Source organism: Oncorhynchus masou, chromosome 16 (genome assembly GCF_036934945.1).
Source record: "Oncorhynchus masou masou isolate Uvic2021 chromosome 16, UVic_Omas_1.1, whole genome shotgun sequence".
Taxonomy (NCBI): domain Eukaryota; kingdom Metazoa; phylum Chordata; class Actinopteri; order Salmoniformes; family Salmonidae; genus Oncorhynchus; species Oncorhynchus masou.
In genome coordinates, this window is record NC_088227.1 from 8,204,546 (window position 1) to 8,348,724 (window position 144,179).

General features: G+C 42.8%; 3 protein-coding genes across 3 annotated transcripts in view; 2 read left to right on the forward strand and 1 right to left on the reverse strand.

Moving 5' to 3' along the window:
• Window positions 1-40,834: 40,834 nt before the first annotated feature.
• mei4 (meiosis-specific, MEI4 homolog (S. cerevisiae)) lies at window positions 40,835-91,913 on the reverse strand (the record flags this gene model as incomplete). The annotated part of the gene is made up of 4 exons (XM_064990361.1): window positions 40,835-41,296; window positions 78,993-79,124; window positions 88,904-89,478; window positions 91,643-91,913. Coding segments are annotated over 4 exons (1,257 nt in total), but the record flags the coding sequence as incomplete, so codon positions are not given.
• Window positions 91,914-98,290: 6,377 nt separating this feature from the next.
• On the forward strand, window positions 98,291-99,448 carry LOC135557168 (5-hydroxytryptamine receptor 1B-like). Its single transcript, XM_064990376.1, has one exon. The coding sequence runs from the start codon at window positions 98,291-98,293 to the stop codon at window positions 99,446-99,448; it is 1,158 nt and encodes a 385-aa protein (XP_064846448.1).
• A 40,816-nt stretch (window positions 99,449-140,264) lies between these two features.
• LOC135557152 (titin-like) overlaps window positions 140,265-144,179 on the forward strand; it is a 95,902-nt gene continuing 91,987 nt past the window's right edge. Inside the window, exons 1-3 of the mRNA XM_064990362.1 lie at window positions 140,265-140,304; window positions 140,476-140,517; window positions 140,693-140,778. Coding sequence (XP_064846434.1) covers window positions 140,265-140,304; window positions 140,476-140,517; window positions 140,693-140,778 — 168 coding nt within the window. The remainder of the gene's footprint in view (window positions 140,305-140,475; window positions 140,518-140,692; window positions 140,779-144,179) is intronic.

The following is a 144,179-nucleotide window of genomic DNA, read 5'->3' on the forward strand; positions in this document are numbered from 1 at the left end:
CTGCTTGACATGTGTGATGAAGTCCTGGTTAAGAATGAAGCAACTGAACAAAAGAACAAATGAACAACGAAACAGTACAACAAGTATGTGAAAGAAATAGGTTTGACTATGCTTTACTGGTAATAGGGACACATGTAAATGCCAACAAACTATATATATATATATAAATATATTTTGTGTGTGTGTGTGTGTGTGTGTGTGTGTCTGTGTGTGTGTGTAAAACCTTTACTTAACTAGGTGGTAATTTGTTGGTAATTGTTTTGTTGTAATGCTTATTCACGGTATGCTGGTATTGACCAGGTTTGGTTTGACCCATTTATTGTATTGTTCTGTTGACGGTGGTTTATGGATATTAAACGACACCATTGTAAATCAGTTTTCGCTCTCCTGCACCTGACTTCTCTGCCACCAGTACGCACCTCACTACAGTATATATATAAATATATGGGGGATTGGAAATGATGCAGACAATTACATTGATGGAAGCTACAATCTATCCGCAATATTAAAGCTGATCCACCCCCAAAAATAATAATTAAAAAAAATGTATATAAAAATGTGTGTATTCATGACTTTGTAACTTTGAGATTTTTGGGGGATGCAATTTGAAGCATGCAAATAAAAAATTTGTTTTAGGTGGTTTGACACTTTATTCAGACAGTAGATAAATGAGATTGGGAGACAGGAAAATGATAGAAACATTGAATATCTAATGAATATCAATATTCAGGTGGGTTATGCCTACTAGTTGAAGATCCTGGCCATTATCTTACTCTACATAGACAAAATATGATATGGTTATGAGTTCTGAGTCCCCTTACCATCTCTGCCTATTACGATCGCACTACTAACATTTAAAACATTTGATTTGATTCCTGGAGCATTTAATATCCAATGCTTATTTGAATGACTTATTCAAAACTGTCCATGAATGGCTGCAATAATGCACAGCCTCATATAATTCATTTTGAAAGACACAAGTAGGCATATCATATTTCAAATATGTGATTACACTGTCAAAATTGTGAATAAGTGGAACAATAAAATAAGTGTGGGGAATAACTAGTGTTCTTGCTGACAAGCACAGTAATTATTCTACATTTTAGCCCATTGTTAAGAAAAATTATTGTTCCACTGATAAATAAATAAAGTAAATAGATAATAAAATCTACTGAAGACAAGATGACAAAATCTGCCCCTACACCCTAACCAAATAATTGTTCTATTCATTGTCCTCCCTCTAGATTCAAATGTACACTTGTCGATTTACAATCTATTTGACAAAATAATTTTCATAGTTACAAATCAAGTCACCCTGCCAAATCTCCCTGCAAAGAATACTACTGTAGGTATGTCTGTCTGCTTCCTTTTCGTTGTCACAGCCTATATGCCAATCACCAAACCAGGGGACTAATGAAAGTGTGGATTAAATTGACTTTAGTACATGCTGTCAAAAGGTACATGCTGTCAATCCTCCCTGGCCTTTGTGGTTGACTCTGTTTGAAATTCACTGCTCAACGGAGGGACTTTACAGATAATTATAAACTCAGCAAAAAAAGAAACGGCCCTTTTTCAGGACCCTGTCTTTCAAAGATAATTTGTAAAAATCCAAATAACTTCACAGATCTTCATTGTAAAGGGTTTAAACACTGTTTCCCATGCTTGTTCAATGAACCATAAACAATTAATGAACATGCACCTGTGAAACGGTCATTAAGACACTAACAGCTTACAGACGGTAGGCAATGAAGGTCACAGTTATGAAAACTTAGGACACTAAAGAGGCCTTTCTACTGACTCTGAAAAACACTAAAAGAAAAATGCCCAAGGTCCCTGCTCATCTGCGTGAACGTGCCTTAGGCATGCTGCAAGGAGGCATGAGGACTGCAGATGTGACCAGGGCAATAAATTGCAATGTCCGTACTGTGAGACACCTAAGACAGCGCTACAGGGAGACAGGACGGACAGCTGATTGTCCTCGCAGTGGCAGACCACGTGTAACAACACCTGCACAGGATCGGTACATCCGAACATCACACCTGCGGGACAAGTACAGGATGTCATCAACAACTGCCCGAGTTACACCAGGAACGCACAATCCATCCATCAGTGCTCAGACTGTCTGCAATAGACGGAGAGAGGCTGGACTGAGGGCTTGTAGGCCTGTTGTGAGGCAGGTCCTCACCAGACATCACTGGCAACAACGTAGCCTATGGGCACACACCCACCGTCGCTGGACCAGACAGGACTGGCAAAAAGTGCTCTTCACTGACGGGTCGCGGTTTTGAATCACCAGGGGTGATGGTCGGCTTCGCGTTTATCGTCGAAGGAATGAGCGTTACTCTGGATGGAATGGGCCTGTACTCTGGAGCGGGAGCGGTTTGGAGGCGGAGGGTCAGTCATGGTCTAGGGCGGTGTGTCACAGCATCATCGAACTGAGCGTGTTGTCATTGCAGACAATCTCAACGCTGTGCATTACAGGGAAGACATCCTCCTTCCTCATGTGGTTCCCTTCCTGCAGGCTCATCCTGACATGACCCTCCAGCATGAAAATGCCACCAGCAATACTGCTCGTTCTGTGCGTGATTTCCTGCAAGACAGGAATGTCAGTGTTCTGCCATGGCCAGCAAAGAGCCCGGATCTCAATCCCATTGAGCACGTCTGGGACCTGTTGGATCGAAGGGTGAGGGCTGGGGCCATTCCCCCCAGAAATGTCCGGGAACTTGCAGGTGCCTTGGTGGAAGAGTGGGGTAACATCTCACAGCAAGAACTGGCAAATCTGGTGCAGTCCATGAGGAGAAGATGCACTACAGTACTTAATGCAGCTGGTGGCCACACCAGATACTGACTGTTATTTTTGACTTTGACCCCCCTTTTGTTCAGGGACACATTATTGTTAGTTACATGTCTGTGGAACTTGTTCAGTTTATGTCTCAGTTGTTGAATCTTGTTATGTTCATACAAATATTTACACATGTTAGGTTTGCTGAAAATAAACGCAGTTGACAGTGGGAGGACATTTCTTTTTTTGCTGAGTTTATGTGTGAGGTACAGAGATGAGGTTGTCATTCAAAAATCATGTTAACCACTATTATTGCACACGGAGTGAGTCCATGCAACCAATTATATGACTTGTTACTCCTGAACTGGTTTAGGCTTGTCATAACAAAGGGATTGAAAACTTATTGACTCAAGACATTTCAGTTTTTCATTTGTAATTCAATTGTAAAAATATAATTCTACTTTGACATGATGGGGTATTGTGTAGAGGCCAGTGACAAAACAAATCTACATTTAGTTAATTTTAAATTCAGGATGTAACACAACAAAATGTGATAAAAGTCAATGGGTGTGAATTATTCAACCAAGATTAATAGGCTTACAATTTGGCAAGCACAAATGACTATCTCACAATTTTAACCATAACTGTTTATTAATGTAAAAAAAAAATGGATGGTAAAGTCATTGACCAATTGTCAAATGCAATGTTAAATGATTTAACAATTTAAAGTTTTTTTTTATGTGAGTCGTTTGTGAACCCGTTTTTGCAATTGGGCCTGGGGATCATACTCCAGATCTGTATTGCAGAGTTGTGTCAATGAGGTAGTCGGTTTTCAATTTGGTAACACTTATCATGTGGTTTGTGCAGGCGGAAATATGGCACGTTGGGATGCTATTAGAAACTTGGTAAAATTTGTAACAAGCATTTGTTGTTACACCGCTGTAATTACAGACTCCAATTATCACCAGTTACAGTGTAACTATGAATTATTACACTGAATAACAATACTTGTTAGTGAAATTAAATATCTAATTACACTGTAATAATGACCCCATAAAATTAAATGTTACACCACAGGCTTTGCACACACTCCAGTGATTTTATTCAGTATATTCTGGGCTCTTCCTTAATCCACATATAGATTGTATTCAGATCCCTTCACCTTTTCCCCATTTTGTTACGTTACAGCCTTATTCTAAAATGGATTAAATACATTTTTCCCTCATCAATCTACACACAATACCCCATAATGACAAAGTGAAAGTAGTTTTTTTTAGAAATGTTTGCAAAAAAACAGAAATACCTTATTTAAATATATATTCAGACCATTTGCTACTCGAAATTGAGCTCAGGTGCATCCAGTTTTCATGAATCATCCTTGATATGTTTCTACAACTTGGAGTCCACCTGTGGTAAATTCAATTTATTGGACATGATTTGAAAATGCACCACGTGTCTATATAAGGTCCCACAGTTGACAGTGCATGTCAGAGCTAAAACCAAGCCATGAGGTAGAAAGAATTATCCGTAGAGCTTCGAGACAGGATTGTGTCGTGGCACAGAACTGAGGAAGTGTACCAAAAAAATTCTGCAGCTTTGAAGGTCTACAATAACACAGTGGCCTCCATCATTCTTAAATAGAAGAAGTTTGGAACCACCAAGACTCTTCCTAGAGCTGGCTGCCCGGCCAAACTGAGGAATCAGGGGAGAAGGGTCTTGGTCAGGCAGGTGACCAAGAACCCAATGGTCACTCTGACAGAGCTCCTTCTTTGCAGCACTCCACCAATCGGGTGGCCAGATGGAGTGGCCAGACGGAAGCCACTCCTCAGTAAAAGGCACATGACAGCCCACTTGGAGTTTGCCAAAAGGCACCTAAAGGACTCTCCGACAAGAAACAAGATTCTCTAGTCTGATGGAACCAAGATTGAACTCTTTGGCCTGAATGCCAAGTGGAAACCAGGCACCACTCATCACCTGGCCAATACCATCCTTACGGTGAATGGGGGTGGCAGCATCATGCTGTGGGGATGTTGTTCAGCAGCAGGGATGGGGAAACTAGTCAGGATCAAGGAAAATATGAGCGGGGCAAAGTACAGAGAGATCCTTGATGAGAACCTGCTCCAGAGGGCTCAGGACCTGAGACTGGGGTGAAGTTTTGCCTTCCAACAGGACAACGACTCAAAGCACATAGCCTAGACAACGCAGAAGTGACAAGTCTCTGAATGTATGGGACAATTCTCTGAATGTCCTTGAGTTGCCCTGCCAGAGCCTGGACTTAAACCCAATCAAACATCTCTGTAAAGACCTGAAACTAGCTGTGCAGTGATGCTCCCCATCCAACCTGACAGAGTTTAAGAGGATCAGCAGAGAAGATTGGGAGAAACTCTCCAAATACAGGTGTGCCAAGCTTGTAGAGTCATACCGAAGAAGACTTGATGCTGTAATCGTTGCCAAAGGTGCTTCAACAAAGTACTGAGTAAAGGGTCTGAATACTTATGCAAATGTTATATTTCAGTTTTTTTTTTATACATTTGCAAAAATGTCTAAAAATCTTTTTTGCTTTGTCATGTTATGGGGTATTGAGTGTAGATTGATGAGAGAGAAAAAACTATTTAATCAATTTTAGAATGAGGCTGTAATGTAACAAAATGTGGAAAAAGTGAAGGGGTGTCAATACTTTTCGAATGCACTGTAGTCACGTAGGAAGGCCATGTTTACTCCATAAATGTCAGCGCTATGCTCATCTGCCTCTGACGATGTATCACCAGCATACAACCTCATTCTCTCAAAGCATAGTAGTGAGCTGGACAACCACATAAAGTGAGATCCTGTCACGCCCTGGTCTAAGTATTTTGTGTTTTTCTTCATGTATTGGGTCAGGCCAGGGTGTGGCATGGAGTTTTTGTATTGTGGTGTGTTTTGTCTTAGGGTTCTGGTGTGTATGTATTTGGGATTGTAGCTAGTGGGGTTATCTAGCAAAGTCTATGGCTGTCTGGAGTGGTTCTCAATCAGAGGCAGGTGCTTATCGTTGTCTCTGATTGGGAACCATATTTAGGCAGCCATATTCTTTGAGTTTGTCATGGGTGATTGTCCTTAGTGTCTTGATGTCCTTGTGCAGTGTTTGTTGACACCAGTTTAGGCTGTTTCGGTTTTCATTTTCGTTTATTTGTTTTGTAGTGTTTTGTATTGATTCGTGTTACGTTTGTTTTATTAAACATGGATCACAATAGACACGCTGCAGTTTGGTCGGACTCTCCTTCACCATATGAAAACCGTGACAGATCCTGAAGAATTCCTGTTGACATTTATTCTGCAGTTTCCCCACTTTGACTTTTGGATAGGTCATTTGGTGATGGGAACTAATAAAATGTCACTCAGAATTAAATTGAAGAGAAAGTGGATGTGAGGGAGAACACAACCCAACAAGACAAGAAGCTCTGAGTGTTCTCACCATTTCACCATGTCTTGCTTATTAACATATTCATACAGCATCAGAGTGGAAGCAAAAGCCCAAAATTGCTTTAGATAAATTAAAACTGAATTCCAGCATTTGGTGTCATGCTCGCTCGCTAAATTGAAAAATCTAATCATGGGGATTCCGGCAGTGGTCATTTATAGCCCAGTTTGCAGGACGGCGAACGTCATTTAGTGTCAGACACAATGAGGGAATAGGGCACAATGGTGGAGAGAGAAGAACATTCTTATTAAAGAACTCTAGTACAACATAATTTAAGACCGATTAGTGCTGTTTGTGATCTTCTAACCAAACCCTGTTTTTGAAGAAGCATTGCCCACTAATTAATGTCAAGATTGGGCCAATTACAACGAATACTGCCTCTGCAACAGTTTAAAAAACGTACTTGCATCATAATGCCCATTTTGGCAACATAATGTGAAATGTAGTGCACTATATAGGAATAGTGTGCCATTTCAGATGCAGCCACAGTGCCTGTTTTCTATGGGGAGCAGCAGATCATGCCATTATAACTGTGATCTAATGAGAATAGCGTCTGTTTCATTAGGGTCGTGGTGAATCATCCAGGGAGCTTTAAAACACAAAGGTCACAAACAGACACATGATTATTCTGTCGGATGACTTTGTGCATTATTACATTTCCCCTCAGCACTAATATTGGACCTTTACACAAATTAAATCAAACTGTCTCTCTGTAAGCCACACAGACAAAGAGGTTTGAGTGTTAAGCCTGGCGTATGCTGCCCAGTCGAAAACAATTTTGTGACTTTTTTGCTTGTTTTGGTGTTTGACAGGTTTTTTTTCCGGCTGTTACTGCACACCAATTTTTTTCTTGAGGCGAGCCGAAGTTCGGTAGCCGAAGTCTATGTCCCTTAGTCGGTGATTAGTCAACAGTACTACTGCTAGTAGGAGTAGGAACTATGGATTGGATTCTTCAATTAATTGTTTGTTGTCAATCAACAAGAGATGACTAGTTTTCATGCACATTTTTTCACTTCAGAAATACTGCACCAAACATCTTAGTTAGATGAAACATTGCACGATTAAGACCTCTGCAAAAATGTCCAAATTAATTGCAGATTTCTTGACTTATCTTAGATTCATTCTGACGTTTTGATGACAAACGGTAATATTGCCACTTTTTTCAAATTTTTCAAGTAAAGTGCTTTTAGGTGAGTATGCGAGGTACAGAATTTGCTTTGCCTTTTTTCCTTGAGGCCCACATCATTGGCCAAATAATGATCATTTTGAGCAACCCCACCAATTTAGGCAGGCCCACAGGGCTAAAGATGGACCAACCCATCTGGCATTTGCCAGAACTGCCCTATGACCATTCCATCTCTGACTCTGAGCTAGACAGCACCCGAATGCACCATCTAACGCACAGCTCTCTGGAGTGGACAGGAGGTTAAGCAGACATTAGTGTGTCACACTGTCACGAATCTCGCCGAAGATGGTGCCTCTTCCTGTTCGGGCGGCGCTCGTTGTCGCCGGCCTATTAGCTGCCATCGATTCCCTTTCCATTTGTTTCTGTTTATTGGGTACACCTGTTTTGAGTTAGTGTTTGTTTGTAGGCTATTTAAGGGCACTAGGCCCGCTGGGTATTTGTGCGGGCTTGTTTTTTGTTACTCTGTTGTTGGTGGGTTTCGTGTATGTATTCTCCGGACTATTTTGGTCCTGTGTTTGGGCTGGTCAATTGTATGCGCCCTGTGTGTTGGCGTGACCGTTTTTTGTGCGCTGGAGAATAAATTGACAATCTACTGAACCCTGCTCTCTGCCCCTGATTCCACCCACCACTCCTAGTAAATCGTAACAGAAGCCCGCACCACCTAAATGGAGTCAGCTGGAGCAGCGACCACCCCTCTCCCAACTATGGAGGAGCGCGTTCATCACCTCACAGCTGTCCTCCATCGGATCGGTACAGCGATGGACCAGATGATGGAGAGGATGGAACGATGGAACGATGGGAGAGGAGTGGTCTTTTTTTTTTTACCTTAATTTTACTAGGCAAGTCAGTTAAGAACAAATTCTTATTTACAATGACAGCCTAGGAACAGTGGGTTAACTGCCTGTTCAGGGGCAGAACGACAGATTTGTACCTTGTCAGCTCGGGGATTCGAACTTGCAACCTTTCGGTTACTTGTCCAACGCTCTAACCACTATGCTACCCTGCCGCCCCGACGTCTACCCCAGCTCCACCTACGTCGTCCTCTGGGTCCAGCACATTGCGTCTCTCCCCCCCGAGGGAGTACGATGGAGCGGCGGCTGGGTGCCAGGGATTTTTGCTCCAACTAGAGCTCTACCTGGCTACCGTGCATCCGGCTCCCTCTGGTGAGGAGAGTGTGAGCCTCCTCGTCTCCTGTTTAACGGGTAGGGCCCTGGACTGGGCCAACGCTGTCTGGAACAGCCCAGACTCGGCTCGGGACAACTACCTGGAGTTCACCCGCTGTTTTCGAGCTGTGTTCGACCACCCACCAGAGGGCAAAGCGGCGGGTGAGCGACTGTTCCAACTCAGACAAGAGACGAGGAGTGTGCAGGACTTCGCATTGGAGTTCAGGACCCTAGCTGCTGGTGCTGGGTGGAATGACAGGACCCTGATGGACCATTACCGGTGTAGTCTCCGGGAAGACGTCCGTCGGGAGCTAGCTTGTCGGGACACAACTCTCTCCCTGGATGAACTAATAGACATGTCGATTCGATTGGACAATCTGCTAGCTGCCCGCGGGCATTCAGAAGGGTTTCTGTCAATTCCACCTTCCAGCCCTCCCGCTCCCACTCCAATGGAGTTGGGAGGAGCTGCATCTAGGGAGACCAGAGGAGGAGGCTCCTCCTGCGCCTATTGTGGACGGAGAGGACACACTTTGGACCGGTGCTGGAGGAGTTCCTCTGGGAGTCGAGCTGGCCGGAGGAACACTTCTCGGCCACCCCAGGTAAGCAAGCACCAAACTCACCCAGAGCTCCCTGTTGGTCACATGTTTTTGTTTATTTTTTCCCCTGCGTTTTTTCCCTCTCTTCAGCATAAGGCGCTAGTCGATTCAGGCGCAGCTGGGAGTTTTATGGATCGCGGACTCGCCCGTAAATTGGGTATTCCGTTAGTGCAGATAGACCCACCTGTCCCCGTGCACTCCTTAGATAGCCGACCGTTAGGGTCAGGGCTGGTCAGGGAGGCCACGATTCCGCTGGACATGGTAACGCAGGGGGATCATAGGGAGAAGATCAGTTTCTACCTTATTGATTCACCTGGGTTTCCAGTGGTGTTGGGGGTTCCCTAGCTGGCTATTCACAATCCCCTAATTTCCTGGAAAGAGGGGGCTCTTCAGGGGTGGTCAGACGAGTGTTCGGGTAGGTGTATAGGAGTTTCCATCGGTGCCACGACGGTGGAGAGTCCAGACCAGGTTTCCACCGTGTGCATTCCCCCAGAATATTTAGCAAGAAAAAAGCGACCAAATTACCACCAATTACGCCCACCCGGACCCTTCCTATTGTTTTGATGTGCGTCCGGGAGTCCGCACCTTAGGGGGGGGTTCTGTCACGCCCTGGTCATATTATATTGTGTTTGTCTTCATTTATTTGGTCAGGCCAGGGTGTGACATGGGTTTTTTGTGGTGTGTTTTGTCTTGGGGGTGTATAGCATAGTCTATGGCTGCCTGAGGCGGTTCTCAATCAGAGTCAGGTGATTATCATTGTCTCTGATTGGGAACCATATTTAGGCAGCCATATTCTTTGAGTATTTCGTGGGTGATTGTTCCTGTCTCTGTGTTTGTTGTCACCAGATAGGCTGTATAGGTTTTCACGTTCCGTTTGTTGTTTTGTATAGTTCGTTTTTTCATTCCTCATTAAACATGTCTCAAAAATACCACGCTGCATTTTGGTCCGCTTCTCCTTCATCAGACGAAAACCGTTACAGAATCACCCACCACAACAGGACCAAGCGGTGTGGTAACAGGCAACAGCAACAGCAGGAGAAACAAAATAAGATCCGCCAGTCAGCCAGGATCTGCCAGAACCTCCAGCCAGCCAGGATCTGCCGGATCCAACTACCTGCCTGAGCTTCCTCTCAGTGCTGAGCTTCCTCTCAGTGCTGGGCTTCCTCTCAGTGCTGGGCATCCTCTCAGTGCTGGGCTTCATCTCAGTGCTGAGCTTCCCCTCAGTCCCCAGCTTCCCCTCAGTCCCGAGCTTCCCCTCAGTCCCGAGCTACCCCTCAGTCCCGAGCTGCCTCAGTCCCGAGCTGCCCCTCAGTCCAGTGGGTTTCTGGGTGAGGACTACTAGGCCATGGTCGGCGGCGAGGGTGGACTATCCTAGGACGCGAGGAGGAAGGACTAAGACAATGATAGAGTGGGGTCCACGTCCCGCACCGGAGCCGCCACCATGGACAGACGCCCACCTGGACCCTCCCTATTGTTTTGATGTGCGTCCGGGAGTCCGCACGACGCACCTTAGGGGGGGGGGGGGAGGTTCTGTCACGCCCTGGTCGTATTATATTGTGTTTGTCTTCATTTATTTGGTCAGGCCAGGGTGTGACATGGGTTTGTTGTGGTGTGTTTTGTCTTGGGGGTGTATAGCATAGTCTATGGCTGCCTGAGGCGGTTCTCAATCAGAGTCGGGTGATTATCGTTGTCTCTGATTGGGAACCATATTTAGGCAGCCATATTCTTTGAGTATTTCGTGGGTGATTGTTTCTGTGTTTGTTGTCACCAGATAGGCTGTATAGGTTTTCACGTTCCGTTTGTTGTTTTGTATAGTTCGTTATTTCATTCCTCATTAAACATGTCTCAAAAATACCATGCTGCATTTTGGTCCGCTTCTCCTTCACCAGACAAAAACCGTTACAGGAGTCACGTGTACCCACTGTCACAGGAGGAGATGTTGTCTATGGAGACATATGTCACGGAAGCTCTGAGACAGGAGTACATTCGGCCCTCCATGTCACCCGTCTTCTCGAGTTTCTTTTTTGTGAGGAAAAAGGAGGGAGGTCTGTGTCCGTGCATTGATTATCGAGGTCTCAATTCGATCACAGTGGGTTTTAGTTATCCGCTACCTCTCATCGCTACGGCGGTGGAATCATTTCACGGAGCGCGTTTCTTCACAAAACTGGACCTCAGGAGCACGTATAGTCTGGTGCGTATTCGGGGAGGAGACGAGTGGAAAACAGCGTTTAGTAACACATCAGGCCACTATGAGTACCTCGTCGTGCCGTATGGGTTGAAGAATGCTCCAGCCGTCTTCCAATCCTTTGTAGATGAGATTCTCAGGGGCTTGCACGGGCAGGGTGTGGTAGTCTATATTGATGACATCTTGATTTATTCTGCCACACGCGCCGCACATGTCTCCCTGGTGCGCAAGGTTCTTGGGCGACTGCTGGAGCATGACCTATACGTCAAGGCTGAGAAATGTGTGTTCTCCAAACCAGCCGTTTCCTTCCTGGGTTATCGCATTTCCAGCTCAGGGATGGTGATGGAGTGTGACCGCGTTAACGCTGTGCGTAATTGGCCGACTCCGACCACGGTAAAGGAGGTGCAGCGGTTTCTAGGGTTTGCCAATTACTACCGGAGGGTTATCCGGGGTTTTGGCCAAGTAGCTGCGCCCATTACCTCACTGCTAAAGGGGGGGCTGGTGCGTCTGCGGTGGTCGGCAGAGGCTGATGGAACCTTCAACCAGTTGAAGGCGATGTTCACTGAGGCTCCTGTGTTGGCGCATCTGGACCCTTCGTTAGCATTCATAGTGGAGGTGGATGCGTCAGAGGCTGGGGTTGGAGCCATGCTGTCTCAGCGCTCGGGCACGCCACTGAAGCTCCGTCCCTGCGCTTTCTTTTCTAAGAAGCTGGGTCCGGCGGAGCGGAACTATGATGTGGGGGACCGGGAGTTACTAGCTATGGTAAAGGCCCTGAAGGTGTGGAGAGGGGGCTAAACACCCGTTCCTCATCTGGACTAACCACCGTAATCTGGAGTATATTCGAGCAGTGAGGAGACTGAATCCGCGTCAGGCTAGGTGGGCCATGTTCTTTACACGTTTTAGATTTACGATCTCTTATAGACCAGGTTCCCTTAACACTAAGGCCGACGCGCTGTCCCGTCTCTATGACACCGAGGACCGGTCCATCGAACCCACTCCCATCCTTCCAGCCTCTCGGCTGGTGGCCCCGGTGGTATAGGAGGTGGACGCGGACATCGAGCGGGCGTTGAGGGTTGAACCTGCGCCTACACAGTGTCCGACCGGTCGAAGTTACGTGCCGCTTGGTGTCCGTGATAAATTGATTCGGTGGGCTCACACATTACCGTCTTCGGGTCATCCGGGGATTGACAGGACAGTGCGGGGTCTTAGGGGGAAATACTGGTGGCCCACCTTAGCTAAGGATGTGAGGCTCTATGTCTCTTCCTGTTCGGTATGAGCCCAGAGTAAGGCTCCTAGGCACCTTCCTAGAGGGAAGTTACAACCCCTCCCGGTTCCACAACGGCCATGGTCCCATCTCTCGGTAGATTTCCTTACTGATCTTCCCCCATCTCAGGGGAACACTACCGTTCTGGTCGTTGTGGATCGGTTCTCTAAGTCCTGCCATCTCCTTCCATTGCCTGGTCTCCCTACGGCCCTACAGACTGCAGAGGCTCTATGTACCCACGTCTTCCGGCACTATGGGGTTCCAGAGGATATCGTCTCTGATCGGGGTCCCCAGTTCACGTCCCGGGTTTGGAGGGCGTTTATGGAGCGTCTGGGGATCTCAGTCAGCCTTACCTCTGGTTATCACCCCGAAAGTAATGGGCAGGTGGAGAGAGTAAACCAGGAAGTGGGTAGGTTTCTGAGGTCGTATTGCCAGGAGAATGGGCGAGGTACGTCCCGTGGGCAGAGTTGGCCCAGAACTCACTTCGGCATTCATCCACGAATATGTCGCCATTCGAATGTGTACTGGGCTACCAGCCGGTCCTGGCTCCGTGGCATCAGAGTCAGACCGAAGCTCCTGTGGTGGAGGAGTGGGTAAAGCGCTCTAGAGAGACCTGGTGGGCAGTCCAGGATTCTCTCAGACAGGCCAGTGAACGGCAGAAGAGAGACGCTGACCGCCACCGCAGTGAGGCCCCAGTGTTCGCACCGGGGGACAGGGTCTGGCTCTCGACCCGAAACCTGCCCCTCCGCCTGCCCTCCCGGAAGCTGGGACCGCAGTGTGTGGGGCCATTTAAAGTCCTGAGGAGGATAAACGAGGTGTGTTATAGACTGCAACTTCCCTCTTATTATCGCATTAACCCCTCGTTTAATGTGTCTCTCCTCAGGCCGGTGGTAGCTGGTCCCCTTCAAGACAGTGAGGTACCGGAGGTCCCTCCACCCCCTCTGGACATCGAGGGGTCCCCGGCGTACACAGTACGAGCTATTCTGGACTCGAGACGCCGGGTGAGGGGCCTGCAGTACCTCGTGGACTGGGAGGGGTACGGTCCGGAGGAGAGGTGCTGGGTACCGGGGAGGGACATTTTAGATCCTTCCCTCTTGAGGGATTTCCACCGCCTCCACCCGGATCGCCCCGCGCCTCGTCCTCCGGGTCGTCCTCGAGGCCGGGCTCGGCGCACTGCGGGAGCCGCGCGTCGGGGGGGTTTGGCTACTGTCACGAATCTTGCCGAAGATGGTGCCTCTTCCTGTTCGGGCGGCCTATTAGCTGCCTATTAGCTGCCATCGATTCCCTTTCCGTTTGTTTCTGTTTATTGGGTAATTGGGTACACCTGTTTTGAGTTAGTGTTTGTTTGTAGGCTATTTATTAAGGGCGCTAGGCCCGCTGGGTATTTGTGCTGGCTTGTTTTTTGTTACTCTGTTGTTGGTGGGTTTCGTGTATGTATTCTCCGGACTATTTTGGTCCTGTGTTTGGGCTGGTCAATTGTATGCGCCCTGTGTGTTGGCGTGACCGTTTTTTGTGCGCCGGAGAATAAATTGACAATCTACTGAACCCTGCTCTATGCGCCTTATTCCACCCACCACTCCTAGTAAATCGTAACACACACGTCAGTCCTCCAGAAGAACATGAGTTCCATTACAAGAACACTATAATGTACAAGGTTCCAGTTTGGAAGTCACTTTAGCACACAACAGGTCACTTAGTTTTTGTAATTAGAATTACATTTTCGCACTTGGTCTATACACCCTGTACTAGCTCTTGTCCAGGGTGTTATGTGAGGCTTGCTGAAGCTGAGCCTTCCTTAGTTTCAGACATTCTAATAATGATCTATCAATAATCGCTTGATTTCCTAATAATAACTATCCTTAGGAGTTACCAAAGAGAGGCTTAGAACTGCTATTACCACAACCATTAATTCAATGACGTGAAAGACGTTCTCACCCTGGGACAAATTCTCACAACATGTTAACCATTGTCGGCTCAGGTGTGCACAACTGAGGGCTCTAGTCCTACTGGTTTTAATTTCTCCCTGCTGGAACTTAATTGTCACAAATTAGCGACAGGATGCCAACACCTGGTTTCTTTGATCTCAATCAGTCACCTGTTGAAAATTAAAGGTGCACTATGCAGAAATTGCTCTACCTTTTCCTGGTTGCGAATTATTTTAATAGTTTGCCTAATTTCAATTTATGTGTCAAAACAAGCAAGGATAGTGCAGACAATCATTGTACCATCTAAACCGCTGTGAAATATATTTTCCATAACCAAAAATATTGTATTTTCTGCTGTTTGAAGCTGGTGTACAAAACCGAAAGTAAAAGACGTAAAAACTAAAGTTAATAACGGGAAGCATAGAAATAGCACAAATAAAACAGATCTACCGCTTCTTAGACTTGTTTTCAATGAGAATGACTGATTGTTAACTCTCACTTCTATGTGAATTTGGTTGGGTCGCCCAAAAAGTTTCATACTGCAGCTTTAAGAACCAAAACCCAACAGACACTGACTGCTGAGTTCTACAGTCATCGTGGAGTATCCTTTTAACATGACTTATTGTTCATTACTTCGGATAACTGCAAGCATGCCACTGTTTGCAGTGTTGACCTCCATTCATAAATCCTGATAATATTCCTCTTCAATATGACCCAGTGGGGTGTGGAGAGTTAAGGAGGACCCCTCATTACCTTACATGAAGACTGATAGACATGTGTAGCTTCTCCCGAGTTCCCTGACTGTGGGCAATTCCTCTTTCACTGAGTGCATTCCAAATGGAACCCTATTCCCTTTATATTGCACTACGTTTGACCAGGGCCCTGGCCAAAAGTAGTGCACTATCAAAAGTAGTGCACTATAAAGGGAATAGGGTGCCATTTAGGATCCAGATACTGTGTTCTGCTTCCACTAAGATGTCATATTTCAGCTTTATGTTGCTGTAGAGGGAAAATCATTTTGACATCTTGGCGGAGATACAAAAACATGTAATATGAAGATGAATGAGGATATGTCGATCAAGTTACGCCTTTCCAAAATATATTACATTAAATGGGGGAAATGCATGCTTGGGTTCCTCAGTGATTTTTCAATGTCTGTATAATGATCTGAACTATACCTATGGGATTCTTTATTTCAGGTAATGTTCTAACATTCTGAAATAAAAGTTTGGATTAAACCTTGTTTCACAGGCCAGAGACAGACTTGATATCGCAATGCCATGAAGTTCAGACAAGAGTTAAGTTCACAGCAATATGAATGTAATTCACATGACTGTAATTCCTACACACGAGTACCTCTGGTATAGATCGTCACACGTTTCATTACTTGCTATCAAGCGTGAAGAACGTGGTGGATCAGACGCTGTCACTTAAATTGCACTAACGTCATCGCCACAACTCAGGTTGACGTGGGTTCTGGGCTCAAGGTCAGTGCTGTGATCTATGACCTAGACCCAGGATGACTTCAACACAACAACCCTAGAGCATTGGCGTAAACCAACCGGGGACTGCTTTATGACTAAGTAAGAGTGATAACTGCTAACCTTTTAGAGACAATGAGTGGGCTGTAAGTGATATACTGTGTATAAGAGTTTAGAGAAGTACAGTACAGTGTTCTCCCCTTTAATGTTGACAAATTCTGTTCATGGCCTGTGCAGTAAGTGTTATATAAATTGAAGCCTTTGGTTTATGATAACATATGTAAATATATTTATTCCTTAAATTATTCTAAAAATAAATATCTTTTCATCAATGTATATTGAAACTTTGCAAAGTAAAAATACTTTGCCCTTTTCTGATCACATTCAATTGACATTTGCTCTAGGTTAATAACCCTCTCAGTGACCCCTAATGAATGTGTTTTTAATGTTTAACTCAGGATGGTAATAGCTTTGTAGTAATTAAATAATTAGAAAATACATTAGAGTTGATATCCAAAACAGCTGGCAAATAAAATCAGTGATCTATTAAGTAAAACCGAACAGCATCTGGAACAAGCAGACATAAATTACATCAATGACAGGGCAATGACATCAGTGTTATGTTAATCAGGGTTGCAAAAAGTTCCACTGGCCTTGGAGTCATCTACTATATTTAATCAGCTCAGATAGCAATTACACTATGTTAAAGGGATAGTTCACCAAATTACATATTGGTTACCTTACTCTTTAAGCAGTCGGAAGCCAAACCAAAAGCAATATGTAATTTAGTAATTTGGGTGAACTATCCCTTTAGGTTACAGCCTAATAATTACTGCATGTAAAACCTTGATGAAAACCATGTTTTAGAGGAGCCATCTTTTTCATCATCAACATTATATTGAGCTTATAGCCTAATTGATTGAACCTTGATATAACAGCTGAGATGAGGGAATAATTTAGGCTACGTTTCCACTGGCAGGCCAATTCGGATATTTTTTTCACTAATTGGGTCTTTTGTCCAATCAGATCAGCTCTTTTGCCAATAATTGGGAAAAAATATACAAATTAGGCTGCCTGTATAAACTCAGCCTCAGTGTCTCTTGTATGTAGAGGTTAAATACTCTACTCTGATAGGAGAGTATCTGCTCCACTTGACACTGATCGATAAACAGAGCTGGCTGGTGCATGCAACTCTAGGGCTACGTCCCAAATGGCACTCTATTGCCTTTATAGTGCACTACTATGGGCTCTGGTCATAAGTAATGCACTATATAGGGCAGTGATTCTCAATTAGTTTTGCCTCGGGACCCATATTGAATCAGGTTGTCTCAGTCGTGATCCAATATTCACATAGCATTTTGTTTTCGTCAAAATGGAATCTGGAAAACTATGTTTAATACTATATCTATACTATATGGTAAATTTACCAATTATATGACAAGGGAACAACAGTCCCACCTTTTTCATTGTCAATAATTCCATTTTGTCCATATTCTTGATGAAGAATGTTAAGCTCATTGTTACGTGTGCTCCCTCTCCTGCCTCTAGGTCACCAGGCTGCTCGTTATGGCGCACACTTGTCACCATCGTTACACGCACCTGCGCTTCATCAGATTCACCTGGACTCCAGCACTTTCCTGATTACCTTCCCTATATATGTCACGCCCTTTGGTTCCTTCCCCAGGGGTTATTGTTTCTGTTTCAGTTTCATGTCGGTGCGTTGTCCGTGTGTTCTTGTTGTGTATTATGTTACGTTTATTTATTAAAACACTCACTCCCTGAACTTCCTTCCCGACTCTCAGTGCACTCGTTACACTCACTGGTTTAAGATCCGCTGATTAGCGCTTCTAATGACTCTATATTGAAAAAATACTGTGATTGAAGAAAAATTGGTAAAATTATACTGAACGCAACATGGAACAATTTCTTTGTTTTTTACTGAGTTACAGTTCATATAAGGGAATCATTCAATTGAAATAAATTCACTTGGCCCTAATCTGTGGAATTCACATGACTGGGCAGGGGCTCATAGATCCACCCACCCAATGGGGAGCCAGGCCCAGCCAATCAGAATAGGGTTTTCCCCACAAAAGGGCTTTATTTATCACCTATGTGAGAATGCTATTCATTGACTATAGTTCAGCATTCAACACGATAGTGCCCTCAAAAATCATCACAAAGCTAAGGACCCTGGGACTAAACACCTACCTTTGCAACTGGATCCTAGACTTCCTGACGGGCTGCCCCCAGGTGGTAAGGGTAGGTAACACATCCGCCACGCTGATCCTCAACACGGGGGCCCCTCAGGGGTGCGTGCTCAGTCCCCTCCTGTACTCCCTGTTCACTCATGACTGTACAGCCAGGCACAACTCCAACACCATCATTAAGTTTGCTGATGACACAACAGTGGTATGCTTGATCACCGACAACGATGAGACAGCCTATAGGGAGAAGGTCAGAGACCTGACCGTGTGGTGCAAGGACAACAACCTCTCCCTCAATGTGATCAAGACGAAGGAGATGATTGTGGACTACAGGAAAAGGAGGACCGAGCACACCCCCATTCTCATTGACGGGGCTGTAGTGGAGCTGGTTGAGAGCTTCAAGTTCTTGGCGTCCACATCACCAACAAACTAACATGGTCCATGCACACCAAGACAGTCGTGAAGAGGGCACAACAAAACCTATTCCCACTCAGGAGACTGAAAAGATTTGGCCTGGGTCCACAGATCCTCAAAAGGTTTTACAGCTGCACCATCAAGAGCATCCTGACGGGTTGCATTACTGCCTGTTATGGCAACTGCTCGGCCTCTGACTGCAAGGCACTACAGAGGGTAGTGCATATGGCCCAGTACATCACCGGGGCTAAGCTTCCTGCCATCCAGGAATTCTATACCAGGCGGTGTCAGAGGAAGGTCCTAAAAATTGTCAGAGACTCCAGTCACCCTAGTCATAGACTGTTCTCTCTGCTGCCACACAGCAAGCGGTACCGGACCGCCAAGTCTAGGCCCAAGAGGCTTCTAAAACAGCTTCTACCCCCAAGCCATAAGACTCCTGAACAGTTAATCAAATGGCTACTCAGACTATTTGCACCCCCCCCATATGCTGCCGCTACTCTCTGTTATTATCTATGCATCGTCACTTTAATAAACCTACCTGCATGTACATAATTACCGCAATTACCTCGACACCGGTGCCCCCGCACATTGACTCTGTACCGGTACCCCTGGATATAGCCCCGCTATCGTTATTTACTGCTGCATTTTAATTATTTGTTTTTCTTGTCTCTTACTTTTTTGGGGGTATTTTCTTAAAACTGCACTGTTGGTTAAGGGCTTGTAAGTAAGCATTTCGCTGTAAGGTTGTATTCAGCGCATGTGACAAATAACATTTGATTTGATTGCAGACAGAAATACTCCTCAGTTTTATCAGCTGTCCAGGTGGCTGGTCTCAGACCATCCCGCAGGTAAAGAAACCGGTGTGGAAGTCCTGGGCTGGCGTGGTTACACGTTGTTTGCGGTTGTGAGGCCGTTTGGACGTGCCAAATTCTCTAAAACTACGTTGGAGGAGGCTTATGGTAGAGAAATTAACATTCAATTATCTGGCAACAGTTCTGGTGGACATTCCTGCAGTCAGCATAACAATTGCATGCTCCCTCAACTTGAGACATCTCTGGCATTGTGTTGTGTGACAAAACTGCACATTTTAGAGTGGCCTTTTAGTGTCCCTAGCACAAGGTGCACCTGTGTAATGAGCATGCTGTTTAATCAGCTTCTTGATATGCCACATCTGTCAGGTGGAGGGATTATCTTGGCAAAGGAGAAATACAAGAAATTTGTGGATAAAATTTGAAAGAAATAATCTTTTTGTGCGTATGGGATCTTTAATTTCAGCTCATGAAACATGGGACCAACACTTTACATGTTGCATTTTTATTTTTGTTCAGTGTATTTAAAATATAAGTTCATTATTATTTCTACACACTTTCATCCTGGTTTTAGTCATTTAAGTTCAGACTGGAGTATTTCCTAATTTTTCCAAATTTGGGTCGCAACCCACCTGTTGAGAGTCGCTGATACAGGGATGCCATTTGGGACACATCCTAGATATCAGGGTAATCCTTCAGGACATGGCCAATAAAAAGGCGATACAGAGAAGTAGAGAGGCCTGTGTGTGTGTGTGTGTGTGTGTGTGTGTGTGTGGCTGCGGCATGACATTTGGGTCATTTTAACCCTAGAGGAAGGGGATAAACGATCAATCTTCAAGGCGCTGGGTGGTTATAACCTGGATATAACCTTGGCTAGTATCTAGAGTCAGATGTGTAGCTTTGATTGATCCCCCATCACTGAAGCTCCCTGAACAAAAAGAAAAGGTGGACTAATGAATCATAAATACACATCGAAATGTCAGCTCTGATGGTCTATTCATTTTGTTTTTTGATTGTTTGGGTGTCCTATTGTAACGATTCTCGTCTGGTGAAGGAGAAGCGGACCAAAATGCAGCTTGTTATTCTTGAGACATGTTTAATTATGAAGAAAGAGCGGGAGACTCCGGCAGCGCAGGAGTCCTTCTCCGAACAATTTGTCCTCCCATGTCCATTCTCTCTTAGTTGCTCCTGCTGTTGCTGTTGCCTGTTACCATGCCGCTTGGTCCTGTTGTGGTGGGTGATTCTGTAACGATTCTCATCTGGTGAAGGAGAAGCGGACCAAAATGCAGCGTGGTATTCTTGAGACATGTTTAATTATGAAGAAAACGAACAATACAAAAAACAACAAACGGAACGTGAAAACCTATACAGCCTATCTGGTGACAATAAACACAGAGACAGGAAGAATCACCCACAAACACACAGTGAAACCCAGGCTACCTAAATATGGTTCCCAATCAGAGACAATGACTAACACCTGCCTCTGATTGAGAACCATATCAGGCCAGACATAGAAATAGACAAACAAGACATCCAACATAGAATGCCCACTCAGATCACACCCTGACCAACCAAAACATAGAAACATACAAAGTAAACTATGGTCAGGGTGTGACAGTACACCCCCCAAGATGCGGACTCCGGCCGCAAAACCTGAACCTATCGGGGAGGGTCTGGGTGGGCATCTGTCCGCGGTGGCGGCTCTGGTGCTGGACGTGGCCCCCACTTCACCGTAGTCTTAGTCCCCCACCTTGTCCGCTTCCGTGAACTCCTAGCCACGGCAACCCTACTTAATAACACTGGACTGAGGGGCAGCTCGGGACAGAGGGGCTCTTCAGACTCCGGCAGCAGCGCCGGACAGGCGGGAGACTCCGGCAGCAGCACTGGACAGGCGGGAGACTCCGGCAGCAGCGCCGGACAGGCGAGGGACTCCGGCAGCAGCGCCGGACAGGCGGGAGACTCCGGCAGCAGCGCCGGACAGGCGGGAGACTCCGGCAGCAGCGCCGGACAGGAGGGAGACTCCGGCAGCAGTGCCGGACAGGCGGGAGACTCCGGCAGCACAGGAGAGGAGGAAGGCTCTGGCAGATCCTGGCTGACTGGCGGATCTGGAAGAGTCTGGTTGACTGGCGGATCTGGAAGAGTCTGGCAGACTGGCGGATCTGGAAGAGTCTGGCAGACTGGCGGATCTGGAAGAGTCTGGCTGACTGGCGGTTCTGGCAGATCCTGGCTGACTGGCAGATCTGGAAGAGTCTGGCTGACTGGCGGATCTGGAAGAGTCTGGCAGACTGGCGGATCTGGAAGAGTCTGGCTGACTGACGGATCCTGGCTGACTGGCAGATCTGGATGAGTCTGGCTGACTGGCCGATCTGGAAGAGTCTGGCTGACTGGCGGATCTGGAAGAGTCTGGCAGACTGGCAGATCTGGAAGAGTCTGGCAGACTGGCGGATCTGGAAGAGTCTGGCTGACTGGCGGATGTGGAAGAGTCTGGCTGACTGGTGGATCTGGAAGAGTCTGGCTGACTGGCGGATCTGGAAGGGTCTGGCTGACTGGCCGATCTGGAAGTGTCTGGCTGACTGGCGGATCTGGAAGAGTCTGGCTGACTGGCAGATCTGGAAGAGTCTGGCTGACTGTCGGATCTGGAAGAGTCTGGTTGACTGGCAGATCTGGAAGAGTCTGGCAGACTGGCGGATCTGGAAGAGTCTGGCTGACTGGCGGATCTGGAAGAGTCTGGCTGATGGGCGGATCTGGAAGAGTCTGGCTGACTGGCGGTTCTGGAAGAGTCTGGCTGATGGGCGGATCTGGAAGAGTCTGGCTGACTGGCGGATCCTGGCAGACTGACGGCTCTGGCTGCTCCATGCTGACTGGCAGCTCTGGCTGCTCCATGCTGACTGGCGGCTCTGGCTGCTCCATGCTGACTGGCAGCTCTGGCGGCTTCTTGCAGACTGGCAGCTCTGGCGGCTTCTTGCAGACTGGCAGCTCCTTGCACACTGGCAGCTCCTTGCAGACTGGCAGCTCCTTGCAGACTGGTAGCTCTGGCTGCTCCATGCAGACTGGCAGCTCCTTGCAGACTGACAGCTCCTTGCAGACTGACAGCTCCTTGCAGACTGACAGCTCCTTGCAGACTGGCAGCTCCTTGCAGACTGGCAGCTCCTTGCAGACTGGTAGCTCTGGCTGCTCCATGCAGACTGGCAGCTCCTTGCAGACTGACAGCTCCTTGCAGACTGACAGCTCCTTGCAGACTGGCAGCTCCTTGCAGACTGGCAGCTCCTTGCAGACTGGTAGCTCTGGCTGCTCCATGCAGACTGACAGCGCTTGCTGTTCCATGAAGACTGACAGCTCTGGCTGCTCCATGCAGACTGGCAGCTCCATGCAGACTGACAGCTCTGGCTGCTCCATACAGACTGACAGCTCTGGCTACTCCATGCAGGCTGGCAGCTCTGGCTGCTCCATGCAGACTGGCAGCTCTGGCTGCTCCATGCAGACTGGCAGCTCTGGCTGCGCTAAACAGGCAGGAGACTCCGGCAACGCTGTAGAGGCGGAAGGCTCTGGCAGCGCTAAACAGGCGGGATACTCCAGCAGCGCAGGAGAGGAAGGCTCTGGCTGCGCTGAACAGGCGGGAGACTCCGGCAGCGCAGGAGAGGAGAAAGGCTCGGGCAGCGCTGAACAGGCGGGAGACTCCGGCAGTGCAGGAGAGGAGGAAGGCTCCGGCAGCGCTGGAGAGGCGAGGCGCACTGTAGGCCTGATGTGTGGTGCTGGCGCTGGTGGTACTGGGCCGAGGACACGCACAGGAAGCCTGGTGGGGGGAGCTGCCACCAGAGGGCTGGTGTGTGGAGGTGGTACTGGGTAGACCGGACCGTGCAGGCGCACTGGAGCTCTTGAGCACCGAGCCTGCCCAACCTTACCCGGTTGAATACTCCCGGTCGCTCTGCCAGTGCGGCGAGGTGGAATAGCCCGCACTGGGCTATGCAGGCGAACCGGGGACACCGTGCGCAAGGCTGGTGCCATGTAAGCCGGCCCAAGGAGACGCACTGGGGACCAGATGCGTAGAGCCGGCTTCATGGCATTTGGCTCGACGCTCAATCTAGCCCGGCTGATACGCGGAGCAGGAATATACCGCACCGGGCTATGCACCCGCACTGGAGACACCGTGCGCACTACAGCATAACACGGTGCCTGCCCGGTCTCTCTAGCCCCCCGGTAACCACAGGAAGTTGGCATAGGTCTCCTACCTAGCGTCGCCATACTCCCTGTGAGCCTCCCCCAAGACATTTTTGGGGCTGACTCTCAGGCTTCCATCTGCGTTGCCGCGCTGCCTCCTCATACCAGCGCCTCTCAGCTCTCGCCGCCTCCAGTTCTTCTCTGGGGCGGCGATATTCTCCAGGCTGATCCCAGTGTCCTTCTCCGAACAATTCGTCCTCCCATGTCCATTCCTCTCTTAGTTGCTCCTGCTGTTGCTGTTGCCTGTTACCACGCCACTTGGTCCTGTTGTGGTGGGTGATTCTGTAACGATTCTCGTCTGGTGAAGGAGAAGCGGACCAAAATGCAGCGTGGTATTCTTGAGACATGTTTAATTATGAAGAAAACGAACAATACAAAAAACAACAAACGGAACGTGAAAACCTATACAGCCTATCTGTTGACAATAAACACAGAGACAGGAACAATCACCCACAAACACACAGTGAAACCCAGGCTACCTAAATATGGTTCCCAATCAGAGACAATGACTAACACCTGCCTCTGATTGAGAACCATATCAGGCCAGACATAGAAATAGACAAACAAGACATCCAACATAGAATGCCCACTCAGATCACACCCTGACCAACCAAAACATACAAAGTAAACTATGGTCAGGGTGTGACACCTATTGTGGCACAATGTTACAATTTCGAAAATACATTGTTTGGGTGTCAGAAACATAACCAAGCAAGACATCTTGATGGTAAAATATCTAAACAAAATTGTACTTTGGCATCACTCAAAGTTAGCTTGGAGCTCACACAAGGCAAGCAGAGGATACAGGTAGAGAGGATGGAATTTTATGTTAAACCTCGTTGAAACAGGGAAGTTAACTGGCACGATTAAGGGTCTCTTAAAAAGTTAATTGGATACCCCCCCGGGAAGAAACCTGGCGGTCTACATCACTAACGTGGATCTGAGAGATAAGGAGCACAACTCGAAGAAGGCGAACACACTCTAGGACTTGCTCTTTTATTTTGTCACAAAGCCCTGAGGGATAAACAAGAGATCACAGGAAGTTGGTGGGACCTTAATTGGAGAGAACAGGCTCATGGTAATGACTGGTTTCCAGGTGTTGATACCATTCCATTCCATTTCCTGCCATTATTATGAGCCGCCCTCCCCTCAGCAGCCACCTGTGCAAGAGATACAAGCTCAAAGCACCATGATACACCTGTATTTAAGGCTGTGGGTTATTAGAGGGAGAAGAACAGGTGAAATAATTACAAATTAAATGTTCCAAGTTTCCACAGTTGCAGCATTGCTTTAAATCAGAGCTTAGGCTACTTCCTTACCTGATTATGTTCTGGTGTCCATAGCATTAGCTACACACTTAGCTTGTCCATGCACACCGTGCCTCTCCAGGGTGCTGTTGGAGAGACACAACACTCCATCAAATTCATTTAACATAAATGATGTAGCCTACGTTAGAAAGAGTAGTAGCCTATGTGTTTTTTCTGTAGCCCAAGCCCAAACCAATTGCCGACCCCTGCTGTACACTATTCTAGTTTAGCGGGGATAGGAGGGGGGTGGCAATTGTTAGGCCGATAAATAGGAGGTCACATACCGGGAAGAAATTAAGTCTACTTTCACCCCTGCCTATAGTTCAGTGTTCTATGTAATTATATGGAGTGTGCCTTAACAATGACACAAGTAGCAACCATGCACGTATTTGGCCCATTGAGATGTGTCTTATCTTAGTGCCTTGGCCATTGCATGTGTTGAGGTATTTCTGCCTGCCTCCATTATATTTCTGTATCCCTTTGAACCAAGACACATCACATGTCTAGGCACATAAAATAAGTCCGTTTTCTTCGCTGCAGGCGGATCCCTGCCCTTCTAGCAACAGGATATGAAAGATGAGGAGATCACAGGCAGTGAGGCAGGCAGGGACACAGAGACAGAAACAATGGGAGTGATGCCTATCAGCAGAGCCAGGGCTTCTCAGAGCGAGAGCAGGTCATTCACCCTGCACCGCCGCAAACTTAGCATACGTCCCAAACCTGGGCTCTGGTCAAAAGTAGTGTACTATATGTGGAATAGGGTGTCATTTGGGATGCAGCCTTATTTAGTGTTTCGTGGCCATTATTACACTCAAAAACAAATAACCTGGAGTCCGAGGCAAGCAGAGCAGAGCACATCACAGGCAGTCTGCCTCGCCTTCGCTCCATGGCAATTTAAGAGAGGATAATGACAGTGCGGACTGGGGAGGAAGATACAGCACTGACACCGCAATGTTATTCAATAATTGCATCCAAACTGCTCACGCACGTCAACAGGCTAAGCGTAGCCAGGCGCTAAAATAGAACTTGCTTCTATTTGTGACGCTTGACGCGCTGCAAGTCCCGCCTCTCCCATCTCTTGATTGGTTTTTTGGAGCATATACCCACGTGGGTGATTGAAAGATGAACTGAGGTACTCACTCCAGTCCAGTTGGTGGTGGTAATGCACCTCAAAAATGGTTGCCAACCGCCATACAAAGTCCAAAGAAGAAGACCGAAGGAGGAGAGATTACTATAAACTACCTCGGTTTACCCTTTTATCTGTGGATTAATTGTTGGAGTAGAGGACCTTGTGCATTTCAGGTAAAATAATAACCCAATGTTTATATCACAGGACAAATTAGCTAGCAACAGAAAGCTAGCTAGCTAAATTGCCATGACTGTTTAATGCTTTTCGACATGTCCCCAAATTAATATAGTTGGTTCAGAGTTTGATTTGTTATTTGAACCAGCGTGTCCTGATCATGTCTGGTGTGGATGGACAAAATCAAAGTGCACGTGATGACGCACGCGGATGCTCCCATTCTAGTCAGCATGTAAGGCTGAGTTTCGACAGGCAGCTCGATTCAGATTTTTCCACTAATTGATCTTTTTCACATGAGATATTTTTCAGAGCTGAGCTTATTGGTCAAAAGACCAAATAGTGAGAATAAGATCTGAATTGGGCTGCCTGTCTAAACGCAGCTTTATAGACCCTATTCAGTCTGTCCACAGAGCCATCGCTGCTATGCACTGAAGCGTGTGAATTCCTCTCCCTCCCTACCTAAGCAAATTATGTCAGACTCTAACATCTTTACTAAGAACAATTTGATAAGTGATGCTTTTAATCAGCAATTAATCTCGGCAGACTTTTTATTTGAAAGAAATTGTACTTTAATTGACCCTGGTCAGTCAATCGACCACTCTTCCCTCTCCCAGCCACTAGTTAGCATGATGGAAAACCTGTCAATTTGTAGTGAATCTTTGTTTTCCTTTCAACAACTTTATACCTGTGATGTGCTAGACACTCTGCTTACTAACCCCTTAAACTCGTGGAAATGGGCCTATAAGAATATGGCAAATGTAAATGTTTCTAACAGAAGAACTATGAAAAGCATATGCACGACCATGGTATCAATTGAAAGAGAACACTTTGGAGATGATGGGGAAATTATCAGACCAAAGTGAGAACACAACATTTAAAATAACAAAAGAAAAGAATCCAAACTGTACATTTCAAAGCATTTGCCGATAAGACAATTTAAAAAATACTCTGGATACATTCAATAACATGAGAATATTCGTTGACATTGTGGAGTAGGTGCAAGATAGGAAAAAAAAATATCACAAGGGTTTGAGTGAAAGGTCTAAGTGGGGTCTCCAAGTGGCCACAAACCTCTCCTATTGTTATAAGTGACCTTATAAGTGTTAAACTCAGGCTACTTCAGACAAACATTGTCATTTTGATGCGCATAGAATGGAGTCATGAGTGCGTTCACGTGAGTGTTCTGCAGGTCATTTTTATTCACTATACGACAAACATAGGCATTCTCAAACATCTGACATTCTGTTCAGGACAACCCAGGGGATAACGCATGTCATCCTTGTAACTGTGGATCATAAAAGTTGACACTGTAAATTACATGAGTTTTCAAACGTGGAAATGTGAAGTGCACATTTGGACTCATGGGTGTGTGGTTTGCTTGAAGACATCAAAGCGGTATTTATTATAATTCTCAACATCTCATCTTTCAGAACACATCGACTCCTCTCGATTTATAGCATTTCCCACACTCAGACAACAAAATATGTGCAAAGGTAGCCCAATTAGCGGGAGGTATGGGGACATCTTCTTGTAATGATGTTTATAATGTCTGTCAGTCAAAACCAGTACAGTGCTTTATTCAACACTCGGCTTGAATCTTTCTTAACCTCAAAATCTATTTGAAATGTTTATCAGTCGGGCTTCAGACCATAGCACCATCTCAGCAGCACTGGTTTTAAATGATGTGGTGAATAGTTTGGATAGAAAGAAAGTGTGCTGCTCTAGTCATTGTCTTATCTAAAGCGTTCAAACACTGTCGACCACTCCTTACTAATTCAAAGGGCCTGGACCAGGCATCTTGTAATTGTATTAAAAATTACCTGACAGATAGGACGCAATGTGTACTTTCTGATGGTGTTAAGTCAAGTATCCTTTATATTAAAAAAGGTGTCCCACAGGGGTTGATTTTAGGTTCTGTACTTTTTACTGTCTATATACTGTATATAATAGTGGTCTATATGTAACCAAAAAAAATCACATACTCCTGTACGCAGATGAAACAGTAGTGTAAGCTATTGCACCCAATCAATCATTCAACATTTATTTTATAAAGCCCTTTTTACATACAGCAAGTTGTCGCAAAGTGCTTATACAGATATCCTGCCTAAAATCCCAAAGAGCAAGCAATGCAGATGTAGAAGCTCAGTGGCTAGGGAAAACACCCTAGAAAGCGAGTAACCTAGAAAGAAATCTAGAGAGCAACCAGGCTCTGAGGGGTGGATACTAAGAGTACCCGGTTGACCAGTGTCACGATCGTCGTATGGAGTAGACCAAAGCGCAGCGTGGTTAGAATACATTCTTCTTCATTAATGAAGAACATGAAGAACACTTAAACAAAAACAACAAAAAGAATAAGACAAACGTGACCGCTATATAAACAATGTGCTAACGTGCAACATAACATAGACAATAACCCACGAAATACCCAAAGAAGATGGCTGCCTAAATATGGTTCCCAATCAGAGACAACGATAAACACCTGCCTCTAATTGAGAGCCAATCTAGGCAACCATAGACCAACATAAACACCAAGATGAAAACAACCCCATGAATCTACAAAAAAACCTAGACAGTACAAACACCCTAGAATAAGACAAAAACACACATATCACCCATGTCACACCCTGACCTAACCAAAATAATAAAGAAAACAAGAATACTAAGGTCAGGGCGTGACAACCAGGCTTTTTTCGGGGGCTGCAATCTGCTTTTGCTGCTGAGATTGGCACTTAATACAGATAAAACCAAGAACATGATGTTTTCCAATTTACTTAAAAAAGTTTCCGATGATTCATGTATATGTATATTGGATAGTGCCCTCATTGATTACAGATAATTCATTCAACTTTCCTGCAAGTGCTAGACTATGGTAAAACCATTTTTACGAATGCGAAACTATCAGATCCAGTTTACCACAGAACACTTTTCTTTATTACGAGCGACAGGTTTAGTACACATTATTACATCCTATATCAGAATGTAGGCTGGCCATCTCAAGTCTCATAGATTGGTACACTGCTCTCTTTTTGTTAATGAAGCCCTTTTGCACCAACTTCCACTTTACCTATAGACTTACCAGACCCCATCACAGGGATGGCTAACTCTAGAGGTCCTGTTGATCTCTACAGAATTAGGTACATCTGCCTTCAGTGTTTTTGCACCCGTGTATGGAATTATCTGCAGAGCTCACTGCAACTTGATCCCCTGTTACCTCTAGGGCAGTAGAAGTTGTTGATGGAGGACCTGTGATTGCTTTTCTTAAATTGCTTGTAAATAAACATTGTACTTGTAAATGTGTATGATTTGTCTACATGCAGGGATCCCTTGAAAAAGAGGCCCTGCTAAAATAAAATAAATAAAAATACATTTTTTGCTAAGAGCCGCTGTTTAGATGGTAAAATGCCCAGTGCAGTTTCCTGTGTTTTATATATATTTCCACACTATGTGGTTGGATTAATACTGTGAAATGGTGAAAATTATGTTAATGTCCTTTTAGTGTAAGAGCTGTTTTTTCAGCCTGGTTTGGTGGGATGGAGTTCTGGTCGTCCATGATGACCATGCGGTAAATTGGTTAATACGACAAATAAGAAAGGGAGGTCCAAACCACTCTGCCAACGACAACTCATTTTCAGTTTTCCCCTCCCCACTCAGACCACTCCCATACAGTCATAGCAAAATTCTTGCTTGAGAAATTGCACTTTGCTAAGAAGCAATTTTTGTTTCTTTTTGACCATTTTAATAGAAAACAACCTCAGCAAGGTACCCAGAAATGATTTCATCCAGAAATGATTTGATATTGACATAAAAAAACAGCTGCATTGGACCTTTAAACAAAGGTTAGCCATGTGTTGGCAAAAATGTATGCGCAAGTCAAGAAAGCTTACCAGCAGCACTTGCTGTACTGGTAGCCTATTCACGGGTGCTTATTCAAAGCCTATGTCAGATACTCCAGTGAGTGTAATTTGCTCAATATTAAGTTGAGAAGTTTACATAAGTAGAAAGATATTCTCCTCGTTTCTACTATAGGTATGTAATTCAAAATTAGTTTATTCTGTTGTTGCTAGCGATATTCATCAAAACATTGAGAGAAAAAAATCCACTGGCAGTAGGGGCAGCGGAACCCTGGTCGAATACCCCTGCTATCGACTTACAATAGTAAAAACAGTAAGTCAGATTTACTCTAGTGTTACTGATAATTAATGTCACTGACAATCTATACAATCATGTTTTAAAACTCCCTAGAGTCGATATCTGTTGTCGTGTCTTTGGCTATGCCGGATTAAGTGATATGACATGCTATTCTATAAAATCCTTTCTCCGTAATTAATATGACCTGATTAAGCTAACCATGTAAATGTAATTAACTAGAGAGTCAGGGCACCACAAAATAATATTTATAGAGCTGTTATCTTCCGAATAAACTCTTAAAGACCTAGTAATATTTTACATCAATAACAGTCAATATTAATCGTCACTTTAATTCAGTCTCATCTGAAAGTTGTAAATTCTTGGTTATCTTCACAAACCCTGGCTAACAAGTTGAATCAGCAATACAAAATTGGGTTTAATTATTTATTTACTAAATACCTAACTAATCACACAGAATTACATGTACAAAGAATTAATCATACCTTGATTACAAATTACGTCATAAAGGTAAACGTCCCTAGCGGGCGGAACAGATATGACAGCAGGTTATACAAAAGAAAAGGGTCTGGGTTTGAGTGAAAGAACGGTAAGACTGAGGGACAAAGGGAGAAGCTGTGCTATCGTAAATACAGTATCTTATGCATTCTAAATTACCGCCCATTTGGAAAAGGAAAATGCAATAAATATTTACTCTGAGCTGCGCTCAATTGGATACGTTGTAGTAATGTTGTTGTGTGATAGAAGGGATACTCTGTCTGTTCTTTCCTAGCCCGCGTTTGCAGCTGCTGTTGCTAAGTCAACGGCTAGGAGGTATCACTTCTGTAGTGAATAAGAGTTCAAAGTTCATACCATTCGCAACCAAAGCTCACGCTGAGGTTGGCTTATTTCTGTAGTTGACATGTTAGTCCTTTTAACGTAGAGGCTGCAGACCTCATGTACTTGGAACAGGGGGTTATATTGTCGTCAAGGCTTTATATAGGAAGGGAGAGGAGGGCGTGTTTGAAAAGTTTTATAACCCATGTCCCTTCACAGGGGCGGGCCACTGATTGAGCAGAACCTTATGAAAACCCAAATCTCTCATTTGGAAGCTAAAATTACATTTAATCTCTTCACCAATAATTTTATATTCAAACATTTAAATTGAACAACAATTCCATGTGAATCCGTTAACTACAATGTGCAGACTTTCCACTGTAGAGTTTGTCATCTTATCATTGATGAGAATGTCTCAGATGACAACCGAACTGACATCATATTCATTAAGTACCACCGCATATGTTCAATTGGTCGGATTACCAGAATATAGTTCATTTCCCCCAACCTTCTGATGTTCCCAGAATCTCTATGTTAACCAAGGGGTTTTCAAATGTCACCTCAGTAGGGTAGAGAGAGGAAAAAGGGGGGAAGAGGTATTTATGACTGTCATAAACCTCCCCCCAGGCCAACGTCATGACAGTCCCCCCAAGTTGGGTTCAATCTTGCGATTAACCTGCATGTTGCAAACCAACATAAAAATGACCGTGGGTTGTCCTGGTTGTGGGCCATCATTGTGGTCCCCATCTGGTGGTCGAGCCGGGTAGGGTGTCTGCAAATGAAGAAGTCCGCTCCATGGCTGGGCAGCGGATGTCCGGATTGGGATCGCCGTTCCGGACCCGTCGTCTGGACGTCCAGACTGGAAGATCTGGGCAGTAACTTAGGCAGATGTTAACAACGCACACACACTCATGAAATATATAATTACATTTCCTCCCAAATGAGCGGCGTTGTGGCACTAGCTGATTTTTGTATGGTGAAGTTGTTTATGGCTCTATCACTTTCTACGTGCCCGAAGAAAATGAAACTGAAAATGAATGAAAGCATAAACAAAACAAAATATAGTTATGCCCCCTTAATCATCTAATTGGACTGTATTCTATCTACGTCCATGGTCTTGGCAAAATGACCCTATCATGGCATTGTCTAATGTCATATCTAGGACTTTCCTCATTTGCGGTGTGTTGCTTAGGGTACTATCCTAAATTGATAACTATATGATAAGTCTAAGACACTAATTTTGGGTAGTCTACAGGGATGACCTATGGACTCCTGGGAAGAAAACTGGTGAGTGCTGTAGCTGTAGAGTTAAAGGCCTCAAAATAAATGTTCAACTTTACTAAGGCTGGTATTTTGCTCGGACCCTTAAGTGATCCTAGCATAAATCCTAATTGGATGTTCCGTTGTGCATGTGCATTTATGCTTACGCAAGCGCACATGTCAAGGGAAGGAAACCAAGTATCCTGGCAGATTACAACTTGTTCAGAATGAGTCTGACGTAGTCAGGTAATTTTCAGGTCAATGCCTGGAGGTCAGTCAGAATTGGTGTTGAGGGAGTCTGTAGTAGTTTTACTATGAGTCACTGTCTTCCACTATTGTAATGGCGGTGGGTATGAAGAAGTCTATTTCATAGCTATGTTATCCACGGAGGAGCTAACCTCATGAAGGAAGTACTCTAAGTATTAGACCAGTCGTACGTGGTGTGATCGTGGTTCATTCTTCAAATGATTTTTCTCCTGAACGGAGGGTTCTATTTATTAGTAGCGTGTGTTAACCATTGGAAGAGTGCAATGGAGATTCCCTTCCCCGTGTTGCACTCTGAGTGACTCCTATGTTGCTATTATCAATAGCAATTTAACTTGTGAGGTTTACCAATCCTCTTACTGAGTGTTGCTGAACTGACTGTGGTATTGGTACTGGTTCTCAAGGGGTCCAGTTGTCCTACCGATTTATTCTGAAATGTTATCCTACAGGACTACATGATTAGAGCATTTTACGAGTTGTCTGGTAGTGACTACTACACATGGCAAGGAATGATTATTGTTGCCATTTGTTTTGGAGGTGGACAAGTCCACTGGACTTCCTTTACAACCAGTGTGGTACACCTCAGTACTATCTTAGATGTGTTCTAAGATAATCCCCTTCTAGGGGCCTGTCTGCTCTCAGAGGGGAGTTTATAACTAGATTTGATTTATGCTCTGGCGGCCTCATACGGTGTTGTCCGTAGTCTCGACCCCCCCACCGGCCTCAATAATGCTCATCATGGGTCTGGGCTACTATTCCTTCCTTTGTGTCTTGGGACCCCCCAACCAGCGGGTGGTGTTGGTATCCGAGGCGCAAACGTAAAGTTCGGACCCTATGTACTAGTTGTCAGTGACCTCGTTATTATGAGAGTGTCTGTAACTTTTCAAACAAATCTCCTGGTGTTTGTGCTTCAACACCCTCAGTGGCTGAGACGAGGATATCAGTCTGTGATATCGCAAAGTGTTTCACCAGTGGGAGTCATCGGGTCAGTTGCTAGACTGACGCAATTAGTGTCATTGTAAGGGTTGACAGTCCCCCACAAAGCGCAAGGTGTATCATCGGAAGCAGAGTATACTCTGCGCATCAATGTTTTTCTTACTGAGACTGCCGCAGTGCTTGCGGAAGTGTCCGAAGGGCAAGAGAAGTTCATCTCAACTACCGTATTGCATGACTGCAAGGAGGAGGGAAGTTGCTCATTCACAGAGACAGCTGGCTCGAAATCATGAAAATAATTGTCAATCAGATTGGCTGATGGAATGTGTCGTGATATCGTAATATCTCCTTGGATCGGATTCTGCACCAAGTGTTTTCTAAACTTCTTTTTCCCAAGGGATGCTTTCGATAGATACCCCTCGTGAATGACTGCTTTGCAGCTAGCGTTAGGGGTAGACAGTGTGGTCGGTGGAGAAGGCACTGTAGCCTGTGACCATACCTGGTTGGTTTTCCAATCCATCAATGGGAGTAACCGAGCCATCAAGTCTGCTCCAAGTAGCAGGGGAACAGTTTCGAGGCTGGTAACATACACAAAGTGGACGAGCGATACGTCCTGGAAGTGTAGTTTCAGCATGACTCTCAATGTAAGAGGAGAGATAGTCTGAGTGACCCCTCGAAGTGTAGTGTCGCATCGTTCCACTTTTAACCAATGTTTAGTTGGCTTCAAAGCCCTTTTTTAGATCATCAAACAATGTTTGAGAGATGAGTGATATTGTCGCACCCGAATCAATTAGAGCATGACAAGTTAAGTAGTCCTCCAGGACTGTGTCCAGGTATGGTTGTTTCGTTTCGTGTTTAGTGGACATATTCCCCACAAAGTGGAGTGGTCGTTTGCAACGACGTGGTGTGTCAATTCTGTTCAAGGTGGAAGCAGATCGACTTTTCAGATTTTGAGTGGGCTTGGCTTTAACGAAGCGTTTGACCTCTTTCTTTGCAACCTTTGTATCAGAGTCTGTAGACAAAGCCCGTGGGCTTGTTTCTTGATCAAGCGGGCCCTGGATAGGGTCTTGAGTGAGAGCGGGAGAGATTTTAATTTTAACGTCCTTGCTATGGGTGTTAATTCCTGCAGACCTGGTGTCCGGTAATACCCCGTCTAGTCCTTGTGACTTATCTTTGACCCTCAAATGTTTCTCGCTTTAGTTCTTCACGTAGTGGAGCTTCTGGAGAACATTGGTCTACATTTTGATCATCCTTCAACCCTTTGTTACCCTTGTGCTCTGACACTTTGTTTGGGTTGGGTGCAGGAACAGGTCGATTGTAGCGGTAGTCGTTTTGATGGCGACATACTCTACAGTTATTTAGACTGCGGAGGTTATTGGATTCATGGTTTCGTGGTAGAAACTGTTGTTGTACGTCATCTCTTAACGCTCCAATACCTGATAATGCACCCTCTGACTGGAGTGAGTGCTCCTGGTCAAACTTCAAAACCGAGTGGTCAGGGCTCTTAGCTTTGCAAGCTTTTGATGCCTCAAAAGCTGTGCTTGCAAGCTCTCTGAGTTGTAAGATAGGCAAGCCAACGTGGGCTGCAGGGTCCAAGTAGGTAATGAAGGCGGGATACATGTTTGACAGGAACATTTGTTTAAATGGTAACAGGTCTTCCATGCCTGTTTCAGTGAGTAGGCCAAAGTAAGCTGAACGAAGCCTATGATAGTAAGCTTGTGGGTGTTCATTCCGAGCTTGTTTGACCGTGTTAGCCAGTCAGCTATCATGTTTGCGAGTTCCAGAACCACTGAATTCAAATTTCAAAGCTGTGGCAAGTTTAGTGGTCATTTAGCACGTGTTGCTGTTGTAGGCGAATGAACCTTGTCATATGTCTATTCAACAGTCGCTTCAACAGGTAAACCCTGTCAGAACCCGTAGCGTTCGGGTAGCCATCCAACGCGTCCTGTATGTCAGCTAGGAATGTCTCAGTATCGTTTGGCTGACCTGTGATGGGGTCAAAGGTGGGGAAATTGTTGACGAGTTTGTCAAGGTATTCCGCGTCAAGCGGGCGGAGAGGGTTGCTTCATCCTGTGGGGAAAGTGGGGTCGAAAGGCCAAGAGGAGAAGCAAAGCTTTGGCTTTGTAGGCCAAGAGGCGCCATATTACTCAGTGCCGAATGGCCAAGATGAGAAGACTAAGGGACACATGATGGAGGCAATGTCTGAAACCTATCATCTTCACTCCTTTGAGTACAGGGCTCCGGTTGCTTGGATGGATAGTCACGCTGTAGAGCATGACCATCTTGGATTTCCTCCAGATGGTACCTAAGGGTGGTATTCTGCTGCATTGCAGAGTCCACTTGAGTGCTTAGAGTAATGATTTTGGACACGTGAGTGTCGCACTTGTTCCTTTCGGTCTCAAACTTATCTGTCATGGTTTGCAGATAGAGGTCTTGAGTACGGAGCGAGAGATTCAGTGATGAGATTTCTTCCGCTTGCTTAGAAATCAAGATTTCCATCTTCATCACCCGAGTTCTCTCATCATTCATTTGGCCAGAGACTTCAATGAGTTCTGCTGATTTTTCATCCAACTTAGTCATTGTGTTCATCAACTGATCGTCTTTGGTCTGCAGAATTTGGAGTAGAACATTGTTACTCTGAGTAAAGTTCCTCGACTAGCGGAATGTTTTCATTTGCTGCTTTTGTCAATAGTTGCTCAGTTCTCTCCACCTGTCCCCTCATGTTAACATGTCGGGCACGTGCTTCAGCTGTGCACTGTGGTATTGAACTGATGCCACATTTTTATGGCGATACATCAGTGCAAAAGTGGGGAGAACCGTCACAAAGCCTGTGTTTGATGGTTGATTTTGGAGAGCGTTCGCAATTTCGTCTGTTTTTCCGCTAATGGCATAATTAGGGTTGGTTTTGCTGCTGAGGTCAGAGATGAATCCTTTTATGGGTGGTGGTTCACTAATTAGCGGATGAGTGGTGACCACCTCCTTTGATAGCTTGTACATTATTAGAAAACTTTTGAGGAAAAATGTTCCTTTAAAATCTTTTTTTCTCTTCAAAGTTTGGGTTTGGAATTCATTGGAAGCTTAATCTATTTATAGATGTTGATGAACTAACAGTGCCGTACCAGTAATGTGGAAGTTGGACGTGAATGAATTTGCAAAAGCAAATTTAATTAATTAATCAATGCCAATGATTAATCATACCTGGGTAGGCTATCTGGGTATTAAACTTTAATTAACCTGAGAAGTTGCTTCATCTAGGTTAATATGAGAAGTTTAAAAGTGTCTCATTTGATTGGAAGAACATTAAGTTATGTTCAACAATTTAATTTATTAAATTGAATGAGACGATAATCCATACAATCTCCATTGATTGGATAACATAAATGTAAACAGTAGATCAAATGTTGGGAACATTCACCACCACTATGGTACATTTCTCCCTAAGGCCGAAGCCACATGGGATTTCCGCTGGGGTGGGGCTTCTGTCAGTACTGGATTACTGAATGGTTTGGCAAAAAACAATATTTACTGATTGATCAATTTAATGGCTATTTGGGAATTAAACTTTAATTAACCTGAGAAGTTGCTTCATCTAGGTTAGTTTGGAAAAAGTTTACGATGTCTTATTTAGAAAACTCATCAATTTGGATATTATTTAAAATATCTATTTCAGAATGTAAACTGCCAGATTTACACTTATTAGTTCAATTGGATAAGACATTGATATCCGTCTGGACATCATAAGTAATGACTTGAGTGTGACCTGAATAATTCTTCATGAACGAATATATTAGGGCACACTTCAGTGGTCAATGATTTCACACGCTGAAATCAAACGGAAGTACCCGGGGTGGGACTTCCGTTCCGCAAGGCGGAGGAATTTCAACGTGGCTCAAGAAAACCAAAATGGCTATTTTCCCTTGTTAGCTTTAGCATCTCGTGCAAGCTCACCCTACTTTGTGCCTGAAATATAGCACATAGGATTCCCTTGACAAGGGAAAGTTTTTACTTATAACGTATTATGTTCAAACCCTTTTCGCCGTTATTTGACGATGTTCTTCACAGGGGCGGGCCACTGATTGAGGAGAGCCCTAACCTTATGAAATCCCAAATCTCTCATTTGGAAGCTAAAATTACATTTCATCTCTTCACCAATAATTTTATATTCAAACACTTAGATTGAACAACAATTCCATGTGAATCCGATAACTACAATGTGCAGACTTTCCACTGTAGAGTTTATGTCATCTTATCATTGATGAGAATGTCTCAGATGACAACCGAACTGACATCATGTTCATTAAGTACCACCGCATATGTTCAATTGGTCGGATTACCAGAATATAGTTCATTTCCCCCCACCTTCTGACGTTCCCAGAATCTCTATGTTAACCAAGGGATTTTCAAATTTCACACCAGCAGGGTAGATGAAAAAGGGGGGAAAGAGGTATTTATGACTGTCATAAACCTACACTCAGGCCAACGTCATGACACTGTGCTCCCGTGGAAATCTAATTAGCATTATAAATAGCATTGTAAAAAATTGGTCTGTTATCAGATTTTTTGCATGGGCCGCAATTCAACCCACTGCATCTGCGTTGGAAGGTGGCAGAGCTACAGCGTCGTAATGGTTTGGTGTACAAATTAAAAACGGCCCCTCTACTGAATGATGACTCTCACAAACACGTGTTTTGCTCTAGGATGCCCAGAAGCCTCACAAGACTTGTCTGAAGGTAGCCCTGCACCTTCAGTAAAAATTATGGAAGTACAGTGCCTTCAGAATGTATTCACAATCCTTTATTTTTTCCAAATGTTGTTGTGTTACAGCCTGAATTTTAAATTGATTAAATTTAGATGGATTCAATTTGTGTCACTGATAATCTCAAAGTGAAATTGTGGTTGCTGAATATTTGGGAAACTTAAAGATGAAATTTCTTGAGTCAATAAGTATTCAACCCCTTTGTTAAGGCAAGCCTGAAGTTCAGGAGTAAAAATTGCATTATAAGTTGCATGGATTCATTCTGTGTTAACTAATGGTGGTTAATGAGGTTATGATTATTATGTTTTTTGTTATTGTTGTACTTTAACTCCTTTTTCTTCCCAATTTCGTGATATCCAAATTGGTAGTTAGTCTTGTCCCATTGCTGCAGCTCCCCTACAGTCTCGGGAGAGGCGTAGGCTGAGAGCCATGCGTCCTCCGAAACACAACCCTGCCAAACCGCACTGCTTCTTGACACACACCTCGCTTAACCCGTCCAGTTGGCAACCGTAGTCAGCTTGAAGGCGCCCGGCCTGCCACAAGGAGTCGCTAGAGCGCAATGGGTCAAGGAAATCCAGGCTGGCCAAACCCTCCCATAACTCGTTCGACGCCGGGCCAATTGTGCACCGCTTCATGGATCTCACGGTCATAGCCGGCTATGACACAGCCTGGGATGCAGTGCCTTAGACCTCTGTGTCACTCGGGAGGCCCCTGGTTAACAAACATTTAGTGCTTACCTCATCTCTGTACCCCACACATACAATTATCTGTAAGGTCACTCAATCGAGTAGTACATTTCAAGCACAAATTCAACCAGAAAGACTAGGGAGGTTTTCCAATGCCTCGCAAAGGACACCAGTTAGTAGATGTGTCAAAAATTGTAATAAATAAACAGACGCTGAATATCCCTGAGCATGGTGAAATTATTAATTAGGCTGTGGATGGTGTATCAATACACCCAGCCTCTACAAAGATAGTCTGCTTTCCAACAGACACTGGGAGATTAATTCTTTCAGCAGGACAATAGCCTAAAACACAAGGACAGATCTACACTGGACTGGACTTACCAAGATGACATTGAATGCTCCTGAGTGGCCTAGTTAGTTTTGACTACAATTTGCTTGAAAATCTATGTCAAGACTTGATAAGTGCTGTCGAGCAATGATCAACAATCAACTTGGCAGAGCTTGAATCATTTTTTTAAGAACAATGGGCAAATATTGTACAATCCTCTTAGAGATTGTAATTTCCGCCAAAGGTGCTTCTACAAAGTATTGACTCAGGGGTGTCAATAATTATGTAAATTAGACATATGCACTTAATTTTCAATATATTTGAAAAAATGTCAAACATGTTTTCAATGTGTCATTATGGGGTATTGTGTGTAGATGGGTGAGAGCGAATCTATTAAAAAATAAAATATTCAGGCAGTAACACAACAAAATGTGGAATAAGTCAAGGGGTAAATACATTTTGAATGAATATGGAAGTACTTAAGTGCCCCAAAAAGGGTTAAAAATGTGTAAAATATAGATATACTAAATTCCTGAGCTTTTTAAAATATTTTTTATATATCTCAGATTTAGGACAGACACTTCAAAACAAACTTCAATTTTATACATTTTTTGACTATCTGTTTTGCCATGTATGAATGTTATTCAATGCGTTTCTATAGGCTAATAGCAGTTAGGCCAAATTCAGCGTTTTATGAAATTATTCATAAAACAAAAAAATCATGCTAAATGTTTGTTGGTATTACCATCTTAAAACAATTCCATATGTTAGCTTAGTAGAATCCCAGTCCAGTGCCCTCTGTTTGAGATATTACAATTCTGAACATAGAGTGATGTAAAATACAAATATTTTGGAAAGATCAGGTAAGGAGCAGGATGTTGCTTTTAAAATGGCAGACTTATTTGTATTACAACATGTTAAATATATCAGCTAATACTTCCATAAACAGGTCTAATAAATCAAAGTCTAAAATCCCAAATATTTACATGTACTTTAATCTGTAAAGTGGAAGGGGAAAATCTGGAATACAAACATTTAGGCTTTTTTTCTATTCAAGTCCTGTTAGTAAAAATGTTGCTAATAGAATCAACAAATTAAAACGTGGATGTCTAAGCACAAACATTCTGTACATTCCTTCCTTACAGTAATATGTTCCTATAAATAGCTGCTCATACAATACTCAGCATGTTAATTCTACATTTACAGTCTGTAAATAAAAACTAATTAAAAATGTAATGCTTTTTTTCTAATGTCATCCACTGTAGTCTTTCTCACATTGCCACACAATAATAATTGGTTTAGCTTACTATACGAGCCACAACACTATTTTTAGATTCTTCTTCCGAGGAGAATATCAAATGGAGCCACCACCTCATTCTCCAGTCCTGTCAAGTCCTGTCTTTTGATTCCTGCTAAGTTAGTCAAATCCTCCTTGACTAACTGCACCAACTTCTGCAGCCCTTTGAAGTAGAAAGATCTGGAGGTGGAATTACACGTGTGTGGCGGTGCCGCGTTCGTTCCTGGAACGCCAGTCTCAGGTCTGGGTGTTGTTGATGTCGGAGGGGGCGAGGAGAGCCCCTATCCGCCACATGTAGAGGGAGTACAGAGGGAAATCATCGGACAGGAGCAAGACGCTATGCTCCAGCCGGCCCAGAAGGGCCCTCTGCTCTGGGCTCCAGTGGTGCCCAGTTCCCCCTGTGGCCCCTGGAGGTCCTTGTCCGACCTGAAGGAGCTGCTCCAGGAGCCAGAACAGATAGAAGGAGTTCTCATACAGGGATATGTCAAACTGGCCGGGCCCCTCGCTGCTTTCCCCCTGAAAAACACAAACATCACAGAGGAAATTAAAGTAAACTACCTGGCTGGAATAAATACCAACAGCATCTCACACTTAATATTGGAACTCAATCTGCTCTCAGGTAATTTTACAGGCTTCTAAAAAGAGAAATGAAAACTAATTATATACACTCAACCGAATTTAGAGAAAAACTGATGACAATTTTTACTTGTGTGCAAAAAGTGTGCTTTGAAGCCTAATTCCAGTTGACTGGTATCACTGTGTGCGTGTATTTGTGTATGTGTATGAGTGCCATTTACGGTTGTGCTGTTTTTGTGAGTGTGTGTGTGTGTGTGTATATGTGTGTTTGTGTGTGTGGAGTGAAAATGAGTAGAACAGCAGCCAGATGGCTGTCAGGTGCGGCTCCAGGCTGCTGGCTGTCTTCAGAGAGCTGACAGGATGTGAAATAGTCTCTCCTGCCTGACTCACTCGGACCCCATCTGGGTAGATCACGAACATACACCTCCTCTCCCTGGGGTGCTAATGGTATAGTCTCAATATGGCTGCTGCCATGAAAACTAAAATAAATAAATAAGATGGGTACAGTGAAATGTGTTGTTTTACAGGGTCAGCCATAGTTGTACGGCGTCCCTGGAGCAAATTAGGGTTGAGTGCCTTGCTCAAGGGCACAGACATATTTTTCACGTTGTTGGCTCGGGTATTCGAACCAGCGACTTTCCGGTTACTGGCCTAACGCTCCAGCCGCTCGGCTATCTACCTACCTGCCTCCCGCTCCTCAGGTTCTGAGGCTTGTGTCACATCTCAGGTGGTTCCTGTAGTGTTAGAGGTGTATTCCCAAACCACAACAACACAGGAAAGTATGATCAAATATCTACGGTAATCATAAGGCTTATAAATGTTTCGCAATGCCATATATTCGCCCAATAGGTTGTATCACAGAAAACAAGATCACACATTTTCCCATTAATAATGCAGCAGGTTGGGAAATTAAAATGTAGAGGAAGTCCTGAAATGAACTGCAAGACCTCTATCGGTGGCGGTGGGGGGTCTGGGTTCCTCTCCCCTCAGAAGTAACTTTCCACTTAGGTCCCATGGTAAATATCCCGCAATTATAACAGAGGAAGCTATTCAATGAGCTGACCAATGCCACCATGGAGAATAGCACCGAACAAGCACAATAAACAGCAGCAGATAATGCCTTCTGCTGGCTAACATTACATGAGTATTGTGCCAACATTGCAAAGACAAAATACGCTGAGGGGGCAAACTAAAGTAGCCTAGTAGTAAACATTTCGAGTAGCTCACAAACCCCCAGAACACCGATGGTCTGCAGATAAGAGTCCTCCTGAAGAAGGAAAACAGCCCAGACACACTGAGTCACTAAAACAACTACCTTTTGGGCACCTTATAGCTTGAAGAGATATTCAGAAGGAAAAGAGCCTAAGGCGTTTCTCGTTGGAGACCAATGTCCTCTCATCTTTGTGTCACTAAAACAACTCCCTGCTTTTTGCGCATCATAACCGATATACAGAGGATAACGTAACAGTGTAGAAAACCCGTACAGTTGCTCCTGAACACTTCTCTCAGCCTTCTCTTACCCTATGTCAGAGACACAACTCCAAGACAAAAAAATACCGTCAGCTACACATATTACTCAAATGTAAGCGTGCATAAGTCTAGATCGCTACGACACTCGCCCGACAGTTGCCCCCCTTGAAACAAGGCAGTGTAAACAGAATTGTCTCATTGACTCAACACTCCTACAATATAAATGGTAATAGCAGAGCAATGTTTTTGAAACAGCTGAATTTTTTTTCAGTAACAGCCTGTTACATTCTGAAATTGTCGCAGTAGCTGCCGGCTGCACTGAGCCCTGTAAAAGTATGGAAGCCCATTCACACCACCAAAAACGTGTAAAATGTTGGTCATACAAATAGGATATGTTTTTTAATTTGTAACATTGTGTGGTGATTTCAAAGGTGGCACTACAGGTTCCAGAGTGGTGGAGGGAAATTGTTTTCCTGGGGCCCAGAGTTTTTCCTGATCTGGTACCTAATCAACTGCAGACCCTTGTTACAGTGTATGATCAGGTCATATGGTAAAAAAAAGAACAACCCTGGAAAAACTCCTAACCCTAGGGAGGATGAAAACATGAAAACCCTTTACACAGACAGAGACAACTGTGATCGGACAAAAACAAACATGGCTGCGCTCACTGTATGCATGGTTGCATCCTGTAGGCCTTTGCATCTGTAATAAAACAGATACTCATACAGTATGTCATCACAATTGTGTTGATTGATTAATTCCAGTCATTTATTTGTGATTAAAAAGGACTAGGTTGCCTAGCCACCCGAAGTGTGAATATAAACCAAATTTGATCATTCACATTTTCTCAGAACACAAATAAATGGGCCTATTTTAGGCTATAAATACATAGCTTAGGCTATAAAAACAGGACGTTATTGTTACCGAAAAACAAAATACAAAACAAACGTAAAGTTCTGCAGGCTACACAGCAACTATACAAAATCAAGATCCCACAAACTAAGGTGGAAAAAAGGCTGCCTAAGTATGATCCCCAATCAGAGACAACGATAGACAGCTGCCTTTGATTGGGAACCATACCAGGTCAACATAGAAAATACAACATAGATTGCCCACCCTAGTCACACCCTCACCTAACCAAATAGAGAATAAAAAGGCTCTCTAAGGTCAGGGCGTGACAGTTATGTTTGCCCAGATGCGTATAGGCTTCTCTAGGTTACCTGCAGCTGTGATTGTTATCAGTAGGCTACAGTTGGTCAGATTGAAGCACAGACCAATTGTGCAAGTTGACAATGGAAGTCTGTTCCCACCACAAAATCTATTTGATTTAATATGACTTCGAGTTATGAGATAGTAAGTCATAATAATGAGATAGTAAGTCATAATAATGAGACAGTAAGTCATAATAATGAGACAGTAAGTCATAATAATGAGACAGTAAGTCATAATAATGAGACAGTAAGTCATAATAATGAGACAGTAAGTCATAATAATGAGATAGTAAGTCATACTAATGAGACAGTAAGTTATAATAATGAGATAGTAAGTTATAATAATGAGATAGTAAGTCATAATAATGAGATAGTAAGTCATAATAATGAGATAGTAAGTCATAATAATGAGATAGTAAGTCATAATAATGAGATAGTAAGTCATAATAATGATACATTAAGTCATAATAATGATACACGTTCAGGCGATCTGTATCACATTAATCCAAAGTGCACTTTGCATCAGGCCCTCAACTTTCAAAGGACAGCCTTATGTACTGTATATCCAATAGTCAATCACAGTGTGTGTGTGTGTGTGTGTGATACGAGTTGGTGCCTGCTTGATGACATCTGGTTCACATCTGATCAGATATGACTAATGCATTAATTCAATCCAATCTGTTAAAGGGGCAATCTGGGTTTGGTATATATAGCCATTGATTCTTGAAGAATGTAACTTAGAAATGCTTCATGAGCAACGTTCTTACTTATGCCATCAGAAACCAAAATATAAGCTTGTTTAACTCCATTGTTTGTAAACAATATAATTGTAAACAAATACTTTATAGCTTCAAAACATGGTTAAAACTATAATTTTGATTCCGTGGATGGTCAGTCCTTGCATCCCTATGTGAGAGTCCTTGAGACTATGTACATATTTGAGAATGGTTACATTTCTCCTGCCCCATTCCTCAGCTTTTTTTGTTTTTCCTCAGCGGGGCCACTTTATTGTTTGAATCACAGATTACTTTTCAAGTCCATGATCCAGACTCACTAATGATTTGCACGATATTGAGGAAAATGAAGCTGATTTGGAGTAATGTAAGGTAGGCCTACTGTACTTTTATATTGGCATGAGAGGGTTAATCATTCATTTTTGATAGGCTAACGTTACTTGATGAAGACACGCTCTTTTAGCAACTCTGTGCTTTGGTCTTGAAGCTAAATGTACGAGAAAATAAATTGTCTGCACATACATGCTTGTGAATTGCTGCATTATTCAAGTGTTATATGGTTTGGTTGTATTATTCAATAGTGTCATACGTTTTAGAAGAACATGTTCTGCTATTGTTCAATTGTTTGTGTTTACTGGCTAGTGGCTACTGTGCCATTTACAGTCAATTTGAGCTGCAGACCAAGAATGTTGTGTTACCAGCCAGAACGAAAGGTGAGGGAGGCAAAGATGTAATGTGAATTGAAAAGTTGAATTATCTTTCGCCACCCCGCTCTACAGACTCTCCTTCATATCTCATAGTGGGAATAGGACCTTTATTACCCTAGCAGAGAGCAGAGGTACTCGGGGAATTGGCTTTCCATTGTTTACAGGTCTCTCTGCCCCCAACCTATTCACACCTCTTCTGGATCTCTCTCCTGGTGTGGGTCAGCTGACCTTGGCCAGCCAATCAGTGGTCTAACCTGGTGGTGGTAACAGGCCCCCAATTCCTGCTGGTGCTTTAGTTGTTCCAAGGTGGGCAGGTTGAGTGTCTCTGTCCTCCATCACAATTCAGCAACTGGACCTCTCCCCTTTCCACATGGACAATCCTCTAATCTGGACTTCCTAACTGTGTGTTAGTGCAGTGGCTCCCAACCGTTTTTGGTTACTGTACCAACAACTGAATTTAGCTCTGCCTGGATTACCCCTGAAGTACCCCCTCGTGTATTTTACCAGTACACCTATGGTCTCATGAGGCTCCTCATGTACCCACAGTGGATAGGCCAAGTACCCCTAGTTGGGAACCACTGGGTTAGTGCATGGAATGACCATGTAAGTGACCATGTAAAGCTCTGCCTTATCTCAGTTCACTGGTCACGATGGCAACACCCACCCGTAGCACGCGCTCCAGCAGGTGTATCTCTCTGATCATCCCTAAAGCCAACAAATCATTTGGCCGCCTTTCTTTCCAGTTCTTTGCTGCCTGTGACTGGAACGAATTGCAAAAATCGCTGAAGTTGGAGACTTATCTCCCTCACCAACTTCAAACACCTGCTATCTGAGCAGCTAACCGATCGCTGCAGCTGTACATAGTCTATCGGTAAATAGCCCACCCAACTTTACCTACCTCATCCCCATACTGTTTATATTTATGTACTTTTCTGCTCTTTTACACACCAATATCTCTACCTGTACATGACCATCTGATCATTTATCACTCCAGTGTTAATCTGCAAAATTGTAATTATTCGCCTACCTCCTCATGCCTTTTGCACACAATGTATATAGATTCTCTTTTTTTTTCTACTGTGTTATTGACTTGTTAAATTGTTTACTCCATGTGTAACTCTGTGTTGTCTGTTCACACTGCTATGCTTTATCTTGGCCAGGTCGCAGTTGCAAATGAGAACTTGTTCTCAACTAGCCTACCTGGTTAAATAAAGGTGAAAAAAAAAAAAGTGGACACCTAGTGGGTTAGGGTTCAACTGCTGCATGTACCTTATCTATTCAAATGTAACATGCTACTGTATTACTGCCGACTATACTACTGCTACATGTCTCATTCAATGTAGTGTGTTAGCAGGCTAATGCATATCAGTGTTATAGCTAATGTTACATAGACCACATCTTCCCTACTTTTCCCCTTAGATTTTTATTTAGTCACATGCACATGTCAGATTTAGTGGCAGGGAGGAGAGTACACTCTTAATGGTGCTTCTGTAGAAGACTGAGGGCGCTTGGGGACAGGCCACATTTCTTCAGCCTCATGAGGTTAAAGAGTCACTGTTGTAACTTCTTCGCCACGGTGTCTTGTGTGGTTTGACCATTTTACATTTTTTTGACGGCCTCCATGGCGGCCCCGTTCCCCCTGAAGTCCACAATCAGTCCCTTTGTTTAGCTGACGTTGAGGGAGAGGTTGTTTACCTGGCACCACACCGTCAGAGTGCCTACCTCCTCCCTGTATGCCATCTCGCTGTTGTGGCTAATCAGGCTTACTGCTGTCGTGTTGTCAGTGAACTTGATGATGAGAGTTGAAAACTGTGTGAGGCCACACAGTCGTGGTTATGCAGGGAGTACAGGAGGAGACTGAGGACGCACACTTGTGGGGCCCTAGTGTTGAGAATCAGTGTGGAGGAGTTAATGTTGCCTACCTTCACCACCTGGGGGGGTCCGTCAGGAAATCCAGGACCCAGTTGCATAGGGAGGAGTTCAGTCCCGGGGCTGTGAGCTTTGTGGTGAGCATATAGGGACACTATGGTACTGAAGAACCGAGCTGTAGTTGATGAACAGCATCCTCACATATGCATTCTGCTTGTCCAGGTGGGTGAAGGCAGTGTGCAGTGCGATGGTAATTGGGTTGTCCGTGGATCTGTCGGGGCGGTAGGCAAATTGGAGACGGTTCAGTGTCGGGAGAGAGGCGCTGATGTAGTTTGACTAGCCTTTCAAAGCACTTCACGATGACGGAAATGAGTGGTACGGGTCTGTAGTCATTCAGTTCAGTTACCATTCTTGGGCACAGGGATGATAGTGAACATCTTGAAGCAGGTGGGGATAACGGAAAACACAACAGGATGTCTGTACTTGTTCTGAGGGAGTGGCTAGGGATGTCATCTGGGCCAGCAACCTTGCGAGGGGTTAACATGTTTGAATGACTTGCATGCATCCTCCGTGGAGACGTAACCCTCATTGTCCTCAGAGGCTCTCATCGGCAGCTCAGAGTCGTTTTGCTTGAACCATGAGAAAAAGGTGTTTAGCTTGTCCAGTAGGGCGACATTGGTGTCTGCAACGTGACTGGCTTTTTTTTTGTAATCCGTGATCGTTAGAAGCCCCTGCCACATACGCCCTTGGGGTAGTTCTGGATACAGTACAGTAGGGCTGGGCGATATGGGCAAAATATCACATCAAGGTATTTATAAATAAATAAATACGTATGCCATCCAAGGGTCAGCACATACATTCTAAGTGATTTCAATGGATCCTTCTCCATTCTGATTGTTTTAAACTGTTCCAATTAAACTTCAAGCTAAAACAATCGCCCAGGACTGCGGCGCAGAAGAAATGCCAGGCTGCGCAGAACTTCACCGAGTTTGCCTCATTAGTTTGCACTATATAGAGCAATGCTTTTTCTGTGATAGAATCAACATTATTTCTGCCCCCTTTCAATGTAACAAAACAAATCTAACTTTGTAAGATTGAGGTGGATTTTGTTGTAGGCAGAGCCAAATCGCAAAGGAGTAGAATTCTATAGGCATGTAGTTAGCCCACAAGCGGTCTTTCAATCTTCAATCTGCAAGTGAATGTGCTTTTCAGATCAGCTCAGATCAGAGCCGTGCATGTGCACATTTGTGGATATTCTTTTGCTAGTTAGTGCGTTATTAGCACAGTTATAGGTAAGTATAGGTCAGCAATAGGTAGTTACTGCTTCCTACTCAAACACAAAACGTGTAGGCTACATTTCAAGCTGTCTTTGAAAAGCAAGTCAGGTAAAAAGATTGTCTTAATTAACAGGGCAATGTTGTATTTTGAGACCGGCTTGAATGTACAAATAAGCCAATATCCTGAGGGGTAGCCTACATTGTCTAATTCTCTGTATGACCATAATAATCAATTGTATTTTGTAAAGTGGTTTCTTACATCATACAACACAATACAATGCAATTTACAGTCACCTATTTGGCCCATGGTGTTATAGACCAAAAAATAAAATAAAAATGAATTAATGTCAAGCCTTGCATAATGTAAAAAAGTCTAATGCAATATAGGCCGGGTTGGAGCGAGCGGTCGCATCTTCACTTCGGTCCGCAGGTAGTATAACTTTTCATTACATTTCATTATAGTACAACGGTTTGATTTGTCTAATCTTAGCAATTTCTTCTTAGCTAGCTACATAGCCGTCTTTGTATCAAAGATAATTGCGTAATTATCGTATTTCGTCGTCCTAACGTAGTCTACACTGCTATCTGCCCAGCAGCTAGCTAACGTCCACCGTCTACCGATTACCAGCACTGTAGAAACTATTACACTCAACTGAACGACTTGATTAGTGTAGTGTTAGCTAGCTACATAGTTGTCTTTGCTGTCTTCGTATCCAAGATAATTGTGTAGTTTAGAGTGTGTAGACTTAGAGTGATTATCTTAATTTACCGAGGTTAGCTAGCCAGCTATTTGTCGTCCTTAACGTAGGAGATACTGCTGCCAACAGCTAGCCAACGTCTACCGAATAGAACTTCAACAACCCGGTCAACATTCCGCTTCGCTCCACAGGTAGTATCACATTTTCATTTCACTTCATTACAGTACAACGGTTTGATTTGTTTGATCGTAGCTAGCTAGCTACATAGCCGTCTTTGTATCTAAGACAATTGTGTAGTCTAGAGCGATTTTCTAGGTTAGCTAGCCAGCTATTGTCGTTCTTTTAACGTAACGCAACGTAATCAACACTGCTAGCTAGCCAGCTAGCCCCCGAATAGCAGCACTGTAGAAACTATTACACTCGACGGAACGACTTGATTAGTGTAGTGTCAACAACGCAGCCACTGCCAGCTAGCCTACAAAGTCAACAACGCAGCCACTGCCAGCTAGCCTACTCCAGCAGTACTGTATAATTTCAATCATTTTAGTCAATAAGATTCTTGCTACGTAAGCTTAACTTTCTGAACATTCGAGACATGTAGTCCACTTGTCATTCCAATCTCCTTTGCATTAGCGTAGCCTCTTCTGTAGCCTGTCAACTATGTGTCTATCTATCCCTGTTCTCTCCTCTCTGCACAGACCATACAGTGCCTTGCGAAAGTATTCGGCCCCCTTGAACTTTGCGACCTTTTGCCACATTTCAGGCTTCAAACATAAAGATATAAAACTGTATTTTTGTGTGAAGAATCAACAACAAGTGGGACACAATCATGAAGTGGAACGACATTTATTGGATATTTCAAACTTTTTTAACAAATCAAAAACTGAAAAATTGGGCGTGCAAAATTATTCTGCCCCTTTACTTTCAGTGCAGCAAACTCTCTCCAGAAGTTCAGTGAGGATCTCTGAATGATCCAATGTTGACCTAAATGACTAATCATGATAAATACAATCCACCTGTGTGTAATCAAGTCTCCGTATAAATGCACCTGCACTGTGATAGTCTCAGAGGTCCGTTAAAAGCGCAGAGAGCATCATGAAGAACAAGGAACACACCAGGCAGGTCCGAGATACTGTTGTGAAGAAGTTTAAAGCCGGATTTGGATACAAAAAGATTTCCCAAGCTTTAAACATCCCAAGGAGCACTGTGCAAGCGATAATATTGAAATGGAAGGAGTATCAGACCACTGCAAATCTATCAAGACCTGGCCGTCCCTCTAAACTTTCAGCTAATACAAGGAGAAGATTGATCAGAGATGCAGCCAAGAGGCCCATGATCACTCTGGATGAACTGCAGAGATCTACAGCTGAGGTGGGAGACTCTGTCCATAGGACAACAATCAGTCGTATATCGCACAAATCTGGCCTTTATGGAAGAGTGGCAAGAAGAAAGCCATTTCTGAAAGATATCCATAAAAAGTGTTGTTTAAAGTTTGCCACAAGCCACCTGGGAGACACACCAAACATGTGGAAGAAGGTGCTCTGGTCAGATGAAACCAAAACTGAACTTTTTGGCAACAATGCAAAACGTTATGTTTGTCGTAAAAGCAACACACCCTGAACACACCATACCCACTGTCAAACATGGTGGTGGCAGCATCATGGTTTGGGCCTGTTTTTCTTCAGCAGGGACAGGGAAGATGGTTAAAAATGATGGGAAGATGGATGGAGCCAAATACAGGACCATTTTGGAAGAAAACCTGATGGAGTCTGCAAAAGACCTGAGACTGGGACGGAGATTTGTCTTCCAACAAGACAATGATCCAAAACATAAAGCAAAATCTACAATGGAATCGTTCAAAAATAAACATATCCAGGTGTTAGAATGGCCAAGTCAAAGTCCAGACCTGAATCCAATCGAAAATCTGTGGAAAGAACTGAAAAATGCTGTTCACAAATGGTCTCCATCCAACCTCACTGAGCTCGAGCTGTTTTGCAAGGAGGAATGGGAAAAAATTTCAGTCTCTCGGTGTGCAAAACTGATAGAGACATACCCCAAGCGACTTACAGCTGTAATCGCAGCAAAAGGTGGCGCTACAAAGTATTAACTTAAGGGGGCTGAATAATTTTGCACGCCCAATTTTTCAGTTTTTGATTTGTTAAAAAAGTTTGAAATATCCAATAAATGTCGTTCCACTTCATGATTGTGTCCCACTTGTTGTTGATTCTTCACAAAAAAATGCAGTTTTATATATTTATGTTTGAAGCCTGAAATGTGGCAAAAGGTCGCAAAGTTCAAGGGGGTCGAATACTTTCGCAAGGCACTGTACAAATGCTCCACACCGCGTGGCCGCGGCCACCCTAATCTGGTGGTCCCAGCGCGCACGACCCACGTGGAGTTCCAGGTCTCTGGTAGCCTCTGGAACTGCCGATCTGTGGCCAACAAGGCAGAGTTCATCTCAGCCTATGCCTCCCTCCAGTCCCTCGACTTCTTGGCACTGACGGAAACATGGATCACCACAGATAACACTGCTACTCCTACTGCTCTCTCTTCGTCTGCCCACGTGTTCTCGCACACCCCGAGAGCTTCTGGTCAGCGGGGTGGTGGCACCGGGATCCTCATCTCTCCCAAGTGGTCATTCTCTCTTTCTCCCCTTACCCATCTGTCTATCGCCTCCTTTGAATTCCATGCTGTCACAGTTACCAGCCCTTTCAAGCTTAACATCCTTATCATTTATCGCCCTCCAGGTTCCCTCGGAGAGTTCATCAATGAGCTTGATGCCTTGATAAGCTCCTTTCCTGAGGACGGCTCACCTCTCACAGTCCTGGGCGACTTTAACCTCCCCACGTCTACCTTTGACTCATTCCTCTCTGCCTCCTTCTTTCCACTCCTCTCCTCTTTTGACCTCACCCTCTCACCTTCTCCCCCTACTCACAAGGCAGGCAATACGATCGACCTCATCTTTACTAGATGCTGTTCTTCCACTAACCTCATTGCAACTATCTCCTGATTCTGCCTCCTCAACCCTCCTCTCTTCCCTTTCTGCATCCTTTGACTCTCTATGTCCCTTATCCTCCAGGCCGGCTCGGTCCTCCCCTCCCGCTCCGTGGCTCGACGACTCATTGCGAGCTCACATAACAGGGCTCCGGGCAGCCGAGCGGAAATGGAGGAAAACTCGCCTCCCTGCGGACCTGGCATCCTTTCACTCCCTCCTCTCTACATTTTCCTCCTCTGTCTCTGCTGCTAAAGCCACTTTCTACCACTCTAAATTCCAAGCATCTGCCTCTAACCCTAGGAAGCTCTTTGCCACCTTCTCCTCCCTCCTGAATCCTCCTCCCCCTTCTCTGCAGATGACTTCGTCAACCATTTTGAAAAGAAGGTCGATGACATCCGATCCTCGTTTGCTAAGTCAAACGACACCGCTGGTTCTGCTCACACTGCCCTACCCTGTGCTCTGACCTCTTTCTCCCCTCTCTCTCCAGATGAAATCTCGCTTCTTGTGACGGCCGGCCGCCCAACAACCTGCCCGCTTGACCCTATCCCCTCCTCTCTTCTCCAGACCATTTCCGGAGACCTTCTCCCTTACCTCACCTCGCTCATCAACTCATCCCTGACCCATCCCTGACTCATCCCTGAGAGTTGCACCCCTTCTGAAAAAACCTACACTCGATCCCTCCGATGTCAACAACTACAGACCAGTATCCCTTCTTTCTTTTCTCTCCAAAACTCTTGAACGTGCCGTCCTTGGCCAGCTCTCCCGCTATCTCTCTCAGAATGACCTTCTCGATCCAAATCAGTCAGGTTTCAAGACTAGTCATTCAACTGAGACTGCTCTTCTCTGTATCACGGAGGCCCTCCGCACTGCTAAAGCTAACTCTCTCTCCTCTGCTCTCATCCTTCTAGACCTATCGGCTGCCTTCGATACTGTGAACCATCAGATCCTCCTCTCCACCCTCTCCGAGTTGGGCATCTCCGGCGCGGCCCACGCTTGGATTGCGTCCTACCTGACAGGTCGCTCCTACCAGGTGGCGTGGCGAGAATCTGTCTCCTCACCACGCGCTCTCACCACTGGTGTCCCCCAGGGCTCTGTTCTAGGCCCTCTCCTATTCTCGCTATACACCAAGTCACTTGGCTCTGTCATAACCTCACATGGTCTCTCCTATCATTGCTATGCAGACGACACACAATTAATCTTCTCCTTTCCCCCTTCTGATGACCAGGTGGCGAATCGCATCTCTGCATGTCTGGCAGACATCAGTGTGGATGACGGATCACCACCTCAAGCTGAACCTCGGCAAGACGGAGCTGCTCTTCCTCCCGGGGAAGGACTGCCCGTTCCATGATCTCGCCATCACGGTTGACAACTCCATTGTGTCCTCCTCCCAGAGCGCTAAGAACCTTGGCGTGATCCTGGACAACACCCTGTCGTTCTCAACTAACATCAAGGCGGTGGCCCGTTCCTGTAGGTTCATGCTCTACAACATCCGCAGAGTACGACCCTGCCTCACACAGGAAGCGGCGCAGGTCCTAATCCAGGCACTTGTCATCTCCTGTCTGGATTACTGCAACTCGCTGTTGGCTGGGCTCCCTGCCTGTGCCATTAAACCCCTACAACTCATCCAGAACGCCGCAGCCCGTCTGGTGTTCAACCTTCCCAAGTTCTCTCACGTCACCCCGCTCCTCCGCTCTCTCCACTGGCTTCCAGTTGAAGCTCGCATCCGCTACAAGACCATGGTGCTTGCCTACGGAGCTGTGAGGGGAACGGCACCGCAGTACCTCCAGGCTCTGATCAGGCCCTACACCCAAACAAGGGCACTGCGTTCATCCACCTCTGGCCTGCTCACCTCCCTACCACTGAGGAAGTACAGTTCCCGCTCAGCCCAGTCAAAACTGTTCGCTGCTCTGGCCCCCAATGGTGGAACAAACTCCCTCACGACGCCAGGACAGCGGAGTCAATCACCACCTTCCGGAGACACCTGAAACCCCACCTCTTTAAGGAATACCTAGGATAGGATAAAGTAATCCTTCTCACCCCCCCTTAAATGATTTAGATGCACTATTGTAAAGTGGCTGTTCCACTGGATGTCATAAGGTGAATTCACCAATTTGTAAGTCGCTCTGGATAAGAGCGTCTGCCAAATGACTTAAATGTAAATGTAACACCACATATAGGCTGTAGGCTGTATCATAGAAATCAAAAGCTATTTACATGTGAAAATGTAATGGGATTTTCTCCATTGGATTTGTTGGTTGGCCACTCTGATAAGCCTACATTATGCTCAAATTGCAATAATAGCCTATTGGCTACTGTCTAAAACTGTAAGGGTACAGCCTCAGAGTTCACTGTAAACACGCGCCGGATGTTGCACAAAATTCGAACAACGTTCAAGTTTCCATTCAGAAGATCTAAAATTAGCTAAGAAAAGACAAATTAGCCATTTATAGATGTAAGAAACACAAACTCACAGTGTAATTATAGAATGCTAGTGGATTTATATGAAGAAGCAAAGTGAAAACAGCATCGTTGTCACCAATATTGTTGCATGTGCTGTATTGACAATGCAGACTGAACGAACAAATGTGCCCCTTGAGTGACAGGGGGCGGGGCTAGGTCTTTGTGGGAAGCGGCATGGAGAGAGGAGGGAGATGACTCGAGTCGCTGAGCAAATTATAAAAAGGGACGTTACATACGGCGTATCACATTTAGCAAACCAAACATTCAAAAACCGTTAATAGAAGGTAAAGTAAAAACGCAAACCGATCCGTTCATCAATACTGGTATATTGTAAAACACAGTATACCGCCCAACCCTAGAGTAGAGTATCCAGCCCATTAGGAATATTCTCTCCACTGTTACTATAGGCCTGAAGATGGCTGCGGTGTTGTTATGCAACCCAAGATGGCTGCCTCCATGGCTTTTCCCTAGCATTGCTAGCCTCCAACTATGCTACGCTACTACATTAGCTGCTGTATTGCATATTGTTATTTAAATAATACACATATACAGTACACTGCTATTATACAGTTATCTGCTGCTACTGTTATTATTACAGGTAATGCCACTGTGTAATACATGCTTTCCTTCTGTCCAATTACAACTTCCACTAGTCCCTTCTCTTTGTAATGCTGTTTGTGCGTGTGTCTGTTTGGTGTGTACTAATACATGTGTGAATTTTTTGTTTTTGTTTTGGGGGGTTGGGGGCCCCCTTGTCAAACATTTTCTCTTAGCCTCATGACATAATATGTAGAATAGCATAATAAAACCATACATTTTTCCTACACAAAATGTGTTGATATGCAGGAAGTACCCCAAATGCGGTAGTCCGGCTCTGCCTTCAGTGGTGTCAGGGCCTCCTGTACTGGATCTATCTGTCTGTCTGCAGGGATTCTAATCACAATGTGCTGTGACCTTGATAGCAGAGGTTTGAGATAATGAAGTGGACCCTGAACGGAATTCAATTGGCCGTGTTGATTAGACTTGCGGCTCGTTAAAGCTAGGAGACTACATACAGTCCCACTCTCTGATTGGAGAGTCAGCCATCACAATCTCAGAGATTGGGAGAGAAAAAGTATAGACAGCATGATAAAGCTGTGCTAAGAGGCCTAAAGGGGTAGTAATATAATGATAGACAGAGATTGATTCGTTGACAGAGCAGAGGCGAAACAGAAAAGCCCACAGTTTGATTCAGACAAGGAGGAAAGGGAATATACAATTTCTCCCTTCTCCAGAGCAGAGCTGCTCCCCTTCTCAGTGCTCACTAACGCAACAATACTGTGTCCAGACTTCCAGTCAGCGGGCAGGCTCAGTATTAACGCTCATCTAAATGCATAGCCTGCGATCCACCAGGACTTTGGTACACACTGTGGTAGTATCCAAAATGGCACCCTATTCCCTATAGTGCACTACTTTTGACCAGGGCCCATAACTATGGTCAAATGGCCTGTGCCTGCTAAGTGAGGGGTGGGGGTTAACTTCCAGTTAGCTCTCTTCTTCTACGAACCTGCCCAGTCATGCTCTGCGCCGCTGCCCACTCTGCGCCCCTGCCCAGTCATGTGAAATCCATAGATTAGGGCCTAATGAATTTATTTCAATTGACTGATTTCCTAATATGAACTGTATTTCAGTAAAGCCGTTGAAATTGTTGCATGTTTTATATTTTAGTTCAGTATATATAAAAGTGTAATATTGGTATGCAAACTAAACATTTTCTACATTTCAACTCTATATCTGACATGGTACAGGTGTCTTTTTTTAAGAGCCCATAACCATGTGTGTGAGGTGTATATTTTTGTTTCAAAGTAGATTTGTTTAAGTCTACCAAGAAACACTGTGTGACCCTGATTTAGCCCACTGCAGTAAAAGGTTATGGCTCCAGTCTTGATTACTGTCTGGTAATATGATCAAGTGCAGCAAAGAAAGACCTAGCACAGCTGCAGCTGGCTCAGAACAGAGCAGCACACCTTGCCCTTAACTGCACATACAGAACCAACAACATGCATACCAGTATTTCCTGGTTGACGAGAATTCCAGACTGTCTGTATAATCAAATAACATTCAGCTCAAACACCCTTACATACCCCAAAAGACATGTCACCAGGGTTCTCTTCACAGTCCCCAAGTCCAAAATAAATTTAGGGCAATGCACAGTATTTTACAGAGCCAAGACTACAGCCACCCAAGTCAAAGACTGTTCTCTCTGCTACAGCACGGCAAGCGGTACAAGGGCACCAAGTCTGGGACCAAAAGGCTCCTTAACAGCTTCTACCCCCCAAGCCATAAGACTGCTGAACAGTTAATCAAATGGCTTCCCAGACTATTTGCATTGACCCCCCCACCCCTTCTTTTGCACGGTCTCTCTTACATTGGCTCTATGCACACTCACTACCCTCACACATACGGCTGGTAGCCTAGTGGTTAAAGCATTGGGCCAGTAACCGAAAGGTTGCTGGATTGAATCCCCGAGCTGACAAGGTAAAAATCTGTCGTTCTGCACCTGAACAAGACAGTTAACCCACTGTTCCTAGGCAGTCTTTGTAAATAAGAATTTGTTCTTAACTGACTTGCCTAGTTAAATAAAGGTTACTTTGAAAAAAAAACCACACACACACTTTCACATCTGCAACTCTGTTCATTATCTATTCTGAATTGCCTAGTCACTTTTACCCCCACCTACTTGTACATATTACTTCAATTACCCCCTGCACATTGACTCGGTACCGGTACTCCTTGTATAAAGCCTCGTTACTGTTGTATTGTGTTACTATTTTCTTTTGACATTTTTGCAAATTAGTTTAACTTTTTAACTCTGCATTGTTGGAAAAGGGCTCGTAAGTAAGCATTGCACGGTAAAGTCTACACCGGCTGAATTCGGCGCATGCAACAAATACAATTAGAATTGATTTGATCTCATGGAACTTCTTTCCATCTACAATTACTTAAGCAAACAGCAAAATTACCTTTAAAAAACAGATTAAACAACATCTCTCATGGAACGGCGGGACTGTGAGGGGACACACACACACAAATACACGCACACACAGACACCCTGGTAGTGTTCTTTGTATATCGTGTTTTAAATGTGTATCAATTTTTTGTTACTTGTCATGTTTTTTGTTGTTGTATTCTGTGGACCCTAGTAAGAGTAGCTGATTCTTCTGCAAAAGCTAAATGGGGATCCTAGGAAACAAATACATTAAAGGCCTTCAATTGATAGAGAAGGACAGAAAAAGTAATTATTTGGTGGTTAATATGGGCGAGGGTAAAACAGCCTCCAATGTGGCCTGAATGGAATTAATATGCACTGCGGGTAGACCACAGATAATGTTAGTGATGCTAAGATTCTAATATTACAGGTACCTGATCTCTGCACAAACTCAGTATCAAACTCTGTCCATGATTATTGGTATCCTGGATAAAGATGAGCAAAAAAGACTGTATAAAATAAATACAAATTCTGAGTTATATTTATACTAATAAAATTGCTCAGAGAAAGAGATTTGGTTTAACAAGTAATAATGAAAAATACATTATTGGCACCCGTTATCCTCCCCTTGCGAGGATAACGACACTGATCCTTTCTCTAAAATGTTTAATGAGATTGGAGAACACATTGAGAGGGATCTTAGACTATTCCTCCATACTGAATATTTCCAGATCATTGATATCCTTTGTCTGTTCTTATGTAGAGTCCTCTTCAATTCAAACCACAGGTTTTCAAAGGGGTTCAAGTCTGGAAACTGAGATGGCCGTTGCAAAATGTTGATTTTTGTGGGGGAAAACTCATTCTGATTGGGCCTATGCCTGCACCCCTGCTCAGTCATGTGAAATCCATAGATTTATGGCCTAATGAATTCATTTAACTGTAACTCAGTAAAATATTATAAATTGTTGAATGTTGCGTTTTGTTATTTGTTCAGTATACTTTCCCAATTTTTTGGAGCATACAATATAGCTCAGAATTTGTATTACTTACATCAGTCTTATTTGCTCATCTTTATCAATGGTGCCAACAATTATGTATCTGACTGTATGCACAGGTGCCTGTTTGTTTTGGAGGTTGGACAATATATCCATGCAGTGTTTGCTCATTTCAGTACAGAGCCAACAACACTAAAGCAAATAGACATGTGCTCAACACTAACACTGTTCACTTAGCTTAGTAGCCAGATCCTCAAAACACCAACCTTCGCGTCTGTGACAGATTGGCTGTACAAACCAAAATGCTAGAGTTAAAATCAAATGTCAAACAAAACCTGCCTGCAGGCCACACATTTGGAGGGTTGATCTTCCAAACTTGGAAAATGTTTTAGCACTTGGAGTCTGAGATATCAGCAGCCAAAAGATGACGAGTACCCATTTCAAATCAGTTTTAAAAGATAACTTTTGAACTAAATTTCAATCCATTTATTTGATGAACATTGTACTGTGCTTATTTGCAAATGATGTTATGCAAGTCACTCATAAACACTATAAAGCAAATCCATGATCTGTGCAGGACATGTTATGAGGCGTAAAAAATAATAATAATAATCCTGGACCATAAATCAGGATAAGTTTCAATAAATCTCTTTCAGTGGAAACAAAACTGCTGCCGAAAAATGGGTTCTTCCCAGGACTGTTGGTCCAGTATTTGCAATCCCATTTTATGTCACAAGGTCGGTGTGTAAACTGTGGAGAGCAGAGCCGAGCAGATGCTCTTAGTGAATCTAATATTTTCCGATAGCCATCTGACCGAAGCCTATTGTAGCCAGCACTACAAAGGCAGACAATACTAGCCCACACAGCCGTCATCACCTTGGCTCAAGATAAGGAAAACAACTCCCCAGAATTGATTTGTCTTCTGCCTCAGAGAAAGCTACAATGTGTTTCATAGCGTCTCATTCAAGGCGGTGGACTGACAATACACTGATTTCTCCGACAGCTAATCGATCCCATCTCATCCGCGAGGGAATTCTCCAAGTTACATCTGACTGCATTTTGACCGCTTTTAGTGTGAGGACATATACCTTTTGTTACAAGATAAAAGAAACATCAAGTTCTTCAAGCTTGCCTCAAAAGCAACACCATTAAAATCTAGGCTATTCTCTGAGGAAGAAAAGCATTTTGTAGTTCTTCAGAAAACTCTCTCGAGGTCTTTCCTCAGTCAGAACCATTGTGATGTAGTGAGTATACGGACGCTGACTCACTGGCACATTCACTGCCCACTACACTCATGAAGAGACCAAAAGTGACATCAACCTTCAGAGAAATTTATTACTTCACCTGGGTTGAACTGCAATATTCCGTCAATTTCCCCAAGAAATTTGGTTTGACAGACAGAAACCCCACAGGCTACAGCCCCCTCTGTCCACCCGCCCGCCTTGGGCCTGACACCACAGTATACCTTCTCCCCAGTTACCTATCTCCCCAGCCTGTCCTTTCCCAGGCTCCTCTCTGCTCTATTTACCAGGTCTGTTTTTTGGGGGGTGTTTTTTAATCCCTTTTTTTGTCCAGAGGGTTTACTTGTACATCAAGATGCCTCACACTACAGACACAGGAGATAGACTCCTGCCCTGTGGGGCGTTCTGGCTCAGATAAGGCTTTATTTTCTTCATCCCCAGTACCTCGGTGTGTAGGTCAATGCTGATGGCACAGAGACGCTTGCTGCTGCTACGTGCTAAGCTGAAGGACAAAGAGGGCTGGTCTGCAGAGCATTACCATATCCTCTTCCCTGGTGGCTTCCTAGTTTAGGATCCCCATTAGCTGTTGCACATGCAGCGGCTATTCTTCCTGGAGCCCACATAAAACATAAAATACATGACAGACTACAGAACAGTTATAGACAAGAATAACATAAGAACATTATTACAATTTAAATAAAAAGATATTGTCAAGGCACCAAAAGACAACAAAATAAATATACTATTTGTATACTAAGTTCCATATCACAACACAGACGTATGTAGAACCTCCTGAACAGAATGCAAGATATCACAGAGAAAAAAGAAAAACACGTTGTCTACCATGATACACATTTGTTTTCCATCAGCAGAGTGTGAGAGTCTGTCGAAGGAAGTGGAAAAATGAGGCGATTTACCGACGCACTGGTGGCTCCTGGCTTTGTTTCATCATAACATGACTTTGATCAAACAGCTTCATTTTCCCTCTCGGTTAGAGATCTGTGCTGCTTTGAGGGGCCAAGTATGACTTTGATCCTTGGCTATTTAACGGTCCAGCAAAACCTCTGCTGCAGCTTTTAATCTGATCTTCCTTGAAACCGGTCACTGGCCCAGAAGGGAAAGCACCAACCGTCGAGAATAAGAGAGAATAGGAGAGAGCACAAAGAGAGAGGCGGCACTTTGTCTCACACACACACACACACACACACACACACACACACACACACACACACACACACACACACACACACACACACACACACACACACACACACACACACACACACACACACACACACACACACACACACACAAAATCTCGTAAACGCACTAGGCAGATGTGTAATGAGAGACATAGCTCAGTCAGAATGGCCAGGGATTTAATGAGCATCAGTATCATGAAGTGCTGAGAGCCATAAGTCACGTTTCCCTCAGACTCGTAGGTTTGCTGGATACGATATAAGGCGGTTCAGCTCGGGTGCATGTCAGCTGGGGGGACATAAACAATGCTAGAATAAAATGACTTTTATGAGAGAGACTCACTTGGACATGAATGAACACACACACTCTTTTTCTCCTTCTCTACGTTCCAGGATATTCTGTAAAGGATAAATTGGCAAAGAGTGTTGTTTTTCCTCAGGTGCACTGCACACCACGCATTACTAGGCTATAAGAGTTTGACATCCTCATGAAAAGTCTACTCGTCAGTTTTTCCTTCTACCTTTTCCCTTTAAAAAAGGGCAATTCCGACACTTTCTAACCAGTTATTACATTTTTAGTATACATACTGTAAGATTTGATACACATTGATGTTTTGTTTTTGTTAGTCATACCACACGATTCCTCGTTTACAGCATACTACGATTGCCAGGGTGCATTTCATCTCTCATGATGCAATGCTCCTCCTAGTTAGCCTGCAGTTAGCATAGCAAGCTGGCTATCAAGCCCAGACTAAGCTTAGTCTAAATCAATCACCAAACAGCCAATCGCGATCGACTGGTTGATCTCCAAGGCATTCCTAATCGATCGCAAAACATTTCTATAAAATACCCAACGATAAAGGCTGCTGTTGGCGGTAGGTGCACTTGTTTCAGCTGCCTTGCGCCGGGTAGGCAAAGTGTTCCCATTTTGAACCATTTCATGTGTCTGAAGGTAAACTCTGCCTACTCAGCATGCCCAGACAGCAAATCAAATACACCTATAGCCCAACCACTACCCAATCGGATTGCTCAGATCACAGTGTCTGTACTCGGCAGCTTCCTCGAACAAACAGCAAAGGCAGTTGATACTACTGTGATTTTAAAATGTCTAAAACGATAAAGAGAGACTGTCACATGTCAATGAATACAGCTGTTATGAGTGAGTTCATGTTTAAGTCTATAGAGAAAGTACATTATTCCTCACTCAGCTGTGCCACAAATGATGATCCATTACCAGTGTGATCATAGAACTCAGTTTTGAAATATAATTTTAAAATGATCTGAAAAGAACAACATCGGCAGGGCAAGCATAGCAGTGATAATGTATTTGGCCTATAGTATACTGCAGAAACTTAATCGCTACAGAACTGCTTTTAATTGGTCAATGTTGCAAAGGCTTACAGTGCATTTGGAAAGTATTCAGACACCTTGACTTTTTCCACATTTTGTTACGTTACAGCCTTATTCTAAAATTGATTAAATTGTTTTTTCCCTCATCAATCTACACACAATACCCATAATGACGAAGCAAAAACAGCTTTTTAGAGATGTTTGCAAATGTATATAAAAAAAAAAATGGAAATATCACATTTACATAAGTATTCAGACCCTTACTCAGTACTTTGTTGAATCCTCTCAAGCTCTGTCAGGTTGGATGGGGAGCATCGCTGCACAGCTATTTTCAGGTCTCTCCAGAGATGTTCGATCGGGTTCATGTCCAGGCTCTGGCTGGGCCACTCAAGGACATTCAAAGACTTCTCTCGAAGCCACTCCTGGGTAGTCTTGGCTGTGTGCTGTGTGCTTGTCCTGTTAGGAGGCCCCAGTCTGAGGTCCTGAGCACTCTGGAGCAGGTTTTCATCAAGGATCTCTCTGTACTTTGCTCCGTTAATTTTCTCCCTCGATCCTGACTAGTCTCCTAGTCCCTGAAAAATATCCCCACAGCATGATGCTGCCAGGTTTCCTTCAGACGCTTGGCATTCAGACCAAAGAGTTCAATTTTGGTTTCATCACACATGGGAATCTTGTTTCTCATGGTCTGAGTCCAATAGATGCCTTTTTGGCAAACTCCAAGCGGGCTGTCATGTGCCTTTTACTGAGGAGTGGCTTCTGTCTGGCCACTCTACAATAAAGGCCTAATTGGTGGAGTGCTGCAGAGATGGTTGTCCATCTGGAAGGTTCTCCCATCTCCACAGAGGAACTCTGGAGTTCTGTCAGAGTGATGGAGGCCACTGTGCTTCTACACCTACATTGCTTACTGTTTGGGGTTTTAGGCTGGGATTTTGTACAGCACTTTGAGATATCAGCTGATGTAAGAAGGGCTTTATAAATTGATTGGAAATTTGATATGACTGTGTTCTTGGGGACCTTCAATGCTGCAAACATTTTTTGGTACCTTTCCCCAGATCTGTACCTCGACACAATCCTGTCTCGGCACTCTACGGACAACTTCTTCGACCTCATGGCTTGTTTTTTTCTCTGACATGCACTGTCAACTGTGGGACTTTATATATACACACAGGTGTGTGCCTTTCCAAATCATGTCCAATCAATTGAATTTACCACAGGTGAACTCCAATCAATTGTAGAAAAATCTCACGGATGATCAATGGAAATAGGATGCGTCACTACTGTCGTGTCTTTACTATCATTAAATTGATGACTTAGTTTTTATCAAAGATTCTCTGTAATTAGTATTACGCGATCAAACTGATTAATCATGTAACTGTAATTAACTAGGAAGTCGGGGCACCAAGAAAAATATTCAGATTACAAAGTTATAATTTCCCAATATAACTTTTCAGATATTTTCATATCTGATCAATAGTCTTCTGATTAATGAATTATTTACTTTACCTCACGTTAGTCTCATGATAAACGTCGTAAATTGTTGGTTATCTGCACGAATCCAGTCTTCACTATGAGTCATCCATACATCAATTGTCTTAAATAATGTATTTATTATTAACTAAGTAATTCACAGAAATGCATAAACAAAACAACAAAGTAAATATGGTTACAAGAAATGATAGGAGAATGTGCCCTAGTGGGCTAAACCGGCATGGCGGCTTGTTAGACAAAAGGGAAGTGAGGGTCAACAAAGAAGTCACTACAGAGTTAATAATTATAACAATTGAAATGCAAATCCTTTACACATGAACGCTCACTCATTCGGGAACAATTGCAATCAATATATATATTTACGCTCAGTGTGTCGTCTTGATCGCTGTTGAAAAGTTAATATCTTTTGTAGAATTGTCCTTCTCTCTCTCTCTGTCGCGGTTATAGTGTATAGTTCAGAGTGATATTGTAGAATGGATGTTTCGGCGGTTGTCGTTCTTCACGTTCAATGATACCGAATTCCTAGCTGCAGACTAGTAATTAATATCAAAGACTTGTTCTTATTCTGTCGGTATCGATAGTCTAAGAGTTTAACATGGTGGTATGGTTAAAAGATTCAGCAATGGTCTGCAACCTTTGTCCCCTCCTAATGGAGGAAAACATGGTCTACTGAGAATTTCTCAAAGTTGGGTTTTATTCGGAATTGCAGAAAAGGGGCTGTCCCAGGATGCCTGACCCTAACTGGGCTCATGGGCAGTCCTCTGATTTAGTTCAACTCAAAAGGGAATTGGAGTTTCCTTCATTAAACTATCCAAAATCACATTACACCATTTTACAAACAGTATCATACTCACTCATTCATCTTATACAACAATTAGATATAAACCTCATATCCGAGTCTATTATATAAACAGTGTTATGGTAATGTGGCCGCACCGTCTCCCATAAGCTTCCCAAGTTGTACCAAACGGACCAGTTGCTGGATTCAAACGGACCAGTAGCTGGATCTTTTATACCTTCTCCGGAACATGAAATTTGTTCGGACCTCAAGTTCTGTGAGGTGGAAGAAATTCCTTTGTTCTCTATGAAACTTCACTCTCTCTCTATACTGTGTGGCCATGAGGAGATCCTCTCCTCAGGAATTTATGACCTCTCTCTGTCCACAGCAGCCTAGATGAAGGAGGCAGGGAGAGGGGGGTGGGGCTTGCTGTACCCAAAGAGGGCAACGTCATGACACTACAGACCCGAGGCGGCACACAATTCGCCCAGTGTCGTCCGGGTTAGGGAAGGGTTTGGCCGGCAGGGATGTCCTTGTCCCAACGCGCTCTAGCGAACTCCTTGTGGCGGGAAGGGCGCATGCACGCTCACAGTCGCCAGTTGTATAGTGTTTCCTCCAACACATTGGTGCGGCTGGCTTCTGGGTTAAGAGGGCAGTGTGTCAAGAAGCAGTATGGCTTGGCAGGGTCGTGTTTCAGAGGACGCATGGCTCTTGACCTTCGCCTTTCCCGAGACCGTAGGGGAGTTGCAGCGATGGGACCAGACTAAGTACCAATTGGATATCACAAAATTGCGAGAAAAAAAAGAGTTAAAAGTACCAATTTAAAAAAAAATATATATATATATATATATAAATATATCTATATATATATATATATAAATATATCTATATATATATATATATATATATATATATATATATATATATATATATATATATATATATATATATATATCTATATATATATATATCTATATATATATATATATATATCTAAAAACCTGTTTTTGCTTTGTCATTATGGAGGATTGCGTGTAAAAAATAAGGCTGTAATGTAACAGAATGTGGAAAAAGTCAAGGGGTCTGAATGCTGTAGATCGCTGAAAATAACTATCCATTTCTTGCATTAGTCATCTCAGAGATCCTCCATGAAAACGTCACAGAAGAGCACTTTCCTGTTTTGCTCATCACTAAACAGTCAATAGACGTTAAATCATACAATTATACAAAAATTGTGTATGACACCACTAAATACTTTGGAGTTATCCTTTAAGCAGTCCACATAGCAGATAAAATAACTTGTTCTTACTAGAGAAGGATCGGTATGCCTGGTCATGTCTTGTGGGACCTAGACAGGAGTTGTGGGATATGTGGTATTGTCATCTACTAAAAATGTAATAGATCGGCCTGTAGATCTCTATGATCCCGCCGAGAGAAGTTCAACAGGCCTGAGATTGCAGTCTGCAGTCTGAGGAGCTATAAATAGTGTGACTGGTACGGAAGCTGTTCATAGACAAAGGTGTCTTTCTCCCGCAGAAGAAAAGCCATCTTCACTGGTCACTTTACCGCTGACTCAGTGAGATGTGCAAAAAAATTCTGACTCACTGCTATTTTTCTGAGTTTTACAGTGGTAGAAAAACAACAACGATGACCTCAATTGTTTTAGTACAAAAGTACTGTTATTAGTTTCTCTCTGATAAGAATAATTCACCAAGAACAATAATTTTTCTGTCTTTATAGGGACACCCTTTGTGTGTGTGTGTGTGTGTGTGTGTGTGTGTGTGTGTGTGTGTGTGTGTGTGTGTGTGTGTCACTGTGCATGTGTGTGTGAGATAGGAATATTTGTCCTGAAAAGGCTCTTTGCAGTTAACCCAAGGCAGAAGCAGGGACGGTGTCCCTCAGAGGACAGCTGTACAAATATCCTGATGCACTGTGGGTACAGGATGTCCTAAGCAGGGTCCTGACCTCACTCTACCACTAACTAATGGAGGACGGTTGGGGGGAGCAGAGCAGGCATGAGTGTGTGAGGTCTTTATGATGGTGTGCAAAGTGATGTACAAGTCTTATTGGAATCCAGCCAGAGTGGGGATATCCTACATTTGGAATTTTAATTCACCCGCAACATGCATTCCGAATGACTGCCGGGTTGGGAAGACTAAGATATGAGACTACCTAAGCATCTAAACTGGTACAACCATTTCAGTAACGGGTGCAATAAATTGAAGTAACAGATTGGATTAGTAGAAACATTTATGTTATTTATATTTGAGATGCATAAGATTACATGTAACCGAAAGATTGCTGGATCGAATCCCCGAGCTGACAAGGTAAAAATCGGTCGTTCTGCCCCTGAGCAAAGCAGTTAACCCACTGTTCCCCGGGAGCCGAAGACGTGGATGTCGATTATGGCAGCCCCCCGCACCGTTCAGTTGTACAACTGACTAGGTATACCCCTTTCCCTTACATGTTACATACTGAAAATCAACACTAGGTAATATCGGCCAATTTGCAGTGTATACATAGGCCTTCAGGCTGCCATGGCGACATACAGGATGTTATGATGACGAGAAGGTGCTTTGCATCAGAAACTAGTCATTGATAAATGGTGAAGTGGGATGCAATGACATTTCTTTAAAAAGTCTCTAAATAACACATCTCAAACTGACAATGATCACATATAATTACGCTCTCAATTTTCAGTGTGCATCCTTCCCAACTCAGGAAAGATTAGCATACTCTCTCCAGAAATGAAAGAGAAAGCTGATTCTACTGAAAGCTTTGGCTAAAAATGTACAGATACAGATATCTCACTCGTGACATTTAGGGATGAAAAGTAAGTGGTCTGCTTACTGTAGATGGACAGCGTAATCCGGAGTGAAAATGTTCCCCCGAGCATTACACTGCAGTTTTCTGAGGCTAAACAGAACAGTTTTAGCTGCCATTGCCCTTTACAGGCCTCAGCTCTGACACTCATTTCCTCTGGCTCTAGCTGACATGATAGCTGACCGAGCTTTGCACATCTGATAACTTTCATTCATCATCCTGAAGCCAAACTTCATATTATTAAAAGGTAGTCATCCCTGACAATCCCTTCCCTCCCAGACTTAAGACTGGGCTAGCTAGCACACTCTAATTAGACAATAAAAAACAGGTTTGCTGCTTGGACACCGAGTCTGATAGATCATATTCAGGCTATGGGTTTGTCCTTGGAGTACCCCTGTGTAAGATGAAAAAGACAACCATCAGTAAACAGCAGAGCCATATATCTAAATATATGGCTCTGGTAAAGTGTTTTACTAATTGCAAAATGGCAGGGCCAGGGTGATAAATTGCTTCACAATAGCCACAGAACAACCATGATTTAAACTTGACATAAAGCACAGTCAGAAAAACAGTCCAGATTAAAATTTTTACTGCCCAGTGTTATAGTGTTATTGGAGAAGTGAGTGAGTGTTTGTACCATTTGTCCTATGGGCTGTGTGGGTTGTCTGTCTGTTTGGGCTGGGTGCTATGTGCTGTGACTGTCATGCCCTGTCACAGTGCAACACAGGGCCCAGATGGCTGGGCTTCTCTGAATTCTCTGGTCCAAGGGCAGTGGCAACCCGCCTGCCCACCACCGGAGCCTGCAAACCTGCTGCCTGGCTGGGCTAAACTCTGCTTATGGAATAGTCACTAGGGTTGGGAGATGTCTGGAATGACACATCGACCTGTCCAAACCTCGTTACTATACAATTGTATCAACAACATTTTTTTCCCCCTTTGCATTTGTGCAAAAAGTGTTCAGTCTGAATGTGTTTTCAGTGGGTCTACATACAGCATTCCACTCCAGAGTCTATTAAAGCCAGAAAAGGTGTACATGATTTTGTTCCTTGCCAGTAACCTTTAGGTAGGTTAATATATGATGAAAAGAAAAATAGTCAATGGTTCTTCATTGCATTATTTGTTTAATTTTCAAAGCCTGTATTCACAGATGCGTCTTTTATTCAAAATAAATGTAGCCTAGGCTAGAATACTCTGTGTGCTTTAAAACTTATTTGCACTTTCATTTATTCGGTTAATTTCATACTTATTTTGATTACTTGATTCATTTTGTAATTTGTAGCCACTCTTTTTATAGGCAACATACATTTTTTATTTGCGCTTATCAAAAGCGTTGCTGCGGGTGGTTATGTAATGCCCGTAGCGCAATTCAAGGATATGAATAAACACTTCCACAATAATACAAACATCTATTTAAACTTGTACTAGTAACGTTAACTGCTCATTTTATTGACAGTAGCCTAGTGAAGGGCTATATAATTGGCTGTTAAGTTTGCAAGGAATTTCCGGCGGAACACTTTGTTTTTCCTAAAAACTTTGGTCAGGTGGAGTCCAAAAACGTTTAAGGTTTGTTTAACCTCCCATTCAATTATTCCATCTTGCAATTGTAGGTTATCCATCTCTCATTATTACCATATCATGTTTTTTTTAGGATATTCACAAACATAACTGAGATAGAACTCGGTTTACTGACCTCCTGGATTAATTTCAATGTTGATCGTGAAATATATGCTTAGACGAACAAGTCACATGCAAATAGAAAATGGGGAATGGGACAAAAAGGGAAATGAAGATTTCAGAACAAGCCACACAACGGAGTGTCTGCTGCAAAAGGCCCATGATCATCCGACATTGGAGAGGTGAGCGAGAGAAATGTTTGACGTTTTGTGCAGCTTTTGGCACTCTCCGCTCCGTCTACATTGTAGGCCTACTCGTGCATTATGTTAATAGTAGGCTAAGTCTACCTACATAATTCATGAAAAAGGCTACGGCAGATAGGAATAGGGAGGTCATTTGGTGTGTCGCCAGGCTGTGAGCTGCACTGTTGTGCGCTGGCCGACTTCTGCTGTGCCAGTCATGTTCAAATAGGTTCAACTATCGTCTGTAAAAAATAAATAAATGTAAACGTATAAAAACTATCGCCTGTCACATCATGATGTCGTTGCAATCGACAATGTCTGTCAAACGTCGTTGATTTCCGATTGTGTCGTAATATCGCCCAACCCTAATAGTCACTACTCCCGATGAAATAATAATGGCTTAAAGAAAATACTACTGAAGTAATCATTCTTTAATTGATTGTCATCACTAGAGACTTGAGGCAGCACCACTCTTTGGTTCAGTATTAGGCTATATGCAGCCTACAGCATGTCTGTAGAAAAAACAATTAGAAATGCAATCATTCTCATAATAATCATGATTACAATGTCCATCGGGCAACAAACCAATTATACAACAATTTGATCCTGAATTACTTCTCAGAATACAACCAGATCCAATAGAGCTCTGACTGACTCATCGTTAAAACAATTTGGAATAATTGAGCATCCTCTTCATGTTGTCCTTAGAACTGTCTTGTTATTAGGTGTTACCAGACCGCTACATTAACAGAGAAGCAACTAGTGACATGGTTTTAAAAATTACATTTTAGGCCAACACACAGATCTTGTCCCTTATACAACCATTACCAAGTCCTGACTTATTTTTTTTACCATGGGAAGGGTCTAGCAAACAGATGGGGATGCCTATCTCACCTCTAGCGACCAAGGTAGTGTGTGTTTATGTTGCTGCAGTGTGTGTGTGTGTGTCGGTGGACTGAACTGATCATCCCGACCTCCATCCCAAAGGAGCAGCCCCCACAGCGTTACCCCTTACTGAGTGCATGAAGCTACAGAGGCAGGAGGAAACCATGCGGCTCTGTCACTCTGTGTGAAGGGTTAACGGAATCTTAATGCTCACATAAATCACCCTAGAAATACACCTCACCTGACTGGTCTGCCTTTATCACAGTCCCACTGCAGATCTGGGGGAAAGACAGGGGTAACACGCACGGACACATGGGAGGCTCAAACGCACAGGGAGGCTATCAGTCCGAGGATGCTCCCTGCATACAGTACCGTGCATTACCCAGCCATGAGGACGGAAAAGAAGAGACTGATAAATTAGGACTGTTTTTTTTCTTTCCACAAGACCTTCGAGCCACGGCTAGACTAAAGTGTGACAAGCAGGGCCTAAAATGAACACCCGCCACCTGCCAAAAGCGAGTTTTAGCATTGGTGGGTAAGAATGTCTGATTTACCAGCCACGTTACCGCATGGTAACACTCCGGGTTCTACAGTGTGAGCAATTGAAAAAAAATGGTCAAGTATGGCCACAAGTGCGAGTTGTGATTTATAGCAAAATAAACGCTGCTGTAGCCGTTTTCAAAGTATTTCTGCCATTTTGTTTCATATCTAGTAAGGCACAAAGAAATCTGAATCCTAACGTTGTAGCTATCCCACCTCATGCAGCAACACTGCCTGTCTGAGGGGGCCGTGAGTACCCGAAAGATTTGTTTTTAGAAGCATTGGGCACAGGCATATAAATTGGTCTAATTTACTCAAGTTTTCCTTGTGTTTCTTGGCTATTTACATTGTTTTATTTACAAGCTCGGTTGCTTTTCAATGTTGGAGTTTGCTCCCCTGCTAGAAAAAATAGACATCATAGGTCACAGAATATTAAATCAAGCAATATACCACATTACTTCTTGCTAGTAATACATTTAATGCTTAGAAACATTAATAAGCATGCTCATCCGTTTTTTGTGTGTTTCTTTGTGTAATTATGGCCCCAAAAATATTTTGGCTGGTAAGAAAATCAGTGTGGCTGGAAGATTTTATTATCTACAGTACCTGCCACTAAAAGTAAAAAGTTAGTTTTAGGCCCTGCTGGCAAGTCTTCAAACTTTATTTCCCAGGACTCGACCACAGCTCTCGAAAATCATACAGTATTAACAGAAACTGCCCCACTGCATTGCAAGGCAAGATGCAGTAACAGAGGCTTGATGCGTTATACAATCCCACTCGCTGTGTTTTGATGGGCAAATCAGGCAGCCCTACTGATCCTTGACTTTGGCGATGTCATTTACAAAATAGCCTCCAACACTCTACTCAGGAAACTGGATGTAGTCTATCACAGTGTCATCCGTTTTGTCACCAAAGCCCCATGTACTACCCACCACTGCGACCTGTACGCTCTCATTGGCTGGCCCTCGCTACATATTCCTCGCCAAACCCACTGGCTCCAGGTTATATAAGTCTATATAAGTCTTTGCTAGGAAAAGCCCCGCCTTATTTCAGCTCACTCCTCACCATAGCAACACCCACCCGTAGCACGCGCTCCATTGGGTATATTTCACTGGTAATCCCCAAAGCCAACACCTCCTTTGGCCACCTTTCCTTCCAGTTCTCTGCTGCCAATAACTGGAACGATTGCAAAAATCACTAAAGCTGGAGACTTATATCTCCCTCTCTAACTTTAAGCATCAGCTGTCAGAGCAGCTTACCGATCACTGTACCTGTACAGTGATAATCTGTAAATAGCACATCCAACTACCTCATCCCCAAATTTGTCACGACTCCCACCGAAGGTGGCTCCTCTTCCTGTTCCGGCGGCGCTCGGCGTCACCGGTCTACTAGCTGCCACCGATCACCTTTTCCTTTTCTGTTAGTTTAGTTACACCTGTTTCTTGTTTGGGTTGTGGTTAGGGGTTGTGGTTGTGGTTATTTCTACGTTTTGATAAAAAGCGTGCAAAATTTCAACATCCTGCTACTCATGCCAGGAATATAGTATATGCATATGATTAGTATGTGTGGATAGAAAACACTCTGAAATTTCTAAAACTGGTTCAATCATGTCTGTGACTATAACAGAACTTGTGTAGCAGGCAAAACCCCAAGGAAAAACTGTTCAGAAAAAAAAAATCCCTCTGGCAGTTCCCTGTATTGTCTTTGTCAAGGGAAATTTGATAGCGCCCAGGTTACAGTTCCTACAACTTCCACAGGATGTCACCAGTCTTTGGAATTGGGTTGAATCTTTGGTGAAATGAAGAAGAGGCACTTCCTGGCAGAGGTTACACTGTGGATAGTTATGAAAGAGAGAAAATCGTGCATGTATTGTTGACTTGCTGCTATTGAATACAGATCGCCCCGTCAACAATTTGATTGATTATTAACGTTTACAAATACCTAAAGTTGGATTACAAAACTAGTTTGAAATATTTTGGCAAAGTTTATAGGCAACTTTTGAAATGTTTTGTAATGACGTTGCGTTTTGGAAAGCTGTTTTTTTCTGGATCAGACGGGCTTTATAAATGGACATTTTGGGTATACATGGACAGAATTAATCGAAAAAAAGGACCAATTGTGATGTTTATGGGACATATTGGAGTGCCAACAAAAAAGCTTGTCAAAGGTAATGCATGTTTTATATTTTATTTCAGAGTTTTGTGTAGCGCCGGCTACGCTAATTATTTTGTTTACATCTCGTTCAGGTTGTTCGGGGGGGGGGGGGGGGTGCATGCTATCATAAAATAGCTTCTCATGCTTTCGCCGTAAAGCATTTTTAAAATCTGACACATTGGCTGGATTCACAACAAGTGTAGCTTTAATTGAGTACCCTGCATGTGTGATTTAATGAAAGTTTGAGTTTTATCGAGTACTATGGCCAAGACCAAAGAGCTATCAGAGGACACCAGAAACAAACTTGTAGACCTGCACCAGGCTGGGAAGACTGAATCTGCAATAGGTAAGCAGCTTGGTTTGAAGAAATCAACTGTGGGAGCAATTCTTAGGAAATGGAAGACATACAAGACCACTGATAATCTCCCTCGATCTGGGGCTCCACGCAAGATCAAAATGATCACAAGAACGGTGAGCAAAAATCCCAGAACCACACGGGGGGACCTAGTGAATGACCTGCAGAGAGCTGGGACCAAAGTAACAAAGCCTACCATCAGTAATACACTTGGCCGCCAGGGACTCAAATCCTGCAGTGCTAGACATGTCCCCCTGCTTAAGCCAGTACATGTCCAGGCCCGTCTGAAGTTTGCTCGAGAGCATTTGGATGATCCAGAAGAAGATTGGGAGAATGTCATATGGTCAGATGAAACCGAAATATAACTTTTTGGTAAAAACTCAACTCGTCGTGTTTGGAGGACAAAGAATACGGAGTTGCATCCAAAGAACACCATACCTACTGTGAAGCATGGGTGTGGAAACATCATGCTTTGGGGCTGTTTTTCTGCAAAGGGACCAGGACGACTGATCTGTGTAAAGGAAAGAATGAATGGGGCCATGTATTGTGAGATTTTGAGTGAAAACCTCCTTCCATCAGCAAGGGCATTGAAGATGAAACGTGGCTGTGTCTTTCAGCATGACAATGATCCCAAACACACCGCCCGGGCAACGAAGGAGTGGCTTCGTAAGAAGCATTTCAAGGTCCTGGAGTGGCCTATTCAGTCTCCAGATCTCAACCCCATAGAAAATCTTTGGAGGGAGTTGAAAGTCCGTGTTGACCAGCAACAGCCCCAAAACATCACTGTTCTAGAGGAGCTCTGCATGGAGGAATGGGCCAAAATAACAGCAAGTGTGTGAAAACCTTGTGAAGACTTACAGAAAACATTTGACCTCTGTCTTAGCCAACAAAGGGCATATAACAAAGTATTGAGATAAACTTTTGTTATTGATCAAATACTTATTTTCCACCATAATTTGCAAATAAATTCATAAAAAATCCTACAATGTGATTTTCTGGATTTTTTTTCTCATTTTGTCTGTCATAGTTGAAGTGTACCTACGATGAAAATTACAGGCCTCTCATCTTTTTAAGTGGGAGAACTTGCACAAATGGTGGCTGACTAAATACTTTTTTGCCCCACTGTATGTCACTGATTCTCTGGGACAGGGGAACATTCGGCCCTCCACGTCATTCGTCTCCTCGAGTTTCTTTTTTGTGAAAAAAAAGGAGGTCTGCGTCCGTGCATTGATTATCGAGGTCTCAATTCCATCACAGTGGGGTTTAGTTACCCCCTACCTCTCATCGCTACGGCGGTGTAATCATTTCACAGGTGCGTTTTTTCACAAAACTGGACCTCAGGAGCGCGTATAATCTGGTGCATATTCGGGAGGGAGATGAGTGGAAAACCGCATTTAGTACCACATCTGGCCATTATGAGTACCTCGTCATGCCGTATGGGTTAAAGAATGCTCCAGCCGTCTTTCAATCCTTTGTAGATGAGATTCTCAGGGACCTGCACGGGCAGGGTGTGGTGGTGTATATTGATGATATCCTGATCTATTCCGCCACACGCGCCACGCATGTGTCTCTGGTACGCAAGGTACTTGGGCGACTGCTGCAGCATGACCTGTACGTTAAGGCTGAGAAATGTGTGTTCTCCAAACGAGCCATTTCCTTCCTGGGTTAACGCATTTCCACCGCGGGGGTGGTGATGGAGTGTGACCGCGTTAAGGCCATGAGTAATTGGCCGACTCCGACCATGGTAAAGGAGGTGCAGCGGTTTTTAGGGTTTGCCAATTACTACCGGAGGTTTATCCAGGGTTTTGGCCAGGTGGCGGTTCCCATTACCATACTGCTGAAGGGGGGGCCGGCGCGTTTACGGAGGTTGGCAGAGACGGACAGAGCTTTCAATTGTTTGACGGCACCGTTTACCGACGCTCTTGTGTTGGCACATCCGGACCCCTCTTTGGTGTTCATAGTGGAGGTGGACGCATCCAAGGCTGGGGTTGGAGCCGTGCTATCACAGTGCTCGGGCACGCCACCGAAGCTCCGTCCCTGCGCTTTCTTTTCGAAAAAGCTCAGTCCGGCGAAGCAGATGTGTCCGGGAGTTGTTGGCTGTGGTAAAGGCCCTGAAGGTGTGGAGACATTGGCTTGAGGGGGCCAAGCACCCTTTCCTCATCTGGACTGACCACCGTAATCTGGAGTATATCCAGGCAGCGAGGAGACTGAATCCTCGTCAGGCAAGGTGGGCCATGTTTTTCACCAGATTTAGGTTCACTCTCTCTTATCGACCGGGTTCCCTCAACATGAAGGCCGACGCGCTGTCCCGTCTCTATAACTCCGAGGATCGGCCCATCGATCCTACTCCCATCCATCCAGCTTCAAGGCTGGTGGCACCGGTGGTATGTTAGGTAGATGCAGACATCGAGCGGGCATTACGGTTGGAACCTGCGCCTCCACAGTGTCCTACAGGTCTTAAGTATGTGCCGCTTGGTGTCCGTGATCATACTCTACCCTCTTCGGGTCATCCTGGGATTGCGAGGACAGTGCGTGGTCTAAGGGGGAAGTACTGGTGGCCCACCTTAGTTAAGGACGTGAGGTTCTATGTGTGCGCTCAGAGTAAGGCTCAGAGTAAGGCTCTTAGGCACCTGCCTAGAGGGAAGGTACAGCCCCTCCCTGTTCCACAATGGCCGTGGTCTCATCTGTCAGTGGACTTTCTTACCGATCTTCCCCCGTATCAGGGGAACACTACGATCCTGGTCCTGCCGTCTCCTCCCATTGCCCGGTCTCCCTACAGCCTGTGGAGGCCCTGTTTACCCACGTCTTCCGGCACTACGGGGTGCCTGAGGACATCGTTTCTGATCGGGGTCCCCAGTTCAAGTCCAGAGTTTGGAGGGCGTTTATGGAACGTCTGGGGTTCTCGGTCAGCCTGACCTCGGGTTATCACCCCAAGAGTAATGGGCAGGTGGAGAGAGTGAACCAGGAGGTGGGTAGGTTTCTGCGGTCGTGTTGCCAGGACCGGCCAGGAGAATGTGCGAGGTACGTCCCATGGGCGGAGGTAGCTCAGAACTCACTCCGCCACTCCTCCACGAACATGTCACCATTTCAATGCGTGTTGGGCTACCAGCCGGTCCTGCCACCGTGGCATCAGAGTCAGACCGAGGCTCCTGCGGTGGAGGAGTGGGTGCAGAACTCTAAGGAGACCTGGAGGGCTATCCAGAAATCACTTATGCAAGCTGGTGGATGGCAGAAGAGGAGCACTGATCGCCACCGCAGTGAGGCCCCCGTGTTCGCACCGGGGGACAGGGTCTGGCTCTCGATCTGAAACCTGCCCTTCCACCTGCCCTGCCGGAAGCTGGGGCCGCAGTGTGTGGGGCCATTTAAAGTCCTGAGGAGGATAAACGAGGTGTGTTATAGATTACAACTCCCTTCTTACTATCGTATTAACCCCTCGTTTCATGTGTCTCTCCTCAGGCCAGTGGTAGCTGGTCCCCTGCAAGAAGGTGAGGTGCCGGAGGTCCTTCCGCCCCCTCTGGACATCGAGGGGTCCCCGGCGTACACAGTACGTGCTGCTCTGGACTCTAGACGCCGAGTGAGGGGCCTGCAGTACCTTGTGGACTGGGAGGGGTACGGTCCGGAGGAGAGGTGCTGGGTACCGGTGGGGGACATCTTGGATCCGTCACTGCTGAGGGATTTTCATCGCCTCCATCCGGATCGCCCATCCGGGACACAGACAGGGACATCCATTCCCTGGGGGGTGAGGTACTATGCCGAGTAGAGCCCGACTGATGTGTTTTTGGGGTCCGATACCGATTCCAATATTTTGGGGGATACAAAACTTACCGATACATCTGCTGATATACTGTTTTACGTGTAACTTTTCCACACGAGTTCTCAGAAATTGGCATCCAAAAGACCAATTGTCCAAGAAATATGCTTCGAATGTTGATTTCTTGCATTGTGACAATAATGAAACATTGCTATCTCAGTGTTCGTATAAGCATGAGATTCACCTTTTTTCATCCTATTTATTGAATATTGGTTATCGGTGGAATTATCGGCCGATACCAATATGTTTGTAAAAGGCCAATATCAGCCGATATCGGTGAAACAATATATCGGTCAGGCTATACTAATTAGCCAGTCTGGTGGCTAAGTCTTCAAACGGTAGAGGTCTTTACCAGCAATTTATCTGACACTTTTTCTACATTGACAGCAGAGGGGTCAAGTGCAAGGGCATAATGGCTTTGAAGTGGCACAAGTACTATGAAGTATCAAGACCTCAATGTTAGAGGGGTACGAGGCAAGTCAACAGCCCCAAAAATCAAGTGAACAATTACAGGTCATCTGAATACATTATAACCAAATGACAGTGGTCTACAGTAGCAGCCACAGTGTAAACAACTCAACAACAATGGTCTCAGCAAAGAAAAGGTCCTATAGTATTTAATAAACCAATGTCTATGACTTTGCTTGCAGACAAAATGATGTGACAGAAATTCTCTTTTCTCATTCACTTGGTACAGCAGCACTGTGTTCTGCTTTTTGCTCAGGGCTGCTTCAATAAGGGCTTTTCTCAATAGGATGAAGGAAAAACACACAAACTGTCTCTCTACAGTGGGAGTTGAGCGCCACGAGAAGGGAGAATAATCTGCTTTCAATTCCCTATTCACACATTTCTATTTTGCATGAGCGCTGGCGGCTGGGCTGTGTGTATACACTGGCTTTCAGAGGAGACGTGCCAGTCAAACAGCATCACCCACCACACCTTGTAGGCTACCTGAGACCAATGTTGTGACATGTAGGCTTGTGCAATATGCCCTGAGTGAGAAAGTTACAGACACTCAAATATCATACCACCAAGACATGCTAACACTATTACATTAAGAGTGGAGGTTAGCATTTTTTTGGGGGGGGGGTATGATAGTTGTGTGTCTAACTTTCTTATTCATCATTATTCACAATTCATTCAGGATCCGTAATCATGGTGGCATCCACATTAATGAAGAGTTTAGAAACATATTCTATTATTATTTACAATAAAACTGACTCCACAATGACACAATACATTATATACCATTAATTTCGATTGGGCACAAAATAATCTGAAACACAACCAAAACAAACAAGCAAATACTTCCAACAAATTTGTAGTCAAGCTTGATGTAGTCATTGCATGCAATGAATATGGGATGAAATACTTAATGTTTTACTACTTGAAGTACATTTGTGCCAATACTTTTGGTCCCCTAAAATGGGGGGAATTTGTCTAAAAAGTAATGTAATCCTTAACGGTTCACCCGATATGGATGAAAATACCCTAAAATTAAAGCTGACAGTCTGCACTTTAACCTCAGAGTCATTGTATCATTTCATATCCAAAGTGCTGGAGTACAGAGGCAAAACAACAAAATACATGTCACTGTCCCAATACTGGCTCACTACATATGCATAATAAACAGTACTATAAACATCATTAAATTCAATGATTTAACTCATCCTATACAAACCTGTAACATCCTCCCTTCCCCCACGCCAGGTCTGTGTGGAGAGCGCTGGCAAACAAGAGGTGTGTGTGTGTGTGTGTGTCCTGGTCCTTACCTGGCAGGTGATCCAGAGGTGTTCTGCCAGCCGGTTGATCTCAGACAGCACATGACGGATGAGCAGGGACCTAAGCAAGTTGCTCCCTCCCAGCAGGATCAAACACTCCGTCAGCCTCTCCTGAACCTGGAACTGATGCAGACCAGAGGGAAACACATAAAAAACAGCACGGTAACACCACCAACCCCCATATTCTTTCACTTAACTAGGGCTGTCCCCAACTCCCAAAAAATCTTGGGTCAACCAAAAGTTTTGTTCTTTCGACCAATCAATTGGTGTATTTTTGCATATATAGACACACCCTGTGTGTTTTAATAAAACCAACTATATATATTGAGCTTGTCTGATGCTTTAAGCTGGTAATAGACTATACTAGAAGTCGGTAACCTTTCGCATTTTGCCAATATATCTTATTATTTATACTGATCTGCATGCCAGTTATGGTTTTCATATGCACATTTTCGTGGAACATTTTCATTTCATTTAAAACATTGTCTTCATATCTCCAAATCATTGTCATGTGGTTAATTAGAATTCTATCCTAATCTAAATGAAAATGATAAACCTAAAAAGTCCCTTCTACTGCCATCGTCAACTATGTAAAAATAGCCTATATAAAAAGGCAACAAATAAAAACATTGCAACCTGCAGGTAGAAAATATCCTGATAAAGAAAAAATATCCTAAAAAAAAATCACATTTGCTATACATGGCCTGTCTGCAACGAACTTGAAACATTGTATCAATTATTAACTTGGGTTCAGCCAGAAGCTTGCACTAGCGAACTTGCTATATAAAATATTCTGGGCCCTCAGTTTCCCATGCAAGTGAGTTTGAGACAGACACAGCTGTAGGCTATTTGCGCAAGGGATAAGAAGCAGTGCTTGACTTGGGCAGGAGCTCACCGGAGTTGAGCACTGGCACCTCAAATGTTCTACTCCCGTTCCTCTTATAGAATATTATCTCAAAAGTATTGTGGAGTTACTACATTGAGTAAATATTGTCATTGTCAATGGGTGTAAAAACAGACTTTGTTTGCTTGCTGTTTGAGGTGAAGAAAACTTTAAGTTGAGAAGCTCCACAGCTCATTAGTGGTGGTGTGTTAAGCCAATCAGAAATACTTTTAGATCCCTAAACAGGCACATTTATATGCCTACATTTACGTGCAGGCCAGGTAGCCTCTAGGCCTATATACTTCTACGCGTAATCAGGTGTGCGTCCTTACTCAACATTGTCTTTTGTTTGAAGTGCTTCTGTCAATGACTAAATTGAATTGACAAAACTCTAAATGGAATGAAATAAACCAAAACTTGTTTCTCACAAGAGTAGCATAGATTGTGCGCTATGCAAACAATGTGTCTACTCCGACAATGAGAACCTTATTAAGACTGGAATAATAATATATTGAATACATTAACAGACATTACCATAACCAAACAAACATTGTAGATTAGAAATTATAGGAATTAAAGGTAAATGTACGACTGGTGATATATGTAATGGGGGAATTACATATATTCCTAACAACCAACTGCGAACAATTCACACAATGAAGTTAAGAAACAATGAATGTGCACAAATTGGCGGGAGAGAGTGCATTCCTGGAGAGCACTGTGCATCTGGGCGCTGCAGGGTCAATCCAATGTCTGCATTGGCCATGCCGAATTTACGGTGATACAGACTCAGCAGAAATCAGGGCATTCATACTTCTTGAGCGTCGCAGAGCAGGTCAGAGCTGTGAAGTGAGTTTGTGTTTATACAGGATGTACCGCCCCCACCCAATCATGTCAATGCGGTGCTATACAGAGCCCTCTGCATTGTTACAACATTTGGGAGGCGAATGGCGATGCAGTACGGAGGTTCTGCACATGAGAACATATGAAAGCTGGTGGTTCCTTTTACCATGAGTCTTCAATATTCCCAGGTAAGAAGTTTTAGGTTGTAGTTATTATAGACTACTATAGTAGGACTATTTCTCTCTATACCATTTGTATTTCATTAACCTTTGACTATTGGATGTTCTTATAGGCACTATAGTATTGCCAGTGTAACAGTATAGCTTCCATCCCTCTCCTCGCCCCTACCTGGGCTCGAACCAGGAACACATCGACAACAGCCACACTCGAAGCAGCGTTACCCATGCAGAGCAAGGGGAACAACCACTTCAAGTCTCAGAGCGAGTGACGTTTGAAACGCTATTAGCACACACCCCGCTAACTAGCTAGCCATTTCACATCGGCTACACCAGCCTAATCTCAGGAGTTGATAGGCTTGAAGTCATAAATAGCGCAATGCTTGACGCACAAAAGTGCTGTTTGAATGAATGCTTACGAGCCTGCTGCTGCCTACCACCGCTCAGTCAGACTGCTCTATCAAATCATAGACTTAGTTATAACATGATAACACAAAGAAATACGAGCATTAGGTCATTAATATGGTTGAATCCGGAAACTATCATCTCGAAAACAAGACATTTTAACTTTCAATGAAATACAGAACCGTTCCGTATTTTATCTAACGGGTGGCATCCATTCATCTAAAAAATCCTGTTACATTGCACAACCTTCAATGTTATGTCATAATTACATAACATTCTGGCAAATTAGGCGGCCCAAACTGTTGCATATACACTGACTCTGCGTGCAATGAACACAAGAGAAGTGACACAATTTCACATAGTTAACATTGCCTGCTAACCTGGATTTTTTTTAGCTAAATATGCAGGTTTAAAAATATATACTTCTGTGTATTGATTTTAAGAAAGGCATTGATGTTCATGGTTAGGTACACATTGAAGCAACGATATGCACCGCATCGATTATATGCAACACAGGACACACTAGATAAACTAGTAATATCGTCAACCATGTGTAGTTAACTAGTGATTATGATTGATTGATTGTTTTTTATAAGATAAGTTTAATGATAGCTAGCAACTTACCTTGGCTAACTGCATTTGCGTAACAGGCAGGCTCCTCTTGGAGTGCAATGAGAGGCAGGTGGTTAGAGCGTTGGGCTAGTTAACTGTAAGGTTGCAAGATTGAATCCCCCGAGCTGACAAGGTGAAAATCTGTCGTTCTGCCCCTGAACGAGGCAGTTAACCCACCGTTCCTAGGCCGTCATTGAAAATAAGAATGTGTTCTTAACTGACTTGCCTAGTTAAATAAAGATTAAATAAAGGTGTAAAAAAAAAAAATTGCCAAATTGGTGTCCAAAAATACAGATTTCCGATTGTTATGAAAACTTGAAATCGGCCCTAATTAAATCGGCCATTCCGATTAATCGGTTGACCTCTATTTTACATTGTAAAATAATAGTGAAGACATCCACTATGAAATAACACATGTAATCATGTAATAACCGAAAAAGTGTTAAACAAATCTAAATATATTTTAGATTCTTCAAAGTAGCCACCCTTTGCCTTGATGACAGCTTTGCACACTCTTGGCATTCTCTCAACCAGCTTCATGAGCAATGATTTTCCAAAAGCCTTGAAGGAGTTCTCACATATGTTTATCACTTGGTGGCTGCATTTCCTACACTTTGCAGTCCAACTCATACCAAACCATTGGGTTGATGTCAGGTGATTGTGGAGGCCAGGTCATCTGATGCAGCACTCCATCACTCTCCTTCTTGGTCAAATAGCCCTTACACAGCCTGGAGGTGTGTTGTGTCATTATCCTGTTGAAAAACAAATGATAGTGGGACTAAGTCCAAACCAGATGGGATGGCGTATTGCTGCAGAATAAAATCGCAAATTTGGACTCAGACCAAAGGACAGATTTCCACCGGTCTAATGTCCATTGCTTGTGTTTCTTGGCCCAAGCAAGTCTCTTCTTATTGGTGTACTTTAGTAGTGGTTTCGTTTCAGCAATTCGACCATGAAGGCATGATTCACGCAGACTGTGTGAATCAAGCCTTCATGGTTGAATTGCTGCAAGAAACCACAACTAAACGACACCAACAAGAAGAGACTTGCTTGGGCCAAGAAATATGAGCATTGGACATTAGACTGGTGGAAATGTGTCCTTTGGTCTGGAGACCAAATTGGCGATATTGTGAGAAGTGGTGTGGGTGAACGGGTGACACTGAATGGTGTAGGGGTGCTTTGCTGGTGACACCGTCTGTGATTTATTTAGACTTTAAGGCACACTTAACCAGCATAGCTACCACAGCATTCTGCAGCAATCCTCAATATATCGGGTTTGGGCTTAGTGGGACTATCATTTGTTTTTAAACAGGACAATGACCCAACACACCTCCAGGCTGTGTAAGGGCTATTTGACCAAGAAGGAAAGTGATGGAGGGCTGCATCAGATGACCTAGCCTCTACAATCCCCGGACCTCAACCAAACTGAGATGTTTTGGGATGAGTCGGACCGCAGAGTGAAGGAAAAGAAGCCAACAAGTGCTCAGCATATGTGGGAACTACTTCAAGACTGTTGAATGTTGAAAAAGCATTCCAGGTGAAGCTGGTTGAGAGAAAGCTATCAAGACAAAGGGTGGCTATTTGAAGAATCTCAAATATAAAATATTTCATTTGTTTAACCCTTTTTTGATTGCTACATGATTCCATATGTGTTATTTCATAGTTTTGATGCCTTCACTATTAGTATACAATGTAGAAAATAGTCAAATTAAGAAAAAGTCTTGAATAAGTAGGTGTTCTAAATCTTTTGACCGGTAGTGTACACAATCCATGTCTCAATTGTCTCAAGGCTTAAAAATCCTTCCTTGACCGGTCTCCTCCCCTTCATCTACACCGATTGAAGTGGACTTAACAGTAAGGGATCATATCTTTCACCTGGATTCACCTGGTCAGTCTATGTCATGGAATACACTCAGTGTATAGCTAGGCTACTGGCAATTTGTTTTGAACAGCGTACGAGAACGGTTGTACTATAATATCATCCCTGCACAGTATGCAGGGCTATGCAATGCAATAGGCTACCATAAACACTATGATACAAGATGTATTCAGATTTCAGACTATAGGCCTAAGGTTTTTCGATATCGCAAAGAGAACAAGCTTGACAAATTGTAGGTCTTCACATAAGATACAGGTAATAACTGAGCACCCTAAGAGAAAAGGGAGCCATGATAATAAGTGAGACTACTATGTGACCAGACAGAAAACTAAACTTTGTGCTATTCTCAGTTGAAATAAAATACTGTCATGAAATAATATCACCTTATAGTCTTGAGCCTTTTACGCTATGAGAGTGACATTTGACTGGTGCCTCTGGGGAGTCACGATATTCCATTTAATCTAGGCGCGTCACCTTCATGACTAGAGTAGACTGGCCCCTAGACAGCTGTGAAGCCATTACCGACAGACAGGGCCAGGTAAAGATTCAGACATAAGGGCCTCAGCATTAACCATAGAATCTCAATCTAGTTCTGTCTTCTGTGGCATTACCATCATCACCCAGGTTGAGGGCTGCAGTCGGTGTAAATGATATCGCCTACCTATTTCACGTCTCCAGATGAAATACCCAGTCCAAATTATTTGACAGTATGTCAGCTATTGAGAGAGGCCTCTATAGCGTATTTCATCATCATCGTCTTGATGGTAACAGTTCATCTCTTTTCACATTGCTCGGGAATGAAGCGTGCATTTGAAGTCAAGATAGAGATTTAAGCCTAATAGAAAATTGCAGGCAGATTCCCAGGAGGCCTAAAGAAGCACATGAATAAAAATAAAACATATTTTTCAATTAAGGATTTCCTCCTTGAGGATGCTGATAACCCTTCAAGCTTTTGTTAGTTGTTATAAACCAAACCACCAATTCATAACATAGTAAACACATTAACACACTTCCACATGTGTGAAATAGGAAAAAAAAAATTACGCCCACATTTAGTTACTCAGCAGAATTAACTAACACAGCTCGAGCCAGCAATAGGATGGGATCTGGTTTAATTTACAGTTTTTTTAAATTGAAATTAATCAACTTGAATGAAATGAGGGTTATAAATATAAAGTCACATCACTGAAGGATCCTATTTCCACAACTGCAAATGACATCAATAAGCTCCAGTAGCATCAGCGTCATCCCAAAGCAGAGGAGACAGCTCCTATTACGCTAATTACAGGATGGAGCTGGAAATCATTTAAACAACTCCTTCGATATCTCTGATGCCTCCATCACAAAAAAAGAATACTCTGCAGCAGTGATGCTCCTCCTGCTGAAATGGCATGCAGCCTACTCTTCCTCAGTCACTCAAGCTGTGTCAGTGATCAGCCTTCTGAGCAGTGAGCAGCCTTCATTTGCATGGAAATGACCCAAAGGCCGACTGCTGTTTGGCTTGATACAGGCAGCCGGAGTAAAAATTACCTGGCTAATGACTTTATTCACCGGCAATATCAGTCAGGCATGAGGTGAATAGAATTGTTTTTCTTTACAAACACAATCAAGGATGTCTGGAGTGATGTGAGTCACAAAAGGCACCCTAAGGACACTGGTCAAAAGTAGTGCATTCTATAGGGCAGTTCTTAATCCTGGTCCTGGGGAATCAGCAACAGAATGACAGAAACTGCATCCCAAATAGAACCATATTCCCTATAGCAGTGTTTCTTAATCCTGGTCTTGAGGACCCAATGGGTTGCACATTTCTGTGTTTGCCTTAGCACTACACACCTGATTCAAATCATCAAAGCTTGATGAGGAGTTAATCATTTGAATCAGCTGTGTAGTGCTAGGGCAAATACAAGAATGTGCACCGCTTCGGGTCCTCAAGACCAGGATTAAGAAACACTGCTATAGGGAATATGGGATGTAGCCTCTGTTATTCTGCTGCTGATTCCACAGTCCTACAGACAGAACAGGGCTGAGGAGCTTAGTCCCTGTCACAGCAGTAGAGGACATTGCATCATGCCCTCCTGTCCCAAAGCTACAGCCCAATTTCAGCAGTCTGTGATTCATACACACAGAGTGCTGCAGGTTCGTCCTGGTCTGGATCATTCACTGTCCTGTAAATGGCCATGTGAAAGAGAGTTACAGCGGTATTCTATGGTGCTCTCCTCCGAACAAGCCACTTTAGTTCAGACTTTCTTATTGTCGTATTTTACACCAGAAACTATTGGACCAAAGGAGTGAGGGCACCCGCTTGGAGTGAGTTTGAGAGCCTCCTAAAATAGTTTCCCTGGGCACTTGTTTGTCCTGTTTTCATTATAAGTGACTTAACAATCAATGTATTACACAGTCCTAAATTGCAGGTCCACTCAACCATGCTGCACCACTTCACGCCAACATGTTGGCTTGTTGCTGATGCCCATGGGCACATGACAAGTTTAAAATATTTCAGAATTGTGATAGTTTGACACAGCCAATTGATCTCTATATTAAGATAAATCAAAGTTAGCTTTCCTCCCTTGTCTTTTTATGAATATGAGATTTTAATAGTCATGGCATAATGGCAAACATTTTACAGCAAACATTGATCCTATTTGTCAAAGCATTACACTTTGCCAACACTCAGCCAAACACCAGCTTAGTGCACAATGGAAAGGAAACTCTTCTCAGGGACTTTGTGAGGAGGGGTTTCCACAAACAAACAAATCCCTATCCAGACTTGCAGGCTTCGATTTGATTAACAGAGACAAATTGACAGATTTTTTTTTTTAAGGAACTATATATATATATATATATATATATTATATTCATAAGGAAACTTGATGTCAATTAATTTGATATCATAACTTCTCTAACCTTTCAACAAAGGTCATTATTTAGTAGTTTGCACTTGAGAATAAACTGTCCCAGACTGCCTCAAACTGTGTTGTATACCGTGAATACTGGTGATGTCACACCCTGACCGTAGAGATCCTTTTTATTCTCTATGTTTGGTTAGGTCAGGGTGTGACTCGGGTGGGAATATCTATATTTTCTATTTCTTTGTTTTTGGCCGTGTGTGTGTGTGGTTCCCAATCAGAGGCAGCTGTCTATCGTTGTCTCTGATTGGGGATCACATATAAGTTGTCATTTTCCTTTTGGGTTTTGTGGGATCTTGTTTTCTGTTCAGTGTCTGTACCTGACAGAACTGTGTGCTTTCGTTATTTTGTTTGAGTGTTTTCTTTAAATAATAAAAGTATCATGAACACTTTCCCCGCTGCGCTTTGGTCCACTCTTCTACCAACGAGAGCTGTTACAAGTGATGCAGAAACCATTGCAATGATTTAGGCTATTCCACTCTGAAATACTGGTGGCAGGTGCAGGCAACATGGCTGTGAGGGTTTTGTACACACTGTATTACGATTGGGAAAACATTCTGTACTCTCTAGACTAGAGCAGCCGTGACTGTTCCTCCTTGACTGACATTAAGCTGACTTCTAGCTTATATGTTTCCCCTCTTGACTGACTGGTCATCAATCTACCGTCCCGCTAAATAACAATAACCTTGAGGACATGCTAAAGACGCAGAGACCAAAGCGTGCTAGGTGTCACAAATGCTACTCTATTTCCTATACAGTGCACTACTTTTGATCGTGGACACTGGTCAAAAGTAGTGCACTAAAAAAGGAGTAGGGTAGCACTTGGGATACAGTGTTTGCAAATATCTAACGGAACTTTAGCCAGACATGTTTGAGAGCTCCCAATGGAAATCATTCTATACATTATTTACACTATACATTATTTACATTTACACTCGCCCTCGGATCAATCCTCCCCCCCACACACACAAGAGTATACAAAATCTATATTTATTTTTTTACTCACCCCCTAGTGATGAATTCAGATTAATTGTGGCCCCCACCCCCATCAAAGTTGCCCATCCCTGACCTAGCCTATACGGACGGATAACATACTGTCTATTTGGTGATAATGTAAATGCTATGACACATTAGTCTCTGGTGACAGATTTGTTTCTGGGTTCCAGCCAAGACTAACATGCAAACTGCTGGCCATTCATATAATCTGGTAACCAAAATAACTATGATTGAGCAGCCTCTCAACCAATGGTCCAACTACTGGAAGTTGTTTGGTACAACAATCACCATAATGCTTTACGCCAGGTAAGAATCTTTCAAGCAGTTTTTCAGGAAATCAACAGTGACTTGTGGCTAGATTTGTAATAACAATTGGCCTAAAAGCAACATATAACCTCCCACCTATTAATCTTCATTCGGAAAGGGACAACACGCCCTTCACAACTCAACTGTGACAGCATTTATTCAAGCCTGCTGACACTAAGGTGATTGTCTGTCCCCTCAGAAGCTAATAAGTATTGCTGCTGCCAGTCATATCTCATGATTAGTCATAACAGTGGGTGTGGTGGCGTTCCCCATTTTATCTCACTTGTTTCTCCATGCTCTCATTTCCTTCCTCCTACAGTCTGTGTATATTAATGTTACTGTGCTTTAAAACAGAAAATTGTCTGTCTTCAATTTACACTGAACAAAAATATAGACGCAACATGCAACAATTTCAAAGATTTTACTGAGTTACAGTTCATGTAAGTAAATTAGTCAATTTAAATAATTTCATTAGGCTCTAATTTATGGATTTCAAATGGCTGGGAATACAGATATGCATCTGTTGGTCACAGATACCTTAAAGGTAGGAGCGTGAATCAGAAAACCAGTCAGCTGGTGATATGATCATCTATAAACCTCAATGCCACTTTGATGACTGTCATTGCTTTCTGAGGGTAATGAAACATACAGGCTGTTATTCTGGACTGCATACTAAGAACCACTAAACTCATCAATCTCCGGTCAACTTGATATTACATTTAGCCATGCTATGATCATCCAAACTGTAAGTGAGACTAGGACTGAGAACCTCTCGCTTTGGAATTTAATGTCTGGTGTTACCTCCTAAAGGAAGTATATTTTAAACACCTACACAAATATAGTACTGTAAAATATATTGTCATTAATACACTACGATATGCATTATGTTCTCTTACCCTGTTGAGCTGGCCGTTGTGTAATAGAACATCAGTGAGCTCTTTCAGGGAATCTTCCATGCCTGTCACAAATAGCTGGGAGGGCTGTCTGTGGGAGAGCCAGTGATCCACTGCCTGGGCCGTCACCCGGGACGCCTGCAGGAGCAGTGAGCGTGGGGGCAGGGGTCTGTCATCCCTACTAGCAGACACCACACAGGACAGCAACTGGCACACCGAGTCTGCAACCACGGACCTGTCCTTGTTCCTGTCCAGGCTAAACCCTCCAGCCTCCGCACCCATTGCCTCCCACTCCACCCTGTTCAGCCCACACAGGCTCTGGAGAAACTGCATGTGGAGCAGCATGGCCTTCCCACGAGGGTCTGCCTCACACAGGCTGGAGAATGGGATCTGGGGGGGTGTGGTGGTGACAGGTGGGAAGGCGGGCTGGGCACTGGGTTCTGCAGAGTCTTGAGTGGGCAGAAGTGTCTCTGTGTTGTTCTCCATCCCACAGCCGGAGTCCATGTCTGAGTTGAGCGGATCTTTCACCAAGCCCGGCCCCATGAAGTCCTGAGAGAGCAGGTCCATGAAGCCATCTCCTGCAGGTTGCACCAAGTAGGACATGAGCTTCATCACTATGCATATCTCATTGTCAGCTTCATTATACTCTGTGTCACTGAATTAAGCATTAGGCCCTATAATTAAAACACCCTCAGTTTTCACACAATTAGCTTTGTCATTAAACCCCATTCAATTATGTCTCTCTCGCCTTTTAAGTAATTCACCACCACCTTGTGTAATTTCATATAGGTCTAATTCTTACTTGTTTTGCACATCAACGGGCCTTGTTTCCAAAGCAACCTTGTGTGTCCATGATGCTCAACTTCATTAATGAGCAAGCCGCTCATTGGCCACAATGGCCTTCAGTTCAATAATACAGTCGTGGCCAAAAGTTTTGAGAATGAAACAAATGTTAATTTTCACAAAGTCTGCTGCCTCAGTTTGTATGATGTCAATTTGCATATACTCCAGAATGTTATGAAGAGTGATTAGATGAATTGCAATTAATTGCAAAGTCCCTATTTGCCATGCAAATGAACTGAATCCCCCCAAAAAAACATTTCCACTGCATTTCAGCCCTACCACAAAAGGACCAGCTGACGACATGTCAGTGATTATCTCGTTAACACAGGTGTGAGTGTTGACGAGGACAAGGCTAGAGCTCATTCTGTCATGCTGATTGAGTTTGTATAACAGACTGGAAGCTTCAAAAGGAGGGTGGTACTTGGAATAATTTTTCTTCCTCTGTCAACCATGGTTACCTACAAAGAAACACGTGCAGTCATCATTTCTTTGCACAAAAAGGGCTTCACGGGCAAGGATATTGCTGCCAGTAAGATTGCACCTAAATCAACCATTGATTGAACTTCATCAAGAACTTCAAGGAGAGCGGTTCAATTGTTGTGAAGGAGGCTTCAGGGCTCCCAAGAAAGTACAGCAAGTGCCAGGACCGTCTCCTAAAGTTGATTCAGCTGCGGGATCGTGGCACCACCAGTACAGAGCTTGCTCAGGAATGGCAGCAGGCAGGTGTGAGTGCATCTGCATGCACAGTGAGGCAAGGAGTTTTGGAGGATGGCCTGGTGTCAAGAAGGGCAGCAAAGAAGCCACTTCTCTCCAGGAAAAACATCAGGGACAGACTGATATTCTGCAAAAGGTACAGGGATTGGACTGCTGAGGACTGGGGTAAAGTCATTTTCTCAGATGAATACCCTTTCCGATTGTTTGGGGCATCTGGAAAAAAGCTTGTCCAGAGAAGACAAGGTGAGCGCTACCATCAGTCCTGTGTCATGCCAACAGTAAAGCATCCTGAGACCATTCATGTGTGGGGTTGATTCTCAGCCAAGGGAGTGGGCTCACTCACAATTTTGCCTAAGAACACAGCCATGAATAAAGAATGGTACCAACACATCCTCCGAGAGCAACTTCTCCCAACCATCCAGGAACAGTTTGGTGACGAACAATGCCTTTTCCAGCATGATGGAGCACCTTGCCATAAGGCAAAAGTGATAACTAAGTGGCACGGTGAACAAAACATTGATATTTTGGGTCCATTAATTGACAGCATGCCAGGGTGAATTGCAGAGGTCTTGAAAAAGAAGGGTCAACACTGCAAATATTGACTCTTTGCATCAACTTCATGTAATTGTTAATAAAAGCCTTTGACACTTATGAAATGCTTGTAATTATACTTCAGCATTCCATAGTAACATCTGACAAATATCTAAAGACACTGAAGCAGCAAACTTTGTGAAAATTAATATTTGTGTCCTTCTCTACACCCCACCCCAGCTGATAGCTAAGGTATGAAATCTAGGCTCCACTCCTCATGTAGACATTGTAATCCAATCCATGCTGAGCAGTCCTTTACTAACTGAAAATATGCTACATTTAAATGAGCATGAATCCTACTGTTCTTCAATTGAACAAAATAATAAAACTGGGAGGCTATTTACTGTGACAGTACACTGCTGTAGCCCTATCCAGAGGCACAGATATCTAATTCTAAATGCATTGCTTTGGACCTATCCAGCAGACCTAACGTACAACGGGCCTACTGAGTATACTGTATTCACATGTGATGGACCAATAGAAGACACATTTGTATTAAATTAAATGTCTAGGATAGGGTATATGCTATTAGTCACACTTTAAAGGACTGAGGGTTAGCTAGTTACAAACTAGCAGAGGATTAATGAGACCCACCACCAGCTTCTGTTCCACTGGTGTTCTTTGGCTTTGAGAGCATCTGGGTGAGAAGGAGCTTTTGACGCATTCTGAGCACTTCCTCCTGCAGCCTCTGAGCTTTGGTCTTCCAGGCCTCAGTCTGGCTATTCAGCTTGTTGGCCAAATGTTCCGCATGCTTCCGACCACTTATCCCGGGAGGTTTACTCTTTATTATGGCAACAGCCACGACAAGTTTAGCTTTTCTAAGACCCCATTCCGCGGAGTCTGTCCCTGAAAGCAAGGGGAAACAATCATGTTGTTGTGTTCATTTAGCTAGCTAGCTATGCATCTTCTAGTCTCGTTCGACACCAGACACTCCTGCCTATGCGCAATTAGCCATCTTCCTCCACAATATTGGCGCTAACGTTAGCAGCTAACCGTCTGCCCAATGTTTGCAAGAAGTAGCTTAACTAGCTAGCCCATCAATGTCACGATAATTGGCTGCCTAACATTGGGGAATGGTAAACACACGTTGCGTTAAAACGAACAAGCAGGCAAACACAACATCACACTAACAATCTAGCTAGCCAACGTTAGCTATGCAATTTTACCATTGGTAGCCGGACTTCGCTCAATTTTGTGATCCATCATTCAAGCCGAGTTCATAAAAACCTGAGGCGGATTACCCCAAGGTATTGGTATTTTTACTAACTTCATATAGTTAGCTAACTTGGCTAGTCACCCTAGTTACTCTTGTTCTCGTTGTGTTGTGAAAATATCAGATATGATGCCTGCCCGAACGAGCACGTTCGGTGGCTAACTAGGCCATTGTTACCAGTAGTTAGCCTCTCGCGCATGATGATCGCTGTCAATCATATGAAAGCGCGTGTGCATGAGACTGACCAAACCTGCGATATGTTTTACTGAACATATCCAGTACTTTCAATTTATTAATTGAAGTGTGACTATGAGTCCTGGATTTTGGCCCTTTGTCTCGCAACCGAACATCAAACGCTACTAAAGAAGAAAAAAATCTATATAATTTGTCCCGTATTTCAGTCAGATATTCAGACCTCTCTTGTAGTCGCGTTGCGCGTATTAAAATATGTATAATAAGGATGTGGTAGCGTAAGCCAACTGGTGATGTTAAACGCATCTCCAATCGTTGTTGAGCTCTGATATGCTGTGCGGAGCAAGATGAGACGTAGGCCAACGTCCATAGGCCTATCGTCAACCAATCATATTTCTCAAATCCTTTAGGGCTAAATTCCAGCTCAAATTGGAGAGGACAGTTCAGCCGAACTAGTGTGCTTTTAGTGAAGAGCTACAAAAGTAAGTAAATAGCCATATTAAACTGAAAGATATGAGGTAAATTAGTCAAACATGTGAGGCTCTCCATGCTTATTAGATGCTCATTCAACATATTTTCTGCTACTTCACTCAATCCCCTTTTAAAAGTCTCATTTCCTAACTGTTTTAAAAACAACCAGAAATGTTTCCTTGGCCAAATATTCCCAGATTTTCATAAAACAGCCACACAGGTGGTCGGGCAAAAGAGGCTAGGGGCGCTTCAATTGCTTGTTTGGTTCAGCGGACTGCGGGGGTGTAGTGCTACCATAGCACCCGCCACTTCTCACAATGGTGCTCGTTTAGTAAAGTTAGATCAAAGCTGAATCAATGTCTCGGAAGATCACATAATGATTAATTGTTGTTCTACATAACCAAATATAAAGGTATGACGTTACTGTTACACCAAAAACACCACCTTATTCTTATTAGGTTTAAGGATGGTCAGCTGGATAGTAGATATATATATATATATACCGATAGACTCATTGTATATATATATATATAATGAGTATATCGGTAACATCTTTGAGAAATGATAGAGGTGGGACTACTATCACTATTATTCGAGTCACAAGAAAGTCACAAGACCCGAGTCTCAAGTCGAGTCCCAAGTAGAACAAACAGGTCAAGACTCGAGTCAAGCCCAAGTCATGCTTTCTAAGAGTCTCAAGTCTAGTAAAAACATATATATATATATACATACAATGACTTGTTCAAATACACATATTTGTCTATTTATTGAGGCTACCAGACAGCCCATTTCATTATGTTGTCTACAACACATTTTGATTAGCCCATGTCATTTTAAAATAGGGACCTTGTAACAGTCGTAAGGGCATGAAATCAGAAGAAAGCAATGCAAGTTGACGTGCTCATAGTGTAAATGTATTTATAGGTCTTGGTGATCCAATGGTAAAAATGCCATTTCATTCAAAATATACAAGGGCAATAGCCCAAAAGAAATAGCCTTTGGACAGGTTAAACTGGATACAATCTGAACGGACATAGCTAGAGGGCAAGACTGAACAGCCTCCCCTTGACAAACCAAATCGAATCTGTCTAACAGGAGCTCAAACAGGTAGGCCTGCATAATATAAGCACTTGGCCCCCAGGACCACACACTTTTACTACAATGTAAAAGGCCATTTCCACATCCACATACATTGGTACATTCATCTTAATCAGACTTAATGATTATTCATTATATTTCAACACCATGCATACATGGAACAATAATGTTCTCTTATTCAACTTTCTGACTCCAAAGCGTGGAGCGCAGGCCACGCACTGAGGAGCGCGCTCCTTATGAACAACAAAAATTACAGAATTGACACAGACGCACATAACTCTGTCATAACCCGGGAAATATAAACAAAGGAAACCATACATTGAATTAAATAAACATAACTTTTACCTCATGGGTCTTAGGAATGTGCATGTGCACTATAAACATCGAGCCCACTCAGAGCAGGGTAACAAATGGTTGGCTAAATGGAAATGTGTCGTAGGCCTATCAAACATGAAACAGAAATGTCTATGTAGGCCTATTAAAAATTGAATACAAAATATGTTGCAATACACGGTACAGGGATGGAATGATGAAAAGCTAGCAATTATTGTAGTATTAGATAGAACATAGATTCAACTCATAGGGCCTATGCATTTAAACATGGAAAGCAACAGCAAACATTTCAACAAGAGCACATAAAGCACCTTCCAGTGGTGGAAGTTTGGAGAGTGCATGTGAAGAGCCGCGCCTATGGTGCATCTTCGCCACAGTAATAATTTTAACAAAAAATTCCAAAATGCAAGCTTCATAAGTAAATGATCAATTTCAAGTAATTGTTACATACCAAATGACCAGTGGGCATATGCAAGTAATTGTTGTCCCATTGCTGGTGCGTTTGCAAAGTAAACAGTTAATATTCTTGGTCACCAATTTTTTTTGGAGCTGCATATTTCATTATTATGGCAATCCTCTCTTCCTACAATTTGACATTTGTGCTGCAATGGAAATAGATCCTATAGCTGTACAGCAAATCAGCAATCTGTTCGCTCGCTCACCCAACCTGTGTTGATTGACAGTTTGCTGGTCCATTCAGACTACCGAGTGTGCGTTTCACCAGCCAATCTGTTGCAGATTTTTTTGCAAGGACGATGTTGCTGGCTACTGTCTCTGGCTGCATGTATAGTTATCCACGTAGAGTCTGTGCCACAAAATTAGTTACAAAACCTGGCCAGATAGTTTTTATTCATAGGCTACACTGACCCTGAAAAATCCTCCTATTGTCTTGCATTTGGGTATTTTAAATGTGTTCACCCTACTCTTGACTGCCCAAATCCTTCTCATGGACAGAGGAGAGCAGCAAGGACACTGTCACTGTCATATCAGACAATGATGGAACAAGACCGTGGCCAGCTTCAGGTAGACCTTTTACAGTCAAATACATTAACATTGTAATCAAGTGAAGAGATAAAAGATGGCCTTCTCAGTAACACCAGAGACCTACTGTTTTTTATCTCAAGTCTTGGGGAGAAGACTTTTGTCCCAGTCACAATGATGGTCTAATTTAGAGTAAATTGATCTGATGAAAGAAACGTATTGATTTGATCAAATAAATTAAATCAGTGATATTCAGGGTTCTCAGCACAAAGAAAGGATTCTAGGACATGTTTCAAACATTCAATCTAGCTTTATTAAATACAAATGACATAGCCTATTTTAATAAAGATTCACTCGATTATGATTAATAATAAATTATTTAACTTGTATAGCACTTTTCATTAGAGAAAATTATTTCAAAGCTCATGAAAAGCTAAACAAACAAACAACACATTTCAATTGAGATGGTAGAGACACTGAATGTCTCTATTTGGCTTAGGGTGAACGCCTGGGAGTTAAGGCAGGTAGGATTGGAAAAGCATAGCTTTGACGGCGGAGGTACAGCCAGAAAGACAGACTGACAAACAGGTCCTAAATTAGTACTTAATGATAATATACAGTCACTATACATTAGTCATAATTAGCATTTAGGCTCACATCAATAGCACAGTCAGCTTTCGTGTTGCAAAGGCAAATTCTACACGATTGCAAAGTGTCTCTGTCAATAGAAATGCAATAAGCAACCGCTTGACCTTATTTTTCTCACTAGCAGATAAGGATGATTATTCTCTTCAGCAGATTTCACCATCCTTGACTCTGTTCAAGACCTGGGTTGGGGAAAGAGAATGAACCCCAGATATAATTTCATTGAAATGACTGCCTAATAAAGATTAATAATGACCCACTTAAAAGTTAAGTTGAGTTTAGAATGAAGGTATAAAATGGAGTAAAATCCAAGAAGCTTAATAAACTATAAAATCCCCAGTTGGTGTAGAGACATAGTTGCTTCAACTTCTTTACACAAAGATAACTCAAACCTTTTCAATATGCATTGCACAATTGATTTCCCCTATTATAGTGACTTGAGGGATTGTGAGGATAACTCATTTGAACACTAATATAGATTGTCTTCTAAAGTTTATGCACCAACATATTAATCATTTACAAAGTTAATAACAAAGTTCACAAAGCCCATCTCAGTCTCAACTCTCTATTTTCATCTTGTGGAGATACAAAAAGACAGACAGAGAAAGGCTATATGCCAGACTCAAAGATATCCAAAAAGACAGGCAGATTGGCAATACCATTATGGTTTTACATTGATTGATCATAGGATACATCGTTAGATACAAAGGTCTGACTGGACGACCAATTATGCATCCAGCGGCCTAATGCAGACATGTAGCCCCAGATCTAATCTCCAGGTCAGCAGACTTCACCACTAGCCAGCCTTCCGCCCAGTACCCTGCCCTGAACTTTAGTCACTGTTACTAGCCAGCTACCACCCGGTCCTAAACACTGCACCTTAGAGACTGCTGCCCTATGTACGTAGTCATTGAACACTGGTCACTTTAATACATACTGTTTTACCGACTTTAAATGTACAGAATATACTGTATTCTAGTCAAGGCTCATCCTATATAACTACTGCTGTACACACCTTTTCTATTCATATACTGTCCACAATGTCTATACACACCATTATATACACATATATTTATATTCCGGATGCTCATCCCCATCTTTCTTAATTACTTTAGTTAAATGTTTTGTATTTGTGTGTATTGTTTTGTATTGTTAGGTAGCCTATTACTGCACCGTTGGAGCTAGAAACACAAGCATTTCGCTGTATCTGCGATAACATCTTCAAAATATGTGTACACTACCAATTTGATTTGATTTTGATTTGACATTGGTATTCATTATATGACCTACAACACCTGTATTTTCATTTTCTAAAGAACAGAGCACAACCAGTATCGTATAGACTATAATAATATCACCAACAACATATCCAAGTACTATATAATCATTACAATGCGTGGCTTTCCCGGTTGAACTGATGACATTGTAACAAACTTCCGAAGAGGAGCTGTCCAAAGGTCCTTGCAGCGGACCGCCTGTGTGGAGCTATCCAAGGTGCTGATTGACACTTTTCTGGCGTTGCACTGCATCTCAATCAATGTTATGTGGCGGAATGCATTTGTAAATGTAAGATTTGTTTTTATTATGTTATTAGTTAGGCCTATTTCAGATACCATAACAATATTTGCATGTCAAAATAGTTTAATAGCCCTTTTCTGTCTATGATTAATACTAAACCCAAGGGCATTATGACCCGGTGTATGAAACCACTTGCTCAGCCTTGAGAGACAGAGAGAGGAGGACCAGTGTGATATATGTAGGGTTCTGCCAGCTTAAGCGTTCTCTATAAAACCAAGTGTGAAACCTCGCCCGCGCCCAACTTCTGAAGTGCCGCAGATCCAGCGCAGTGGATAGAAGAGCGGATTAACAGACTCAAAGAACAACAATAAAGAAAGCAAACTACTACAGATCATTATCATTCTTTAAATGTTTTTATCAATACTGTGATAGGCCTACATAATTAATCAATTCACGTTTAATTGGGCAACCTAACGACAATCAATAATGGATAGAATGGGAAGGTTCTCATATCTACATTCCATTCAAAAGCTGAATGTATAACAAACAATAACGTACATTAATGGGAAGTCAAGGCAAAGGATATTTCAAGAAGAAGGGTTCACATTTTTTTCTTGTGATTTTTGGATAATCAATGTGCGTCTGATGGACACCGAAGGGGATGGAGCTGCGCATAACCTGGAAAATGACAATAAATGCGACGTTTACGTTGGATAAGCAGTCCCTGTGCTCCTTTTTATGAAGGGTTTTCCTTCAAAGCTCAATGACATCTGTCAAAAGAGTGTCGAAGGATGGAGCGCGCCAGTCAGTTGAAGCCAACTTCTTTTATTTATGGAGAGTTCTGGAATATGTCAACCAATGATACCAATGTAAATGTTACGACTGAAGGAGAGGAGGTGGATAGTTTGGCTTTCCAAGCCGGTTTAGCATTTACATTATCTCTGATAACCTTTGCAACAACATTATCAAATGCATTCGTTATTGCTACTATTTATCAATCCAGAAAACTGCATACGCCTGCAAACTTTCTGATAGCATCACTCGCCCTGACAGACCTTCTAGTGTCCGTATTGGTGATGCCAATCAGCGCACTATACACGGTGAGTCAAACATGGACTTTGGGACAAGTTATGTGCGACATATGGTTGTCTTCAGACATTACGTGTTGCACCGCATCCATTCTTCACCTGTGCGTAATTGCACTGGACCGTTACTGGGCAATAACAGACGCGGTTGAGTACACCAAGAAGCGCACACCAGCGCGCGCAGCGGGGATGATCGCCACTGCCTGGGTGATTGCCATCTCCATCTCACTGCCGCCCTTCTTCTGGCGTCAGGTGAAAACGGACGAGGTTACCACTTGCAACGTGAATACTGATCACATTTTCTACACTATTTATTCCACTTTTGGAGCCTTCTATATTCCCACTTTGTTACTCATAGCCCTTTACGGTAGGATCTACGTGGAAGCTCGAAAGAGAATCTTGAAACAGTCGTCTAATAAACCGGGGAAAAGACTCACTTCTGCCCATTTGATAACTAACTCGCCGGGTACACATTCTGTGGCATCCACCACCTCTCTAAATTACGGGACGAACGAAGCCTCTTCTTGCGACGCGAATAGCTCAACTGCCAATGTGAACCATGTGAAAGTCATTGTATCCGACGCGCTCCTGGAGAAGAAGAGGATCTCAGCTGCCAGGGAAAGAAAGGCGACAAAAACTTTAGGGATCATTCTTGGAGCTTACATCATATGCTGGCTACCGTTTTTCATTTACACTTTAGTGGTTTCAGTCTGTGCGTCATGTTTCTATCCAGAATTATTTGACATATTCACTTGGTTGGGTTATCTTAACTCTTTAATAAACCCCATCATTTACACCATGTCCAATGAGGATTTCAAAAAGGCTTTCCACAAACTAATACGCTTTAGATGTTGCAGGTCCTGAAAATAAGCTACCTACCAGACAAAGGGTGCCAAACCCATTTCATTTCACTCAGCTACGTCAGCAGTACCACAAACTGCAGCTCTCCAATAATTACAGCATGTTAGCCTATTGCAGTATTGTATCTAGTATGTTTTCAAAAAGCCCAGGAACATGATATTATACTTCATAAGCCTATCCACATGGCCCGTAGGCAAGTTTGGAAACTTGATTATTTTGCAAAGCAAAAATGTATTAATTAATCACTGACACCTATTCAGAAATAGGCTATATACAGTCTGCTACCTTCCTTATGATTGGCAGTCAGTCATGAGATTACCACCCACCCAGGCTACACAATTCATGTTCCAACCTAAACCAGCAATAACTTTTTTGCGTTATTGGTATCAAGGTTGATATGTGTTGGATATCAATAGCTCTTTGACTTGGAGGAACAGAGGCTTAATATAACGTTTAATATTTAAACATTCATGGAATGCCTGCTGTATGACAGATTTAGAATCCGTCCCAAATGGTATCCTGTTCCCAACATTGTGCACTACATTTGGTCAAAAGTAGTACACACTGTAGGGAACAGGGTACCATTCGGGACATATACTTATTGTAGGCTAACTCATGTGGGAATGATAAGCACAAATAGGTTCTGAGCCCTCTGGGAAGGCCCCTCCCCCTTAGAAAAATAATAGTCAGTCACGTCAAAAATCTTGGTGCCAACAGAGACCTTTCCTGTTCCATTTCTTGTATGTTTACTATTGTTCTAACTCTTTAGTGAGATTAGCATGGATTTTATGATTTAACACCATCTCTCATTTAATCTCATGGTCAATGTAAAAATAATCAATTGACTATTATTTTTATTGTGGATAAGGTTGTTTACTTCAAACTGGACTATAACTGGACTTCAAACTTCTTGTTTTATCAAACAAGCCTCAATCAAAGTATCTATATATGTACGCATTGTAACGTGTGTAGTTTTTTTGTGTGTAGTTTTTGTTATATTTTGCTATGGAGCTGCTTAAATTACCTGTGAGTTCACTCTGCTGCAACCTTCTGGGTATTACAAAATACTGCTGTTGGTAGAATTATACCAATCAAAGTCGAATATGACAGACAAGAATACAGACACCTAAACACATTTCTTCACCTACAGTGCCATTTCTCATATTGATACTGTTTCAAAGATGTCTCAGCATTCCCTTTACATTCCAGGCTGCATGTGTTAAGTGCTAGATAAAATTGGCAGAATTTACAGAAATAATAAGCTGTTGAAGATCCATTGAGATTTGATTGTTAAACATCACATTTTGACGAATACAACCACAGTAAACTACAGAGATGCAACAGCTAAGTACTCATGTAATGGAGGTTCGATTTGATCCAAATTAGCTAATGCTGTACAATAACGCTTCTCTGCTCATAAGCAATGCACTGTAATTGCACTGACTCTGCGAGTAGAGGTCCATCCCAGTGGAGTACAAATCACTTCTGCTATTGTGAAATACAAGAAATAAAACGTTCAATGGAATCTAAGGGTATGGCCATTTTCCTTGGAAAAAACAAGATGGTAGAAGGATGGTAAATGATGAGTTTGCACTTCATACGTCAGATGGAAATGTAACTAAAAAGCCCAAAGTATTAGATAACATAGCAGGTTATAATTCAGAACAGACTGTGGTAAAAAAGGATGATGCTGGTCAACCGCTATATTCCAGCCAAAAAGCTTGTAGAGGTGTGATATTGTTAAATCATGATGTTGAAATAGTAATAACATTTTATTATAATTGTGGAGAGGAGATAAAGCCATCTTCTGAATGCTGTAACAAAACAGATAACAAACTTAAAGGGACGGTAGAGTGTGTTATGACATACGCCAGGTGTTTACGACCTCCTTGAACACCGAACAACCATTTTTCGCGGTACGTTAATAAGTTAATAATCGAACACAACTTTAAAGACCATTTGAATTATTGGATATCACTAATGAAAATGCTCCAGATTACATTTAATGAGGTTCACTATCACTGTTGCTTTTTAAAATATTTCTGTTCTCATCACTTCAAGGCACTTCTCACAGCTCGGTATTGCAAATTCTAATTGTTCAAAATAATATAGGCAATCATTAATTCATGTGAAAGTCAGAGACCGGATGTGTGGATGGTGGTGCATCCTTTTCTTTCTTTTTTGCCAGAAGCTGCCCACTGTGTGTGTGTGTGTGTGTGTGTGTGTGTGTGTGTGTGTGTGTGTGTGTGTGTGTGTGTGTGTGTGTGTGTGTGTGTGTGTGTGTGTGTGTGTGTGTGTGTGTGTGTGTGTGTGTGTGTGTGTGTGTGTATAGGGGAATACGCTGTGGGCACCTTCTAAATTGACCATTTTAGAATCGTACTGGGATTTTGGATAGATGGTGCCTTCTGTACATGAGATTCAGTTGTATTATGATATGAAAAATGTCATTTTCCCTCTTGTGGTACATTTTGCTCTCAGGTAAAAGCCTCTTTGCTTAGGGGAGACAGACTCTATGGCAACAATATTATTCTTACCCAGTCTAAAATTAATATCCTGCTCTGCCTCTGAGATCGATTAGGCCAACTTTGACACATTTAAAAGTCTGCACTCTGATTACTGTTTCCATGGTTCCTAGCATTGCTTTATCAAACAGGAACAGAGGTTCAGTGGGTAGTTGGTTATTTTGCAATTGCCAAAAAAACATATTGAACGGGATATGGATGAAGAAAGATGAAGAGGGGTGGACTTCAATTTAGAAGAAAAGGTACGCTCCAAATGCATTTTTCTACATCTGTACTTTTTGTTATGTGAATTTTGTGTAGATAAACCTCCTTTGCGGAGAGGAATCTGTATACATTTGAAAGTGAGATTACAAAAGGCATCTCATTTTAATGTTTCTCTGGGTGGTGTGGAATGAGAAAGCATTGAGATATTGAAGGTTTCTCGTTTGGTATAAAATTGATATGAACAGAGTGAGATGAATCGCGACACATTTCTGGTTACATACTGTATTTGATCTGAAGTTGATATGAAGAGGGCAATATTAATTGCTGCTCCAGATTCAATCCTGCCAGGAAGTTATTAGTCTCTGCCTTTAGTACCTATTTCTCGTGCATGGTCTACAAAGGACTCAGATCATTGGGCTGTGATAGGAGTGAATGGTGGCTTGAGGAGTTTAGTTTCCAGCTCTGTAGCCCGCCGATTGAATGGGAGCAAGGCTGCCTCCACATCAAACAAACAAAACACAGCAAAATCTTTTTGAAGAGCTCGCCTTGATCACTGCCAAGATAGATATATACAGTGCTGTGAAAAAGTATTTGCCCCCTTCTGATTTCTTTTTTTTTGTTGCACATTTGTCAAACTTAAATGTTTCAGTTCATCAAACAAATGTAAATATTACACAAAGATAACCCAAGTAAACACAAAATGCAGTTAAAGTGATGATTGTATTTATTAAGGGAAAAAAGCTATCCGAACCTTCATGGCCCTATGTGAAAAAGTAATTGCCCACTAACAACTGCAATCAAGCGTTTGCGATAACTGGCAATGAGTCATTCACATCACTGTGGAGGAATTTTGGCCCACTCTTCTTTGCAGAATTGTGTTAATTCAGCCACATTTGAGGGTTTTCGAGCATTAACCGCCTTTTTAAGGTCACACCACAGCATCTCAAATCGGATTCAAGTCCGGACTTTTGCTAGGCCACTCCAAAACCTTCATTTTGTTTTTTGGTAGGATTTTTTGGTAGAGAGCAGAATTCATGGTTCCATCAATCATAGCAAGTTGTCCAGGTCCTGAAGCAGCAAAGCAGCCACGGACCATCACACTACCACCACCATATTTGACTGTTGGTATGATGTTCTTTTTCTGAAATGCTGTGTTACTTTTACGCCAGATGTAACGGGACACGCACCTTCCAAAAAGTTCAACTTTTGTCTCGTCAGTCCACAGAATATTTTCCCAAACGTCTTGGGGATCATCAAGATGTTTTTTTGCCAAAAGTCAGACGAGCCTTTATGTTCTTTTTGGTCAGCAGTGATTTTCGCCTTGGAACTCTGCCATGGATAACATTTTTGCCCAGTCTCTTTCTTATGGTTGAGTCAGGAACACTGATTTTAAATGAGTCAAGTGAGGCCTGCAGTTCTTTACATGTTGTTGTGGGTTCTTTGGTGACCTCTTGGATGAGTCGTCACTGCGCTCTTGGGCTAATTATGGTAGGCCGGGCATTCCTGGGAAGGTTCACCACTGTTCCAAATTTTCTCCATTTGTGGATAATGGCTCTCACCGTGGTTCACTGGAGTCCCAAATCTTTATACATGGCTTTGTAACCCTTTCCAGACTGATAGATGTCAATTACTTTGTATCTCATCTGTTCCTGAATTTCTTTGAATCGCGGAATGATGTTTTGCTTTTTGAGATCTTTGGCCTACTTCACTTTGTCAGACAGGTTTTATTTAAGTGATTTCTTGATTCAACAGGTCTGGCAGTAATCAGTCCTGGGTGTGGCTATGGATTATTGAACTCAGCTTTCCAAAAAATATGATTAACCATAGTAAATTCATGATTTAACAAGAGGGGGCAATTACTCTGTCACATAGGACCATGAAGGTTCGGATAATTTGATTTATTAAAGGAAAAAAGCAATCACTTAAAAACTGCATTTTTGTGTTTACTTGGGTCATCTTTGTATAATATTCAAATTTGTTTGATGATCTGAAACATTTAAGTGTGACAAATGTGCAAAAAAATAAGAAATCAGGAAGGGGACAAATGTTTTTTCACAGCACTGTATATACAGTTGAAGTCGAAAGTTTACATACACTTAGGTTGGAGTCATTAAAACTCGTTTTTCAACCACTCCACAAATTTCTTGATAACTAACTAGAGTTTTTGCAAGTTGGTTAGGACATCTACTTTGTGCATGACACAAGTAATTTTTCCAACAATTGTTCACAGACAGATTATTTCACTTATAATTCACTGCATCACAATTCCAGTGGGTCAGAATTTTACATACACTAAGTTGACTGTGCCTTTAAACAGCTTGTAAAATTCCAGAAAATTATGTCATGGCTTTAGAAGCTTGGCTTTAGGGACTGGTGCACTTCACAAAATAGATGGCATCATGAGGTAGGAAAATTATGTGGATATATTGAAGCAACATCTCAAGACATCAGTCAGGAAGTTAAAGCTTGGTCGCAAATGGGTCTTCCAAATGGACAATGACCCCAAGCACACTTCCAAAGTTGTGGCAAAATGGCTTAAGGACAACAAAGTCAAGGTATTGGAGTGGCCACCACAAAGTCCTGACCTCAATCCTATAGAACATTTTTGGGCAGAACTGAAAAAGCGTGTGCAAGCAAGGAGGCCTACAAACCTGACTCAGTTACACCAGCTCTGTCAGGAGGAATGGGCCAAAATTCACCCAACTTATTGTGGGAAGCTTGTGGAAGGCTACCGAAACATTTGACCCAAGTGAATCAATTTATAGGCAATGCTACAAAATACTAATTGAGTGTATGCAAACATCTGACCCACTGGGAATGTGATGAAAGAAATAAAAGCTCAAATAAATCATTCTCTCTACTATTGTTCTGACATTTCACATTCTTAAAATTAAGTTGTGATCCTAACTGACGTAAGACAGGGAATTTTTACTACGATTAAATGTCAGGAATTGTGAAAAACTGAGTTTAAATGTATTTGGCAAAGGTGAATGTAAAGCTCCGACTTCAACTGGAAATATAAATCATACTATCCAAACAATCACATTTTTCAGACGAGGCAAAAACAATCAATACCAGATACACTGCAACAGACCAAGTCAGGGGCCTTGTGGTTAGTGTCCGCCCTGGGATTGGAAGGTTGGGAGTTCTGGCCAAGTCCTACCATAGACCTTAAAATGGGACCCGATGCGTCCGTTTAGCACTCAGCATCAAGAAAATAGATTGGGGCTAAGGCCCTGCGACAGACTACCGTCCTGCCCAGAGGGTATACTTGTACATTAAACTGTCTCATGATACTGAAACCGGCTCCTGCTCCTATGAGTATTTCTGGCTCGCACAAGCCAGCCAAGGCTACTTTTACTTTATACTACAAAAGACACTGAAGGTGTGAATGCAGAGATAGATGTGAAAATGGCTTGATGTACTGTAGCTAGGTCCCGCTCCATAATATCCCTCACAATTACATAACTTCCCCATTCATCTTTCACAGCGGATTATCCTGTTTGAAATGGACCAGTAATCGCAGTGGTGTGATTATTTAGCTGGCCCACATGCCAAGCCTCTTCTGCCGTAGTGACAGACAGCCAAGATTCAAACCCCAGTCACAGAAGCTCATGCAGGCTCGTGCAGCCCATCTATCACATGTGCGCCGAGCTCAATCTCTTCAGCTTTGCTGTCATCCAGCACTCAGTGCCTGTAAGAGATGTCTTTATCCTCCCCCCTCCTGCCTTGGGACGCTCGGATCAGCAAGAGTCATGCTATCGCCTCTTAGATAATCAGCTCCACTATTAGCCTACAGTATATAAACATTCATTAACAGTACACCACCTCTACTTGCTGTATTTTTCACACAACATGGTTGTTTCCAATTTCCTCCAACTCATCATAAGTTCTAATTGCAGCTCTACATAACAACCAGGGAAATAACCACCTGACAGAGCAACAACACCTGCCAACTCTGCCACTCCATCTTGGGCTCTGAGTCACCACACAGGTGCATCGCTCACAGCAGACAGAATCTCTCCTCTCTGCTTGAGTGTTCCTATGTCACTGCTGGGCTGCATGGTGGACAGGGCTATTTTCTGCCACAGCACAAACAATAGCGCTCTGATGAAGCCAGGGAGGGGTCGGCTGAAGGGTGAGGGGGGAGGAGGGGACGAGGTAGAGAGAGAGCGCGCTGAGCTGCCAGAATGCTGACTGGATTTCTCTCCTCAGATCCCTATGCCTGTTTTATCTTAGGAAGGCCCCCGAGTCATTGTAATGAGACCTTCGGCAGCAGCGTCATGACGATCCATCTGGCAAACAGAGCCCAAGCCCCTTCTATATCTGGCACCGCCACTCATTGTGTCCCAAATGGCACCCTATTCCCTATATAGTGCACTACTTTTGACCAGGGCCTAATCAAAAGTAGTGCACTATATAGGGAATAGCTTGGTTAAAAAAAAGTAGTGCACTATGTAGGGAATAGGGTGCCATTTGGGACACAACCTCTCTCTGTCCCACACAGCCTCTCTGATCCATAGATCAGTTAGAAGAGGCTGCCAACTCCACACTCTCCAGCTCGGACAGAACTTCCATAATTTCTCACAATTTACGAGGACTGTTCAAAAGTACTGATGGGAGTGTTTTGGAGGGCTTGTAATGCCATCATAGGGAGGAATCCCCAAATGTAAAGGCTTAATGCAGCCTATTCTTTCCGTGGAGTTGATAACAGGAAAAAGAAGCAAGTTCAGGCTGAGGGTAATAGCAAGGCCAATGTGATGGTTTATTTACATCTTGCAACCTATCAGATAATTTTTGTTCCCAGATTTGTCAGCCGGCTGAAAGGCAGTCCCAAATAGTACCCTATTCCCAAACAGTGCACTATTTTTGACCATAGCCCAATCCCCAAAACAGCAGTACTGTTGTCAGACAACAAACTATGTGTATGGTAGAACTGCACCATTTAAGAGCTTTAAGACAATTCAGCAATGTCATCTGTATGACACTACAGTGTTTTGCAAAATTATTCATTCCCCTTGGCATTTTTCCTATTTTGTTGTATTACAACCTGTAATTTCAATATATTTTTATTTGGATTTCATGTAATGGACATACACAAAATAGTCCAAATTGGTGAAGTGAAATCAAAACTTTCAAAACGGAAAAGTCTGAGCACTGATGGAGGGATTATGCGTTCCTGGTGTAACTCTGAGCACTGATGGAGGGATTGTACATTCCTGGTGTAACTCGGGCAGTTGTTGTTTCCATCCTGTACCTATCCAAGGAGGTGTGATGTTCGGATGTACCGATCCTGTGCAGGTGTTGTTACACGTGGTTTGCCACTGCGAGGACGATCAGCTGTTTGTCCTGTCTCCCTGTAGCGCTGTCTTAGGCGTCTCACAGTACGGACATTGCAATTTATTGCCCTGGCCACATCTGCAGTCCTCATGCCTCCTTGCAGCATGCCTAAGGCACGTTCACGCAGATGAGCAGGGACTCTGGACATTTTTCTTTGAGTGTTTTTCAGAGTCAGTAGAAAAGCTTCTTTAGTGTCCTAAGTTTTCATAACTGTGATCTTAATTGTCTACCATCTGTAAGCTGTTAGTGTCTTAACGACCGTTCCACAGATGCATGTTCATTAATTGTTTATGGTTCATTGAACAAGCATGTGTTTAAACCCTTTACAAGCACCATCAACACCATCAAGCAAGCGGCACCATGAAGTCCAAGGAGCTCTCCAAACAGGTCAGAGACAAAATTGTAGAGAAGTACAGATCAGGGTTGGGTCATAAAAAAATGTAAAACTTTGAAAATCCCACGGAGCACCATTAAATCCATTATTATAGAATGGAAAGAATATGGCACCACAACAAACCTGCCAAGAGAGGGTCGCCCACCAAAACTCAAGAACCAGGCAAGGAGGCCATTAATCAGGGAGGCAACAAAGAGACCAAAGATAACCCTGAATGAGCTGCAAAGCTCCACAGCGGAGATTGGAGTATCTGTCCATAGGACCAATTTAAGCCGTACACTCCACATAGCTGGGCTTTACAGAAGAGTGGCCAGAAAAAAGCAATTCCATGATGTGTTCGCAAAAAAAGACATGCAGGAAATCCACCAAACATATGGAAGAAGGTACTCTGGTCAGATGACACTAAACTTGAGCTTTTTGGCCATCAAGATAATCACTATGTCTGGCGCAAACCCAACACCTCTCATCACCCTGAGAACACTGAAGCATGGTGGTGGCAGCATCAGGCTGTGGCGATGTTTTTCATCGGCAGGGACTGGGAAACTGGTAGAATTGAAGGAATGATGGATGGCGCTAACTACAAGGAAATTCTTGAGGAAAACCTGTTTCAGTCTTCCAGAGATTCGAGACTGGGACGGAGGTTCACCTTCCAGTAGGACAATGATCCTAAGCATACTGGTAAAGCATAAAGCATGGGGAAACATTTAAATGTCTTGAAACGGCCTAGTCAAAGCCCAGACCTCAATCCAATTGAGAATCTGTGGGTAAGACTTCAAGATTTCTGTACACCAGCGGAAACCATCCAACTTGAAGGAGCTGGAGCAGTTTTGCCTTGAAGAATGGGCAAAAATCCCAGTGGCGAGATGTGCCAAACTTATAGAGACATACCCCAAGAGACTTGCAGCTCTAATTGCTGCAAAAGGTGGCTCTACAAAGTATTGACTTGGGGGGATGAGTAGTAATGCACGCTCAAGTAAAAAAATTCTGTGTCTTATTTCTTGCTTGTTTCACAATAAAAATATTTTGTTTCTTCAAAGTGGTATGCATGTTGTGTAAATCAAATTATACAAACCCCCCCAAAAAGATCAATTTTAATTCCAGGTTGTAAGGCAATAAAATAGGAAAAATGCCAAGGGGGGTGAATACTTTCGCAAGCGTCTATATGTGTAGCATGCAGGTGAAATTATGTGTGGGCTATAGCAGGCACACCCGCAGTAAGTTCATTTCCCATGTTACTCATCTCCCAGTGACTTTGCTGAGGCAAGATGAACCTGCCATCTTGGTAAATTAAAATAATCTACCCATCTACACTGTGCCGTAATCACGCCACTGAGATTGCTTCTAAGACTTATGAGTAGGCTAATTCTCATGTGACGCACAGCCCAGTGCCCTCACGGAGGCAAAATGAACTCTCATCTGGTACATGACAATATTCTACCTGTGAACCCAGCCAGCCAGTTGCAGCTATATATACAGTCAGTGTTACAGTGCCTTGCGAAAGTATTCGGCCCCCTTGAACCTTGCGACCTTTTGCCACATTTCAGGCTTCAAACATAAAGATATAAAACTGTATTTTTTTGTGAAGAATCAACAACAAGTGGGACACAATCATGAAGTGGAACGACATTTATTGGATATTTCAAACTTTTTTAACAAATCAAAAACTGAAACATTGGGCGTGCAAAATTATTCAGCCCCTTTACTTTCAGTGCAGCAAACTCTCTCCAGAAGTTCAGTGAGGCCCATGATCACTCTGGATGAACTGCAGAGATCTACAGCTGAGGTGGGAGACTCTGTCCATAGGACAACAATCAGTCGTATATTGCACAAATCTGGCCTTTATGGAAGAGTGGCAAGAAGAAAGCCATTTCTTAAAGATATCCATAAAAAGTGTTGTTTAAAGTTTGCCACAAGCCACCTGGGAGACACACCAAACATGTGGAAGAAGGTGCTCTGGTCAGATGAAACCAAAATTGAACTTTTGGCAACAATGCAAAACGTTATGTTTGGCGTAAAAGCAACACAACTCATCACCCTGAACACACCATCTCCACTGTCAAACATGGTGGTGGCAGCATCATGGTTTGGGCCTGCTTTTCTTCAGCAGGGACAGGGAAGATGGTTAAAATTGGGAAGATGGATGGAGCCATATACAGGACCATTCTGGAAGAAAACCTGATGGAGTCTGCAAAAGACCTGAGACTGGGACGGAGATTTGTCTTCCAACAAGACAATGATCCAAAACATAAAGCAAAATCTACAATGGAATGGTTAAAAAATAAACATATCCAGGTTTTAGAATGGCCAAGTCAAAGTCCAGACCTGAATCCAATCGAGAATCTGTGGAAAGAACTGAAAACTGCTGTTCACAAATGCTCTCCATCCAACCTCACTGAGCTCGAGCTGTTTTGCAAGGAGGAATGGGAAAAAAATTCAGTCTCTCGATGTGCAAAACTGATTACAGCTGTAATCGCAGCAAAAGGTGGCGCTACAAAGTATTAACTTAAGGGGGCTGAATAATTTTGCACGCCCAATTTTTCAGTTTTTGATGAGTTAAAAAAGTTTGAAATATCCAATAAATGTCGTTCCACTTCATGATTGTGTCCCACTTGTTGTTGATTCTTCACAAAAAATACAGTTTTTTATCTTTATGTTTGAAGCCTGAAATGTGGCAAAAGGCCGCAAAGTTCAAGGGGGCCGAATACTTTCGCAAGGCACTGTATATGGCAGATTGCAATGCTGCAAGAGAAAAGCAACATAGCTACTAGACAGTCATGGCAAAATGAGGATTTACTGCAAGACCTCCTCTAGGCGTCCACGATCTCAGAACATTTAATCAAATGTAACGTACACAAGCAGCAGAGGATCATCGGCCCATAATCTTCAGGGTGAAGCTGGGACCGATTGCGAAGCAGTAGCAGCACCCACGTTGGAGTGAGATGTCTATCGCTCAGAGCTAGCCCGCAGCGATAGTGAAGGAACCAGAGCCATGACGAGTTCCAGTATCTTGTCATTGTTGCTAGCATCAATGTTGAAGAGAGGTTTTCCAGGTGCCGCCCGTGATCGGCATGCAGGTAGCATAACATGAAAGAGAGGATGAAAAGCAGTGTTAATTGTAGTGAAGAAAACCAATGATCAGTTGCTAGTCTTAAATTTTGGAGTGTATGAAAATACGATTAACATGAGTGTCCATGAAACGACCAGAACATGGAACATTTAGTGTATTTAAAATGAAGAACCCCTAAAAACCATCAAATTGGCCGACTATGGAAAAGCGTCTGTGTAAACCCAACACCATTGCTTTAATGTGAAACTCAAACTTCTGTGACTGAGAGAGGAGAGATACTCTTTGCTATGCATGTTGGTCGCTGCTCCGTAGGCCATGAAACACAACATAATGTGGAAAAATATAATGGTGTGAATACTTTCTGTATGCACTGTATCATTTATATACTCATCCAAACCCAGCCCTTTTACGCCATCACCAGTTATTGCACTAATAATTCCTGCAGGGAAAATAGCTAAATATTTCTGGCACATCCTTGGACCTATAGCGCGTCTGCCAGCGCTAAGAATTATCATTGCGTTAGGTTTGTTAAAATAAAGCCCATAGTATGATAGCGGGCTAAGATTCAACGCTCAGAGATGAATATTGTAAAACATATCTAATCTAAACCCCCTGCTGCGTTGGGGTCAATTAGGAATTTCAGAGATTAATTCAAATTCAAACAATAAATTTGAATTGGCCACACCACACAGGAAGCAAACATTTTATTGAATTTGAATTGAAGGAAGTATAATTTAATTTTAAGCAATTTAAACCAATTCAACTAAGATGTGGAACATTCTACCTACCAGGAATGTACCCTGATGCTGCCAGTGGTTTGCGGCTATCAAGAATGATGCTTGCGGTGACTAAAGATTATCAGAGGTATTTTCAGGTTGAACGGATGGGGAACCCATTTAGATGACTGAGAAGTAAAACGATACCATAGTTTTCTCCCTTCACAACAAAACGGAAGATTCTCGATTAGAGGTAAGGTAACGTTAGCTGGACCAGGTAAATTAGCTACATTAGCTAACGTTACAGTCCCGCTGTATTGAACTCTAAAAGCCATCACCTAAATCATATAGCTAGCTATCTTTTGGATACACACTGTCAATCAATTTTGCGTATGCCATGGTAGTCACTGCTAGACTAGTAGCTACCTTCGAAAGAGTAAACATGTTTGTCTGTTCGTTCTATCTTTGACTAACATTAGCTATCATATGTTAGCTATTGATAGCAAAAAATAGTAACTCAATCTAGTAGCCATCTATTCCACCCTTGTCTGGAATAGTAAAAAAATATATTGTCGATATAGCTAACTCACTCTCGGTGTGTTGGTAGTAATAATGAATGTGTATAAATTGTCTATAGTTTGTTAGTTTCTCAGCTGGCTAGCAATCGTGCAGCCAATTGAGTGACACTAACTAGCTAACAGCATGTTAGGTGTGCTATGCTAGCCAGTCTAATAGAGATCGATACAATTAGTGTGGTGGTAAAATTGTGTATTGCTGTGTGTTTTAATGTAGGTGGTGTATAATCTGATTCCACCAGCATGTTTCCAATCCCTAGCCCTGCACAAGATGAAGGTTAGTTGGCAAAAATATTTACAAGCGTATAGATAGCTACATTTACAGTAAGCATGGCATAAACATGAATTGGGTAGTGTTTGTGTTATGGGGTTAAAGGTGGTTAGATGTAGTTACTGGTGGTTAGATGTAGCCTGAGGACCACAGAGTACATTCCAGACCATGTAATTAATCACATCCACCTCATTCTTCTCTCTGCAAATTCTCAAAACATGATACAAAGACACGTATACCAAAATCCCCTGCTACTATTGACAAGAATGATCTGTCAAAGTCAATGGGCTGGGGGAGGTTTACAGATAGGTCTTTGAGATGAGGAAGTTTTTTTTGTATTGTTGTGTAGGACAATGATTGAAAGGGGCAATTTCTCTTCAATCTCACATACACAACAATACGTACCGTGTAAGAACATCCATCCTAAGACTTTTCACACTTTCTGCAGCCCCCAAGACCATTCACCACTAGCACTCTGCTTCCACACCCTACTATGCCAAACACCCTTGTCAGTCTACCGAAGCCGGATAAAGGACCGTAAATAAATAGGGATCTTTTCAATAAATCTTCTAAATGTATCTGCCTTTATGGATTCACATAATATATTTACATAAACTGTACAGGTCTCTGTAGCATCAAACAGATGTTAGACATTCAGATATCCAAATAACGTTTATTTGTCCAAATCTAAAAAAACAGGGGAGTGTACCATATTTAATGTTTACTCAGAAAGAGAACTGTGTATTCAACAAGAATGTTACAGTTGTCGTGTCTTTACTATCACTAACTGAAGACTGATAGTTTTTATCAAAGATTCTCTGTAATTAGTATTACGCGATTAGGCGGATTAATCATGGAACCGTAATTACTAGGAAGTCGGGGCACCAAGGAAAAATATTCAGATTACAAAGTTATCATTTCCTAAAATAACTTTTCAGATATTTTATCTGATCAATTAGTCTTCGAATGAATGAATTATTTACCTTACCTTACGTTAGTCTCATTCCAAACGTCGTAAATTGTTGGTTATCTGCACGAACCCAGTCTTCACTATGAGTCATCCATACATCAATTGTCTTAAATCATTTATTTATTACTAACTAAGTAATTCACAGAAATGCATAAACAAACAAACAAACAAGGTAAATGTGGTTACATGAAATGAGAATGTGCCCTAGTGGGCTAAACCGGCATGGCAGCTTGTTAGACAAAAGGAGAAGTGGGGGTCAACTATGACGTCACTACAAAGTGATAGTTATAACAATTGAAATGCTAATCCTTTGCACATGAAAGCTCACTCATTCGGGAACAATTGCAATCAATATATATATTTACGCTCAGTGTGTCGTCTTGATCGCTGGTGAAAAGTTCATTTCTTTTGTAGAATTGTCCATCTCTCTCCCTGTCGTGGTTATAGTGGTAAGTTCAGAGTGACATTCATTCGTATCGTTATAGAATGGATGTTTCGGCGGTTGTCGTTCTTCGCGTTCAATGATACAGAAATTCCTAGCTGCAGACTAGTAATTAATATCAAAGACTTGTTCTTATTCTGTCAGTATCGATAGTCTAAGAGTTTAACCACATGGCATGGTTAAAAGATTCAGCAATGGTCTACAACCTTTGTCCTCCTAATGGAGAAAAACATGGTCTGCAACCTTTTGCAGATCTTACCTCGTAATTGAGGTAAGCTCGGTCTGCTGATCGAAAACCCGAGTGGGGGTTTTATTCGGAAGGCAGGAAAGGGCTGTCCCAGGACGCCTGACCCTAACTGAGCTCAGGGGCAGTCCTCTGATTAGTTAACTCCAATCCCCTTTTTGAGTTTTCCTTCATTAAACAGTCCAAAATCATATTACACAATTTTACAAACAGTATCATACTCACTCATTCATCTTATACAACAATTAGATGTAAACCTCAGGCTATTATATAAACAATGTTATGGTAATGTGGCCACACCGTCTCCCATAAGCTTCCCCAAGTTGTGAAAGACGGACCAGTTCATAGCTGGATTCTTCACCGATCTTTTATACTTTCTCCGGAACATAAAATTTGTTCGTACCTCAAGTTCTGTGAGGTGGAAGGAATTTCTTTGTTCTCTATGAAAATGTACTCTCTCTATACTGTGTGTCCATGAGGAGATCCTCAGGAATTGACGACGTCTCTCTGACCACAGCAACCTAGTTGAAGGAGGAAAGGGGGAGGCAGGGAGAGGGGGATGGGGCTTGCTATACCCAAAGAGGCCAACGTCATGACACAGTATATGGTAAAAGTAGCACAAAAAAATACAGTACATTATTGTACAGTTCAGTGTGTCTCAGGTGTAGTGAAGTGTAGAGAACTGTAGCTACAGATTGTTACAACAGATAGTGTATTAACCAAGGAGTCCGTTTGAATATAGAAAATGCATTATTAAAATAAATACTTTTTTGCTCCACAAAGAAATCCAACCGTGTTCAAATCTTCTCTTGTTGATCGAGGCAGGTGAGTGTCCATCCCAAAGTTTTGCATGTCATGATGACAAACACCTGTCTCAGTCAATGAGAGAAGACTTGAAATGGACAAGATGGAGGCGTACACATTGTTGGATTATTCATGGAGCAAAAGCATTTATTTTAATAACTGAGCGTTTTCTCAATTCTAACTGACCCCTTGCAACTGGGCACGGGCACGGACATTTTATGAGAGGTATGTTTCCATGAATCAAGGAAAAAGACAGCATTGCCAAGCTAAGGTTGGTTGAAAATTATGTGCTACACTAAACAGTACCTATCCTGTAACTCCCAGTAATGGATATCAAAAATCTTTGGTTAAATCACATTATCTGGTGTAACAATCTTTAGCAAAGAGAAATGGTGATTAGCAGATGATCGGAAAGGTGGTTGTGAGGGAACTGCCATTCCAAAGAAACCTACAGTAAGTTCATGGAACACTTGTTCAGCTGTGGAAAGAGTGTTGTTATGACCAAACTGCCATTCAGCTCCTCTTGAGTCATCTTCTACTTGAAATCCAGCATAATGTCCAATCCACCGAGAGGGATACAGTTCACGGGATACAGTTCTGCTACAATGACACACGCAGGCAAAGGAATTCTGTATCTCTCAAAGAATCTACTCCAGGAAGAAGCCCAAGCACAACACGGTATTGTCTACTGTCATTATCACAACCAATGTCAGCCCTCATTAATTATGTTACATAAACTAGCTAGTAAAACTATTTGCAGTTGTTGATGTTACACGTTTGCTAAAAAGTTACAAACGGGAGGCCTGGCGCATAGTAACAGGTTAGCAGGTGCCAGGCTAACGAACTACCCAACTCCAGTCATGTGCTAACAGTTGCTGGTAAACCTATCTTTAGGTGGCTGGTTTTAATGTTTTATCTTGTTGTTTTGTAGCCATATCTACGACTAAAAATAAAAGAGGTTTTACAATCGAGATACAATAGATCTCTGATTGTAAAACCTCTCCCATATTTAGCCATAGATAAGCCTACATGTTGTTTAGCTAACTTAGCTAGCTAGACTAGCTAGCTAGTTACCTCGCTACCTAAGTAAACAAACAGAAAATAATTTGATTTCTCCCACTGTTTCACAGTACTATGTTAGCCAGCAATTCACAATATATCCGTCATAGGGTGAATCATTCAGTGAGCGAAGACCCGACCTGCCCTGGGCAATTATGTGTGAAACAAATCTTACTGACCAAGAAATGCCTCGGTCATGATGAAAACAAGCCCAGATTACCCCAGGGTGAAATTCCCCTTTAAGACCAAGGATATTATAGATTTGTGTTTTTATGTTCGTTTTTATTTTTATTTGAGATTCAGTTTAGATTCAGATCTTATTTACATTTTTAAAAATTCAATTCTATAAAAACATTTCTATTTTGTTTTTATTATTAAGTTTTAGTTTCAGTGACAAATGTGTTTCAGTGACAGTGTTTCAGTGACATCCCCAAATAGCTATTTAGTTTTTGGGGGATGTCACTTCTTGCCATTGTGGGGCAGTATCGCATAAGGTGATGGGTCAGGTCATACGTTAAGTTAGATTTAAAAGACCTACACCAGTCACCTTTTCACTTAATTTATCACCTGATTTTCTTAACAAAAGACACATCTCAATATGTGGTCCAGGTATGTCATGACATGGCACAAGTGGGGGGGTTGGCCTTTCCTCTTTTGTAACGGAGACGCAAGAAGCAGGTGCAATTGGTGAGTTTAATAATGACAAACATAGATACAGAACAAGAGAAACGAAGCATCTGGATAAGAAAACAGAACCAATACTGTCTGATGAGTGAGGCTACAGAGTGCCAGATAAAGGGGAAGTAATCAAGGTAGTGATGAAGTCCAGGTGTGTTTTTCAACAGGAAACGTAATTGTAAAAATAGCTGGGGTGCTTCTTTAAAGGTAGACTCAGCGAGATGTCGTAAGTGCACAAAGTAAACAGTAGTAGTGGGTCAATTTCCGCAACAACCAGGAGAGTTGAAGCGCGAGACTAAACTTCTCTCCTGTTTTGGTCCCGCAGATTTTCACATTGTAGCAGCGTGAAGAGCACCCGTGCATATGAGCAGATACTCTGTGTGACTGTGAAAGCAAAGTCTTGCATCGTGCTCATCTCAATGGGTGCGTTCCTCTGCTCTGATGTCCCTGACGCCTGCCAGATCTTACAACATCTGGATTTGCATTTTACATAAAAAAATAACTAAAGCTTAACATAATTCATGGGGATTTTTGTTTTAGTTCATTTTGGAGCCAAAGACAATAGTTTCAGTATAGTTTTAGTTTTTCAAACCGGTTGGTATATTATTTTATTTCAGTTTACAAAATATTTTTTTTCATGATTAGTTTCAGTTTTAGCTTACCATAAAACCTTGGTTAAGACGTCTCAAGACATGTCTTGATGATGATGGCTGGCTATGACTGTGATTTATAGCCTAGTAGGCTCATCTTGGCTAATGAAGGACACTCTTAGTCATTTTCGGCTGTGAACATGTATGCCAAATAGTCTGATGAACCTTTTGGAGGCCATCAGACCAGCAGAGGAGAAAGGGATAATTAAACATTCAACTGGGTCATCACACCTCAGGAAGAGGCCTGTATGCTATGGTGGCTCATGAATTGGCAACATAATTATCAGTGTTTTCATATGGAGAAGCATCAATGATCCATTGATGTGAAATAATGAGTCACTGCTGCCTAATAACAAACAACACTTTCTCTGCAGATGATGAAACTATTTTTAAACAATAACTAGATAGTTCATTAAAGTGAATCAAGAAAATACATGACCTATTTTGCTAGGTGGACAGTACCCTACAACCAGAAGAGGCCATATGGATTAGTTTTGATTGATGTAATTTATTAGAACATATTTTAAATACATACATAAGGGCGCTCCAGCCAGTGACGCTTCAACAAATATATATTTTTAAATCATCGAGGATAACACAAAGCTTAAAAGCTCATTTCCTTTGTGGTCATTTTGAAGAGGGAAGGGGGAATGCAACAAGGTTAGATGGCAATTGTAGAGGCAACAGACAATGACAGGTGGGAAGGTAGCCAGAAGGTTGCAAGTTCAAACCCCCGAGCTGACAAGTTACAAATCTGTCATTCTGCCCCTGAACAGGCAGTTAACCCACTGTTCCTAGGCCGTCATTGAAAATAATAATTTTTTCTTAACTGACTTGCCAAGTTAAAAAAATACAAAATTGTTGTTTGTTTCATAATATGAGATAATTAGTACAATTCCCTTTCCTAATAAACAACTATGGACAGGTACATCACCCTTGTCTCACATACCCTTAATATATAAAGCAATCAATCCCTAATACAGTTGTCAGAAATTTTACATACACATCTACTTTGTGTATGACACAAGTCATCTTTCAAAATTGTTTACAGACAGATTATTTCACTTATAATTCACTGTATCACAATTCCATTGGGTCAGAAGTTTACATACACTAAGTTGACTGTGCCTTTAAACAACTTGTAAAATTCCAGAAAATAATGTCATGGCTTCTGATAGGCTAATTGACATCATTTGAGTCAATTGGAGGTGTACCTGTGGATGTATTTCAAGGCCTACCTTCAAACTCAGTGCCTCTTTGCTTGACATCATGGGAAAAGAAATCAGCCAAGACCTTAGAAAAATAATTGTAGACCTCCACAAGTCTGGTTCATCCTTGGGAGGAATTTCCAAATGCCGGAAGGTACCACGTTCATCTGTACAAACAATAGTACGCAAGTATAAACACCTTGGGACCATGCAGCCGTCAAACCACTCAGGAAGGAGATGCGTTCTGTCTCCTAGAGATTAACGTACTTTGGTGCGAAAAGTGCAAATCAATCCCAGAACAACAGCAAACGACCGTGTGAAGATGCTGGAGGAAACAGGTACAAAAGTATCTATATCCACAGTAAAACAAGTCCTATATTAAGAAGCCACTGCTCCAAAGCTGCCATAAAAAAGCCAGACTACCGTTTGCAACTGCACATGGGGACAAAGATCAGACTTTTTTTCCCTCTGGTCTGATGAAACAAAAATAGAACTGTTTGGCCATAATGACCATTGTTATGTTTGGAGGAAAAGGGGGAGGCTTGCAAGCCAAAGAACACCATCCCAACTGTGAAGCATGTTAACCCATCATGTTGTGGGGGTGCTTTGCTGCAGGAGGGACTGGTGCACTTCACAAAATAGATGGCATCATGAGGTAGGAAAATTATGTGGATATATTGAAGCAACATCTCAAGACATCAGGTAAAGCTTGGTCGAAAATATTCTTCCAAATCAACAATGACCGCAAGCACACTTCCAAAGGTGTGGCAAAATGGCTTAAGGACAACAAAATCAAGGTATTGGAGTGGCCATCACAAAGCCCTGACCTCAATCCTATAGAAAATGTGTCAGCAAGACTGAAAAAGTGTGTGCAAGCAAGGAGGCCTACAGACCTGACTCAGTTACACCAGCTCTGTTAGGAGGAATGGGCCAAAATTCACCCAACTTACTGTGGGAAGCTTGTGGAAGACATTCTTAAAATAAAGTGGTGATCCTAACGGACTTAAAACAGCAATTTTTTTACTATGATTAAATGTCAGCAATTGTGAAAAACTGTTTAAATATATTTGGTTAAGGTGTATGTAAACTTCCAACATCAACTGGTGATACAAGACAATAACAATATGATACACACTAGGCACCAAAAGGCAGATCATGTGCTATCCCGGGCATTTCCTTCTCAGCCACGTACTATAATCTTATGACTCACTTTTGAGACATGCTACTATTTAGCCATTTTTTTTAAAGACGTTTTTGCCAGTTACCTACGTCATACTCAAACTTTTATGAACTCTCAGGCTTATATTGGGCTTCAAGGACTTTTTATGCTCCCTAATAATTTCTCTCAGATGGTCTTTGAAACTAACTATAGGCCTACAGCCAATAACTAAGGATAGTTGTGCCTTTATAGTTTAGTTGCCAAGGTATAGACTATAACATACCAACTCCCACTGACTCCAAAACCATCTTTACGCAATATTTTCAGTTTAGGGAAGCATGATGCAGACAATCTAGAGTTGTGCTTCATGGTATTGGTCACCATACATGATGTCAACATAAAAACATTTTGGTGATGTGTAGAATAAATAAAGCATTTGAATTTCATTGAATTAAATTATACTTTCTTTCATTCAAATTCAATTACAATTCTGCTTCCTGTAGGGTGTGGCCAATTCAAATTCAGTAATTTATTTGGAATTAGAGAGCACTATGCAACTCAATTCAGAATTGACCCCAACCCTGATCACCAGACACTTCCTTGATCTAAAATATAATCTTATTCTGTCTGGAAAGTAGCTGAATTTGGCCTTTACTATTATGCTGCCCAATGTGAAATTCCTCCTGAGCTTCAATAACTCAGCTTTTCAGTCTCGACATTTACTCAGACATCAATTACAAATAATATGAGAATATAAACAAGATATTTTAAATGTCAAATAATTTTCATACATGGGCTATTTTGGTTATACAAATCCCTCTCATGTACATCTCTGTATCCACAAGATATAATTGTCTCTCCATTTTTAAGTGGCTATCCATGTTAAAGCTCAAGGAGTGGCAGGGTAGCCTAGTGGTTAGCGCGTTAGACTTGTTACCGAAAGGTTGCAAGTTCAAATCCCCGAGCTGACAAGGTACAAATCTGCCATGCTGCCCCTGAACAGGCAGTTAACCCACTGTTCCTTGGCCATCATTGAAAATAAGAATTTGTTCTTAACTAACTTGCATAGTTAAATAAAAGTAATAAAAATAAAATCATAGTTGCAAATCTATGTAGGGACTTTGAATGTCATATGAAGTGAATTGGTCTTCCTAATTGTATCTCCAAGCTGTTCTATGTAGGGAGATTTTCAGAGATGGACTGTACTCATTTTCCCACTTTCAGAAATAAGTGTCTCATGGGTGGTTCATGAATTTCATAGCTTTGGGCCTGGAATGAAGAGTGGATCCATTGCCCAGTGTGCTCTGACTGAGTCCCAAATTGCACCCTATTCCCTTTATAGTGCCCTTCCTTTGACCAAGGTCCATAGGGCTCAAAGTAGTGCATCATATAGGGAATATTGTGCCATTTGGGATTCGCAGAGCATGTTCTGGCTGCTTCATTTTCTATCTCTTCTCCTGCTTCACTCAGGAGAACTGTTGGCTTTGATTGCACTGTGCCAGAGATTCTAGACATAAACGTTGCCTCTTTTTGGCTGTGCACATGTATGCTAAACAGTTTGATGAGCTTTTTGAGACCCTCAGACCAGCATAGGAGAAAGGGATAATTAAACATTCAGCTGGCTCATCACGCCTCAGAAAGAGGCTTTTATGCTATGGTGGCTCAAGAATTGACAACATAATTATCAGTGTTTTCATATGGAGAAGCATCAATGATCCATTGAAGCGAAATCACGTGTCACAGCTGCCTAACAACAAACAACATGTTAATCACTTTCTCTGTGTATGTCTAAGGGGAAAGATTAAACAACTTTTAAATTATAAATACAGTATGTGTGGTCATTCTGACAGGTACTGTACAGTGTGTCCTATTCACACTGACCTCCTGGGTGATGTACAGTATTTGGGATGTTTTTGTTTGAGAATTGCCTCGTTTGAATCAAACTCTGAATCTGTATGTCCAACAGCTACTAGAAATACATCAATTGTATGTCTTTATGCCAAATCGTACCCTATTCTTTATTTAGTGCACCGCTTTTGACCAGGGGCCACATATCTCTGTTCAAAAGTAGTGCACTATTTAGGGAATAGGGTCTCTCAACCAATTGGCATAAATCTTGGGATGTATTTATATGTCAACGCATCTTTGTTCTCTCACTTCTTGTTTTTCAGCAACATACAACTTCTCTCTCCGACTCGCTTCTTGCAGCAGAAGCACTCCTTCGAGTCACCCACTCGATCTTTGTTCAGGCACATTGGCATGCTTTTGCCTAACGTGGCTAGTCGTGTAGGCCACCACGCTTCGGAGAACACTTTTTCTGTGGGGGAATTATTGCTCTGTCAATTAGCCTACCTTCTTTTCTTTGCACTATATAAGTTGAAGTTATATTGTCCTTCCCCAGTCAAGGGTGCATTACCATATGCGTCCAGGTCAAAACAGTTTGTTTGTGATGTTCGGCAGTTCGAGCACACATTCTTTATTGAGGCTTGTCGAAATTGGGAGCCGAAGTCTACGGCTCTTCGTCCCTGTGATTGGTCAACAGTAGGTGTTCTTCAATAAAATTCAGATGTATTTTTATTTTTTTAGGGGGTAGATCAGCTTTAATATTGCAGACAGATTGAATTAGATTAAAATAACAACCGTGGCAAAAAAAAGTCTAAAGTAATTACAGGTTTCTTGATTTATCTTAGATTAATTCTGACTATTTTGAGGAAATTAGTATGCGAAGCACAGACGTTTGCGTCACCTAGCCGAGTTCTGCTAGGAGCATACCGAACCTAGTACGCAGACATATTTAGTATCTCTGTACTTTTGTTTTTTAGTACTGCATCTCATGTCACGTGGTCCACTTTTTCACTCAGTCATGCTGCATGTCTAGTGGTCATCCGACGTTGATACATTTAATTAATCTCAGCTGAACCAGATGGATTTAGCTTTGTGATGTTGAAGCATGCACCGAACAGTGTGTTGAAAGCATTATTAGGGTTGTATAATAAGGTGTGGCGGACTGGGGTGATACCAGTTAATGGCCATCGTGTTGACAGCCAAGGAAAAGATGATAGTGAGTAGGATGATGTATTTCTTGGAAGTAAGGGATTTGATGAGCGTAGCACAGAGTGAGTTCAGGAGAGGGAGGTCTGCCATGGTGACAGTTAGTACAGAGATAGCCAAGGCCCTGACAAAAAATAGGTCATGAGTGATGTGTATTTTGACATTGAGAAAGCTTACGATACCATGTGGAGGGAAGGGTTGTTGCTCAAGTTGAGTGCATTGGGCATTGAGGGTGGGGTCAGAATTGTCAATGTGGATTAAAGTAAACAATGGTATTCCTCAGGGAAGTGTGGTTAGTCCTGTGTTGTTCACCCTGATGAGAGATTACATATTTAAGGCGGTGGGACAGGCATGGGCCTTGTTTGCTGATGATGGGGATGTATGGAAAAGAGGTCAGAATGTGAAATATGTGATGAGGAAGAAGCAAGAAGGGCAAGAAGCTGTGGGAGTTGTGGAAGATTGGTCTCTGACAAGGGGGTTTAGGATGTCTATGGCCAAGTCCTGATTGATGGTGTTTTCTAGGAGGAAGGTTAAAGATGTTAGGCTGCATATATACAGTAAGGATAAAGGTTGGGTGTCTGAGCTTAAGTATTTAGATATGTAGTTTGATAAGAGGTTGAGATTAAATTAAGTGCAGGAAGGTGAAATTGATTGAAATTAAGTGTAGGAAGGTGCTAAACATCACGAGGGCAGTGGTAGGATATGATTGAGGGTCAAATCAAAATCAAATCCAATTTTATTTGTCACATACACATGGTTAGCAGATGTTAATGCGAGTGTAGCGAAATGCTTGATAGACAAACACTGTTGTATATGTACCAGGCATTGATCAGGTCATCTTTGGATTATGGGTGCTTTGTATATGGATCGGCAGCCAAAATGGTACTAGAGTGCCTGGATAGGATACGGTCAAGGGCCCTTGAGATTGTGTGTGGGTGCCTTCAGGACGACACCTGTTGAGGCATTGCATGTGGATAGTGGGGAACTGCCACTGAGGATAAGGAGGGACAAACTTGATTTAGCGTACTGGGTGAGGTTGAAAGGGAGTTCAGAAGGACATCCTGTGGTCACAGCAACTGGGGAACGCTGGTGGACAATTGGGCAAAAAGTGGTAGAATATGGACTGGGCAAGAGAGAGAGATCGGGCCGGCAATTGCATTCGGGAACGTACCTCCATGGCTGTTTCCGAAACCAAGTGTAGATGTGGATATGATTGATGGTAGGAGAGAATGGGGTGAGGAGGTGAGACAGTGAGCGGAGAGATATCTTGATAAATCAGGTCTATTTTCAGGTCGTTTTTTAAAGAATATAAACAGATGGCTCAAACGATCCAGTCAGCGGTAGGGTGGGTCAGGGGTGTATATCCCAGATATCAACGTTAGAGTATGTAAGCGGTTAACTGATTATGTATGCGGCCGAGCTGGCGGCCATGATTATAGGTCTGAGATGGGTGGAGGTGGTGAAACCACTCAGAGTGGTGATCCGCTCTGATTTGGCTGCAGTGTTGAGTAGTGTGAAGACGGGCAGGTCGGATAGGGGAGACTTGTTTGTGGATATGATGGTGCTGTTAATGGGATTGGAGTGGTGGTAAGCTTTTGCTGGGTTCCCGCCCATGTGGGTGTGGAGGGTAATGAGAAGGCTGTTGTGGTGGTTTAGAGTGTGGTGAGGAGAAAGGGGGTAGATATTCAGGTCCCGCTGGGCCGCAGGTAAGTCAAGTCCTTGATCCGGGCAAAAGGACTCGGTCTTTGGGATGCTTGTAGTAAGGGGAGGTAATTTGATCGTGTGCACTTGTGGGGTGTATGGGATGTAGGACAGAGGAAGTTGTGTGGAGTAGACTAGGGTTTGGGGACACAGGTTAGAATGTCACGTTGTGGATGATGGGCAGACATGATCAAGTCTGTGTGATGAGTGTTTAGTGGAGGAAACAGTGGAGCATGTGTTGATATTTTGTTAACTGTATGATGTAGATAGGGAGAGATTGTGTGAAAGGGTTAGAGAGGCTGGACGGCCTTGGGGTTTGGGTGGTTTAGTGGGGGGAGGAAAGTGGTGCTTAGGGCTCTATTTCATTTTCTTAGAGGAAGAGGACTAATGAAGACAATTTAATGTACTGTTGGTAGGTCGTGACTGGCCTCACACTCCAGTATGGTAGGTGGCGATCCGCCAACCCAATCTCAAAGCAGAAGATTTGGCTTTGTAAATGCACTGTTCATGCATTGTCTCTCAGGCTGTTTAATGGAATATACACAAGCATTTAGGTTCTCTTTACATTCGGGATTCATAATAGGAATAATAACAATCTGCTTGTTAAACAATATGGTGCTTTTTGTCAAACTTTATTTTGCAGGGAGTGAATGGCCCAATATTTTCTCTGCAGTCAGACAGGAGAGCACAGGCTACTGTTAGTAGCCATTACTGGATAAATCAGTATAAATATAAGTATAAATATAAATATATAAAAGTATAAATCATGTATATATTTTTCTGATGACATTCATCTTCATATATTGTCACATTAATTCTCAACGGTATATGGGCAATGCATAAATACAGCTATAATGATTACATTATAGCTGTTAGGCTTTTGTACGTAATTGGTGGCACTTTTATTCACTCATTATAGGGCTACGTCTGTACTTATCATGTCATGTTGAATGAGCATGAAAAGCACACATTTGCAGTTTATGCATAATTCATTTCAGGTGTATAGCCTGCGAGCTGGTTACACCTCGGCCTCTCTCCTGCTTGATGTGTTTGTGCCGTTTCTTTACCCTGTTTTGCTCTTGCCTCTTTTAGTTCTGTCCAGAATGTATAGGAACGCCATAAATCACCAGTGTTAATTTCCATGAATTTGCCGTGCCTGGCCTGTGAAAGCCCGACCGTGGGGCTACGCAGGTGGTTTTGCTGCAGCTGATCTATTCATGAAATGGAGTGGACTTGAACTAAAGTCAACCGGAGATCAGATCAACGAATGGGCATCCCTGAAACTCCTTGAACGCGCACGTATTCAATTCCTCATTGCTTCGACTTGCTTGCTAGTTGAGATTTCTGTTTTTTTTAAATGTCGGTTTGATAGTGGGGGAGGCACTAGTAATGTCTGCAGTTTTCAGTTTGGCTAATTGTTTCAAGTGTATTAGTCTGTAAATAAATCTCTTTGACAAAATTCAGCATCTCCCCCATGTCTTATTCGACTAGTAGTTGTTCTGAAATGTTTATTATGCCCTCTGATGTGTGCCACAGGAAGTATTAGACTCTAGTCACTAAAAGAAGTGGTTATTTTCGCAGTAACCCATCCCTCAATCCCCCATCCCATCATCTTCCCTCTTATGGATTTTCTTACTTAAAAAAAACACTTTCTGCTATAGTTAAGAATGTAGGTACAGTAGTAATAATAAAATAATAATAACAATAATAAATCTAACATTTGTACTCTGGGCCAAAAATAAAGTTATATACAAGTCAACATGAGTGCATATCCATAATCACAGTAAACTGTTGTAATAATAGAAAAAAGGGAGAAAAAAATAAATGTACAATAATATAATAAACAAAACTATGACTGAATGTGCCTCCACGAAGAATCCCCTCTCCAATAGGTCCCTTCGCACTCAATAGGACACCCCCCCCCCCAGCACCTCCACCATCCCCATCAACCCTCAATAGGACAGCCCCAGCACCTCCACCATCCCCATCAAACCTCAATAGGACACCCCCAGCACCTCCACCATCAACCTCCCCCCACCCCCCACCCCTCAACCACAAAACACAATAATGATAATAATAATAGAAATTCAAATAAAAAATATATGCCAAGATATAAACTCAGCGAAAAAAGGTACTTTAATGACTCAACTGTGTTTATTTTCAGCAAACTTAACGTGTAAATTAGAGGTCGAACAATTAATCGGAATGGCCGATTTAATTAGGGCTGATTTCAAGTTTTCATAACAAAATCGGTAATCTGCATTTTTGCACACTGATTGAACCTGCATATTGAGTAATATTGCCTGCTAACAGGAATTTCTTTTAGCTAGGGAAATTGTGTCACTTCTCTTGCGTTCTGTGCAAGCAGAGTCAGGGTATATGCAGCAGTTTGGGCCGCCTGGCTTGTTTCTTCCAAACAAAGACAGTAATTAATTTGCCAGAATTTAACATAATTATGACATAATTGAAGGTTGTGCAATGTAACAGCAATATTTAGACTTATGGATGCCACCTGTTAGATAAATTACGTAATGGTTCTGGGGCGGCAGGGTAGCGTAGTGGTTAGAGCGTTGGACTAGTAACCAAAAGGTTGCAAGTTTGAATCCCCGAGCTGACAAGATACAAATCTGTCGTTCTGCCCCTGAACAGGCAGTTAACCCACTTCTGAAAGAATAAATGTTTTGTTTTTGAAATGATAGTTTCTGGATTTGAACATATTAATGACCTAAGGATCGTATTTCTGTGTTATTATATTATAATTAAGTTCATGATTTGATAGAGCAGTCTGACTGAGCGGTGGTAGGCAGCAGCAGGCTTGTAAACATTAATTCAAACAGCACTTTTCTGCATTTGCCAGCAGCTCTTCGCAGTGCTTCAAGCATTGCGCTGTTTATGGCCTCGGTGTAATGCTTATTCCTTCAACAATAAACGCAAATCTGACCATCCCCCCTGGTGAGACAAAACTGCGACTCGTCAGTGAAGAGCCCTTTTTGCCAGTCTTGTCTGGTCCAGCGATGTTGGGTTTGTGCCTATAGGTGAAGTTGTTGCCGGTGATGTCTGGTGAGGACCTGCCTTACAACAGGCCTAGTGTACAAGCCCTCAGTCCAGCCTCTCTCAGCCTATTGCAGACAGTCTGAGTCTGATGGAGGGATTGTGCGCTCCTGGTGTAACTTGGGCAGTTGTTGTTGACATCCTGTACCTGTCCTGCAGGTGTGATGTTCGAATGTACCGATCCTGTGCAGGTGCTGTTACACGTGGTCTGCCACTGCGAGGACAATCAGCTGTCCATCCTGTTTCCCTGTAGTGCTGTCTTAGGCATCTCACAGTACGGTTATTGCAATTTATTGCCCTGGCCACATCTGCAGTCCTCATGCCTCCTTGCAGCATGCCTAAGACACATTCACGCAGATGAGCAGGGACCCTGGGCATCTTTCTTTGAGTGTTTTTCAGAGTCAGTAGAAAGGCCTAATGTCCTAAGTTTTTCTCACTATGACCTTAATTGCCTACCGTCTGTAAGCTGTTAGTGTCTTAACGACCATTCCACAGGTGCATGTTCATTAATTGTTTATGGTTCATTGAACAAGCAGTGTTTAAACCCTTTACAATGAAGATCTGTGAAGTTATTTGGATTTTTACGAATTATCTTTGAAAGACAGGGTCCTGAAGAAATACAATTTTTTGCTGAGTTTATATACACATACACATACAGATGTCATGCATAGGTGTAACAGGTGGCAGGGAAGTCAGGCGCAGGAGAGTCAAATAGAGTGTAAAATGGAGTCTTTTAATAAAGATCACGGAGTATGCTCCATAACACTAAATGTACATAAACAAACAAACATGGGCACGAGGACCCGACACGCACCTATACAACATCACACTACACTGACAATAAAACAATCTCTGACAAAGACATGAGGGGAAACAGAGGGTTAAATACACAACAGGTAATGAATGGGATTGAAAACAGGTGTGTGGGAAGACAAGACAAAACCAATGGAAAATGAAAAAAGGATCAATGATGGCTAGAAGACCGGTGACGTCGAACGCCGAGCACCGCCCGAGCAAGGAGAGGCAACGACTTCGGCAGAAGTCGTGACAACAGATGTCATTAAAACTCGTTTTTCAACCACTCCACACATTTCTTGTTAACAAATTATAGTTTTGGCAAGTCGTATAGGACATCTACTTTGTACATGACAAGTAATTTTTCCAACATTTGATTACAGACAGATTATTTCACTTATAATTCACTGTATCACATTTCCAGTGGGTCAGAAGTTTACATACACTAAGTTGACTGTGCCTTTAAACAGCTTGGAAAATTCCAGAAAATTATGTTATGGTTTTAGAAGCTTCTGATAGGCTAATTGACATCATTTGAGTCAATTGGAGGTGTATCTGTGGATGTATTTCAAGGCATACCTTCAAACTCAGTGCCTCTAGAGATGAACGTACTTTGGTGCGAGAAGTGCAAATCAATCCCAGAACAATGGACCTTGTGAAGATGCTGGAGGAAACAGGTACAAAAGTATCTACATTAAAACAAGTCCTAAATCGACATAACCTGAAAGGCCGCTCAGCAAGGAAGAGAAGCCACTGCTCCAAAACCACCATAAAAAATCCAGACAACTTTTTGCAACTGCACATGGGGACAAAGATCAGACTTTTTGGAGAAATGTCCTCTGGTCTGATGAAACAAAAATAGAACTGTTTGGCCATAATGACCATCGTTATGTTTGGAATTAAAAGGGGGAGGTTTGCAAGCCAAAGAACACCATCATGTTGTGGGGGAGCTTTGCTGCAGGAGGGACTGGTGCACTTCACAAAATAGATGGCATCATGAGGTAGGAAAATTATGTGGATATATTGAAGCAACATCTCAAGACATCAGTCTGGAAGTTAAAGCTTGGTCGCAAGTGGGTCTTCCAAATGGACAATGACCCCAAGCATACTTCCAAAGTTGTGGAAAAATGGCTTAAGGATAGGTCATGGAGTGGCCAAGTCAAGGTATTGGAGTGGCCATCACAAAGCCCTGACCTCAATCCCATAGAAAATTTGTGGGCCGAACTGAAAAAGTGTGCGAGCAAGACCTACAAACCTAACTCAGTTACATCAGCTCTGTCAGGAGGAATGGGCCAAAGTTCACCCAACTTATTGTGGTAAACTTGTGGAAGGCTACCCGAAACGTTTGACCCAAGTTAAACAATTTAAAGGCAATGCTACCAAATACCAATGTAAACTTCTGACCCACTGAGAATGTGAAATAAATAAGCTGAAATAAATAATTCTCTCTACTATTATTCTGACATTACACATTCTTAAAATAAAGTGGGGATACTAAATGACCAAAGACAGGGAATTTTAACAAGGATTAATGTAACGGTCATCTTCTTCCTCTTCTGAGGAGTAATAGTAGGAAGGATCAGAGGACCAAAATGCAGCGTGGTATGTATCCATAATGTAATTTAATGAGAATGAATACAGAATACAAAAGAAACAAAATGAAAACCGAAACAGTCCGAATGAGGCAAACACTGAAGCGGAAAATAATCACCCACGAAACACAGGTGGGAAAAGGCTGCCTAAGTATGATTCTTAATCAGAGACAACTAACAACACCTGCCTCTGATTGATAATCATACCAGGCCAAACGCAAAACACAACATAGAAAAACGAACATAGACAACCCACCCCAACTCACGCCCTGACCAACCTAAAACAAAGACATAACAAAAGAACTAAGGTCAGAACGTGACAATTAAATGTTTGGAATTGTGACAACTGCGTTTAAATGTATTTGGCTAAGGGGTATGTAAATTTCCGACTTCAACTGTACATAAACATATTAACAGGACACTCAACTTATCTTTTTTCCTACATCAGATATGCAGGTGACATTTCCACCTGGATGACAGCACATAATCAGCAAGACAGAGCTGCTCTTCATCCAAGGGAATGCCTGCACATTCTCAGATGTTAGATAATCCAAGATGATCACGTCATTTACATTGTCTCTGCTAGGTAAAGCCTTCCTTTTCTCAGCTCACTGGTCGTCATAGCAGCATCCACCAGTATGCTTCAGCAGGTATATCTCACTGGTCACCCCCAAAGCCAATTCTTCCTTTGGCCGCCTTTCCTTCCAGTTCTCTGCTGCCAATGACTGGAACAAACTGCAAAAATCACTAAAGCTGGAGACTCTTACCTCCCTCACCAGCTGTCAGAGCAGCTCACAGATCACTGCACCTGTACATACAGTGCCTTGCGACAGTATTCGGCCCCCTTGAACTTTGCGACCTTTTGCCACATTTCAGGCTTCAAACATAAAGATATAAAACTGTATTTTTTTGTGAAGAATCAACAACAAGTGGGACACAATCATGAAGTGGAACGACATTTATTGGATATTTCAAACTTTTTTAACAAATCAAAAACTGAAAAATTGGGCGTGCAAAATTATTCAGCCCCTTTACTTTCAGTGCAGCAAACTCTCTCCAGAAGTTCAGTGAGGATCTCTGAATGATCCAATGTTGCCCTAAATGACTAATGATGATAAATACAATCCACCTGTGTGTAATCAAGTCTCCGTATAAATGCACCTGCACTATGATAGTCTCAGAGGTCCGTTAAAAGCGCAGAGAGCATCATGAAGAACAAGGAACACACCAGGCAGGTCCGAGATACTGTTGTGAAGAAGTTTAAAGCCGGATTTGGATACAAAAAGATTTCCCAAGCTTTAAACATCCCAAGGAGCACTGTGCAAGCGATAATATTGAAATGGAAGGAGTATCAGACCACTGCAAATCTACCAAGACCTGGCCGTCCCTCTAAACTTTCAGCTCATACAAGGAGAAGACTGATCAGAGATGGTTAAAATTGATGGGAAGATGGATGGAGCCAAATACAGGACCATTCTGGAAGAAAACCTGATGGATTCTGCAAAAGACCTGAGACTGGGACGGAGATTTGTCTTCCAACAAGACAATGATCCAAAACATAAAGCAAAATCTACAATGGAATGGTTCAAAAATAAACATATCCAGGTGTTAGAATGGCCAAGTCAAAGTCCAGACCTGAATCCAATCCAGAATCTGTGGAAAGAACTGAAAACTGCTGTTCACAAATGCTCTCCATCCAACCTCACTGAGCTCGAGCTGTTTTGCAAGGAGGAATGGGAAAAAATGTCAGTCTCTCGATGTGCAAAACTGATAGAGACATACCCCAAGCGACTTACAGCTGTAATCGCAGCAAAAGGTGGCGCTACAAAGTATTAACTTAAGGGGGCTGAATAATTTTGCACGCCCAATTTTTCAGTTTTTGATTTGTTAAAAAAGTTTGAAATATCCAATAAATGTTGTTCCACTTCATGATTGTGTCCCACTTGTTGATTCTTCACAAAAAAATACAGTTTTATATCTTTAAGTTTGAAGCCTGAAATGTTGCAAAAGGTCGCAAAGTTCAAGGGGGCCAAATACTTTCGCAAGGCACTGTAGCTCATCTGTAAATAGCCCATCTAATTTACCTCATCCCCATACTGTATTTATTTATTTATCTTGCTCCTTTGCACCCCAGTATCTCTACTTGCACATTCATCTTCTGCACATTCTACCATTCCAGTGTTTAATTGCTATATTGTAATTACTTCGCCACCATGGCCTATTTATTGCCTTACCTCTCTTATCCTACCTCATTTGCACGTGCTGTATATATATTTTTCTACTGTATTATTGATTGTATGTTTGTTTATTCCATGTGTAACTCTGTGTTGTTGTATGTGTCGAACTGCTTTGCTTTATCTTGGCCAGGTCGCAGTTGCATTTGTTAAAACCTGTTGCGACTCTAGGGGCAGTATTTTCATTTTTGGAGAGAAAAACGTTCCCGTTTTAAACGGGATATTTTGTCAGGACAAGTTGCTAGAATATGCATATAATTAACAGCTTTGGATAGAAAACACTCTAACGTTTCCAAAACTGTAAAGATATTGTCTGTGAGTATAACAGAACTGATGTTGCAGGTGAAAGCCTGAGAAAAATCCCATCCGGAAGTGCCCCAGGTTTTGAAAGCCCTGCGTTCCAATGAGTCCCTATTCAGCTGTGAATGTGCCATCAACGAGCTTACGCTTTCTACGTATTCCCCCAAGGTGTCTACAGCATTGTGACATAGTTTTACGCATTTCTGTTGAAGAATAGCCGTAGGCGGCCACATTGCGTAAGTGGTCACATGGTGGCTCCGAGAGAGATTCTCGTGTAAAATACAGAGGTAGCCATTACTCCAATCGGTCCTATTGAAAAAATAATTGTCCCGACGGATATATTATCGAATAGATCTTAGAAAAACACCTTGAGGATTGCTTATAAACAACGTTTGCCATGTTTCTGTCGATATTATGGAGCTAAAAAAAATCATATTTTGGGAAAAAATCTACCTGGGAGTCTCATGAGTACATCATGAGTACTTCCGAAGTTCATCAAAAGGTAAACGATTTAATTTGATTGCTTTTCTGATTTCCGTGACAAGGTTGCCTGCTGCGAGCAAGGCATAATGCTATGCTAGGCTATCGATAAACTTACACAAATGCTTGTCTAGCTTTGTCAGTAAAGCATATTTTGAAAATCTGAGATGACAGGGTGATTAACAAAAGGCTAAGCTGTGTCTCAATATATTTCATTTGTGATTTTCATGAATAGGAATATTTTCTAGGGATATTTATGTCCGTTGCGTTATGCTAATTAGTTTCAGGCGATGATTACGCTCCCGCATGCGGGTTTGGGAGTCACAAGAAGTTTTTTAACTTCTATATTGTAATCAATAAAGTGTTTGAAAATGTTGTACTTTTCTTAACATATATGCTCAGATCATTCCTGAGAGAGAAGGGGTGTAATATCTCCAGATGGGCGTGTGGTACCCTTCTTCACCCATGCCAACTATATGTTACTTCTTGTGGGGTCTTTGCCTTGAAAGTAAGTATGAGAGTATAAGTAATGTACAATTAACCTACTGAAAGTATACTGACTGAAAGGCAAAACAGAACTGTCAAATTATATCATAGCTGTGTTAATGTGTACTTGCGAATTAGAATCTTTAGTGTAACAATTTTTTTGGGGAAAACTGAAATGCCCATCAAATCCCCCCCCCCCCTCCCTCCAGTTTGCTGAATGTGTTCTGAAGGAGGACTTGATTGTCTTTTCAAATACAGACAAAAATGTTAACACCATGAGAGAAGAAATAGCAGTCACTCTCCTCCAAAACACTGGAGGATTTCTATTTTAATATCATTGTAAATGTATAGACTACTTGACATTATGTTTTGCTAGATGACCTGAGCCAACTGTGGCATTTCTGTGGGGAGGTGGACAATAATGAGGAAGACACTAAACGGGGAAATTGCTTGTTCACTTCAAAAAGAAGGGGGGAGAGAATTCCGCCAGGAAAGAAAATAGCCTTGCCGAACCCCCCCCCCCCCCTTCTAATTTCCTTAATTTTGTGGATAGGGTCAAACACTTTATGTGGCACACACTACTGGTCAGCCTTGCCGAAATTCTCCCCCTCTACCTTTGGGGACAACTTTACCGGGGTGCAAGCACCAGTCGCAACCATATTCACCATTGAATTGCCTACAGTAACGAAGGATTGGCCTGGCAATTGCATCTGAGGAACAAATCAAGGAGAAGACCTTTGTCCTCTTCAGAATCCAACTGTTATCTCTCCAAAGTAATGGGTTTTGGGCTAAATCACAACATTCATCAATAAAAGGTTTTAAAAAGGTATCCATTCTGGGGTTTTCTGGGCCAAACCAAAGTCCTGCATCACATTTTCTTTCCGATGTATGTAAGGCAATTCATTCATGGTAAATTGAAAAGGCCAAACGGAGTAATTTGAGGTGTTAAAAATGGGTACTCCTTTACAGGTCCAGGTTAATGTTAAATCATCAGCAGATAGCCTCATCTCTTTCAGTAATGTCTGGTACATATTTCCATCCACGACATCCTCGATTTCATATTATTCTACCGTTTTCCTCAAAATATCTATTCCATGGTTCTCCAGTGTATCTCACAGAAGGTCCCTCAAAGGTATTGAGGCCTGAGAGTTGTGTGTGTTTGTGCACCTGACACTAACCATCTCAGGGTCATCATCATAGTCTAAATGATCAGAGCCAGGTTGACCAACACAGAACATTATGTAACAAAAATATTTGATAGAATACATAACACTGACTTTTGGGGGCGGCAGGGTAGCCTAGTGGTTAGTGGGGGTCTGTAAATACCTAGCTAGAAACTAGATACTGAATACAAACACTGACAATGTACCATCTTGCTAGCAAGTTAACTAGCTACTGTATCTAGCTAGCAAATATACAGCTATTGTTTACACACCAGTAACAGCATAGCATCAGCAATTGAACACCCCAAGCAGTAATATGGTTGTAGCTACATTTAAAAAAAGAATCTCGTTTTCTAAAGCTCACACTTGGCTAAAGCAATATTACAACAACAATACCTTAATAATATCCCTGCATGGCCTGGTCTGTCGAGAGAAAAGGGAAGTATTCATCACGCATCCATTTTCTATATATATATCTATAACTGATTCTGTAGCTAGCGATAAAAGGCGCCAAGCTCTACGTAACTAAATTGTGCGAATGGGCGAAAGTTAAAATATCACCAGTATGCACTTGTGGAATTGTTGTTGTTGTTTTTTTTGAAGAAGGGATATCAGAAATTGTTTCAGTTGAAAAATATTGAAGAGTTTGATGGGACGTGCGACAATTTGAAAGAATGTATTGTTAATTGACAGCGCACAGGGAAAAGATATCCGGCCTTTGTCATGGCTCTGGATGGTAAGCTAACTAGCTAGCTACCCAGCTAATGACACAGTGTAACGTCGCTAGCTAACACGATATGGTTAATGTTATCAATCGTTAAACTTGGTTATAAAAAAGTAATACAGCCAAGACATTGGCTATTACAATAACAACTGATGTAGCTAACCCTAACTAGCTAAGGAGCTAGTTATATCACTTATTAAGTTCACTGGTATGTGTTGGTAGCATGCTAATTAGCTGTTCGGCAGGCCGATCCACCAGCTAACATTAACTAGCTGCTGGTTAGTACAAAAGCTAGCTAACACATACTAACTGGGCTGATTGCCAGGCAGTTGTTGTAAATAAGAATTTGTTCTTAACTGACTTGCCTGGTAAAGTAAAATAAAATATATAGCTAGCTAGTAAGCTAAATTGCAAACACAGGTTATGATATTATGGGGCGAGGGGGGTATGTAACATGGTGAGTGGTGTGAACCGCTCCTAGCTATCGCCTAGCTAATAATGATCACAAGTGACTAACGTTAGTAGAAATGTAAAACAAAAAAAAGAGGACCAGGTCAGAATGTACAAGAGAAGAAAGGGAGAGGAATGAGGGAGAAAAGAAAGAACCTGCATTATTTGGAAAAAGCAGAAAATACTACCCAAAAGGTATTGTAATGATCTGACTAGATCATAAAGGAACAATTGTCCAGACAGGGGGTCAGGTTTACGAATTTCCAGTTTATTAACCCAACTGTCACAGCTGCGGGAAAAGTCCCCCACATCTCTCTTGTGCTGCCCCAGTAAAAGCCCTGATGGAGGCGCCAGAGGGTTTTGTGACCCCAAAGTGTCCAGTCCCCACCCCCCATGAGTACTCTGGAGCACAGCCTCCCACAGTGCTTTTGGGACCACCACCTGCCACCTCTCCTCTCCCGTAGCGGACTCCTTCCATGCCTGCTGTAGCACGCCATCGGCCAGCTGCAGTCTCTGAAACTTTGACCACAACCCTTTGTTCGCGAGTGAGAGCGCTGTCACCTCTTCCCACGGTGGCCTCACCTGCGTCTCTACCTACTGTAGCACTGGCTGGAGGTCTGTGTCCCATCCCTGCTGCTGCCCCCATTCAGCCACTTCGACAGTCTGCAGCTCACCGCACACAGGCCCGCTCGCCCGACACACTGTGGCACAGACCCCTTCCTCTGCACACAGCTCTCTCTCACGTCCCTCTCATTGCTCACAGTGATGGCAGCCGTCTGTAGTACGTGGTCGACGGGACATGGCGTTGGAGTTGCGTGCCCCTGCCCTGTGCACCACTGTGAAGTCATACGGCTGAAGCTCCTCCAACCAGCGTGCCACCAGCCCCTCTGGCTCTCTGAAAGACATGAGCCAGTGGAGAGCAGAGTGGTCAGTCCTTACAGTAAAAGGCAGGCCACCCAGGTAGTACCTGAAGTGTTTAATGGAAGCCACAACAGCCAAGAGCTCCCGCCGGGTGACACAGTAGCGGTGCACATGTTTGTCTGAAGTACGCCACCACTCTCTCCCCCACATTTTTTTTTTTTTTTAACCAGGCAAGTCAGTTAAGAACAAATTCTTATTTTCAATGACGGCCTGGGAACAGTGGGTTAACTGCCTGTTCAAGGGCAGAATGACAGATTTGTACCTTGTCAGCTCGGGGGTTTGAACTCACAACCTTCCGGTTACTAGTCCAACGCTCTAACCACTAGGCTACCCTGTCGCCCCTCATTGCTCGTGTCTGTCCAGGATAAAGGGCAAGGTGAGGTCAGGTGGGGGCAAGCACGGGGGCCTCGATCAGTGCACGTTTGAGGGTGTTGAAGGCCTCCTCACACTCCACTGTCCAAGTGAAGGCCTTGTCCTTCGGCAGCAGGCGGTTCAGGGGAGCAGCGACGCTTGAGGAGCCCCGTACAAACCTCCTGTAGTACGAGGACAGGCCCAGGTAGCTCTTCAGCTGACGCTGCATCTTGATGGGTCGAGCATCACCTGTGTCGATCTCATGCTGCACCAGATGAGTCTGACCCTCCTCTTCCTCACTCAGCGCAAAGCTGTCTCTGAATTCAAACAGCAACTGCCATAACCGTTCCAGCTGTTCGGGGTCAAGACCAACACAGTTCCTTCCCCATATCTCCCTCACTGCAGACAGTGTCCTGTCCTCTCCCATCTGGGTAGCTGGGCTGGGGGGCACGGCCCGGGCTCATGGAGGGATGTGTCGTGGAGGTAGCTGGGGGAATGTAACACACAGCCGTAGGTGACAGAGGGGATGGGGAAATGTCACAGACAGATGTGGGGGAGAGGGAGCAGCCATGAGTCTCGGCTGCTTTAACTGTTGGAGTGAAGGGTTTCTTGGGTTGAGTGAATGTGACATTAGGGGGAGCCATGGTGACTTCCGGCCCTCCCTGGAAGCTTAGTGTGCCCCCATTTAGGTCTAACTGGCAGCCTGTGCTCCTAAGAAAGACCATGCCCAGGATACAAGGGTCCTACACAGCCGCGACCCACACAGGATGATGCACAGTCCTGCCCCCTACTGTCAGAGTCAGTATTCCCTTCCCTTTCATGGGTGCCCAGTGGACTCAGTGTGGGCTCACACTGAGTCCAACCTGGCACAATATCTGGCCTCACCAGGGTTACTGTGGACCCAGCGTCCACCAGGGCAGAGCAGGGCACCCCCTCCACAGGGACATGACAAAAGTCCCCAACACAGGTACGGCCCACCACAACAACAGGCTCCATCAACTTTTTGCCATCAGCTTTGTGTTTCGTGTCACCTGTAGCGACACAGCATGAATGAGTTCAGTCATTTCAGCCACCTATGCAGGCTTTTCCATCTCTGGGATGCTCTGCCCCCCAGCCTGCACAGTCGGTCTGTCTCCCTGCACCCCCACCAAAGCCCCAGTCCACACCAGCTCCCTCTCCAAAGCCATCTCCAAGGCTATCTGCAATGACTCAGGATGAGCCAGCTGGGTTTGTATGCGCAGCTCCATAGGAGAGAGCGCCTGTATGAACTGGTCTCATGCTAGGTCGCTCTGCACAGAGGGGGGGGGGGGGGGGTCATGTGAGCGTATGCCCGCCGAGAGAGGCTCTCAATGTCATTAGCTAGCACCCGTAGTGTCTCTCCAGGCTGCCTGCATCTATTACTCAGTTCGGAGCGCAGCAGCCCAGGCTGTACACACTGTCCAGAGCGCTTCCTCAGTGCTCCCACTAAAGCCCCATAATCACATCTGTCCTCGGAGGTAATCAATATCAAACAGGCCAGAGCATCATCCGTGAGGCACAAAGCCAACTGCAGTGCCCTATCTTAATTCGACCACCTCCCAAAATGAGCTAGCAGTTCAAACTGAGCATGAAAAGCTTCTCAATCTGCCTTACCGGAATACTTTGTGGTCTTAACAGATACCGACGCAACCGGGAACTGGGCGCCACCATGTTTGTTTACATCCTGAGTCCCAGATTCCCCGTCCCGCCGACGTCACCACTTCCGTCCGCCCACCAGAATCCGTGCGAAGCACAGTCAACGAAGCACTCATGCCCGCTTCAGCCGCCATCATTCTAAAGTCCTTACTCAAGCGGCCTCTGGACTCCCGACACCCTGGCGATCTCCTCAGCCAGATCCTCCGACGTCCATGCACACACACCTCCTTGGCCAAAATCGTCCCCTACCTCCACCTTCACTTTCGGATTCCCTCAAATCATTTTCAACCCCTGTTCTCACCTACGTTAGCTAGCCACACCAATGTAATGACATGACAGAGGGTTGAGTTTACGAATTTACTGTTTATTAACCCAACTTCACACAGGCTACTGTAGGCGGAAGCCCACGCCAAATAAATGAAGGATACCCTGTAAAACAACCGTGACCTTCTCTTGTGAAGGCCAGACAAAAGAGAGAGAACGATGGCTAAACCTGGTCAATGGCTAAACCTGGTCCAATGCTCCATCCCCCTGCCCAACCCCCCTCCACGCCACTCCGCCAACCACCAGGATGCCCAGCATCAGAACATTCCAAGCATTCCCGTGATTGGCAGATAGCAGGTTGATTGGCATGTCGGACCCAACGAACACTGGATGCTGGTAAGTACAACACAATCAACTAATAGCCTAACGCATAACACACAGCTGTTTGTGCGGGCGGCTACAGTATGCTTAGTTGTGAAATTGACTAGCTGTATCTTTACACAAAACCTGTAATTTCCTGACTGTAGCTGTGTTACGCTACCAGAGTGTATCACAGAAAAAGAAGATGTCCAAGTCTGGAAAAAAACATCAGGTGGAACTAATGACCAGTATATCATGTCAAGTAAGTTTCTAACACTTTGAGCATTCGTTGTGCAATTTAAGTTGATGCATTAAAGGGGATTTGAACCCTGTCTCACCTATTTAATGTATTAACACTTTGTCATAAAAATCTGAGAATGAGGAGGACCAGGAAATGCAAATGCAGCTAACCACTGCAAACTTTCAAATACGGGAGCTCTAACGAGAAAATGCAGCACTCAGACAATCTCTCTCCGTGGCTGAAGGTAAGCTTTCCTGTTTGTGGATGCTCCCACTGAATATTCTCACCCTGCATGCAAGTCCAGGTTTACTTGTGTATATACCCATAGATACTGTGATAAGGTTCAGTTGTAGGTGCATCTGTGAGTAGGTGCAGTTGTATAGTGTCTACCAATCTATTAGTTGAAGGCATATTGCATGCAAGTGTAATGATAGCCCATTATGTTCTATATTTTCAGAGTTGCCAGGTCTGTTCCAGGAGGTAAAAAATCTAAAGAGGGAGAGAATGAGACACACAACTTCAAAGAGTGTCTGTGTGTTTGGTTTAAGCATGATGACCAGAATATGAGGAGTAGAGATTGAGAGTAGGAAAGATGATTAGAAGTTGGAAGGAGATGGTTGAATGAATCTGTATTCACTTTCTCTAACTGTCTGTCAATACCGTGTGTTCCCAGATATCATGGCTAGAGGTTCCACACCCATCTCCAAAACTCACAATGGTGAGAGAGGAAACACAGTTTCTAACGGTGTGTGGGTTTGGTTTAAGCATGATGATCAGAATATGAGGAGTAGAGATTGAGAGTAGGAAAGATGATTAGAAGTTGGAAGGAGGTGGTTGAATGAATCTGTATTCACTTTCTCTAACTGTCTGTCATACTGTGTGTTCCCAGACATGGCTGGTGGTCTGAGACCCATCTCCAAATCTCACAATGGTGAGAGAGAAAAAAACAGTTTCTAACGGTGTGTGTGTTATAGATTGTTGCTGATTGATGATCAGAATATGAGGAGTAAAGATTGAGAGTAGGAGGGATGATTAGAAGTTGTAAGGAGGTGGTTGAATGAATCTGTATTAAATCTCTTTAACTGTGTGTCATACTGTGTTCCCAGACATGGCTGGTGGATCCACACCCTTCCTCCAACCCCCAAAAGCAGCACTCCAAGACATAGCCGTCACAACCCTCCCAGACAGCATGGTAGGGTGACTTCAAACCTTGAGCTGTAAAGCGGGGATGCAAACTAGTCACAATTTGAATACAAAAGCAGGTGTATTAACATTGTAACAATACAGCAAGCAGGAAAATACTGTATGCATGTGCAGTTTAGCTTAATTTAACATAAATGTTTAATGCATATTATAGTACAGTGATAATTTGTCTTATAAGTGTTTTAAATTATAGAGTGCCATATAGGATTATACAAAACTATCTAACGGAGTACAGCAAGCAAACAACTTGAGTCATGGCAGAAAGGACTGCGAGAATGGTTTTATAATTCAAATACATTTACTTAAACTGGTGGTTCATCGAAAAATACTTTTCATCTCATTAGAACTTTGCATTAGCCTTTACCAGATACCATTTTTAGGTTAGCTGGATCAGTATTTAGACTTTTGCAATTTTATTTAAAAATGCAACATTTACTATTTTATTTAGAATGTATGAAAAACGATATGTATTTATCCTCACTTTATGCAACAAATGTTGTCTTGTCATTGAATTTCCAAAAAACAATCTGATTGGCTTCAAAACATATCACAAAAATCGACCTACTAGAGCAAATATTTTCTTCAGTTTGTGTCATCTGGTTGATACAAATCTTTGACCCAATCTTTGAACCAAGAAGTTGACTCTGACCCAAATCGCTGCTCGGCGCGGATTAATCGAAAATTACTTCCTGGATTTTAATGAAAAAATTACCGATATCATTGGGAAATATTAGGCAAGGTAAATATTTGATCAAAGTAATCTTATCAAGATTTTAACTACTATTTCAGTTATTGGAAGCACCGGTGGTGTCTTTCGAAGGTATTTATGATAAACTTTGACATTAAATGGGGTTTCTATGGGAGAGGGAGAAGTAGAATTCGCTGATGAGCTAAACTAAATACTGATCCATCTAACCTAATAACTGTCTCTGGTGAAGGCTAATGCCTAGGAAAATGTTCAAGTGAGATTAAACGTATTTTTCTATGAACCACCTCTTTAACATAGTTGATGAAAACATTAAACAAGGATGTGAGATTTACATTTCAAGATACTACTTTATGAACAAGGCATTTATCTAAACATGAATCTGAGAGGTAGGCAGGGAACATATGCTTGACTAAGTCCAAAACCCAATCTAATATACTGTACTTAGAAAGGGGGAGAAAGATGGAAGGGGAGAGAGAAAGGAGGTAAGAGTTGTTTAGTTACCACTAGTGCTGGGGGAGATAAGAGTTGTTTATTTACCACTAGTGCAGATAAGAGCATTTTAGTTACCACTAAACATGAATCTGTGCTGGGGGAGGTAAGAGTTGTTTAGTTACCATATGCTAGTGCTGGGGGAGATAAGAGTTGTTTAACCACAATCTAATATACTTAGTACTAGTGCTGGGGGAGATAAGAGTTGTTTAGTTACCACTAGTGCTGGGGGAGATAAGAGTTGTTTAGTTACCACTAGTGCTGGGGGAGATAAGAGTTGTTTAGTTACCACTAGTGCTGGGGGAGATAAGAGTTGTTTAGTTACCACTAGTGCTGGGGGAGATAAGAGTTGTTTAGTTACCACTAGTGCTGGGGGAGATAAGAGTTGTTTAGTTACCACTAGTGCTGGGGGAGATAAGAGTTGTTTAGTTACCACTAGTGCTGGGGGGGAGATAAGAGTTGTTTAGTTACCACTTGCTGGGGGAGGTAAGAGTTGTTTAGTTACCACTAGTGCTGGGGGAGAAGAGTAACCACTAGTGCTGGGGGAGTTGTGCTGGGGGAGGTAAGAGTTGTTTAGTTACCACTAGTGCTGGGGGAGATAAGAGTTGTTTAGTTACCACTAGTGCTGGGGGAGATAAGAGTTGTTTAGTTACCACTAGTGCTGGGGAGATAAGAGTTGTTTAGTTACCACTAGTGCTGGGGAGATAAGAGTTGTTTAGTTACCACTAGTGCTGGGGAGATAAGAGTTGTTTAGTTACCACTAGTGCTGGGGGAGGTAAGAGTTGTTTAGTTACCACTAGTGCTGGGGGAGATAAGAGTTGTTTAGTTACCACTAGTGCTGGGGGAGGTAAGAGTTGTTTAGTTACCACTAGTGCTGGGGGAGGTAAGAGTTGTTTAGTTACCACTAGTGCTGGGGGAGATAAGAGTTGTTTAGTTACCACTAGTGCTGGGGGAGGTAAGAGTTGTTTAGTTACCACTAGTGCTGGGGGAGATAAGACTTCATCCACCATCAATGTCAACGTCAAAAAAAATGTTTTGTTAAATTCGCAGTCGACTCGAGAAATTCTGTTTTCAGAAACTTTTTACAATCACTGATAATATGAATAATCCATTAACATTTGTGTTCTGCAAAGTCCTAACATCGGTAACAATAATGCTTTTGTCCGAATACTCGGCACACCCCTATTAAAGACATACTGGGAAAGATTGCACTAACAAGGCAAGGTTTTTTTTTAACACGTGCACGCACACCAACTGGAAGTTAGAGCAAATCCTAATATTAAAAAACTGTATTGATTTTGGATATAATGTTTTTGAAATATTCTAAATCAAGCTAGTCTCAAGTTTCTGTCCATCACAAAGGAACGTTTGAATACATTGTTGATAACTACTACAGTACTGTACAAAGAGCACATTTGACCACATCTTCTGAAGACCCAAAATCATGTGTAACTGGCTTATTTTTTTTATGTATTTGATCAAAGTTATTGTTTTATGATATTTTACAGGTGGAACTAAATGTTATTTCTCTGTACATCTGTTATGTTTCTTGCAATGAAGCACGGTCTCCATAGATAATAGCCTATGTAGCCTGCCGCACCGGCTACATTCCAGGTAGTGGTTAGAGCGTTGTGCCGCACGGCTACATTCCAGGTAGTGGTTAGAGCATTGTGCCAGTAACCGAAAGGTTGCTAAATCAAATCCCCTAACTGACAAGGTAAAAATCTGACGTTCTGCCCCTTAACAAGGCAGTTAACCCACAGTTCCTAAGCCGTCATTGTAAATAAGAATTTGTTCTTAACTGACTTGCCTAGTTAATAATAACTTGCCTAGTTAATAAAATAATAATGTTGGCGGCATGAGGCATGTTCATGCCTTCCGATCTGGCCAGTTGTTTTGTGTACGTTTTTTGCTCCAAGTGAAATCATGGCTTTTCTCCGAAGGTTGCATCGTGATTCAACTTTACTCACGTGACGAAAGTTAACGTTAGCATCTGAATTAGGCTACATATCAATGGACTATTTTAGCTCCACGTAGTGCTGGGCGATATGGCCAAAATCTCATATCCTGATATAGGTAATTTCATATCCCGATAACGATACATATCACCATCCAGCACATTTTGTGTAAATTCAATGAATAAATAGTTGATATAAAATGACCACATGTAAAGGCCTATTTCTTATTACATT

Bases quoted from the DNA above. Each gene is read 5' to 3' on its own strand.
- LOC135557168 (XM_064990376.1), top strand. From the start codon at position 98,291: ATGGAGCGCGCCAGTCAGTTGAAGCCAACTTCTTTTATTTATGGAGAG.